We start from the raw sequence: 144179 nt of genomic DNA, 5'->3' as shown, positions 1-144179 counted from the left end.
AACATTAGGCATTAGTTTGAATACTACATATTTTACTCATGTCATCTTTGATTCACAAACCCAGATTAGAAATCTTATTACATATGGTAGCTCTCTCCCACATAATTTTGTCCTAGAATTTTCAAGATACATCTGCTCATGAAATATATACTCTAGTACCCAATACATTAACTATAATATTGAAGAAGTTCAGAAAGTACCTATAAATATGATATCTAGAACATTCCTGCACCAAACAAGTCACAGTAACATTTAAAGCTTACTCTGGAGATTTTCTTTTCTGCCTGGAATACAATAAAGAAAGAAGCACAATTTGTGCTTGAGTCTATTGTAATACATGCAGAAATTAGACAGGAATATAACATTAGAATCAATTTAATAATGTTTATAAAGAATTGAGGATATCCATCAAATTGCACACAGCATTTTGGAGTCATCTTCTGGATTCTGATAGTTAACAGTGCCCATGTCAGAGAAGCAGCAGGTGACAATTGAAGTTCAGGTGTCAGCCCGCCAGGAGGAAAATCCCTGATGGGTAAATCTCAGATAGGCAAGGTCCACAGACTCCAGAATGTCTTTTTTTTCTGCTATGCCTTCACGTGTTTACCACTGTCATCTTTCTCTGGTATCTGGCATTCTGTGAATGGATGTGGGAAGATCCTGACTGTCTGTAGTGTAGTATACTCATCTCATGGAAACACTCCATTCCACTGGAAACTTTTACCTGTGGATTATGATGAAGATGATTTTTTCTTAAGATGTGTTGTCTAATTGGTAATAATAATAATGTAGTTTAGAGTTTTGTTGATAACAAATAAAACACAGAAGTATCACACAGAAAGAACTCATAAGTTTCTATTGAAAAGCTATATAGACTGTGGTTTAGGTGTCTTCCTGTAGGGCAGGGAATTTGGACTGCTCTTCAGTATCGAGAGGGAGGGGGAATGGACTGGGGGGAGGAGAAGAGGAGTGGGGATGGGGGAGGGGAGTGGGGGGAGGGGGCAATGTGTGGGAGGAGGGGGAGGGAAATGGGAAACGGGGAGCAGTTGGAAATTTTAATTAAAAAAGAATAAAAAAAAAGATTTAAGATTTACTTGATAGTATTTAGATCAACAGCCAGAGCAATAGCATTTACTGCAGTAAAAAGACATTGATGATTGGAATTTCTAAAGAAATGTTTGAGCTCTCTTATTGTATAATCAAATTTATTTTATTCAAAATATAAACATATGTGTATCAAAATATCAATAACCCTGTCCACTTGAGTTAAAATAGAGGCCATGAGCAAGCAGTACAAGGCTAAACATTAGCCCCCTCATATTTTGAGGTCTCAGACTGCTATTCTGAAACCGTAGTCTTTTGGTTCAATACTTTGATATCTTGAATTGAAATGCGTATTTGTTTTGTGGAGTTGTTTGGAAGCTTACTTTCAGTTTTTAAAAGAAAATCAACAATCAATTGTGTTTTGCTGTTTGACAAAGAAATAACATCGACTTTTATGATTTAAGAATAGCTACAGTAAGGTCATTTCTTTGTCCACAATATATCATTAATAATCTACTGAATTTTTTGAGTGAAAAAAGAAACTGTAGATAAATATAAAATTTTACTTATATTTTTAAATGAAAATAGGTTTTGTTCATACAATATATTCTGATTATGGTTGCCCGTCCTCAACTCCTAGATCCTGCCCAACTCCCCACCCACCCAAATCATACTCTTTCTGCCTCTCCCTCATTAGAAAACAAACACACCTCTATAAAAAGATAAAAGTAAAAATAAACAAAAGAAAACAAACTTGAATAGGATAAACAGAATAAACAAGCAGAATAGCAAAGGGCCAAGGAAAAATCACAAGAAACAAATATAGATACAGAGCTATAGTCATTACAAACACAGAAATGGTATTTAAAGCCATTATCAGAAACTGTTGTATATATTTAAAAAGACCTGTAGGATGAGAAAACAAACAAAATGTCCAGGTAGTGCATTTGAGACACAAAACTTCAAAAACATCATTTAGTTCATTTCATTAGGCCATGTACTGCTGAGCCTGGCCTTAAGAGTAGTTTGTTTCCCTAGTGATACTCTGTTGGAAAAACCCAGATTTTTTTTTTTCATTTCCTAGTGGGTATTGATGGGATATAACTTCTAGATTAGCAATTTGCCTTCTGTTCACTTCTAATTGCAGAAATGGATCAAATCATGTCCAGACCTGTGCAAGCCCTATGCATGCTGTCACAGTCTCTCTGAACTCATATTTGCAATGGTCTTGCTATTTAGAGGGCCTTGTTTTATTGGTTCTCTGCCACCTTTGCCTCTTAAAATCATTGTGTCTCCTCTTCCTCAGAGTTCCATAAACCAACGGAAGGGGGAAGTGATTAAAAAAAAAGACATCATTTGGGACAGCATTCCAAGGTCTCTCACTTTCTGCATCTTGTGCAGCTATAGGGCTTTGTATTTAATTTTATCTATAGTATGAGAAAGCTTCTCTGATGGTTTCTGAACCATCATAGATTAGTGTCTACTAATCTATGAGCATAGTAGAATGTCACTAGGAATCATTTTGTGGCTGCACTATTTTAGCATAATAGTATTATTTGGTTTGCCCCTAGGTCCATAGCCTATTTAGTCTTAGGTTTTAGGCACATGAAGAATTTCAGAGATGGGTCATATCTCATGGAATGGGTCTTAAATCCAATCAGATATAGGGTGCTTGGTCCTGTGAGTTTTGCGCCACTGTTGCAGCAGAGTACCTTGCAGACAGGTCACCATTGTAGATCAAAAGATTTATAGCTGAGTTGATATTACATTTTTCTTTTGGGAGCCTTTAGAGTACCTTCCAGTGCTAAGAGCATCAGTCTATATGAGTGAAGGCTCTACGTAGCATCAACTCACCTCTTCATGTTTAGAGAGTTTTGTAGATATTGTCTTCAGAAAAAGGGCCATGGGATCGGTTTATAGAGAACAACAAATAGCGCTGAAAATAGCCTGAGTTGTTTGTGCTTTACTATGAAGTTCCTCTGGCCAACAACTAAATTAGATGTAATCCGTTTTTAGAACTGGAGTCTTCATTTGGAGATGAGAGATGTCAACTGGGGCTCTCTCTCCCTCATTTGGAGATTACATTTAGATCACTTTCATATATGTATGGTTTAGGAAGCTTCTATGCTATCCAGTTTCCAAATGGCTCTTAGTGTTAGTTTTCTCTCCTCTTATTCCCTTGTTCTTCCTCCATTTCTTTCACGTGACCAGTTTGATCCTCCCTTTCAGTGCTCCAGCTTCACACCCAATCCATCTATTACTGTCTATTGTATTTGCCCTTTGTAGGCTGATATAACTCTTCTGCAATCCCTTCCTCTGTTCCCAGCCTTTGCTGTTATATGGATTGTAGGCTACTTATTGAAGACTTAACAGCCGGCATCTGTGGTATCTCAGAGTTTGTAGAACATCCTTCCAGGCCCTTCTGACTTTTAGAGTTTCTCTTAGAAATTCAGGTGTAATTATATAGCCTCAGCATTGGTAACTGAGACAGAGGGATGGATTATGGAAGGAGTTCTGTTGGAGAGAAGCTACTCAGTTCCATGGGAGTGGGGCAGAGAAGAAAGAGAAGGTGCAGCAGGTGGTCTGCTCCAAAGCTGAAGATAAGACTGGAAAATTGGGATAGAATGTCAAGAAAGTGATTACCTGATTGCCTGTGTAGGGTAACCAGTGGGTTTCTAGGGAGACTTAGCCTTGGGTGTTGGAGGGCAAGACTTTTTATATTTTTATAATTTCTTCATTAGATTCTTAGGCATTATTTAATATTATGTCAGGTTGTGGCTATAAGTTTCTGAATAGAAAAAAAGAAACATGCTACAGATTTCAAGGAACAGGTAGAGGCAATTATTTTCACATAGCCTTTAAGATCTAAGTCACAGTTGCAGGGAGAAGTTTAAGGTCAATCTCACTTTTATTTTCATATTAAGTGTCTTTGATTTGTATGAATATGTGTTTTTCATGCACAGTTATGTTACATTTGTTTCATTACCTAAGGAATTTCAGGCTTTCATAAACTGGTATTGCTGAACATAAAGACTACGTGATGTTTTAGGTATTAATTAGGTAGTAACATAGCGCCTCTGATGTAGAAGAGATAGCATTTTCATGCTTTTAATGTTTTTAATCTTTATACTGACAATGAAGCTGGAGTTCTCATCATTTTATAAATAAGAATATTTAAATAAGGCTATTGAAAAAAGACTATTAAAAACTATAAAATTCCAGCAATAATTTGTATTTGGAAAGTCATCCAAAGGCCCAGGTTGCAACAGCTTAAACTAATGAAAGGTCTATTGTGACGTTTTCTGTTCATTAGGTTCATGCCCTTAGAAAATCAGTCCTGAACCCCTAATTCTTTCTTATCTCACTTCCTGGCCATGAAACGGACAGTTTTTCTTTTCTTTTCGTGGTTTTTTTTTTTTTTTTTTTTTTTTTTTTTTTGTTATGTGGCTCCTCATATAACTAAAACTTCAGGGTCAAAGAACATAGACAAAAATTCTTCAAACATTTAGTAAAAAATGTGCATGTGGACTTTATAATTTATCTCAGATAGTTTTATGTCTGAGAGTTAGCAGTAAAGCTCACCAAATTTACAAGCACTTATTTTTGTGTTTAAGTAATTACACATCAATATATGGGTCATCTGTCTGTCTGTCTGTCTGTCTATCTATCTGTCTATAATATATCTTGCTATCTATGATCATTTATCATATGTCTATTTATGAGCACCCTCTTCTACTTATTGAATGTTTTACTATTTACCAACCTGACCATCTTTCCCAAACAAATTCATGAACAGTAAGTGCAAGTTTCCTTTTCTTTTCTTCTTTAGCTGTCTTCTATTTACCCTTCAGATCTTAGGGCGAGTTCTCATTTATTAGGGTTGGCAAGAGACTTGACTCTAGAGGGGTTCCCAGGTGTCCAAGGAGATGTCCCCAGCTTGTTCCTTGGGCAGCTGAGGAGAGGGCGCCTGAACTGGCCTTATCCTATAGCCACACTGATGAGTATCTTGCATATCACCATAGAACCTTCATCTGGCGATGGATGGAGAGAGAGACAGAGACCCACATTTGAGCACTGGACTGAGCTCCCAAGGTTCAAATGAGGAGCAGAAGGAGGGAGAACATGAGCAAGGAAGTCAGGACCTCGAGGGGTGCGCTCACCCACTGAGACGGTGGGGCTGATCTAATGGGAGCTCACCAAGGTCAGCTGGATTGGGATTGATGGAACATGTGATCAAACCGGACTCTCTGAATGTGGCTGACAATGAGGGCTGACTGAGAAACCAAGGACAATGGCACTGGGTTTTGATTCTACTGCATGGACTGGCTTTGTGGGAGCCTAGTCTGTTTGGATGCTCACCTTCCTAGATCTGGATGGAGGCTGGAGGACCTTGGACTTCCCACAGGGCAGGGAACCCTGACTGCTCTTTGGAATGGAGAAGGAAGAGGAGGGGGGAAAGGGGGAGGGGAGGGAAATGGGAGGTGGGGAGGATGTGGAATTTTTTAATAAAAAAAAAAAGAATTCTACAAATTCATAAGATAATCCATTTGTTTGAAACTCATACTATGAGCACATTGGCTTGAATAAGGAGCATCTCCTGGAAATTTGGTGTAAATATGAATTAACTTCTATATTCTTGGTGGGAAAGTTTTTCTTCAGTCACAGTGCTATTTGAGAGGCTTTTGAACATATAGGAGGTGAGCATTACATGGCAGAAGTCCTTCACTGAGAACATGGCTTTGAAGACTATAATGAGCCTATGACTCTTGGCTTTTTGGAGGTGTTCTAAATGCTTTTTTGTTCAGAGTGAAGGAAAGAGTGCTTAAAACAGTCCTGCAGACATGAGCTGGCTTGCTCTGCCATGCCTTCTCTGCTTAAAAGACTAAAACTCCCCAAGCAAACAGTCAAAATAATGCTTTCTCCTCCTTTAAGTTGCTACTGTTGTGCATAGAAACGTTAGAACAGCTAACAACACGATTTAAAATACTATTTTCTTTTTCATATATCCATAGTTTAGTGGGATTTCTTTCCTGATGAGTTAGAAGTGATGTGTGTGTGAATGTGTGTGTATGTGTGCAAACTTTTATAACCATCTTATTCTTCACTGATTTCCACAAAAATCATTGTAATTTTTCTGTATTTCTCATAAATTGCAGTATAGTAAGTGTTCACATTATTTGATTTTGTACCTGGGAACACCAAAAAAATCAAAGAGGTTAAATGGTACATATCCCAGAGCTTCCATGCCAAAGCTTGGGAAATAAAACTTCAACTTATGTATTCACTGTGCTTGTGCTAAGCTTTCCCCACAGACTCTGAACACAATTACTGTAGGAATGAAGTGACTGCGGAGGGGCTTCTGGGGGTGGAGAAAATGAGGTTAGAACATAAACTGTGGTTAAGAGATGCGTAAAATGATTGACTTAAAATTCATGCTTGCCTGGATACAGCATTTATCAAATCAAGCAGATTTCCTGTTACCATGCATCTATGTTCGTATTGCCCATTTGGGGGCAATTTATGCAGTCTCTCATATTGAGATACCCAATCAAATTTCTCAGACATTATTGCTAGTAAGTAATTTTTCTTTATTGTGATATGTGCCTATCTTGAACAAATTCTCATCCCATACTTGTGAATACTGGAAGGTTATCCATCTGAATTCTTTTTCAGAGGGGAAAATTGATTCTTTTCAGAGGCATCTTCTTTAGATCGTATGCTACTCACACAGGTTGCAAACTGCTAACTATCATACACATTGGCAGAAATATAGAAATTAAAGGAAATTTTGGTAGAATACAATATTCTGGAGTGTGTTTAAAATTTTAGGCTGCAATAAATTAATTTTAAGACTCTTCGGTGGCAAACTTTTCATGTTAAATTGAGACGTTATCTGCATGTCATTGTGATGTTCAAAAGTGGCATTGACATATATTCTGCTTTACCATGGCTCTGTGACTTGCTTTGGCTAATGGAATTTGCATATTTTTTCTTCATGAAAATTAAATTAAAATTCAGCCTATTGTTAATCATTGTTTATTTCCCTTGCCATGATAAATATAAAAGAAATTTGAGACAGCATTTTTGTATGCACAGGTCTCTGAGAGTCTACAATGAACAGAGCTATTCTGCTGATAAGTGTTTTACCTGGGGTGTAAATGAGAAATATGGTGGTTGTCCAATTCTAGTGTCTATTGTGTCTATAGTGTCACAGATCCTTTAATGCCAGGTACACAGTATTTGAAAAATGTTATTTACATATGATACTTAGTATTTCAAGGTACACAGAACATTCTATATTATAATGAATGATGGTTTTACTTTAAATAAAGGTTTACTTCCTAGATCCATGATTTTGCTAACCCTGAAGTGTGTGTACATGTATGTGCAGTTATATTCTTAAATACATAAAAGCAACATACTCAGTCTTTATAATGATCCTTATATATATTTTTTCAGAGCTGATCATTTTGTATTGAGTAACCAATTGATACACTTGTCTTTTGGGAAAATTATTTCCCCTGTTCTCAATATTTCTTAGTTGTCTTTAGCTTTTTGTATGAGCTTCTTCTCTACACATCAGCCAGTCTATTACTCTTGTTCCTGTTCAGCTTATGTTTATGAAGCCATGTTGGCGAGATTATATGTTGTCCAAAGTGAACAAATGGAAGTGGGTAGGTAAATAGTAGGGTTTAGAGAGAGGAAAGGGGGATGATGTGACTATAGTATAATCTCAAAAAAAAAAGAAATATTTTTTAAAACTACCTCTTGTTATTGTATGTATGTTTGTACAGAGCTATTCTGCCGATAAGTGTTTTACCTGAGGTGTAAATTAGAAATATGGCGGTTGTCCAATTCTAGTGTCTATTGTGTCTGTAGTATCACAGATCCTTTAATGCCAGGTACACAATATTTGAAAATTGTTTATTTACATATGATTTGTCAGTGTGTTTGTTTTGGTATAGTTATATGTGTGTGTGTGTTATGTATCAGTGTTTTTTTTCTGTGTGTGTTTGGCAAGTAATTTGCTTCTGTGTATTTGTATATATGTGTTTCTGTGTGGGATATTTTGTGTGTATGATACATTTACAAATACAAGGATTTATGTGACATGACATATTTTTGGAAGTCAGAATAAAACCCTGTACATGTTGGTTTTCTTCCTTTCATTTTCCATGAACTCTGTGGATGTAACTCAGGTTGTCAGACAAATGCTTTTGCCCTGGAGCCAAAACATTAGCCCATGGCTTTTAGTTTTCTCTTAAAATAAAAACAAGCATATGGTTTATTCTTTGTAAAAGAATTAAGGATTGTGAATTATGACTAAATTATTTTATATGTGACTTTTAGAATTGTTGGAAAATAGTGTTTTTAATCAAAGCATGCAACTCTAACATTAATCTACTTCATTAAGTATAAACTATTCATTTATGGTGTGTTGATGTGTTTACATGATTTGATATTATCCAGAATTTAATGCTAATAGTAAATTGTATGTTTACAAATGCTCAAAAGTACATCTCTATTATGGTTAATAGATGTTCAGCATGTCCTCTCACATAAAGGATACTCAACATATATTCATTAGCCTACCAGGTATTAAGCATGCCCCAGTGTTACTGTTCTAGAAATGACCATCTTACCTGCTATATCCCTACTTTCTATAACAACATAATCAGGTTCATTTTTCTAAATAACCTGTAACTTATAAATATGGAAGAAAAGACAACATCAATAACAATGATGATGCTTTATTTAAAATAGTACCATATTGTAGATCTTTGAACTTTGGCATTTCTGTTCAGAAACCATTCTCATTATAATAAATGTCTACTATATTTTCTTCTACTACCATTTTATTTGTGACCTTCAACATTTCACACAGAATTGACCAAAGTTTCTTAGAGCGGAATTTCTGTTGATAGTTCCTCATCCTCTGATGTACTGCACATTGAATTACTAAAGTAAACTAGCTCCCAGATCCTATACAGATAAGATAAAAGAGGAGTAAAGCAATCATTGGGGCCAACACAATGGTAAACACCAAAACTCTTATGAAAAATTTAAAGCAAAATACTTACAAAGTAGAATACATCCAGTTGGTCAACAATGAATAAGTAGATAACAAAAGTATGGTGCATATACATAGCAGAATATTATTTCTCTATAAATGAATGGTATGGTGAAATTTTCAGGAAAATAAAGGGTATCATATTAAGTGAAATAATTCAGACATTCAAAGAAAAATATTCTATCTAACACAGGAATATGAAAAAAGTTATATAAATTTAAGCATCATTACAAATAGGGAAGTGAGTTACAGGGAGACTAGAAACTAGCCTTGAAAACACAGACAGAGGTAATGAGTCCTCATGTTCTACATAAGAGTAGAAGGATGATAGATCGCAATTATCCAGAGTATATTGAATGATTAACTAGGAGATAGAAAGTCAATGATGCTGAACACAAAACTATCTATTATAGAGAAGTAAAATCATTGATTATGCTGATTTTATCTGTGAAGAAAATTAATCACAGATATTCCTATATAAGTACAATTACTATATATTAAGCAAAATATAAAAATATATATAATTTCTAATAAAACAAAATGATAATTACTCTGATTTAAACATTTAAAAATATTCATTCCTATAGATTTACCACAGTTTATTCCATAATATATACAAGTAAACTGATGATTAATACAAATAACAGCCTCTTTTGAATTCACCATTGCTATTTCACCAAATAATCAGTTTATGATGTGAACCTTGGGGGTGTTTACATTTTTATATGCTGACTATCTTCTGTAATATAGGGATTCATGTAGAGAACAATATCCAACCACAAAGATCATTTGCTAGCTGCTTTCTGTGGTGGAGTATTATGAACACATTAGCACTGTGTCCACATGCTGTTTCTCTGCAGTCTGGAAAGTCAGTGAAGGCATATGTCATGTGCCCTGTCAGAATACTATGCACTTAATAGATCCTTTTTATTTTTGATTCTAATTGTTTATATACTTACTTTGTTCAGAACACAAGGAAAGGGATTGCAATAGAAAAATTTATAACATTTACTCTCACAAATGATGAACAATATTCCTGTAGTTTAACTATTAAAACTACACAAATATTTCATGTTCTCAAGTCTGCAGATTGTTGGTAGCCTTGAAGTTACATTTTTGGCATAAGCAGTCAATAAGAGAAGTGATGTCTCTTCTCATGTCTAACCTTCAGTTTGACCTTTATAAATCATCCCACAACCAGGTGACTTTCACTTCAGTGTAATAATATTATTTGGGGGAGCATAATCCATGTATCAAAATATTTTGCAGAAGAGAAAAATGCTTTTTAAAAGATGAGGATTATTTGCTTTTCTCAAACAAGCAGCAAAGGTAGTGAGAGGCTTCCATTTCATCACAGAGCAGATCTCTGCAACAATGAGACAATAAGAATGGTGCCTGAATACCTAGACCTCCAAATAAATAGCCAATGAAAATGCGGAGAGATCACAGCATCCAAGGAATATGAACACTTGCCTGCAGGTGAGGTGAAATCAAACATGTGGAAGGATATTGCTGTTCTATTATTTTGAACAAATCTATCAAGTATAAAATTGCATAATTAGGAAATAAAAACTTATGAATTCAGCATTTCTTTAGCTTTTTGAGACTATAATAAATTACATATTTCCCTTCCTCTTTTCTCCCTTCAAAATCTTCCTTACACAAAGATCTATGCTCTCTTTCTATTTTTCATTATTAGTATGTACACACACAAACACACACGAACACACAAGTAATAACCATATATGTGTATGCCCACAGACATATATAGATAAATAAAATAAATAAAATAAGTTTTCAATTGAAACAGAATTATGCAACTTCAACTTTCCCCTTTCACTTCTTCCCTTTATCCCCTTTTAGTAATCTTATCTCCAGCAACTCTCATGCTCCTCTCTCAAGTGCAGTCTCCTTTTTCTTTTGATTATTGTACACATATATAATTACAACCTGCTTAACTTATTTATGAGAGTGAAGTCAGTACTTATACTTCTGTGTGACACCACAGGCCTAGACGAAGAAAGGAAAGCATTTCGTTGTTCAAAGACTAACTATCCAATAATTAAGTAGAGAAGAAAATTAAAATTTGTATTTTAGAAGTTGTCCAGTAAGTCACTTATTACTAAAGGGTCACATTATAAGATTAACCATTGTAAATTAATCTTTGTATAATGTTTGATTCCGTATGGATAAAAATAATTTTGAGATATTTTTGTGAGTTGAGAAAACAGATTTCATTATTTAAATACAAAAACAAAAGAAACAAAAAAAATTCAAGGTACAACTCTACTGAATTAAAGTCATAATCTGCTCACAGGTTAGATTTTCTGAAGCCCAGCATACAGAGGGAAGTTTTATCTCCCCTTAAAGACTGCTCAGTTGTTTGGTGTCATGTGTATAAAGTTTACCAGTTTAGACCTCTGTCTTTTTTGTAGATTGATCCCTAACAATTAACCTTGACTTAATTCAACTGCTTAACTTAAAAATTCCAGACTGCATTTAAAGTACTAAAGATTTATTTTTTTAGCAGCAATAATTATTCCAATAAAAGAGTCAAGAATAAATTAAGTTAACCTTCAATTTATACATGGGTTACTGGATATTGACAGGGAGAAAGAATAGGAACAACATTGAGTTTTCTCAAGCACTTTATGGGAAGATAGAAAGATATTACCTTCCACTACTAAATTTTTATTAGGGTTTATTATCTTCGTTCCACAAAGTCCTAACTGTAGCCTAATAGGATAGGGATAAAGTCTCTGGAAGTTTGGTCTTGATATGAAGTGAAATCACACGAGACCAAGCCATGGCACAGGGCAGGTTTCCTATTCTGCTCACCTTCTCTCCTTTTCTAACTGACCCAAGGCAAATCCTTCAAGCAGAGTACCTTGTTTTATTGCTTATTGTCTTATTTTTCGACTACAAATACCCTTGGCTATGCCCTCAGTCAGTTCTCTAGTGAAGTATCCAGACTTGTCATTATGACTAATGAAACACTCCACAACTTTCGTATGTTATCAGCACTATCTTTTGCTTCCTTTTAAAACAGTAAAGAAGAATGTTTATTGTACAATCTCCACATTTCCCATAGTCATAACTCATTTTTGAATTCAACTTTGATAAAAAAAACTACTGAAATACAATGGTGGTAGTAACATAAATAACATTTATGTGGCCACTATGCAAAAGGTTTAAAATAAAATATGACTTTAAATACTTTTCATTTGCTGTTGAAACATGAACAAAAATAACCCATAGAGAACCCTTGTCACTGTAGCTGCAAGAGTCATAGCTGGAGATACCTACTGGAATGCCTAAGCTGATAAATATTAGTAAAAGAATATATATACATATACATACATATATATATATATATATATATATATATATATATATATATAACCACATCATCATATATCTTATAATAGATGTGGTTAAGACTTCTGGCTCTCTAGATCACTGTGCCTAGTGAGAAACAGAATAACTGGAGCTTATTCTCAAGTAAATTAAAAAAAAACAATTTCTGAGTTTTCTTTTATAGACCATTCTCCAATACTCATTTCTCCTAAGTATTTCCTAATCCTTGCATTATAGTTAAGATCATGTCAATGTGTGCTAAAACCTTATCCATGCTAAGCCTTAGATTTTCCTTTTGAGCTTGACTTTTGTTTCTGTTATGATATGGATCTGCCATGATGGTAATATCTATAGAAGACAGGTTATGTTATACTATGTTTTAGCGGTATGTTATGATATTATAGCTGAACACTATAAATTACACAGAAATTTCTTCAGAATGCTGCAGATTTTTCCATGTTAAAAAATAAAATCTGTGAGAAAAATTTTAGGAACTCCACTCTTGAATTCCTTTTTTCTAAGAATATGTTTGAGTTTTGCTATTTTTTTCTTCTTGCTACATGTACAGATTTTCTGTCCCCTTGATTCATATTTGCTTTGTTATCATTCTTTCTTTTTGCTTAACTGATATCACATCACCACGTGTTTAATCTTATGATGATATACTTGCAGGGACAGAAAGGTTTTCTCATCTCCTTGTTGTGATCAAGATTTTGAGATATTTACAGTGTATCACTACCATCTATATCTTAGCACACAGAACAATCATTATCAAATTGATTGACATAGGGGATTGTATCTCTTAATATTTATGGAACTCTTTTTTAGAAATATGATAAAAATATATTTTCCCACCTTTTTTTGTAACTGTGTCCTTAGCAAACCAGATGAATTTCTATGAAATTTCAATTTGGAAATAACATGAAAAGGAGGTGTACAAACTTCTTTCTACCCTCTCTTACTCTATCTTTTGCTGCTGAAAAATTAGGGATATGGTTTTGAGCTCATAATGCTGGAGGATCCTCAGTGCATGGTTGTTACAGGTAATTGCTCTTAAAGTCAATAATTGTAATATTGCCTGTATCATTCTTCATCTTCTTACTAAGAGAAGTTTAGGGAGTGATTCCTAAAGGTTTACCACTGCTTGATAGTTCTTCTTGTTTGCCATCCTAAAGAAATATCCAAATATCCAATAGCACAACATCACTGAACAATAAAAGGATATTTTCATTGAGTTTTTTGTATCTTGTTTGTTATATGCAAAATTTCTATGAAAACAAGGACTCTAGTTCATTATTTTGTACAAACATCATGATAGGTGTATCAAAACAGAGAAACATATAAAAATACTCTAAAGTTGTTTCATTTATAAATACATACTGTAAAAAACATGTTATGTTTGAGTTGTAGTTTTGAAAATACAGATGAGCCTTCATTGCATTTCTTTAGTAGTAAATAATTTTAAAATAATGTTTAGCTTAAATTTCCATAAAACGTGGACAGTACATTGAAACAGGCCCATTAAGACACATTAAGAATATTAATTATATCAATAGAATGGAAGGTAACATGCATGTCTATACTCAATGCTCATACCTGGGTGACAAACTAAATCCAATTTATATCACATTTAGAAACAAAACCATGTCATACAAATTAAATCTATTTAAATGAATATTTTGAGCATTTTAATAGAAAGGATTTACTCTGCAATTTCTCTGTGCATTCATCACTGGCAGCATGACTTAAGTGATAGTTTAATTAGATTAAGAAATCTTTCGAATTTACTGAAGAGGAAAATACAGAATTCAGAAAGAACCATACTTGTGACAGAATCCTTAATCTTTAATTATCTTCTAAAATATTATATATTTCAGAAATTATAAGTACATTATTCACTAAATTTAAGCTGTTTTTACAAAGCCATGCAGAATTGTAAGTATGATTTCAAAACTGTTTTTAAAAAGTCAAGGAAACTTTCCATATTTATTAGGTCACTAATCCATTGTACTTGTTTAACTATTTTTTTCCTCAAAATCCTCACCTCAGCTCAATCATAGCAGCCCAGATGTGTTTGGGTTGGAACATGGTGCTGGCATGTGAGATCTCAAATGGTTTATTATGTAAATGTACACATAGGCATGCACATAAACATTATTTAAATGAATTTTGGTTTATAAACAGTCTCGGAAAAATTTCAGGGAAAAGATTAGCAGCAGTAAATGGGGAAATCAGGCCCAATGACCCGTGAACTTGTTTCAGCCATTTTAAGTGTCTATTTCTATCTTATTTGTACACTGAGATTCATGAAGAGTTTGACTTGGAGTGTTAAGTTTCATAGCAAATTGAGAACAATTAATTGTTTTAACTTTTTTTTAAACGGCTGGTATAGTTCAAGGTCTACATTTTCAGGGAGGTAAACCTAGTCTATAATAGTCCTTTGATTAATGTTAAGGACATCACGTAAGACCATTTCTTCCTTTATGACCTGTTCCTCTTTATGAAGCACCTCATTGCATTTATTTGTGATAGTCTTTATTCATTCATATTATATTCAATTTATTTTTAAAAGCTTTGGGCCCCAGCTGTATTCTATCCCATGCACAATGCTAAGCACTAGAGACATGAAGATGAATAGTGCTCAATTCTCTCTTCAAATTCTCAGTTTACTGAGAAGGCAGGAGCTAAATATAAATTTTCAAATACAGTGGCAAATACTCCCGTGATGTTCAGCATACTTAAACAGATCAAGGCTTTTAAAAACAGAAATACTTCAGTGTACTCAAATAGAATTAAAGCCTTTGAAGGCAAAATTATTCTTGGGTTTTTTACACTCTGCATAGCAGATTTGATTCTAGCATTCACAAAAGGCCATTGTGGTTCATACATCAATATGCAACAGTATCTAAATATACTCATTTTCTTACTAACTCAAAACTTTTGGAAGCTGATAATTTTTTGTTCATTTATGAAAAATACATGGAATTTATCACACCATTATGTATAGTGAACTGTGAGAAAGAATATTTGTTGTTATCAGTATCTAGTTCTTCATATGTACCAATTAATAATATTTATATTTTTATTTAAAAACACAGAAATAAAACATCTGGTACAGTTTTTATCGCCTTTCCTTTTTCCCTGATTAGAGCATGGGGTTCTTTTGTTCATCTTTTGGTTTATGCTGAAATGTAGCTATCTTTCTCCTAAATGCATAGAAATGATTGATTTATATCTGGATAATTGTGCTTCTGGAATCTCCACCAGACCTGTATACTCTCTCGGGTATCATTTTCTGTCTACTAGCTCAAGATGGATATCTTAGGATTTCTATTGCAGTGATAAAACACCATGTCCAAAAGCAAACTGGGGAAGAAAGTGTTAATTTTGCTTATACTTTAGGAAACAGTCTATCACTGAGGAAGTCAGGATAGGAGCTTGAGGCAGTAAGCTAGAGGCAGGAACTCTTTGCGGAGACAAGGAAAAGAGTTGCTCACAGACTTGATCCCCATTGCTTACTAAGTCTGTTTTCTTGTAACACATAGAAACACAAACTCAGGGGTAGCCCTGCCCACATGTCTTTCTTACTTATTTATTATTTATTTTCCATCCTGTCTGTAGTTTTCACTCCTTCCTCTTCTCCACCCCCACCTAACACATTCCCTCTGCCTCCCTACCACTGTCCACTCCTCTTCCATTTCTTTTCAGAAAAGAGATGGCTTCCCATGGATATTCCAATTTGTTCCAATTGCAGTAATACAAGCATCTCATCTGTGTTAAGATTGGGACAAGGCAATACGATATGAAAAACAGGATCTCAAAAGCCAGCAAGAGAGTCAGAGATAGCCCCTACTCCCACTTTTAGGAGCCCCATAAAGGGACCAAGCTATACAACTGTAACAAATATGCAGAGTGCCTAGGTCAGTCTCATGCAGGTTCCCTGGTTGTCAGTACAGTCTCTATGATCCCCTAAGAGCCCAGGTTAGTTGGCTCTGTGTGCATCTTGTGCTGTTCTTGACCATTGTGTCTCCTACAGTGAATAACTTTTCCTCCTCTTCTGCAGGATCTGTGAGCCCTGCCTAATGTGTGACTGGATCTCTGCACCTGTTTGTGATAACAATTGTGCTAGGCAGCAATCTATGAATACAACAGATTATCTTTAAGGCACCATTACATTGACACCTCCCTCCCCCGCAGTTGTGTTTGGTTTTATCCTTTGTCCTGGGGCCACTCAGCCTGCGATTCCTGGTGTTCCACATTGTGTGTGTGTGTGGGGGGGGGAGGCTCACTCTTTTGCCATATCTCAGGATGGACAAGTTCTTTGTTGGCGGTAGCAGGTGCTACAGGCTGCTTTCCCACCCAGCTCCCAGCTGCTTGGCTACCAGCTAGCTTTACCCAAAATAATTACATGGAAACTGTATTCTTTTAAACACTGCCTGGCCCATTAGTTATAACCTCTTATTGGCTAGCTCTTACATATCGATTAACCCATTTTTAATAATCTGTGTAGCCCCATGACCTGTAGCTTACCAGGAGAGATCTTAACCTGCGTCTGTGTCGGGTGGGAGAATCATGGCAACTGCCTGACTTGGCTTCTTTCTACCAGCATTCTGTTCTGTCTACTCTGCCTATCTAAGCTGCTGTCCTATCAAAAGGGCCAAAGCAGTTTCTTTATTAACCAATAGACATATGACCCTCCTCCATCATTTTTCCTTTTTTTGTTTAAACAAAAAAGAAGGTTTTAACTCCCACATCAGTTGGCCATTTCTACAATCTCTGTGCCAGACTTACATAGGCAGGACAGACTGTAGGTCAAAGATCATGTGGTGTCTTAGTCTCTCCCATGGCAGTCTTGCCTGGACACGGGAGATGAGCAGTTCTGGCTACTTATCTACAATTGCTAGGATTCTTAGCTGTGGTCATCCTTGCAGATTCCTTGGAGTTTCTCTTGGACCATTTCTACCTGACTCCAAAATGCCCTTCCTTTTCAGTCAGCTTTCAGTGCTCTCCCTACTCCGTTCCCACCTGATCCTTCATGTTTCCATCCCTACCTGCCTCCAGTGCACCCACGAAATCTCTTGTATTTGTCCTTCTCAGGCTTATCTGAGTGTCTCCCTTGGGCCCTCCTTGTTATCTAGCTTATCTAGGTCTGTGGATGTTAAAACAGTTATCCTTTACTTTGTAGCTAATACCCACTTAAAAGTGAGGTAGGTTTTTTTTTTGTTGTTGTTTGTTTTGTTTTGTTTTTTGTTTTGCAAGACAGGGTTTCTCCGTAAGTAGTTTTGGAGTCTGTCCTGGAACTAGCTGTAGACCAGGCCAGATTCGAACTCCCAGAGATCGACCAGCCTCGACCTCTTGAGTGCTGGGATTAAAGGCATGCATCACCACCTCCTGGCTAAGTGAGGGTTTTCTTACACCAATCATGCATCAAGAAAATGAACCACAGGTCAATATGATGGGACATTTTATCAATTGATATTCCTTCTTCCCAAATGACTCCAACGTGTGTAAAGTTGAAATAAAAAATGTGAGGATGATGGGCTTAATTCAAGTCGCATTTCCTGTAAGATTCTGCTCCATATAAAATGGAATCCACATTGTGCACAGGATAATACCATGGTTACTGTCAATAATGTTTCAGAATTGACCCTTTAATCATGTTTTAGTCAATAACTCATGGACCACATGCAAGGGCAAATTCAATGTAAATGTAAATTACCAGAATATACAGCAGGTTTTACTGGGAACCTTGTCCTGCTGGGAAATCTTACAACCTGACAGTCTTCACTGTTTTGTATTATACATAGCACTAGCTTCAAATATCTTTGAGATATTACCAGGCATGCATTTTACTACCACAGAATGTCTTAAGGCTTCAGAGACCATAGCTTATTTGCTTATATGATTGATTTTTTCTTTGTACTATTCCCTGTAGTCATCTTTGCTGCTTGTATTTCTAGGCTTGATAAATTATGTTCATCTCTATAACACAGTGGCCATTTAATCTTGTCTCTGAGTAAGCCTGTGATGTCTCTGATGAGAGAATCTAATAAAGACACTTGAACTGATGTGTGTGAGACCGATTGCTTAATTAATAAATACCGATGCCCTGAATTTAATCTGCAATCATAAAGTCCTGTTAATGAACCCATGCATGTAATTAGCAAATTAGAAAGAACAAAGGGAATCGTGGAGGGGCTATCCTTAAAATTTAGATGGCAAAGGTAGTTTTAGTTACTTAAGTATTCAAGTCCCACATTCCTTCATGATTACAGAAATCGATGCTTCCTGTACCATTAATATCCAATTTACAATTTTCTTCTTTGATGTTTTTCTAGCATCATGTTACTTAAATAAAGCAAATGTGCTCTTAGCTTAAAGCAGTCTCTTAAATTCTTTGAAGTGTGGTGGAAATCAGTAGGGTGCTGTAGCTGGAAAGCTAGATATTCAAATATCAGTTTCACTATTAGACGCTGCGGAACCTTAGGCAACTAATTCAACTTCTCTAGGTTTCTGTGACTCTGTCAAGAAAATTATTGTAATAATGTCACAATATCTTTCTAGTGACTGATGAAAGTAATAAACCTATGAAAGAAAACAACACAGATCCCATCAAGAACAATTATCACTTTAATAACTTCTATTATTATTTTTAGCTACTGACATATTAAATCTGTATTTGTTTTGGACGTGAATATTTTAGAATAATGTATTGACTATATGTGATGTTTATTTAGAATATTCTAGAATATTTCAATTAGTATTATGGAGTTTGTTTTCTTCTTGTTTCTCAAACTTGTCTTTCAATTTTGAAGATTACTTTTTTCTTACATAGAAAGATATGAAACTATAAAGGCAAAAAATAAGTACTAGACCAGTACTGTTTGGATACCCTAGGTTGTGAGGACATGGAAAGAAGATTCCATTATAAATCCATTTTTACTGTAACAAAAGAATTTTATATATTATAATAAAGTACCTTACATTATAATATTTTTATAGTAAAAGGTGACAAATATATTAAGAAAAATAGCTATGAGGAGATGACTAGAGAAAGCAAAATTTAATAAATACTTCTAAATTAGAAAACAAATTTTATCATTAGTGCTAAATATTAACTATATCTCCTAGATATTCATAGGCCATATGTAACTTTTATTATTTCTATAGAAAAGATACTTAAGATCCCTTTGTAACTTTCTTAATTAAGTATTTTTTCAAATATTCTCTTGATATAATTTTTATAACCATGAGTGTTTTAGGGAATTTCTTCTAAGATTCGTTGGAAAAACTTTCTGTAAGTTTTTGACCTTAGACCATCTCCCTTTTGGAGATGGAGCTGGGTTGTTTAATGATCAGTGTGGATTACATCTACGCATATCACCATCACTCTATGTATTCAATCTTGTTATCTTGATTATAGGCAGAATCTTTTCTAATAGAACAACAAATTTCAGCTTAACTTTTAAGATATTGGTGGCAAAAAGAAATGCTAGTTATTCAACCAAGTGAAATTAAATGGTTGAACAAACATTCTAATTAGAGGATTGATCACAGGATTTATGTTTGTGGAGATAAGGCAATTGAGTAAGAAAGAGTTATGGGTCTTTGACTTGAAGTAGGATGCAGAATTTTTAGATATTTAGGTAGTATAATTATTAAAACACCAGGATACTTTATATACTCACTGTATGCTTGTGCTTGTGGTGTGTTATATACCTGGTTCTAATGGGTCATGAGTATCAGAACTAAAGCTACCATACTTGTAAGACAAAAGCTTTTCTTTTTGTTTTTCAGTTGTTTTATTGGCAATAAAAAGTACAACTAATCATGTGTCTAAAGAATCTACTTACAATAAAGTATGTATCTATTTCCAGTAGAATACAAGCACCTTGGTTCTCTAACACAAAGATGGCATACTTCATATAAAATGGTTATGGGACAGCAAAGCTATCTTTGAGTGAAGTGCTTATTTGGGTTTTTACAAACACTTCAAAGAATGAGATACCCTCTTTTACTTAGTAATCTCACAAATCAACATCTTTACATGTTAATCCATGTTGTGGGAGCTGTGGGCTGTGTTCCTGCCGCCTCAGCTCCTGGTCGCCTGGCTAGCTTATGTCCTGGAATAACAACACACAAACTGTATTCTTTTAAACACTGCTTGGCCCATTATATCTAGCCTCTTCTCGGCTAACTCTCGCACCTGGACTAGCCCATTTCTAATAATGTGTGTAGCACCCCAAGGTGCGCTTACTGGGAAGATTCTAGCCTACATCCATCCTGGATCGGAGTAGAGCTATGGCGTCTGAGCTCACTTCCTCTTCCTCCCAGCATTCTGTTCTGTTTACTCCACCCACCTATGTTCTAACCTATGAGGGTCAAGCAGTTTCTTTATTTTTTAACCAATGACCTTCCTCCATCAAATCCATTTAAATTCTTCCAAGAAGGCTTTCTAACCATCTTCCTTAAAAGCCAAGTCTTGTTCACAGTGTCTCTTTCTGTTTAAAGACCAAGGAAATTGGAGCTTGCAGTCATTTTATTTGCCCAGTACTGATGCAGGAGGGTTGGTTAAGACACTATTGTTCAGCTGAGACTGTTCCCACCAATAATATCTAAAGTCAAAGCTAACTGTATGTATTTGCTCTAAGGCACCAAATCAAAGAGCACAAATCCTATGCCTGTGCATATAAAGCTTTCTCTCTGTAGTTGTAACAGCCTAGACAAGCTGTGGGAGTGTTCCCTACTAGATGTCACTAGAGAAAGATCTACAAGTGTGCAGATATGTTCAAACTGGTTAGTTTAATCCTTAGATGGTCTTGTTATGCTTATAATACTGAAGATTGAATTCACAGCCTTCATCCTCATCTGTTTTAGTGTTTGGAGATTACTAACAATGTTAGAAAGAGTGTATTACTCTGTAGTGCATACTATGTAGCAATTCAGTATGTAGTATGTAGTTTATTACATTTCATTTCTGATTCGGAAGCAATAAAGTCAAATAATCAATAATAACCCAGACTATGGCTTTTCTTTCCCTAGGAGGACTGGACATCATTGTTCCCATTCTTTGGTGAATGACAGCAAATTTGGAGTTTATGTAGTTTGTGTTGTAATAGGAGCGGCAGGGCTGCATCCCCGTCACCTGGCTGCCCGCATGGCTTTACCCAAAATAATTACACGGAAACTGTATTCTTTTGAACACTGCCTGGCCCATTAGCTCCAGCCTCTTATTGGCTAGCTCTTACATATTGATCTAACCCATTTCTAATATTTTGTGTAGCACCATGAGCTGGCTTACCAGGAAAGAACTTAACCTGCGTCTGTCTGGAGTGGGAGAATCATGGCGACTCACTGACTCAGCTTCTTTCTCCCAGCATTCTGTTCTGTCTACTCCACCCACCTAAGGGTTGGCCTATCAAATGGGCCAAAGCAGTTTCTTTATTAATTAACCAATGAAAGCAACAGATTAGAAAGAGATTACTCCCACATCAAGTTTACAATTAAGTTGTGTGCTATGTCATTGTTTCCTCTGGAAGGTTTCATGAGGGCATGGAAATCATCCTCAGAATTAGAAAGAGGTTGGAGATAGTGCTTCAGTATCCACTGTAGATGAATGCTATAAAGTAGTCCCACACTAGCTCAGAATTGAGTATAACAAAAGGTTCTTTATTTAGCAGTAGACCTATAGATCACAGTCATTTGCATGAATGGGGAACAGGAACTGAATTCAGCAGCCTAGAGAGAGAGACCACACAAGCTTTATGTCTACATTTATAGCACAAGAGACCATGCCCAAGTGGGCTGGTATCTTAAAGGCTGTTGGCTTTTCCCACAACACCTCCCTCTTTATCTAAATAAGAGAGACCTAAGCCTAATAAAAAGCTATATATAATAAGAACAAATATCAAGTATAAAAATTAGAATTGCACCCAGCATAAACAATATCAAGCAAGAAATGTATGTTAAATGTTTTAATTCTTATCCTATCCTAAGAAGTCTTAAGTCTTGAATTAGAAATAGCTTGGCTAAGTCATCAGAGGAAAGTAACTACAACTATCTAGTCTTCAATCCCATCAACAAACTGAGAAGGGAAATAATATTACTTGAGTAAACAAGATGTTCAATCAAGCAACTTCCAAAATGTGAAATAAATGACAGAGACTACTGGCTACCTGGACAATCATCCAAATTTTCATTTGCAACTTTGGAGCAAACAACTTTGGCTAAGGCCTAGAGTAAATGTCAGACCATTTCTAGAGACAGGAAACTTTTCAAAACCATCTTACCCTGTCTTGGCATGGTTTGGCAGAATTTTCTCATGCATTCTCCTTGTCCTGTCTAGACACTGTGCATTTTGTTAGTGGTTGAGGCAAAGGTTTAGCCTTTGACCAAAGGTCAATTTGGTTAAGAAGAAAATAAGCTCCAAGTGGAGTGATTTTGGTGCCCAATAATCTCTTGGGAATAGATCAGTGCAATAAGGAACAACTATGTCTCACATTAACAGAACACTAAGTTATTTAAATACCATATTCTACAGTTCTTTGAAATGATTGAGGATTACATATCTATGCAGAATACAATCTCTATATTTTTGAGGAACCTAATTAGTCTAACTATAAGTGTGATAAACATGAATGACTATTGACCTATAATTCTTAATACCTATATAGCTTATAGTAAGGCCTCATATTAGAATATTAAATAGTCTTTAAACAACTGTGCAGCAAATTTTGAGGACAATGACATCAAAATGTGAACAATATATAAGTTTCTTGATCAGAGGTAGAAATGTATATAGCAATATGATATATATCCTAAAATTGCAACACAATACAAAATGTCTTAGGCAGAGTAGAAGCATGAATACATACAATATGACAAAATAACTTTGCATAGGTATACAATTATTGTAAACAGGAATAGAAGCATATTCAATATAACAAATATAATTTAAATTTGTATCAATATATGAGAATCTATATCAATATATTGTCTATAAATAATAACTCACATAGTCATGCTATTACTCATTATTATTAGTGTGAGTAAGCTCATACTAATCTACTTGTTATCTCATCCATTTCCCCCATTTTTTCCAAAGAAGATCCCTAAATCTACATAATTTCTACCCTAACCCTCAACACTATATTAGTTATAATCCACCTGTAATTGATATTCCTAACCCTGAGGACTAACTTTGTTGGCAGAGGGGACATCGTCTTCTAAAATTATTTCCAGCTGCCATGGGGGGGATATTCTTCCTATGGAATCCTGTAAAATTAAAATGATAGTTACACTTCAAGATTACTATTTAATATAATTACAAATAGTCTCTGAGTATTCAGTAGGGATTTTCTTAAGTTCTTATTTGAAGTTCTGGCCAGAATGTTGTATGAAATTGCAACATTTCAGCTAACCGAGTTGGAATCATTTTGGGCAGCTGTTACCCCAAACTGATTTTATAGCAGTGCTATCAACATTATGATGTCATAACAACCATAATTATTGTTGTGGGGTCCAACCTTCTTCCTGGAAACTTCAAAGATTACTGCAGGAAAATTCATTGTTCACTGTGGAAAACTTAAACATCATTTATATAGACATATATTCAATGGAAGGTATGATAGAGACAAAAATAGGTATGGATAGAAGTAATATTTTTTTTCTAAATTCTTTCTTCTTTATGTCCCAAACAAGATGGTTCCTGACATGAGACAGAACTCTGGTGTAGGAGATCCTTCTGTTTAGGTGTAGCTTTCATTGGTTGAATAAAGAAACTACCTTGGCATTCTGATAGGGCAGAACTTAGGTAGGTGGAGTAGACAGAATTGAATGCTGGGAAGAAGAGCAGAGTCAGAGAGGGCCACCATGGAGACACCAGGTCAGACATGCTGAATTTTTTAATTTTTCCTGGTAAGCCACGACCTCGTGGTGACTTACAGATTATTAGAAATGGTTTAAACCAAGATGTGAGAGTTAGCTAATAGGAGGCTAGAGCTAATGCCCAAAGCCATGTTTTAATTAATACAGTTTCTGTGTGAATATTTCAGGTGGAAGCTAGCTGGGCGGCCAGGACAAAGAGCAGGCCCACTCCCTACATCAAGAGAACTCTGAATTTTTCTTGGATTTGAGAAGAATAGATATTGTCCAACTCCAAAACCAGCTTTAATTTTTAAGTAGAGATATATAAATGTTCAGATAATGCAATTTTTACCCTGCAAATTACCTGTCCTAATAGGTCAGATTTCTCTAGCTTGGTGATCCTTAGTTGGTAGCTTATTTTCTCCTTTAGGCATCTAAATAATGGCCTTTAGCAGAAGAGAAACTGCAGGCTTTAGAACAACTGGCACAGGAGCAACTAGATGCTCATCATATTGAAGAATCAACTAGCCCTTGGAATTCTCCTGTATTTGCTATTTTAAAAAATCTGGTAAATGGAGAATGGTGGCAGATCTAAGAGCTGTTAAAAAGGTAATTCAGTCTATGGGCCCTCTACAATCTCAAATTCCTTTGCCTTCCCTATTGTCTAAAGGATGGCCTCTTACAGTTATTGATATAAAGATTCTTTCTTCACTATACCTTTACAATAAAAGGATAGAGGAAAATTTGCCATTGTTTAACCCATATTAATTTCTCAGTTAACCATTTTAAAGGTAGGGCCATTGGTACCTTTGAATGTTTGCTCATTGTTTTGTGTTCTTGTACAGCCTGAATGGCAGGTGACCACTTTTTATAGTGTCATATAATATCCTTCCCAGAAACCTGAGTTTCTGGGACCACAGGAATGTTAATCTGGGTATTCCATTGTTGCCGCAGTTCATAGTCCCATAAATTCACTGTGATAGTGGTGACATAAGGCCTTAACCTTCCTCTATGTCCTTCTGTCCTTATGCATCCAACCCATAATGTGTTTTGTTTCACTGAGATAGGGTTTTAATTCCTAGTAATTTAACATCTGTCTCTTCAAGAGACCAATTCAAATGTCAAGATTCTGGAATAATGATAGTCACATCTGTACCTGTGTCCAGTAATCCCTTAATTAGAATGTTATTTATGCACAATCTTAGCTTTGGTCTTCGATCATTTATAGAATGTGGCCCGCCAAGACTCGACCAGCGATGAAGTGAAGACCACCGACACAGGATTCTTCTCTATCACGCTTTATTGAAGTGCACTCAGTTACAGTTGACTGGTGGAAGTAGGGGGCCCCGAGTGGCGGAAAGCGGCTGAATATATACAGGGAGAATGGGCGTGTTCCGAACCAAAGAGACGGGGCCGCATGGGATTGGATGCAGCTGTTGCTGGGCAGATCAAGAGCAAGATCAGGCGGTAGAGACGTTGGTCTAACACGCCAAAACACACTTGTTTATCAGGCTCTCGGCGCCATCTTGTAATGGCGGCGATAGTTCGCCACAATAGAAGTCTGCCAAAATATATTTCCTATGTCCATTGAAAGTTTTGATTTGTCCTCCATGTTTATTCCATCACCCATAGCAGTATGGTTTTTTACAGCAGGTGCTGCACTTTTAAATTTTCTCTATTGAGACATGTCCTCCATGGTGATTGAAAATGACTAGGCCACATTTGACCTGGGAGCCTGCAAGAGGGACCCCATGTATTTTCCCAGTGATATCAGGTTGCCTTGTTTTTCTTTTGTTGATCTATATTAATTGGACCAATTTGGACTTTGCCACATCTACATAATTCAGAAGATTGAGATGTATTTTGGCATTCCCAAAGCAGACAATATTAGAAATGCCTTGTCTATAACCCCTTCTCAGATATCCTATTCTACCACACTTAAAACTTGCCATTTTGATGTATCCTCATACCTTTGGAAATCGCTTCTCTTACCCAACCCTCAGTGTTATAGTCAAATGTCTCAGCATTCATTGTATGCAGAATCCATTCATCCACTGGTACTGATCTAACCTTTAAAAACCCAAGTATTTTAAATTTTTTTGCATTCTAAGTTGGCATTTTCAAAAACTAGAGATTCAATATGTACTCATCTAGCTTCTGGATCTGTAACTCTTATTTGTACAGCCTTAGTTAATCTTTGTAAAAGTCACTAAAGGGTTCTCTTTTACCTTGTTTAATCCTAGTATCTGATTCATGTTTCCTAGTTCTTGAAATCTGTTTCAAGCAAATAATACTGATGTGTGGTATAGAGACAAGATGTGTTCATCGTAAAGAGTTTGAACTTATGGCTCAGCATAAGTGCCCTTGCAAAGAATTTCATCTTGGGAGCCCTCAAATCCATTTGCTTTTCCCTGTTGTTCTAGATTTTTTGCCTTTTTTTTACTAGTAGTATTTCCACAGTAGTTGTGGAATATCTTTTTGGACTACTGAAACTAATTGAAGCGAATTGTCTTATTGCTAGAAGCCAATGTCTTTCCAATTCCTTAACAAATGATGAATGTGCCACAAGATACTACTGCTTTGTTAATCATTTTTAGATTATTCAGACCTATAAGTTTCCAGCTACATTCTTTGGATCCTTTTAGGCATGTAATACTTGATGATTTGTCAGAGGTGATTATGGGGTAAGTAGTTAAAACCCTTGGTAAGTCATCTCTGACTCTGACATGTACTGGTGATATTAAATCCTGTCCTTGTACCTTCTTTCCCTGCTCATCAGTTCTGTTAGTATGCTTAATTGTTTCAAATATTTTTAACATTGTCATATTTTAAGCCTAAATATCTTGACCTGTAAATATTTCTAATTATTTCATTGATGCACATAACCTCTGGTTCTCATTCTGCAATGATTCCAAGGTATGAAAATTTTTCTATTTTGTTAACTTCTCATTTTTGGATATTTTTGGATGGCACGCAGATTACCTTCCTGGAGAGATACTCTATCTGCTAACTTATCATAACTTTTAAACAGATTTTGATTGTCAAATTCAACAGTGTGAGTTCCTTTGAATAATTTTTAAGCACCTTTCACATGGATTGAATTCTGTCTGTCAAATTAATGTTATCGTTTTCAATAATTAATTTATTGAAACATTTGCCATTAATTTTTTCAGCTAACTTTTGATTTTCAGTGGTATTAATCCTGTCAGCTAGCTGTTCATATTTAGTTTGTAAAGACTATCATTTCTAAAAGTACATCATTCTTGGATCTGTGGTGTGGTAAAATTGTCTGTATTCTGTCAATCATGTTTTAAACAAACGCTGACTGGTCAGGCAGGAAGTATAGGCAGCTCAACCAGACAGGAAGTAGAGGCAGGGCAATGAGAAGCGAAGAATGCTAGGAAGGAGGAAGCCCATTCCCACCAGTCCAGCCCAGACCACCGACCTACCCTGCTGAGAATGGTACCTAGCCATGTGGCTAACATAGATAAGAATAATGGGTTAATATAAGCTACAAGAGCTAATAAGTAGCCTGAGCTAATAGACCAATCAGTTAATAATCTTATGGAGACCTCTGTGTGATTTTCTTTGAGGCTAAACAGCTTCAGGAACTGGGCAGGACAGAAACCCCAACGAGCAAGCCCACATGCTACAGTTCTTTTATCAAACCAGTTATTTTATTTTTCTAAGGATGTAGTATGAAAAACAAAGCTGCATCCTAATATCCAATAAATGGATGTATCAGAAAAGCCATATAAGCCTTGTAGAATATCATCCATAGTATAATAAAAAAGGTAATTAAATTAAAAATAGTGATATGGTTTGCCATTATATAACTTTCAAATTTATTTATTTATTTATTAATCAAAAATTACCTCCATTATGAGATTTCAGTAAATTGTTGTAGGTGTAATAATCTTTATTGGTCTGCAGGTGTTGCAATTGTAGTCACATGGCAAAAAGATGTGACTGGTGGTGGGGTATACAGCCCCTTTAAGTTCCACATTGGTGCCTGCTTAAATGCTGACAAATATGCTTTGGTTGAAAAATTAAGAGCAATTAAATCAATTCCATACACAGAGAGTTTATGGTGACTGGAATATTAAGGAACCCTGAGTTTGAGAAATGGGAACAGAAACTGGAAGCTCTGCAAGTCATCATGTGACAGGGAAGGGGGTGTTAGAGGGAAGCTGCTTGTTGGTTCCTGGCTCCTATCTACTTGGTCGTCCAGGCCAGCAAGAACCAAATAATCGCACAGAAACTGTATTAACTAAATCACTGATTGGCCCATTAGCTCTAGCTTCATAGTGGTAACAAGGAGGTTCACATAAAGGGATGCATGGATTTCCCTGGGAAGAGGAAATAAACGACATCTCTCAAGTAGCCTAGGAGTGTGTGGGATGGGAACATTGGGGATTGGGTTGGGGCTTGGGAAGAGGGGAGAGTAATGAAAAAGATGTTTTGACAGTAGCAGCATTTTGGTACCAGATATAACCCTGGTACAAGGAAAACTCCCACGATTCTACCAAAGTTTCTTTCTGCTATCATATGACTTTTTCCAAGGAATTATAAAGTTAGTATCAACATGTCCTAGTTCCAGATCTGGTTTAACTCTATCTACACATCTAATAAATGTTAGCTTTTTTCTTTGGACAACAAAGATTAGGAAGTAAATATACAGAATAACATTTTTGTTTGTGTAACTGCATTGTGTTTCCTTTTATTAAAATACCCTGTAGACTGATGAGGGGTAACAGAAATAGGTAAAATGTCCTAGACTTTATTATAGTAATTCAGATGATACATTTCATTATCATACTGTGATAGTGCTTTTCCTCCTGTATTTATCAAATAGAATGATCTTTTACTTATAAACACACAAAACAATAAAAAAATCTATCATAGTATTAGAGTTTCAGCTAGTATTACAGAATATCAAAGAATGAGTAAGTAACTTAAACATCAAACACGTGTTTCTTAAAATTCTGTGGGTTGGAAAATACAGACTCATGAAGACTTTAGATCTGTTGTCTGGTAAAAACCTATCTTCTAGTTGTTTCTTCCGATACCAAGGTAAATTTTCTCTGCCACGTTTTTCCTTGTAAGGGTAGAAATCTCATTTGCAATGACTCCACCATCAAACTAGTTACATCACAATTATTCCTCTTTTTTTATATCATCAAATTGGTCAAATTTTCAAACTTAATGGATTTTAGGGAGAAAAACAAACACTATGGTATTGCATCACTCTTTGTGTGTCTAGATATCAAACCCATAGCCTCACCATGAAACACCAACATTCTATGCACTGAGTTATATCCACAGTCCCTATATGAAACACTTTTGTTCTTCAAGTTATGATGACTACTTTGTTTGCTCTGCTGTGCATTGCTGCAACCAAACACACATTGGCTCCAGTAATTTCTGCTACTTACTTCTGCAATTCTCTAGGATTGTCATCCCAATGAATGCGGGAAACTTCATTATTTTGACTTAGAAGTATTTCCCAATGGCAATCTTGATATGTGGGCAATAACTGTTACAGTGTTTTTATAATCTGGTGGGACTTGTTTCATAGCACATTTAGGCTAACAAAGTATGTTTAGAAAACACAAGTGTGTACATGGGGGTTGCCTAGCAAGTCTTACAAAACTTGAAAATCTAATCATTTCTCCCTAGAACTTTGGGAAGGGACTTTTTGTCCAATGACATTTCAATTTAATTAGTATAGGTTGCCATGAAACTATTAGGAAAACAGAAAAGCAAACTGTTAAGAGACATTCTTACTCCCTGTTGTAACAGTTTTTTTTTTTTTTTTTATGATTTCAAGACTAATGTTCCCCCAAAGACTCATGTGTTAAGACATTCCTTAACTTGTGTTGGATTTTGAGATGCTCTGGAAACTTTAGGCAAGTTTTTCTAGGTGGAAGAAATGGGTAATTTGAGGCATGCCCATGAGGGAAGGTTCAAAATGTTCTAGTTATTTCACCACGAGGTGAATAGTCAGGTCATCTAAATACATTTGCCACAGTGATACACATTCTGCCTCTATAGCGGAAGCTTCCATGGAGCAAAGGGATAAGAATTAAACTTGTTGACATCATGAGCAAAAATAAATATCCCTGCAGTTGTTTAACTCCAGTGTTTTATCCCAGTAATGCAATACTAATATAATATCAAATTCACATCTCTCCTCCATGTATTCACCCTTCAATACATTTTGTCAATTGAGTATTGCAATCCTTCCATGTTGATCTAATACTTTTAGAAGGAATTCTCACAGGACCTTCCCAGATTTCTCTGTGTAAGGTCTGTCGACTCTTTTCTGTGTTTATGGCATCTCACTAATGGACTAAAGAGACTTGATAATTATAATTATTTCATTATAATTTTAGTGCAATAGTTATGTTTCTTGGTGAGCCAATGACAGAATGAATGAGAGGAAAATATTAAGTAGAATCTCTCTTCCTCTCTCAGTTGCTCAGTATTCTCTCTGTTATAATGGTCATGAGAAATTGTTATTCTTAAGCTGCTAGTCAAAGTCACATAGATAGGCATATTATGGGCTATAAACCTGATGAGTAGGGAGTTAGGTACTGGCTAGGACCCATCAGAAGTGCCCTGGAGGCTACTATTTCAACGTAGATCTACTAGTAAGACATTTTAAAAATAAAATATATTAGACTATATACGAGGTGAGTTGAGTAATTATATAATAAAGTTCCATCAAAACCCTGAGGATTTTCATTAAATGTCAGGCTACAATAAATCTTCCTGTTAGTGTCCTGTATCTTAAATAGTACTGTATACCTTTGAAAAATAGCTGATTGAAGGTCATTCTTTTTTTCTTTTTTTCTATTTATTTATTTATTTATTTATGATTTCTGCCTCCTCCCCGCCACCGCCTCCCATTTCCCTCTCCTTCCCCCAATCAAGTCCCCCTCCCTCATCAGCCTGAAGAGCAGTCAGGGTTCCCTGCCCTGTGGGAAGTCCAAGGACCTCCCACCTCCTTCCAGGTCTAGGAAGGTGAGCATCCAAACAGCCTAGGCTCCCACAAAGCCAGTACGTGCAGTAGGATCAAAACCCAGTGCCATCGTTCTTGACTTCTCAGCAGTCCTCATTGTCCTTTATGTTCAGCGAGTCTGGTTTTATCCCATGCTTTTTCATATAGTCATCCTCCTGGATATTAACCTTCATCAGGTGAGGAAAGGAGACAAAGACAGTGACCCACATTGGAGCAACGGACTGAAATCCCAAGGTCCAAATCAGGAGCAGAAGGAGAGAGAGCACGAGCAAGGAACTCAGGATCGCGAGGGGTGCACCCACACACTGAGACAATGGGGATGATCTATTGGGAACTCACCAAGGCCAACTGGACTGGGTCTGAAAAAGCATGGGAAAAAGGTCATTCTTCCAAAACCCTTTCTCACTTTTGACATTTTTAGGCAATGACCCTTTAAAGTTGAAATATGAGGGTTTTTCTTGTCAAATATCATCTAAAATGTAGTCACTGTAATAATAGTACTGGTTAACCAGAGGAAGAAAGATAGAATTGGAAGAACTGTGAAACATATTTTTAAGAAGCATGTGCCATAATTCTTTTGTAGAGGGTACTATGTAGCAATTCCAGACATGAATTCAGAAACAATACTCTCTAGGTTCAAATTCTGTTTCTGTCTGTCACTTAATAACCCAGGAAAATTAGTTCTCCCTTCTCAGATTTCTCACATGAAAGATAAAGAAAAATAATAATAGACAACCAATAGAAATTTGAAAATATTTCAATACGCAAAGCTATCCAAATCAAATAGAAGAAATAGTCCTCAGTAAACTACACATATTTACCAACTGTCAGCTCTTGCAAGTTAGATATCAGAAAAGTAGTACAAAATCCTGATACTCAAACTGGAATAGTCTAGATAATAGATACCTGTCAAATTAATGATTGTGAGCAAATTTTAAAACAAAGCTACATCACAATTTAAGGAATACTATGGATTGTGATAGAATGATTATTTTGTTTCTATTAGAATCTTTAGCATATTAAAGAGTTCTTGAGTCCCAGGTGTTCTGTGGCCTTCTTGACTTAACTGAATTAATAAACTATTATAAGACAGTAGGGTCAGGAAGGAAACGCGCTGAGTGCCATTAGATGTTGTAATTGGAGGATTAATTTACTTTGAGATACCAGAATTTCTCAGAGGACAAGTTCTAAGAATTTAAGAAATGACTGAATAGTTTAAACAAAATAAAAATTTCAGATTTTTACTTTTAAAATAAATATTCTTGCCAATATATTCTAATAAATATAGATAAAACAGGAAATAAACAGTGTTTTAAATGACTCAGTAGGAGCTAAAGCTACTTCAAGTAATTGTCAATAGAAGTCTAAAAAGTTCGGTGATAAAATTCATAATTAATATTAGTATATGCAAATATTGATGTGGGTGATATTGGAAAAGGTAATATTTTATTATAATGCGAAAATAAGCTGAACTGATATTTCACAAAAAACAAAAATATTAATATTAAGAAGATGGAAGTGCATTTCATGAAGACTGAAAACACAGACAATCACATGTAGAGATGGGAGAACAAGATATTATAAATATCGGATTTTGAAAAGGAGATTGTCAGATGGTTCCAGTGCAGGTGAGAGACCATACCAGAATTTTCCACTGGTTTTTATCAGAAGTTAAACATTAGTGTCACAGAAACTAAAACCAACAGAGAGTGTTTAGTGAGTGAACATAAAATGAAGCACGAGAAACAGGTATCTATGTCAAACTGTGTAGGTAAAAGACATTTTTTTTTAAATTTTAAGATTATAATCTAATTATATTTCTTTCTCTCTTTTCCATCCTCCAAACCCTCCCATTTATCTGTCCTCAGTTTCCTTCAAATTCAGGAAGTCAAAGACTCATCTAAACTGTGTATGCAAATATTAATGGTATACATGAAGATCTATTTGCATTTAAGAGAAAAAATTAGACCCAAAGGAAAATTACATATAAAATAGACCCCGACAATACCTCAGTTAGATATAAGTGCTAGCAAATAAAAACCCATTATAGGAATGGGTTGTCTCTGATTGAGTTGTTGGCCTGTGGGTTCCCATAGCTCTCAAAAAATTACAGGCTATTGACAATGTTCTTGGTTACTCCAGAAATTGCTGGTAACATCTCTTGTTGAAGACAACATAGTCAACTCAGAATAGAGAAATCAAGTTGGCATTGATGAAGAAACTTTATTTTTCTATATAAAGGTACAATGAATACTATTGTAGGACAAATTTACCATGAATATTACTCATCACTGAAACTTCTGAGCTACTAGGATGTCCATCCTGTTATACCAGTGGCACAAATGTTATGGAAGTAACTATACATGGTATGCATGAGGATCTATTTGCATGTTAATTAAAAAACTAGCTTTAAGACATGTCCTACAAGATGGAATGCCAGTTTTATTTTCTAGAATCTATGTCTAGCTAGGGCATAGATCCTATGTCAAGAACTATTATCATGTTATATGGACATAGTATTAAAATGACTGTAGTGATGTATTCTTATATCCATGAATTGTGCATCTTTCAGTCTTTATCGGAGAATAAGGAAACAGAGTCTTCCATCTTACAAAATACATACCCATAACGCTCCTTCTTTCAGAGCTCAAAGAATATCATGAAAGAGAGGACAAAGTGGTTTTAAGAGGTGGTAGATTAATTCAAGGAAACCGGGTTTACTGCCCAAACATTGCAGTTTCATGAATTAATACATATTGCTGAGAGCATGCACAAGATCTGAACAAGATCATGCTAAATCAAATCCCATTTTGGAGAAAAGGGGCAGACTTGTAATCTAACACCTATCTGTGGTGCTATTGGTATATAATGGCTGGAGAGAGAAAGAGAAGAGAAGAGAAGAGAAGAGAAGAGAAGAGAAGAGAAGAGAAGAGAAGAGAAGAGAAAGAGAGACAGACACAGAGAGAGAAACAGAGCTTTTGTTAAGAGCCTTAAAGCAACTCCTCATCCACGAATATTTGAGCAGTACAAATTGGGTTCAATGGGTTAAGAAAAAAAATGAAGACATAAAGTTTGGTGAATAGGAAGTTGGGGTAAATTTTGGTGGAGCTGAATGATGGAACAAATAGGGTAAACATGCAAAAATAAATTGTCTGAAACTTTCAAAGAATTAATGAAAATACTATAGAAAATTGTCACATACACCCCTGAAAGCTTGCAAGCTCAAGACTGTGCCCTTGTTTTGTAGAAGTAACCACTAAAAAGTTAGTGAAAATCGAGGGCTTAATCAGTGAAATATTCTTCTGGTAGAAATAGAATCTGATGTAATTATTTGGGGTTTGATGTACTAAAAGGTTGAGTCTGGTTTAAGAAATTGGTTACTGGGAGCCAACAGTTGAAGACTATATTTTGATTCTAGATTTTTATGCCCAACTCTTAGATGGGAGTCCTCATGGCAAAAATAATGTATTCTTTGCAATTTATTTATCATATTTATTTATTTATTGTGGGGCAAACAGGTATGGAGATCAGATGCTCGAGCTGTTTGTCTCCTTCTAGCACGTGGGTCTCAGGACTAAAACTCAGATCATCTGGCTTGAAGGCAACACCTTATCAACTGCGCAATCTGCCCATGAGTTGACTTTTAATATGAACAAGGTGCTTGATTATTCCTATAAAGATAAAGAAAAGGCTAGAGTAAACATTTGGTGTGATAACTCAGCAGGAAAAAGGAGTATGGATCTGCTTAGAATCCCTGGAACTTACAGGAGAAATGGGTAATTAATACCAAAGTTTGTTCTCTGACACCAATAGGCAACACACTAATCAGAAAACAAAACGAAAACAAAAAGAACAAAAAGTCAACACATTTATAAAAAACAAACTAATGAAAAGCCCAAACACACACCAGAAAATGAAAGAAATTCAAATGATAAAAATAATTATTAAATAAACAATATAACAATAATTTTTTTCTTAAATCTACGCTTTTGTGAATTTTGTGTTATTTATGTTTTTTTTTTTTTACTTGTCACTCCTCACCGAGTCTTTGCTTCTGACAGCCATGAGGCGATCACATTTCTCTGCTATATTATACACAATGATATTCTGTCCCCTTTTTTCAACCATTTATGAATTGTATTCTCAAAAGCTGTGAACCAGAAAATCTTCTCTCTTTTAGCTGTCATTTGCAAACTATTTTTCATAGTGACAAAAAGAACTAACACAAATGAACATATGTAGCCAGTACTCAAAATGTCATATGTCCAACAGAAGTAATTCAAATGGACAATAGACACTTAAGGTCATGCTCAACCTCCTTAGCGATAAGGGAAATGCAAATTAAAACAACTTTGAGATACCATCTTACACCTGTCAGAATGGCTAAAATCAAAAACACCAATGATAACCTTTGCTGGAGAGGTTGTGGAGTAAGGGGCACACTCATCCATTGCTGGTGGGAATGCAAACTTGTGCAACCACTTTGGAAATCAGTGTGGTGATTTCTTAGGAAATTTGGGATCAACCTACCCCAAGATCCAGTAAAACCACTCCTGGGAATATAACCAAGAGATGCCCTATCATATGACAAAAGTATCTGTTCAACTATGTACATAGCAGCATTGTTTGTAATAGCTAGAACCTGGAAAAAACCTAGATGCCCTTCAATGGAGGAATGGATAAAGAAAGTGTGGAATATATACATATTAGAGTACTACTCAGCGGTAAAAAACAATGACTTCTCGAATTTTGCATGCAAATGATTGGAAATAGAAAACACTATCCTGAGTGAGGTATCCCAGACCCAAAAAGAGGAACATGGGATGTACTCACTCATAATTGGTTTCTAGCCATAAATAAAGGACATTGAGCATATAATCTGTGATCCTAGATAAGCTAAATAAGAAAGTGAACCCAAAGAAAAACGTATAGGCATCCGCCTGGAGAGGGGAAGTAGACAAGACTGCCTGGCAAAAACTGGGAACTTGCGCGTGAGGTGGCATGGGGCTAAGGGGAAATGGGGTGAGAAACGAGAGAAGGGGAGGATGGGAGGAGCTCGGGGGAATGGGATGGTTGAGATATAGGAAGGGTGGATACGGGAGCAGTGAAGTATATATCCTAACTAAGGGAGCCATCTTAGGGTTGGCAAGAGACTTGACTCTAGAGGGGCTCGCAGGTGTCCAGGGAGATGTCCCCAGCTGGTACCTTGGGCAACTGAGGAGAGGGAACCTGAAATGACCCTATCCTATACTGATGAATATCTTGCATATCACCTTAGAACCTTCATCTGGCGATGGATCGAGATAGAGACAGAGACCCAATTTGGAGCAACGGTCTGAACTCTTAAGGTCCAAATGAGGAGCAGAAGGAGGGAGAACATGAGCGAGGAAGTCAGGACCACGAGGAGTGCACCCACCCACTGTGACAGTGGAACTGATCTATTGGGAGCCTACCAAGGCCAGCTGGACTGAATAAGCGTGGGTTGAAACTGGACTCTCTGAACATGGCGGACGATGAAGGCTGATGAGAAGCCAAGGATAATGGCACTAGGTGTCGATCCTAATACATAAACTGGCTTTGTGGGAGCTTAGCCTGTTTGGACGCTCACCTTCCTGGACCTAGATAGAAGTGGGAGGACCTTGGTCTTCCGGCAGGGCAGGGAATTTGGACTGCTCTTCAGTATCGAGAGGGAGGGGGAATGGAGTGGGGGGAGAAGAAGAGGAGTGGGGAGAGGGGGAGGGGAGTGGGGGGAGGGGCAATATGTGGGAGGAGGGGGAGGGAAATGGGAAATGGGGAGCAGGTGGAAATTTTAATTAAAAAAGAATAATAATAATAAAAAAAAGAATGTTAGCCGGGCGGTGGTGGCGCACGCCTTTAATCCCAGCACTCGGGAGGTAGAGGCAGGCGGACCTCTGTGAGTTCGAAACCAGTCTGGTCTACAAGAGCTAGTTCCAGGACAGGCTCCAAAACCACAGAGAAACTCTGTCTCGAAAAACAAAAAAACAACAACAAAAAGAATGTTGTAATAAAACACATTTCTTTGAAAAAAAATGTCATATGTCTGTCCTATATTTCAGAATATTCTTAAGTGAGAAATTAATACTATTTCTCAGAAAAATAACAATTAGATAAACGAAGTGTCATGCTGACAATGGAGGCTAGAGTCCCATAGCCTAAGAGGTAGGGTACGCACTAGAAGAAAATTCTGTGCTATTTAGGGGTTAAGTTTAGAATCATGGGTTCCATAAAAGAAACATAGCTTTATAGATAAAAATTAAATAAAAATTTACCTTTTCTCGGGAGAAGTCAGATATAGAGATAATGTTGAGGGCATGCATAATGTGGTCATTTTCATTCACCTTCTTTAGAACTTCAGACTCTAACTGTACTGTTAGTTAGACAAACTTAATTATATTTTAAATATACCATGCATTAGGTATAGCAACAATAACCAAAATTTGGACTTATTTCTATTATAAAGGCACTTAATTATATGGATAACTCAATGTAATCCTGAAAGCAACTTGTGCTGTAGATAGAATTTACACACACACACACACACACACACACATATGTGTGTGTATAGGTATCAAAGATCTCCCTGCTTAGTAAGAGACATTGTCTCAAAAAATAAGGTGGACCATGATAGAAGTAGTCATCTGTTGTTGAGCTCTGGCCTCCACATGTCAGTATATACCTGTACTTGCATGCACACACACACACACACACAAACACACACACACACAATCATGGGGAAATACCATTCCGCACAGAGAAACTAAAGCAACAAAAGAAAGAAACTAAGGCATAAATCTGTAATTTTGTCACCATTGTATTTTACAATCAGTCTTTGTATCTAGGTTATAGTGTATGAATGACAGGTTGGATCTTTGGTAGTTCTTGTCTGCTTAGTGGCAGGGCTGCATGTGGCACCATCATGTCACCATATCACTAGTCATTTTACAAGATGACAGAATGACAATGACTCCCAAATTATGGTATGTGAAAACATTAAGTGTTTTTTACTGTAACACCTAATCCATTAGGGCCAGAGTGAACTATCTGTACCACCTGTAGGTATAACAACTGTTTAAAAATGATAGCCTAATAATCATAAAAAAAACAACCCACAAAACTTTCTAAAATGAAAGTAGTATGGCTACAAGTTGATAGTCATTGCACATAGATATGAAACTAATAGATATGCAATAGGTATGAGTATAGAATTCTGTGAGAAAATACTCTTGTAGATTGTAAACTTTTGTCACTCGTATTAGTTTAAAAAAAATGCTGATTGACCAGTAACCAGGCAATAAATATAGGTGGGGTGACCAGACTGGGAGAATTCTGGGAAGAGGGAAGACAGAGATGAAATCACCAGCCAGATGCAGAGGAAGCAAGATGAAATGCCTCACTGAGAAAATGTAGCAAGCCATGTGCTAAATATAGGTAAGAATTGTAGGTTAAATTAAGTTGCAAGAGCCAGTTAACAATAAGTCTGAGCTAATAGGTCAAGCAGTTTATAACTAATAAAAAAGCCTCTGTGAGTTTCTTTGGATTAACTGGCTGTGGGACTGGGCAGGACAAAAATTTTCATCTACAAAGCAATGTATCATTAGAAGTTACATTATGGCTTTGTGCCTTTCGTAATAAGATCAGATAGTTGTTCAACCCCCACTGTGATTGAAGCTTATTTTGCTAACAATGGTAATTAGCACAAGGGCATACAGTTGACAACAAATAAAGACTGAGTTTCTGGAACACTCAGGACTGTGCCAGTGGTGGTGGATGACTCCAAGGAAACTCCAGATACAAAAAAGGTGCTGAACATAAGGTTTAAGAGAGACTGTGAGGGTACACACAAAACCTGCACAGGCTCAAAACTGACAGATTTCTAGGACAGAAAATAAGAAGTAGACCCAAAGTCTTACCATAACTAAGAAGCATTTTTTTAATTGATAGTTGCTGGGAGAAAAAACAAAATCATGATTGCCTAATGGAGTGTTACTGGGTATGTCAACCATATTCTAATCAGACTCCATGCCAAGTAGCAGTTGGCCAACATAAAAATGACTCCATATTTCTTTTTATTTTAAATAAATTATCTTAGTATGTGTAACTTTTTGTGACTGTTTTGTTTATCTTGTTGTGATATTTTGTCTTATTTTTGAGAAAAAAAGAACATGAAGTTGGATGGTAAGGAAGTAGGGATGATCTTTGAGTGAAAATACGTTCAAGTATATTGTATGAAAGCTGTTTAAATAACAAAAACATTAACAGCTAATGATTGTGGTCCATTCATTCAATTGAATGAGAAAGAGAAGAGTGACTTTAATGACAGTCTATGAAAAAAAATAATATATAACTGTGGTATAGTATACTTAACCATCACCTTCACTCCACTTCTTTTCCTTGGCACCACTGAGAGTTTACTTGAATTCTTCGTCATCAGATGAGTTCTTGTATATTTCAGAGTATAAACAAAATATTAGCCTTCACTTAATAACATTCAATAGTTAACTACAACCCATCTTCACTCCACAACTTCAACAACAAAAAATGTCTCCCAACTTTAACAAATCTAATGTGGTCAAAATTGTCCTGAAATGAAAATAACCACCACAATGTTCTTTCTCCAGTTCCTCACCTAAAGCTACTTCTGGCCTCAACCTTGAAGTCTAGGACACATGGCCTGTTCTTCTAAGTATGTCCTCCTGTGAAAAGGTGGTTAATTTGATGGATACAGTGGAGCTTACTGTATTTATTCCCAACCTAGGCCCCCTAGTTACTAGTCATCATATGCGTATGGCTATTTTATCTTGTCCAAAAAGAAAGACTGTTAGAGTCAAATTATCAAGTTGTAACCAGTAGACAAACCTATCATGGCTTTTTCTTTCAGACAAAGGGCTTACACCCATTTTACATGGATTAGAAGGAACTATAATTTACCATTCTAGCAATAGAGAGTGAGACTTTTTTAGACAACTACCTCAGCACATTTTGGGGAAATTTTATTTTGGAAAATGTAGAAAACTCCCATTGTCATATCCCTTTCCATTTTATGAGTGTAAGTATACCATCCAAGGAAATATCCTTCACCTTTCCTTTCCATTAATTTCTGGGAACTGCTGTCAGCACTTTCCAGTAACATATGAAAATAACAAAACCTTTTTGAAAGTTTTTAGTAGGACGATCTAAGATTACTGTTGTAGAATGTTAGACTGTATCAAATTAAAATGTGGAAAAACCCCATTTAATATTAGGAAATGCCAGGAGTAACCAGAAAGTATTTGATATCCACTAGTTATTTCCAGGGAATTAATTCCTGCCTCACTGGTTAATCATATCCTTGAAATTATGTGTGCACCCTGTGAAACAGTTAAATAATAATGCACAACACATTGTTAATTGACACAGAAAAATAAATAAAAACAGCTTATTTATATTGACGTCACAGGCTACCTAAATGCACTTGGTTCAGAATCTATTATAATGTACTTTAATTGCTATTTGTATTATTATTAGGTATGAGCTGCTTTAATTAACATACTTTATGAAAGAGAAAAAAATGCTAAATAGCGTGGAGTAAGAGAATAGCAACAAGGAAGGTCACTACATATTTTTTAGATGATAGGGTGTCAGAGAAAAGAAAAATACTGCAATATCTGCTATTCTGGGCAACAAGAGAGGAAGAAAGGAAGGGAGAGAGACAAAGAAAGTCTATCAGTCTGTAACCCCGTTATGCTCATCTGGTTCCTTTAATGGATTTCAGTGGCTGATGTAGCACCAGTTCCCTTGCCGCTGCCGTGCATGCACAAACAGTTACTTCTGCTTTGAACTGTCTGATTCTCAAGTAACTACAAGGTACATTTCATTTCATCTCTGAATTTGGGCATTTCCAGGTGGTGTGGAGTGATTAATGATGCAGCCTAGGACCCCCATCCTTGGGGGACATCCCTGGGAAGCAGGGATTTAGCAAGGCGTAAAGGCAGAATGGCTGGGCACTGAGCCCTTTTCTCCATAGCCACGGTCTTTGCAGTACAGTTGTTCCAGCTGCCAGAGGCTTTCTGGTTGCCATGGCAACCCTTGGGCTCTGTTGAGAACTCAAAGCAGAGCCTCTGAAGTTAGGAACCAAACACAGAAGCTCCAGAAATGCAAATGAAATACACTTGAGCAGGGGAAACACAACAAGAATCGCCCGTGTCATATGCTAGGACGTCTTTGACGGCGGAAGCTAGTACAATCAGTTTTGTGGGTTTTGTGTTTGTAAAACGAGAGAGTTCTTGCCTGGTATTCTTCATTGCTGACATCTTCCCGTGATGGGAGATAATACGTTGCAAATCCGCACACTAGAGCCCAGGCAGTCGCAGGGGGAGGAACCGAAACGTGCTTAACGGGAATGCACCCAGATGGCTCATTCATTCACTTGAGTTTTACATTGTCCACCTCTAGAGAGCTCATTTGTGCAGGGCATTGTGTCCGGTCCTACATCTGCAAAAAGAAACCAGACACTGTCCCGGAATCAAAATTAAGTAACGATAATTACTCAAAAATAACAGGATTCTCGCGAGCCCGAAGAAAGTCTATTAGCTCTTTCCACAGAGGGAGAGTTCCCTGGGCGTTCTCTTGAAGACAATTTAAAAAATTTAATGAATAAATAAGTAACTAAAAGGATAAATAAATAAATAATTCCTAACTCAGGAGAGGGAAGAGGTAGTGATCAGATACATTCCAATATACGGAAGGGCAGCAAAATAGCAACGTTTCTCTTGGGAGCCCAACTGTCAAGACCACGCCAATGTTTCTTATAGGTGCTGGAACGGAGAAGAGGTTTATTTTTCTTTCATTTAAAAAAAAAAAAAAAAGCGGAGCTCTTTTTCCCACTGGGCTGGGCTTGATTTCTAGTATGGTAAACCCCGCCTTTCTGGAGCACTGATTGGTCCAACTCGTTTTGAGATAATTTATGCCGGCGTCCTCCCTGTCTGATTGGCTCCTTGGCTCAGTTCTTCTGGGAGTCGCATCCTACCTGGTTAGGAGGTGTCCTGTCTTTCCACACTCTCCCTTGTACTCACTGGGCGGCTGCTGAGGTTAGAGACAAACTCTGGGCTTGGGGACTGAGCTAGCAGAGGAGGGACCATAAAAACGACCTGATGGGTTCTGGGAAAGCCTTCCTCTTCTCTCCTTCGCTCCTGTGGAGTCAAACTAGAGGAGTGAGGTTGATGTTCCTGTTACTAACCCTGCATTTGGGAAACTGGTGAGTAAATTCAACTACTTGAAACTGTCTCCTTTAATTAATTTATTTATTATGTCCCACAATCATTATAAGAAATTTGCATATTCACGGGAACATGTGCAATGTTTGCCGTCATTGTATTTTCTGATCTGTTTACTTGGAGACAACATGAAATCAGCCTTTTCTGAAGCAGGGGTGTTCACTTGTTTTTGAGTTCTATTGGGTTATAAACTAATAGACTAACTAGAAGTAGAAAGGACTTTCCTGCTGTATTTGGAATCAAATATTGTTGACAAACTTTATCAGTGATACTGCATTTTAAATAATTTCAGAAACTTCTTGTTACATGTCATCATGTATATACTATTTGTATATAAGCCAATATTGTGATTTTTTTTCTCATTCGTGTTGGGGTAACTTTCTTGATTAAGTCAATCTTTTATATGCTATATTTGACCACTTATCTATCAGCTATGAAAAAAATATATATCTCAGAAAGAGTTCTGTGTGTTTCATTAGAATCACTTTTGAAAGTCTTCATTGTAATTGGTTGCTTACTAATTAAAATTAATAATATTCTGAAATGTCTTAGCTGCATTTTTGTGTGATCACACCAAGCACAAATCTGCAGTCTGACAGGAACAAGAGTGGACTGTAAAACATATCAAAAACTTTGAAGTTGTACTGATAGTGAAAGAAAAAGCTCACACTTGGACTAGGAGCAAGCAAAGTGTGGAAGAAGTTGCCACGTTTGCTTAAGACATATATTCTTTAATAGCTTTTTAAAAATGTACTATTCATGCATTGCATTGTTTGTTTTATATACATATACATTCAAGGTTGTGACATTTTTTGCTTTAGTGCTGTTTAGAACTCCAGTAGAGCCAAATTACTAGGAAGATAATTTTATGTAGATTTTCCTTCTCTTTACCAGTAGATAGGACATCTGCAAAGCCTCAGAATGTAGGCACTGAATACAATCATAATTAAAATTGGCCTTCCTGGATTCAAAATTTGATATTTGGTATGTTTGTGTTTCATTTGGGAATTGCAATTTTATTTATCTTTCTGCCTTCGTATTTTAAATGTTCTCTATGTACAGACAATGTAATAGGCGTTTCATCCTATATAATGTCCAGTAACAGGTTATGTCCTTAAATATATCACATTTATAGATGATATTTAAGTAGAATAGATACTTTTACACCACTGAACAAGTAAAATCAGATTGGCTCACTGGTTTTCTGGAGTAACAACCTGCATGCTCTTTTTGTCTTTATAGCTGCATATTTCTATCTAATCGTGTAAGGATACTGTCTCACAGCATATTTTCAGTCCCAATAGATGCTTCATTTGGAAGAGTTTTACATTGCATTCATTGTTGTCAGCTTCCAAACTCTCATCAAGCTGATACAGGGTAAAGTGTGCTGCGGCGCAGTGGGCAGGGCACTCACTGGATGCCCTACTCTTATGTGCCACAGCTCTTTAAACACACTCCATACAATAGTTTCTTCTGCACCATGTATTATAGCAGTAGACCATGCTGACTGCTTCAAATGTTCAAATTCAATATATCTCCGATTTGAAATGAAATATGCAGTGATTTAAGGGTCTCTTCACAGGCCTGAGTAGTAGTAAAGAGGAAAATTCTAATATGACTACCATTCCCTATTTTTTACTGTGTGTTTGAAAGACTGAAATTAAGTTACAAGGTTCAAATTTATGAATAATTTATTTTATCTTTATTGTATATATAAACTGGATTTCTTTGTCAGATGAACAAATAAATATTGAAACAAATATTTATATATATATAGATATACATACACACACATATATATGTTGCTACTATAACTATGGTTTGAGTGCTTGGGTTATGAGTTTTTATGACTTTGTTTTATATAGCAGACAAATTTGTTATAAATTTTATATTCTTTCAATATAGATTTGGAGAAAATTGGCATCAATACTTATAAACTATGTATGATCATATATATTGTTCCCTCTTTATGTGTTCATTTGTGGCTTCTTTTTATAGCAAATCACAGACAGTTCTGTTTGAAGGAATTTCAATGTCATACTAGTTTTAAAATACACATTCAATGCCATCTATCTGGAGATTACTAAGTTGGATTCTATTACGTTTTATATAAATTCAATGGGCAGGTCTTGTCTCCATTAGTTTCCGTGAAAAGTGAAGGGAGACAGTGTATTGACTTTCCTCATTGCTGAATTCTGAAAATGGATCCTCCTGTTGTATCTAAAAGCTCTGACCATGGATGCTGTTCTTCATTCTCCAGGAGAATCTGTGGCATCCTGACAACTTGGTTCATATTTCATCTTCTTGATTTCACTCTTTGTAATCTTGAGACAAATATGAGTGTAATCAAGTTTAGAAAGAGTTTGAAAAGTATCTTGAGATCTTAGGTGTTCTAAAAAGTAATCTAAATAGTAATCTTTGTCTGAGAAGTTACTTGAGTAGAAAACCAAAGAAATTCAACATATTTTTAAAATTTCCATCGATAAAAAACATTGTCATCCAATTTTCAACATTAAGTTCAAATGCACTTACTTTTAAAGTGTATTATTTTAGGTTATTTCATAAATAAGTTTTGGGGTGTTGTGCTTAATAAATAATTTTTCTTCATGTTTCTAGCTTTTAAACTTACTTTTGTAGTATAAACCAATGTAAATGTTACACAATTACTTGTTCAAAGACCCAAGGATAAACTTATTTTGAGATAAGATTGCAATTGATAAAGGTCCCCAATTGAAAATCTTTTAAATTACCCAAACACAAAATCCAGTCCAGTTGCTTTCCATTCTACAGATTGAAACACCTGTTGGGTAAGTAGAAGAGGAAATGCTTCATACTGCACTCAAATTTCGTAAACATTTTGTATCTATATTCATGTTATTATGTTTGTTTATGAGTATAAGAATCTAAAGGTAGAGCCCCAAGGAGTTATAGGCAAGGAAGGTAGGATATGAAACTGAATAAGGGCTGTGGAGGTCGTGGTAAAATGAAGGTCACATGTGGCAAGTGACTTCCTAGATGAAAGAGAATGAGTGGGAACAAGCTAAATGAAAGATTTTTTTGTTTTTGTTTTTGTTTTTGTTTTTCGAGACAGGGTTTCTCTGTAGCTTTGGTGCCTGTCCTGGAACTAACTCTTGTAGACCAGGCTGGCCTCGAACTCACAGAGATCTGCCTGCCTCTCCCTCCCGAGTGTTGGGATTAAAGGCATGCGCCACCACTGCCCGGCCTAAATGAAAGATTTTAGATGAAAATTGTACATGGGAGGTATCAATGAGAATTTTGATCTTTGTTGTCTAGTTTCAATTTCAGTTCCACTGTCACTTCTTCCTGAAAGATTTCAGACAAACTTTGGGGGCACAGAGAAGTCATTTTCCAAAATTATTTCAAGAACATTAAAAATATTCAGGAACAGGACAGAACAATTTGGGAAGGGCATAGTAAGAAATATTCTATAGACTCATCATAATTCTCATATTATTTATCTTTGTTAAAGTTGTTTGAAATACAATAGAATTGAATATCGAATATTAGATATTATTAAGTACCCAAATGGAGTATGTTTCTTTGCTTGGTTCTATATGTGGTATATTAAAGAAATGTATTTTTCTTATTCTTCTTCCCTCAATGGTGAGACCTTGTAACATGTCCCCCACCAATGTTGGAATGATAAATGAAATTTATTATTTAAATTCTGTTTGGGCAACTATACGGTTGAGATTTCATGGGTGTGGCTTCCCTGTCACATCTAAAGGACCCTATCTAGCAGAAGGTGTCCTGATCCTTTGGCTTTAACAATCTTCCATCTCCTCATCTCCTCTTCTTCCATTTTCCCTTAGCCTTAGTGTACAGGTTGCATTGTACACGTGTTAACTGGTGATGAGGTACTCCATGGTCTCTGTATTCTGGCCAGTTGTTTGTCTCTGCAATCATCTCAATTTGTTGGAAAAGGAAGCTTATTGATGAGCTTATACTCTTATTCCTGAGTATAAAAACAATTATTGAGAATACAGTTAACTATTATATTAGTTTGGGAAAAACTGCTAGGAGGCACTCCTCTAGTGTCTATGATGTCGCCAGTCAAGGGTAGTTGGCTAGGTTGTAGAATCAGTCATTAATTCCCTCCTATTGAGTAGGCCTTAAGTATGATTAGACAGCTGTTGGTTACCCTCCAATTAAATAACTCATTATTATACCAGCGGTGGTTTCTCATCAGTTGGTAATTGTTGTGGCTAGCTGGCTTTATGATGGATAGGAACAGCAATTGCTTTTCTCTCTTGGCAGGTTACACAGCAATTTCTGATAATACAGGAGCTAGCACTCAAAGAGGCTTTCAGAACACTCCCAGCTTGGTTGCCTCAAGTCCTGTGACTGAACTGAATGTTGTCTTACCTTTGAAGTAAGCCAAGAGTAATGGTAATAACCTATGTTGTTTTGAGAGTCTATTTGACCCACCTTACTAACTCAACAGGCAGTGTCTCATTACTGATATGGGAGTTTTGTTAGATAGTCTGTGGCTACTGGGATGAGCATTATAACCCCATAATGAGTAGCATTATGAACATTGCCTCACTCAGGATAATTTTTCTAGTTCCATCCATTTGTCTGCAAATATTATGATATTTTATTTTTTTAATAACTGAATAATACTCCATTGTGTAAATGTACCACATTTTTTTTTTTACTCATTCTTCAGGTGAGGGACATCTAGGTTGTTTCCAGGTACTGGCTATTATGAATAAAGCTTCTAAGAACAGGGTTGAACAAGTGTCCTAGTGGTAGGATGGAGCATCATTTGGCTATATGCCCCAGAGTGGTATAGCTGCATCTTGAGGTAGATTTTTTTTTCACAATTTTTTTGAGAAACTGTCAATTTCCAAAATAGCTGTACAAGTTTGCATTCCCACCAGCAATGGAAGAGTTTTCCCTTTGTTCCACATCCTCATCAGCATGAACTGTCACTTGTGGTTTTGATTTTAGCCATTCTGACAGGTGTAAGATGGAATCTCCAGGTTGTTTTGATTTGCATTTCCCTGATGGCTAAGGATGTTGAAAATCTCTTTAAGTGTTTCTTGGTTGTTTCAGTTTCAAATGTTAAAAATTCTTTGTTTAGATCTGTACCCCATTTTTAAATTGGACTCTTTGGTTTGTTGTGTCTAGTTTCTTGTGTTCTTTATATATTTTGTGTATTAGCTCCTCTGTATTGAGAATTTATTTCCCATTCTGTAGGGTGTCATTTTCTCTTGTTGATGGTATTCTTACCTTTTTAGTCTTATTGGGTCTTTGTCTTGTTTTCTTTGTTTCTATTTTGTTGATTTCAGCTCTTAATTTGATTATTTTTTGTCATCTAGACCTCCTGGGTGAGTTTGCTTCTTTTTATTCTATAGCTTTCAATTTTGTTGTTGTTGTTTTAAATTTGCTAGTGTGGGATTTTTCCAACTTCTTTATGTAGGCACTTAGTGCTTATGAACTTTCCTCTTTGCACTGCTTTCATTGTGTCCCATATGTTTGGGTATATTGTACAGTCATTTTCATTGAATTTTAGGAAGTCTCTCATTTCTTCCTTAGCCCAGTGGTGATACATTTGAGAATTGTCCAGTTTCCATGTCATTGTGGGCTTTCTACAATTAGTGTTGTTGTTGAATTCTAGCTTTAAGCAATAATGATCCAATAAGATATAAGGGGTTATTCCAATTTTTTGTGTGTGTCTGTTAAGATTTGATTTGTTACTGAGCACCAGGAGAGGAAGCCTCAGCAATGCAGTAGGGCATGGCAATAGGAGTGGCCTCTGGAGATTGTCTGACCACCAGTGCCTCATCCTCAATGCCGACTACAACTGAGGGAACAACTATAGGTGCAATAGTCATGCCTGTATCAGGAGGAATGCCCATCTGAGTAGTGGACCTGTAGGCACCTGGAGTAATGATTACAGAAGGCTCTGCCTTGCTTATACTTCAAGGAAACTTTAAGGGAACCACAACCCCCAGCTATAACAACTGGAGGTAAAGAGACACTCCTGAAATGCAGACCCCATCTTTTCCAATTGGAGGAAGAGATGAGTAGATAACAGGTGAAGAATGCACTCAACAACCATAAATAAAAATACAGCACCACCAGAAACCAGTGTTTGTACAACAGCAAGACATAAGCATCTTAACACAGATGAAGCAGAAGAAAATGACCATAAAAATAATTTTATGAAAATGATTGAGGCCCTTAAAGAGGAAATGAAAAATTCCCTTAAAGCAATGGATGAAAAAGCAAATAAAAATTAGAAAACATCAGCGAAACTCTTAAATAAAACCAAGAAAAAGAAATCAAACAGGTTAAAAAAATGTTTCCATACTTGAAAAGGGGAAATAGAGGCAATAAAGAAAACACAAACTGAGGAAAATCTGAAAATTGAAAATCTGGGTAAATAATCAGGAATTACAGAAGCAAACACAAACAACAGGATATAAGATAGGAGAGAGAGAGAGAGAGAGAGAGAGAGAGAGAGAGAGAGAGAGAGAGAGAGAGAATCTGAAGTGTTGAAGATATGATTGAGGAAATAGACACATTGGTCAAAGAAAATGTTAAATCCAACAAATCCTTACCAAAAAATATCCAGGAAATCTGGGACACCTAGAAATAACTGAACCTAAGAATAATAGGGATAGAAGAAGAAGTTCTACTTAAAGGCACAGAAAATACATTTAATAAAATGATAGATGAATACTTTCCCAACCTAAAAAGGACATACTTATGATGATACAAGAAAATTACAGAACACCAAATAGACTAGACCTGCCCCTCCCTTTAAAAAAGTCCCTTTGCCACATAACAATCAGACCACTAAACATGCAAAGTAAAGAAAGATATTAAGATTTGGAAAGAAAAATGGCCAATTAACATATAAAGGCAGACCTATTATAATTATACTCGACTTCTCAGTGGAAACAATGAAAGCCAGAACTTCCTGGTCAGGCATCATTCAGACACTAAAAGACCACGTATGCCAGCTCAGACTATTATACCTGGCAAAGCTTTCAGTCAATATAGACAGAGAAAACAAGATAGTCCATGACATAACCAGATTAAACCAAAGCTATTCTCAAATCCAGTCTTATAGAGAGTACTAGAAACTCCAATTTCCAAGGAAGTTAGCTACACCCACAAAAACACAGGAAATAGAAAATATCTCACCAGAAAACCCCAAAGAAGAGAAAATCACTCACAATACCATCACCACCACCATCAACATCAACAACAACAAAATATAACAAAAACTAGCAATCACTGGTCATTGATATTACTTAATATAAATGGATTCAACTCACTTATAAAAATACACAGGCTAACAGATTGGATACAAAAACAGAATTCATCTTTCTGCTGAATACAAGAAATACACCTCAACTTCAAAGACAGACATCACCTCAGAGTAAATTGGTATGAAAAGATTTTCCAATCAAATGAACCTAAGAAACAAGCTGGTGTAGCTATTCTAATATCTAACAAAATAGACTTTAAATTAAAATTATGCAAAAGAGAGAATGAAAGTCATTTCATATTTATCACAAGAAAACTTCACAAAGATGAAATCTCAATACTGAACATCTGTGTACCCTCAATCACAAAAGAAATATTACTAAAGCTTAAATCACGCTTCCAGCCCCACACATTAATAGTGGGACACTTCAGTACCCGATTCTCACCACTGGATAGGTCTACCAGACAGAAACTTAACTGATAAACAAAGGAACTAACAAATGTCATGGCTCAAATGGACTTAACAGACATCTGTAGAATATTTTACCCAAACACAAAAGAATATGCCTTCTTCTCAGCACCTTATGGATCCTTCCCCAGTACCTAAATTCTAAACCAAACATTTCATATCACAAATACTTTGTAAGTCAGATCAATGGGTGTGGTTCTGAATGGAGGTAACTGGGGAGAGAAAAAAGAAACAATGAAAATACTATGTAATATCTTTATTACACAATTTTAGGAGAAAAGGATAGAAAAGAAGAGAGAATAATGAAAACCTATGGTAGTGTAGTTGTGGGTTCATTGAAGCAAGCACAATAGGTAAGAAATATATTATATACCTATCACATGGTTCACTGACTCTCTTATTCATTGTTTAGGGAAAACGTTTGACAACCTGGAGTACTTGATCATTAAAAATTTGCCACAGAGAAAAGAATTAAAAGTAAGAACTTACAGTTTTGGTACATTTTGTTTTAAGAAGTGGCTACTTATTTCTCAGGGTTCTATAGAAAGTTATGGTGAAATTTGTTAGGTATGGGTATACGCACACTACAACCAATAATGAAAGTAACAGGAGTCACAGTTTCGCTACACAGAGATAAAGGATAGCTCATCACCAGACCCATTCAAGCAGAAGCTTGTTAGAATGTTCCTGTACTCAGTGGGAGGCTGATGAGATTTATGGGTTTTATCTATTTTTAAGCAGTATCTAATTTTCTTGCTACTAAAATAGTTTGGCCAATTGAATTCTAATGCTTTAACAAATAGCCTTAGCTATTAATCCAGTCAATGAATAGTTCTTGCCCATTATTCATCCAACAACTATTTACTCAGTGCTCACCATGGGTTAAGCAGCATTTTGGAACCTGGTGATAAAGTGGTAAGAAAAAAAAATCCCTTAGGTGCCTTATGTTTTTAAGGAATAAAGAAGGACATAGGTGATACTCAAATGCCAGTTCAGGACAGAGTACAGAATGAAAACTTGTGTGTGGGAGGTGATGTCAGTGTGTTTGGTAGTAGCGGTAACTATTTTGATCTTCTCATGTAGCATTAAGCATCAGCAGCCTTACAGAATGGGGTTCTTAATTTTCTATCAGTAAAGTTCTGATTTATAGGAATCATTTTCTCCCAGAAACAGCGTATTATGCAATTTGATATTTCTGTTTATGTTTTAATAACTGAATAGCAATTTTAAGAGACTGTACCAAGCATAGGAACATGGAAACACACTTAGAGATTCTGGACTCTAACTTGTGGCTGCTTGCGTAGGTCAGAAAATCAGTGCTTTTAACTGGGTTTTTGAAAATCATTGCCTATGAATGGATTCCTTACTCTGCCTTGGTACAGGGGGAAGGGCTTGGTCCTGCCTTAGCTTGATATGCCAGACATTGCTAACTCCCCATGGGAGGCCTTACCTATCCTGAGGGTTAGGTGGGAGGATTATGGGAGGTGGCAAACTGGGATTTGGAGGCTGGGAGGGAGGGGGAGCTATGGTTAGTATGTAAAATGAAAAACAAACTTTTAAATAAAATTAAAAAGAAAATTAATACTTAAAATATGTTGGGTTTAATATTTACATTTTACTTTTGTTGGTGTGATCAAGTTTCTGAAATATCTTTAGAAGTATTAGAAGGAGGGTTCCGGCAACTCATTAATAACTGTGTGTACTCTGAGATGATCTCTTATGGTTGTGTGATGTCTGAATTGTGTAAATGTAGAGATGCATCTGGTCCTTAGTCGTCCTAGATGCATGTACTCACAGAAGACTCATCTAATATGTGTAATTCAGGGTCTTCAAGAAGGAGTACATTTTCTATAAAGTAGCCATATTGACTAGATTGAATCTGATCTCAGACAACTACACTCTATTAGGTAGTTAGTTATTTGAGCAACTGATGTGTAAATAAATGCTTATTTCAAGGATTTGCTTAGTAGCAATTCCTTAACAGCATCAGACTGCCACAATTAGCATAGATGAAGAAGAAGGATTGCATGTTGTCTCCCTTGCCTTCTGAAGGAAGTGCTCCAAGAGTATCTTATGCTAATGAATATTGTATTCTTATTTTAGATCCCAAGACAATAAAATGGTGTGGGCCTCTTATTTGGATATTCATGCTCAATTCTTTCACTTTTAAGATATTTCAAATTGTTCTGTAATCGAATAAGAATCAACATGATGCCTTTACACAATTCTTGCAGACTTAAAGCATTTATCTGATGCATAAAAGCATCAGAGATTTAGAAAATGTGAATATCGTTAAGGATTGCATCACATATAAATCTAATTTATGTCCTGTCAGGCTCTCTGGATATAAATTGAAATGGTGACTTGGCTGTTTATTTTAATATAATTTATACACAGTGGCAACTTAAAAAATACTGTACTAAAGATTATGCTAGCTTTCTCTTCCTCAAAAAAGCATGATAATGCTTACATGGAAGTACTTACAGAAGATATTTATAATTTTTGGGTATTTACCATATCCCTGAACACTTTTCATATGACACGTAATTGTTCATTTTCTAAAGTTGATTGATTTCAGAGAGTTCTCAGAAGACCAAAGTTCAGTTCCTAGAATTCACATTGAGTGGCTGGAAACTTTAAATCCATCTGCACTCCCGTGTGTTCATTACCCTGTCCCTTCTTCCAGAGGTACCTGTGCTTGTGTGTATAGTAAGGAGGAAGCTGCTTGTTGCTTCCCGGCCGCCCGGCTAGTTTAGACCGAAAATCACCACACAGAAACTGTATTAATAAAATTACTGCTTGGCCCATTAGCTCTAGCTTCTTATTGGCTAACTCTTACATTTTAATTTAACCCATTTCTATTAATCTGTGTATGGTCACATGACAGGAGCTTACCGGCTAAAATTCTCAGCTTCTGTCTCCAGTGGATCCATTGCTTCTCTCTGACTCTGCCCTTCTTTCTTCTAGCATTCAGTGCAGCTTTCCCTGCCTACCTAAGTTTTGCCTTGCTATGGGTCCAAAACAGTTTTTTTATTCATTAGTGGTAATCACATCACACAGAGCGAACTTGCACATCATGTGTGTATACCCCACCTCCACATATACAGACTTAAAAATAACCTTTCATTTAAAGGACAGAGTTAACACAGAAAATAAACAAAACATAGACAAAAATAAAATGTTGGTAAGTAGCATGTTTTATTAGTAAGATTTGTTATGATATATGGATAGCTATTAGTATGTTACAATAGTATTTTTTTCAATAAAGAGAATATAAATTTCAGAATTATTATCTAAAATATTAAGAAAAGTATTTTTATCATTTGATGTTTTTAATCTTATTCCTAAATATATGCCTATCATCAGGACATTTTTTACGAAAATTTACTCTCCTATTATTTTGTCTCTTTCTCATTAGTGAGAGTTCCTTTGAGAGTGCATGCTCAGAAATCAGAAGAGAGTTTACATTTTAAGATTGTCTTGAAGACGTGAATTCATTTCAATTTAAACAACTTCCAAGGTCCTCAGGGGAAGAATTGTGTACATTTATCTACTACTTGCTGAATGTATACCTGCACAGCAGTAAGAAAACATGGACTGAAAAAGACTGAGCTGCAGTTACAAAGCCTGAGTCTACAACTGCTCCTCAGAGATTTACTCTCACAAATGAGATTATCCTGACAAAATCATGGCACATTTAAAGAGCAGGACCTTAAAGATTTTGGATTTACTCTGACAGTATAATTTCTTTCTTTCAATAAGAATATCTACAAGAAAAATTTCAACACCTAATAACTATTAAGCATAAAATATTGAGTATGCCCATATTAGTTAAATTGAGCAAAATAGAACCAAACCTCTTAAAATTAACTTAAGAAGATGATATGTATTAGAAAATATAAACTCACTTTGTTTTTCCATTAAATGTTTCCCCAGTAGTAAAAGATTCTGAGTAATTATATATTCCACAATTCTCATTATCTGCTACACAAAATCTTGGTTAAATATTTCCAATTATTTATGGAATAAGGAGCATTTCTAACACTACTTTTGAAATATTTACATGTTCAATGAATGCTCAGAATGTGCTAGGAAGTTCATTCTTTTGTTATACTTACGTTTTATGCTTTGGAATCATGTCTCTTTTGCTTCTCTCCTACCAATAAAAATAAGACAGATCACATATATTTTTTCTCTTTGTTTGTTTGTTTGTCTGTCAATGTGTTTTGAACTATATAATTATACTCATCCTAAAACAAACTGCATTCAAACAAACCAAATAAGTCAAGTATATGCACATGATCTACATAGAAGTGGTGATGTGATGATTATAAGAGCTATAGCTAGCGACCTCAGGGAAAAAGCCTCTTCCTGACACCATAAGGTTGATGAATATGCAAATTCACAAAGACTATAGTATGCACAAAGTCAAACAAAATCACAACTGGAAAGGGGGAAATAGGCACAAAGTTCCACACCAAACAGGAAGATATTACAATTGATTCTTGGAGGAGAAAAATTAGTTTTCTTCAATGTGATGCTTTGAGTGTATCTAAACACTCAAGGACAGTCATTGTGTTAGTTAACTCTTCAATAACACAACACATGTGTCTGTGTGTGTATGTGAGTACATTGTCTGTGTGCATGAATGCTGTTATATTTGATACTTTTTTGGTTTTTGTTGTTGTATTTTTGAGAGAGAGTGAGCAAGAGTGAAGTTCCGTGGTTTTGAAAAGGCAGGATTTGGAAGGACTTGGAGAAGGGGAAAAAGAATGATCCAAATATATTGAGCATAATAAATGAAAGAAAATATTAGCCATTTAGCAAGGGACAACAAGGTGCTATAGAACTCTGAGGAAAAATAATTCTGTTCAATTCCTTGTTTAAATTTGACCTTTTGAAGAATCTGTTTGAGCAATTGCATACAAATTCACAAAATGTAGTTTCTTAAAACTGGCAGTGTGTGTGTCTGGGAGAAGCATTGTGGTATTGATCAAGTCCTTATGTATTATTTACACACACAAACACCAATTTAGTGTTGTTATGGAATTACTAAGTGTACAATGATTCTTCTGATTCTTCTGCCTTCTCTCTCTCCTTTTTGGCCTTCTCTTAGTTTGTTTTGCCCAATTTCAATGTGTTAGGTTTTGTTTTTATCTTCTCCTTTATATTTTATTGTACTATTATTCATGAAAACCTGTTTGTTCTCTAATGAGACAGAAATGGCATGGTTCTGAATGGAAAGGGAGGTGGGATATGATCTGGGGGATTAGAGGGAGAGAAAGCTGTTTTCAATAATTGGGAAAAATGAATTCATGAAACTGAAATAACTGTCTTTTAAAATTTTATGTTTTAAATATAATAATTACTATTTGTTCCAACTACTCTCCACATCATTTATGTATGCGGACAGCAAAGTTAGGCAGCTATGGGGCTCTTCATATTTCAGCACCTCTCCTGCTTCAGTAAAAACAGCTGTGTGTGCTATGGTTGTTATCCTTTGCTGTTCTTTCAGCCTCACTGAATTGATTATCTTTAATTTTATTTTGCTTTATGCAAGTGAGTTTCAGAAAGGACCCATATCTGCTGCCTGCCCATTTGTCTGAGTCTTCATGGAGGGTTCACCACCGACTACAGAAAAAACCATCCTCTAGATTCCAAGATGGGTACAACCCCATTGCTCATTGCATAGTTTGGGTTTTAGAAATCTCCTTTCTAGGCAACAGTAGTGCTTGGGAAACACTTGCCCACTTTATGACTTCTGATTGGATTCTGAGAAACACAGAGTACCATAAAACTGTACCTTTAAAAATACAGTATTTGTCCATTTTCTAAAGATTTTCAAATACATAAAATATAAAATATAAGAACTCTGTGTCAAAAACTTTTAATGCCTTGTTAAAGCCTCACAATTTCATTAAATGATTAATACTAATACAGACTCTAAACCTTCTATCTCCAGTTTTCTTCTGTGAGTATTATTTATTCACCCTTATATGCTCATCATTCAAAAATAGGACAAGTTCATAATTACCCAATAGTTATTGTAAGTAATATAATTTATTATAATAAAATGTATAATAATGTATCATTTGTTATATTATAAATAATTGTAAATATAATCATATGCAATTATATAATACATCATTTGTTAAAGTAACATTAAAATTAAAGATGGACTATAATTCACAGAAGCTCAGTTGTCTAAGCAATTTTTCCAAATAAATTGGTGCTATGTGTTGAATGTTATTCTATTTCACTCATGTATTATTATCAGTGACCCATTTTCCTAGCATTTAAGGGAATTATGTATTATTTCATAGTCACTATATTTACAAAATAAATTATGTGATTATATGCAACAATATATAATATATGCATGTGTCATTTAGTTATATATATATATATATATATATATAGTAAAATACAACTCTAATACTTAAATTTGTTATAATATTCCTGCAATAAAGAGGGAGTAAATCAGATGGTTGTGCCCCTTAAATGGTTGTTAAGTTCGTACATAGTTGACAATTGTATTATTACCTATGATTTTAAAATTTCTAAAAGATTTCTAGAATTCTTAAAATATAGGGTAACAATCTCACCCTTCTATCTCACATATGCCAGCTGAACTTATAGACTCACACAGCTCTCCCAGTCCATATTTGAAATCAGGCCCTCACACTTGAGTAACAAATATTTTTCACACTGAATTACCACTAAGTCTGCAAGTTGACCATTGAGGAAATTATTTGTGCCCTATATTTAATTATCATTTAAATTAAATTAAGAAGAATGTTTTATAAAAACCATAAAATATATAAAACCCTTATTTTGATATTCTCCTCTTCTTGAAAGGGTATTTAATCACAATGCCCTTTTCAGCTCAGTAAACCAACATTAATGACTACATCAAAATATCTAGTTTTATTTATTAATATTAACATTATTTAAGATAAAAAAGTTTATGTAATAAAATATACAAGTGATGTTAAAATGAGATCAAAACTTGTAGTCACAATATCTGAGGTTATTATTTTTCCTTTGAAAATACCTAATGGCGTCAACTCAGGTTTACTGTTCAAGTACACTTTTCCTTCATCACTTAATATCTATTACTCATTCTTATTTCTGGAAAGTCAAGTTAGTATAATATCAAAAATAATCCTAACGATAATGTAAATTATAAAATTTGGTATTTTTATAAGCTTAGTAGCAGCAGCAGTACTTTTTTTGTGATGGTATAGTAGTAATCACTGAATTAATCTCAAAGTGTTAAATTATGAGTAACAATAGAAAAATATGTATTGTATTTGTTACCCTGAGATTTTTTCATATATACTCAATACAATAGACTGTAATGAGCCTGTCTTTTCCCAGAAAATATATAGGGAATACCTATATGAAATTTATGGCCCTGTCAGTAGATGTCACTTGAAATTATAACCTTTGTTCAAACCATGGGGAGCAGGCAGATCAATACTCCTTCAAAGTTTAAAGAAATTCCTTAGGCAATTCATTAAACTGATCTGGATTACACCCTGTTTCCTTGTAGATTAATGGGAGAGGTTCCCTTGTGTGTCAGAATCAGAACACACTGCCCTTTTTATGTGTGCTATCTATGGAGTTTCTCTATAATTCATCATCCAAACTAGGTCATCTTGTAAGTGAGAGGGAGGTGCCTGAAATTATTCCAGGGAAAAAGGTCTACAACAGTCTTGTCCTGAGAAAAGTTAAGAATATTCATCTTATATGTGAACATTGGACTGCATTGGGTGCTTGATTTGCTTTAGGCGCATGCATGTTGCCATAGTGATAAGCTAGACCCATCTCTTCAGTTGTCTTTACTTAAATTGTTGCTTAAATTCCAGGTAAAAGCACTTATGATACGAAAAATAGTAATATAGCCATCAAAGTAGTTTTTATGTGTCAGAACATTGCATAGTGCTTTATAGTAAGAGCTTAGAAAGGCATGATCCATATGACTCAAAAACTTTCGCTAGTAACTAGTCATAAAGAACTGTAAAAGCAGAAGCTTCAGAGTATAATACAGTTGCCAAAATGAGACAAGAGATGTTTGAGACATCTGAGTGAAAGGTATGGGAAAAGTTAATGGGAGGGGAGGCATAAAGGAGAGAGAAGCTTTGTGCAAAAGCACAATTTTCCTATCTGTGATGCTGGAAAGGGAAGAGGAATTTTAGGATGGAGGACTCAAGAGGACATTGCTCTGCTAAGAACCTTAGCAGAGGGAGGTATCAGGCAAGTGTGGCTACACTATGGCACCTTCATGTTCAGTTATTGCCTGACAGCAGCTTTGATAGCTATGGTCTGCATAGTCTCAGGGCTGCTCCCAGGTGCCAGCAGCTGGATACCCTGAATAGCAGTGTTCCCAGGCCAGTGAGCTAACAGTCAATTTCAGGGCTGTCATTACAATTTGTTGACAGAAAAACGTTCTTTCTCTCCCGCAAAAAAACTCCCTTTAATTATTTATTTTTTAAGATTAGAAATTCAGTTCAGAACAGTTTTTGGTATAGACAGTGCAGCAGTTTATTTTTAGGTTAGGATGTCTACTATATTAACTCCTTCCTGTGTATTAATATTATAAATTATGTACTGGAAAACTATATAATACCATTGAATAAAAAAGATTCTATAGTTTTGCTGATGTAGAATATTAAGTATTCTTCTTATCTGTTTCTTCACAAAACATTTAGAATCATTTTACACATAAAGGATGACAGCAGCCAACTTCTTACTGTTATTTTTCTATGTTATTGTGATTATAATATCATATCTAATAGACTTGATTAAGTAATGGTATGTAGAAAGATTTTTCTTTTCTACCTGCCTGTTCCCAAATAACTGAAACATGGACTTAATATTAATTATAAAGACTCGTCTGATGGAGGAAGGTCATTGGTTAATTAATAAAGAAACTGCTTGGCCTGATAGGTTAGAACATAGGTGGGTGGAATAAACAGAACAAAATGCTGGGAGGAAGAGGATGTGAGCTGAGACGCCATGCCTCTGCTCTCTAGGGCAGATGCGATGAAGCTCTGACCCAGGATGGATGTAGGCTAGAATCTTCCCGGTAAGCGCACCTCATGGTGCTACACACATTAATAGAAATGGGCCAAGTAATGTTTATATGAATACAGTTTTTGTGTTGTTATTTCGGAGTATAAGCTAGCCAGGCAGCCGGGAGCTGGTGGCAGGAATGCTGCCCGCAGCTCCCCACTACACTCGTCTGACAGCTCAAGTTTGCTACTATCAAACCCTTACATTCATATTTCTTATCTGCCCCCAGCCACATGATGTTACCTGCCTTCAGGACAGCATGTTTATTTTGTTCTCTGCTTCTCTCGAGACTCCTCAGACTCCATGTTTCTTCTTCCCAGCATTCTCTTTGCCCCCAAATTCCTACCTATCTTTAGACCCATCAACTTTTATTAACAATGAAAGCAACATATTTTCACAACTAACCAAAAGATTATTCCATAGCAATCCTGAAGATTGATTTACAGACCTTATACATGATAGAGAAGTGCTTGAGCTCACAACTGCTTTGCTAAGTTTCTAGCCTTTTTTGCAAGTCATCTATAAACACTGGTTCATTAAATATGCACAATGTATGATATGCATATTTCACTATTTACTAAAACATACTCCTGTTGTTTAAAATGTATGCCATTTTTTAATTAAGTAACCACTGTTGTGTTTGATGTTTTTCAATATCATTTGTTTCAATAGATCTGTCCCATTCTAGCAAATATTCACTAGAACCGGAACATCCCATTATTTGTTTTGCATTTCCAGAACTTCACACTTTTTAAATACATGGTAATTGCTCCATAAATGAATGAAAATTCCGTGTTGGAGACAGTTCCTTAGAAAACCTTTTTTCACAGAGAAGAAGTGATTCATTAATAGTCACACTTTCAAAAGTGTGATCTCTTGAGGTTATTATTTTACCTTCTTGGTACCAAAGAATGACTGAGGAAGCTTTATAAACTTACGTAGTCTAACAAGCTTCCCAAGTGCATGCCATTTATGTTGTGCTCCTTCAAAGTAGCAAATCCACATCCCACCATTTGGATTATTCAGAAAAGATAAATCAGATGATTCATGGAATTATCATAAGGAACATGTTTACAGTTTATATGACTCTTTAGAAAAGAAAAAAAACTATTTCTACTATTTATAGTGATGTCCTATAAAACAAGCCCACTCTTATCTTTGAGCTAGAGATGCAAATGTGCTTTCCCCAGAATTAATGGAGATTAGATGACATTACATATGGTCGGAACCACCACAGGATATTTTGTAGGTTCAGTTCCTTAAAACCATTGATATTTGTTATGTCCAATTGATGATAATAATAATTAAAAAATCATTTATAGTATACAATTAATAAAATCACATATCAAGACAAAGACTCATTGAGATTACAATTGCATGAATTTAAATTACTTGTAAACGTCTTTGAAAATGAATTCAAAAACACCTATAGTGTCAGTAAAGAAAAACTAATAATGAATATTTAGTTCCTATAACTGAATAGGTGTCTAAAATACACCAATTTTGTAGTATTCTTTTTGCAATATCTACATATCCAGTGGAATGTAACAATTATGTTTCAAAACTGGTGTTTTTAATTATCCACATAATACCAATGTAATATTAAAATAATTAACAAATATTCTGAAACTGATTTGAGTAGCTTGAAGTAAAGTGCAAAGAAATTAGCACTAATGAAATTCCTTTCTGTGCTGAGATAAAATCAGAAAAGAAAACTCTAATATAACCAAGGTCAATTTTCTCTGCTTCTTGCAAGAGAGAATATAACTCCCTGTGAATGTGTGATTTTCTTTATCAAAATGTTGTTACCATAAAACTAGAGTGAAACATCCTTTAGTTTATTGAGAAATTTGACTACAATCATGTTTCAATTGAAGACTGGACACTTGTATGTTCAATGGCTCTTCCATACCCAGCAAATAGCTCTTTCTATGAAGGAGAGGTTGAGAGATGTAAGGAAGACTAAAACACAGTTTATTTACAATTCTCCAGTCAATATAATTTGATATAATATTATCTAAGTTGGCTCACCAGTCGGGAACCCAAGAATTTCAGTGTTTGAGGTATATCTCAGTTTACCTAAATATGTACTTATTTATTTTAGAGAAAACAATGAGAAATGTTAAAGGAAATAATATAAAGTTCTATGAGGTGAAGCACTGAATATTTTAAAAAACAATTCAAGAAGCCGGGCGGTGGTGGTGCATGCCTTTAATCCCAGCACTCAGGAGGCAAAGGCAGGTGGATCTCTGTGAGTTCGAGGCCAGCCTGGTCTACAAGAGCTAGTTCCAGGACAGGCTCCAAAAACCACAGAGAAACCCTGTCTTGAAAAACCAAAAAAAAAAAAAAAAAATTCAAGAAATAAAATATGTGAAAATCTAATAACTGCATATGTATGGCAGGTATGGCAGTTTGTCTTTGCACTCGTTGTGATAGCTATTGCAGTCTTTGAAGTGCGGTGAAAAGCCTTCATCTTCATTGTAAACTTTACCACAAGGAAAGCAGTATTTAATTGCCTTTTTTATAGATAATATACTTCTTAGTTTTTATTTTAATTTCAATTTTATTGGTTTTATTGAGCTATACTTTTTTCTATGCTCCACTCCCTATTTCTCCCCTCCCCTTCAACCCTCTCCCATGGTCCCCCTACTTCCAATTTACTCAGGAAATTGTTGAAGGAGGGAAGGCCTGATTTTGTCCCAGCTGTCCAGCTAGCTTACACCTGAAATAACCACACAGAAACTGTATTCATTTAAACAATGGTTGGCCCATTGTCTCTAGCCTCTTATTGGCTAACTCCTACATCTTGATTTAACCCATTTTTTATTAATCTGTATATATCACCACGATGTCGTGGCTTACCGGGAAAGATTCAGCATGTCTGATTCTGGCAACTCCATGGTGGTTCTCTGTCTCTGCTTTCTTCCTCCCAGAATTCAGTTCTATCTTCTCCACCTATCTAAGTTCTGCCTTATCAAAAGGCCAAGGCAGTTTCTTTGTTCAACCAATGAAAGCAACACATAGAAGGACCTCCTACACCAGGAAATCTGTCTTTTTCTACTTCCCATGTAGATTAGATCCATGTATGTCTCTCTTAGGTCCCTCATTATTGTCTAGGTTCTCTGGGGTTGTTATTTGTAGGCTGGTTTTCTTTGTTTTATGTTTAAAACCCACTTATGAGTAAATACATATGGCATTTGTCTTTCTTGGTCTGGGTTACCTCACTCAATATGATGTTTTCTAGCTCCATTCATTTGGCTGCAGATTTCAAGATGTCATTATTTTTTCCCATGGTGTAGTACTCTATTGTGTAAAGGTACCACATTTTCCTTATCCATTCTTCAGTCAAGGGCCATTTAGGTTGTTTCCAGGTTCTGGCTATGACAAACAATGCTGCTATAAATATAGTAACATCATCTTTTACAATAGCCACAAATAGCATAAAATATCTAGTAGTAGCTCTAGACAAGCAACTGGAAGACTTATATGACAAGAACTTTAAATGTTTGAAGAAATAAATTGAAAAAGACACCAGATATAGGAAAGGTTTCCCATGCTCTTTCGTAGGTAGAGTTAACATAATAAAAATGGCAATCTTACCAAAAGCAATTTAAAGGTTCAATGCAATGCCCATCAAAATCCCAGCAAAATTCTTCACAGATCTTGAAAGATCGGTATTCAACTTCATATGGAAAAGCAAAAAATTCAGGATAGCCAAAATGATCTTGTACAATAAAAGAATTTCTAGAGGCATCACAATCCCTGACTTAAAACTCTACTACAGAGCTACAGTACTGAAAACAGCCTGGTATTGGCATAAAAATTGACAGGAGGACCAATGGAACAAAATTTATGACCCAGATATTAATCCAAACATCTTTGAACACCTGATTTTGACAAAGAAGAAACAAATATTAAATAATATTTAACTGTCTTTACTGAGCAGTGCAAGTGTGAGAATCTCAGAGCCACCCGTGTTTCATGTGTCAAACAATCAGTTCCTCTGGGGCTGTTCCAGGTCTATAATGTACAGAATATGGCAGAAGTGTAATGTTGTGGCCTAGCAATTGCCTTGTGACTCTACATAGGCTATTTCTTGATGTTGTACAAAAAGTACATTTTATTCATTTGGATTTAATCGTTTAAAAGAGATAAAATGAAAGGGCAAAGAGCTTACTCAGGTTGCTTGGTTACTTGTTGTGGCCTTGGTGAGAGAAACTGATGAGCATTTAGGGAAGTTAGCCTGAGGCAAGAGTAAATAACACATGTTCATTTGTTTCCTAAAATATGAAATAAAACTCAAACAGACTTTCCTATAAATAAAATAGGAAAATGCATTATTTTTTAGCAACCTTTGTTATTTTACCTATCAATTCCAGTTCTCTCTCCTCCTCCTCCTGCTCCCCCAATTCAATTCCAAGTCCACTCCTCAGAGAGGGTGAGGCCTCCCACGTGGAGTCAACCAAGTTTGTCACATAACTTAAAGCAGGACTTGTTTCCTCATCCCTGTATCTAGGCTGAGCAAGATATCCATCCATAGGGAATGGGCTATAAATAGCAGGTTCATGCACTAGGGATAAATACTGGCTCCATGTCTGGTGGTCCCACAAACTGCCCAAGCCACGTAACTGTAACCTACATTCCTGGTTTGGTCCTAGGCAGGTTCCTGAGCTCTCCCTCTAGAGTCAGATCCCACTAGCTCGGGTTAGCTGTTTTGTGGGTATCTCTATTATAGTTTTGACCCCTTTGCTCATATGACCACTCCTCCCTCTCTACAACTGGACTCCAGGAGCTCACCCCAATGCTTAGCTGTGGATCTCTGCATCTGCTTCTGTTAGTTACTGCGTAAGGTTCTATAATGACAATTAAGGTAGTCATTAATCTGCTTACAGGGGGAAGGATAGTAAAGGCACCCTCTCCACTATAGCTTAGATTCTTAGCAAAGGTCATACTTGTAGATTTCTGGGCATTTCTCTAGTGCCAGGTTTCTTGCTAACACCATTATGGCTCCCTCTATCAAGATATCTCTTTCCTTGTTTTCCTTCTCTCTACTTCCCCCAACTCAAAGTTACAAATCCCTCATGGTCTTCTTCCCCTTCCTCTTCTCCTGTCCCCACTCCCCTTACACACTCACACCACACTCCCCAATTTACTCTGAAGATTTTTTATATTTCCCCTTCCAACTGGGTATCTATTTATGTCTCTCTTAGGGTCCTCCTTGTTTCCTGGCTTCCCTGGGCTTGTGTACTGTAGTCTGGTTATCCTTTGCTTTATATCTAATCTCTACTTATAAGCAAGTTCATACAGTGTTTGTCTTTATGGGTCAGGGTTACTTTACTTGGGATTTTTTTTTCTAGTTCCATATATTTGCCTGCAAATTTCAAGATGTCTTTTTTTTTTAAACTGCTGACTCCATAGTGTAAATGTACATTTTCTTTATCCATTCTTTGGTTGAGGGGCATCTAGGTTGTTTCTAAGTTCTGGCTATTACAAATAAGTAATATTTGTACTTATTTGTACACAGAACATAATTGAGCAAATTTTTTTGGTATGATTGAACATCCTTTGTGTGGAATTGCTGAGTCTTGAGGCAGATTGATTCCCAGTTGCCTGAGAAATCATCATTCTGATTTCCAAAGTGATTGTGCAAGTTTGCATTCCCACCAGCAATGGAGAAGCGTTCGCCTTACACCACATCCTCTCCAGCATAAGCTGTCGTTAGTGGATTTGATCCTAGCCATTCTGACAGGTGTAAGTTAGTATCTCAGAGTTGTTTTGGTTTGCATTTTCTTGATAGATAAGTATATTGAGCAATTCCTTAAGTGCCTTTCAACTATTTCGAGACGCCTTTGTTGACAGTTCTCTGTTTAGCTCTGTACAGATACTTTAGATATGTAATGATATCATGAAATATCTGTGACTTTCAAACTTAGGCTACTTGATTATTATAGTTCAAGTGTGTCTCGTCCATGCCACTCTTATTCTTGGACTGAACAGATGGAGTGTGGTTAAATGTAACTAATCACCTGCATGGTAAGTTAATATGATATTAGACTTTCTGCTTGGCGGTGATAAATATTTTTCAAAACCATTTAAAGAGTCAAATATGAGTTTAAGAGGCCAAGGTTTGTATAATCCTCTTGCAGAAAGGATGGCCAAGTCAGAACCCAGTGGGCTGTTAATTATTTCTCCATAGAGAAGAATGGACATTGAGAAGAATGAAAACCCAAGTCATTATATGCTCAACATTTCAGAATTACTGAGGAGATAAGCTAAGAAATAAAGTTCTTTTAAATTAAGCTTTGATTTATTGTATTAATATTGCATTATTCAGCTCTTTGTACTGTAAAAATAGCTAGTACAATCAATATATGTGGTAAAAAATGTATTTTAATCCATTCTGTGTCTCTATCTATAGATGTAAGCAAATATACATGTGGGTACATATAACATGAAGAAAAGAGAAAACAAAAAGTTAAATGTGAGGAGATGAGTAAGGACTGAACGTAGTAATAATGAGCATGAGTTAGAAGAAAAGATATACACCCAGTTTTTTTTTCCTCAAATTCTTATTCTGTCTTGGAGTTTTTAGTTTTGATTTTGGTGGTGGATAAATGCATAAAATATGTATGTTGCTGAAAGGATAAAATTGAACAAGAGGCTTCAAAGCCTCTGTTCTCAATGATGGTTCACACTGTATAAATTCATTGAGTTGTATTGACTTTATGTCTTGTTAACTATGAAGTGTGATGTTGTTTATTTATTTGCAAAGTTTTATAATATACTTTATAAAATTAAATAGAAGCAATAAGAATCAACAAATAATTTTAAAAGAATAAAGCTGGGAAGGAAACATTAAAATAGTACCTAGACTGTTCCAGTTGTGTTCCCAGTTTTGTGGGTAAGGAGATTTATGTTTATCTGGTTTCCTACATTATTCAGTGTCTCACTTAGAAACTAAATTCTTAATATTTAGAACTTAGGTTCTTTGCATTCCCTTAACATATATTAAGAGGGCACGTGTCCCTGTATTGATCTAACAATCAGAAAATCTTCAATATTTGCTTTAGCATGCTTATTAATTTTTGATTTTGGTGTATTTATTTTATCAGCTAATACAATTTTAAAGCATTGCATATGATCATACTATTATATGTTAGAATAATTCTGAAATAACTTACATATTTTAATTGAGAAGATTTTGATGAAACTTTTACTATACAATGTTCTCTTTGAATCATTTAGTGTTGATAAAGCGGATGATGAAGATGATGAAGATTTAACCATGAATAAAACATGGGTCTTGGCACCAAAAATTCATGAAGGAGATATCACACAAATTCTCAATTCATTACTTCAAGGTTATGATAACAAACTTCGTCCAGACATAGGAGGTAAGTCTGATGTTATGATCTAGAATTTTGATGACTTCCCTGGTGTGATTTTAGTCCTTTTTGAATATCCAAAACAAGCGACAGATTGTTATAATTGAGGGTGCTTAACTGCAGTGGCCAGGGTCTTTGATGATTTCACAGTGAGAGAAGAACTAGAAAACAAGCCCTTTCAGTGTAGTGGTTCATCAATTGGTAGTATAAGAGGTGTTAGAAGAGAGTTTTGATGAAACTGTTTGGAAGAAAAAGAAGTTCCTGAAAGTAATTGTATTGACAAAAATGAAAGGTACCAATTTTGTGACAGTGGAAGACATTTAATTAGCATATAACTATAAGTAGCGATGGCAAAGTTAGCGGAGGCAATCGACTTTGTTCAAGACTGTATCTCTAAGTCTATTGCAAATGTGGATACATTTAACAGTACAATTAACTGATAAATTTCTCTGAGTGACTTTAAAACAAAACCAAATAAGCAAACAAAAATAACAAAATTTTAATAGAGAATTTAAGACTACCAGTAACAATGAAATCTTTACATATTTAAATTTCCTGGGGATAAGATATTTAATGTTGTAAATTATTTTTCCTTAAATAATTATTGTAAGAAACATTATCTTTTTCTTTTTGTTTGTTTATTTACTTGGTTTGGTTTGATTTTTTTTTCTATTATATTTCTTATCAGGGGCACTGCAGGGGTGAGCAAAGGGCATAGAGGAACTGACAGCTAAGTGGAATTACGATGAATGATGTAAAATTCCCAAAGAGTCAATAAAATAAAGATGAATAAAATTGCTATGAACATAAAAAAGAATTGTTGTTAAATATAATTAGATATGTTTGAAGTTTTATGAATAGTAATCATATTTCCCTAAAATAAGTACTTAGCTTATATTAAAAAAATCAGTTTTGTATATTTATTCACAATTGATTAAACTTTATTATTTAATGTGAGATAACTCTGTATTTATGTTAGTAATATAAAAATGTAATTTGTTTACAATAATGAATACTTTACTTGCTTAATTTCATTCCAAGTGCCCTGGCAGGACAAAAGCACAAAGTTCAATAGTTTTGGATTGTTTCTGATTATCAGAGGCCAACTTCCATTTCATTACTATTGAGGAATAATAATACTTATGAGAAATTGTTAAGACCCTCCTCTGCTTATTACTTTCTGTTCATATAGAGCAAGGGTTCTTTTTTCACTGAAACTTCATATGCTTTATAATATAGAACATACATATTTTGTCCATATTTTTATGGTCTCTCCTCTAGAAATAAAATTCAATCATTTATTAAATTTGAATGGATTTAATTTTTTATTAAAAGTATATGTGTTTTTGAGTGTGTGTATGTAGGCTTTAGTGCGGTGCTCCTAAGGTCACAAAAGGATTCAGATCCTCTGATTTGGAAGTACAGAGAATTTTAAACTACCTGATATGGGTGCCCAGAAGCTTCTGCCAGAGAAATGGGTACTCAACCACTGAGTCAACTTTCCAGCCAAAAGGGAAATTTTCATCTTTCAAAATAAGTCAAGGGATTTGTTACAGTAACTTTTAAAAACTGCCATTAAGTTATATTTGATATATTTTTCCTGGAACACAATTAGGATAGTCCAGATGGAGGAAGGACAGTGTTGGAGAGCAAGGAAAGAGATATCTTGATTGAGGGAGCATTATGGGGCTAGCAAGAAACCTGGCACTAGAGAAATTCCTAGCAATCCACAAGGATGACACCATCTAAGCAATAGAGGAGAGGGGGCCCTAGCTGGCCTTGCCCTGTAGTCAGATTGATGAATATCTTAAATGTCACCGTAGAACCTGCATCCAGCACCTGATGGAAACAGAGGCAGAGAAATGCAGTGCAGCACTGGGCTGAGCTCCCAAAGTTCAGTTGAAAAGTTGGAAGAGTGAGAATATGAACAAAGAGGTCAAGAATATAATAGGGATGCCCATTGTAACAGTTTACCTGAACTAATGGGAGCTCACCAACTCTAGCCAGACAGGGAAGGAACCAGCATAGGAGTGAACTAGATCCTTTGAATATAGATAGCAGTTGTATGGCTGGAGTAGACTGTGGGGCCACTGGCAGTGGCACCAGAATTTATTCCTACTACTTGTACTGATTTTGGGGAACCCATTCTCTTTAGGTGGATACCTTGCTCAGTCTAGATACAACAAGGAGAGCCTTGGACCTTCCACAAAGCAATATGCCTTATCCTCCTTGAAGAGTGGATGGGGGTTGGCATGTTAGGGGAGAAGGTGGAGGGAATGGGAGAAGGAGGTAATGCAAAAACTGGAATTGGTATGTAAAATAAAAAAGATAGTTTGTTTCCTTTTTAAAAAAATTAAAAATTTAAAAGAAGAAATAGTATATTACATATTAGGATGAAGATGGCCTTATGTCACCCAAAGAAATAAAATTAAATAATCAAAAAAAAAAAACAAACAAATCAGAAGCTATAATATATATGCAAAGGCCTGTAGTGAATTTTTTTTTTAAAAAAAAACAGCCCCTAATTAATATTATGAGACTAAAAAATCCCTCAAAATATGCCTTTGCCTTTGTTTTGTGTTGGTCATTTAGCAGCAGATTTGTGGCCTTTTCTTAAGGGTGATTTTGTTTCCCTAATGAGAGTTTTCTAGAGAAAACAAATTTTTAATTTTTAAGCTGCTAGCAGTGAGGGATAGCTTCTGGGTTATAGAAGAGGCTGTGTCTCATCCTCATTTCAGTTCTAAGACCCCATTTGGTCCAGACCCCTGTTGGCCCTGCACATGCTGCCACAGTCTCTCTGAGTTTATATTTTTGCTAACTCTGTTGTGTCTAGAAGACCTTGATATTTAGGTGTACTCCATTTCCTCTAGGTTTACATTCTTCCCACCTCCTCTTCTGCAGAGTTCTCCGAGCCCTGAGAGGATGGATTTGATGGAGCTAGCCCATTCATGAGTCCAGTTGGGAGCAAAGAGGGTACAGGGGAACTATTGGCGGAAGTAAAGGGAAAATAGAAAATTATATATTTATGCCTTAATTTAAAGAGAGAAAGAGCACTAACCACTTGAGTGTCCTTGAGTCTGAATTTACCTGTGGGTTTTATTATAGTCCTGTAATGCCTCAGCAATATATAACAATATAATATATAACAGCAATATAACAGCCTACGATACCTCCACAATGATGTTGTTCCTATTCAGTCCACTGCACCAGGAGGTTGTGGCACTGTTCTATCCTATTCCCTAGTTCTACTTATCACTTGTGATAGTAATGTTTTTAAGATGCATAATTACTTAAGTAGAGGAATTTCAAGTTCCTCTACTTAAAGATATTATTTTCTCCCTTCCTAATTAATATTTTTAAAGTTATACTGTGAAAGTATTCTAGAATCATCAGTGAGTCACACTTGTGACATTTAAAACTGCTCTATTTTTCAAACAGACTCAATAATGCCATTATTCATCCCACACATATTGACTGAAATACTACCATAAGGTACAGTGGATCATTCTCTTGCAATTGCTTACCTATTATTACTAGCATCATCAAAGGCCATGAGCAGTTATTTTGTTTTACATTTCATAATCCATTATTGTCATTATTCATTGTATTGTACAATGTGAAACATTTAGTCACAGGAGCTTCTTATAATTTGTTCCCTTCATATGGGTACATGTCCCTATTGTTTTCGAAGCTCATGGTTTCTTTTCTCATATCAGACATTCTAGCTCATCTTGACCCAGAACTGGAATTAACTCATCCTCCAAGGACATTGAGTTCTTTTGTACTTTTATTTATTTTTGGAATGACATTTGGAATTCAAGATCTAAGCCCCAGGTGTATTCATCACTATTCAGTTTCATTCAGTTTTTCAAAATCTCTTCAGTTGACTAGAGTAAAAAATGGTTTATTTTCTACACACTTATAGGCATTAATACGCATGGGTTTTTCTTTTATACATGTATTATGAGGTATGACTTTGTACTGTAGATTTAACTCAAATACAGACATCACAGTATTCATTCTAACCCTCAATTCCTTCTTTTTACAGCTTACATTTTCAACAATAATAACTTGATTTTCATGTCACTACAATATATTCTCATGTTTGGCAAATCCTCATAAAGTCATATAAATTTTGAACTTAATTTATTTCTATGCACAATATATATCTTTGAAAGCAAATTTCCTAATGAATGAAAAAGTCTTACACAATTTTATGCTTTTATTTTTTAAATACAATTGTATTTTGAATAATATTCCTGGATTTGGTATAAATTGTGAATCTAGCTGTAACAGGAGGGCCTGCTTGTTTGTCCTGGCTGCCTGGCTAGCTTATCCCCGAAATAACCACACAGAAATTGTATTTAATTAAAACACTGCTTGGCCCATTAGCTTTAACTTCTTTTTGGAAAAGTCTTACATATTAATTTAATCCATTTTTATTTATCTGTGTATCACCACATGGCAGTGGCTTACCGGCAAAGCATGTCTATCTCTGGCAGCAGATCCATGACATGAGTCCCTTGACTCTGCTTTCTTCCTCCCAGCATGCCCTCTAGTTTTCCCTGCCTACCTAAGTTTTGTTCTATCCTATCAGGCTAAGCCAGTTTCTTTATTCATTAACAAATGAAAGCAACACATAGAGGGGACACCCGCATCATCTAGCTATGGTTCAAATTGTTATTGCATAGACTCAGAATCATGTATTATTTTATGACTTGAGATTTTTTTATTAGCAATTATATTTTAAGTAATTTTATTTTTATTCTCTAGTATATTGTTTTTATAGATCAACAGAGCATTAACAATGGATAATAATAATATGGAGACTAAACCATTTGTATTAATATATTTTAAGGCAAATATCATCATAACTTTTATTTTTATGATGTCTTTAATTTTCTGAGTTTTCTGGGCTACTCTTGCATTTATGCTTAAAAATATCAACTTTAGAAGCAATATATTTGTCCTAAAAATCGTGATAATGTTATTGTAGTTGTACTGCATTTGTAAATTTTCTTTGAGAGAACTGACATCATTTTAGAATGGCATGGCTAAAAAAAAAGATGTGGATTGACTCTCCATTTCTCCATATTTACCCTGTGAACTCCAGGAGTAATTAAAGTACTCTTCACATGGTTTATTTTTACGTGTGCTCAACTTACTCTTAGTAGCCTTAATGTTTCAAGCAGCTTTTTCTCTTCCAGTGTATCAAGGATTATTGATTTATAAATCATCTTTTCATTACATACTCTACCATAACATGACTTTTGCTCTACATATTATTTTCATAATATCTAAGCCTATACAGATAACTACCCTTTGCATTGTCAGTTAATATGTGGTCTCAATAATATTCACTAGTTTTTACCTGTTCTGTTAGCTTACAAAAAACGATATTTTCAAATTAGTTTTCATTCTGTTTTAATATTTTAGTGTTTTCTGCATTATTAAAGTTTAAATATTTATCACTTATTAGTCCTTTCCATTGTTTTTGAAATTTTCTGAGTCATTCCTTATGTAGACTTTCCATACATTGTTTATGAGTGGATAGCCTTTTCTGTTGACTTGTTCTTTAAGTGTAGAACATACAGATGCAAAAGCTTGGGTTCACCCTTTCTCTGCTGACTTTCTTCTTGGTCGGGTATTTTGTCTGTGGCACTCTTGGCTTGTTTCTTTTGAAAAGTGTGATAAAAATTCAATGCTTATTTTATTTTAAGCTTTTCTTTCTGGAGATTCCTGAAATTAAAAAAAATAAATTTTAAAAGAATAGCATTGCTATCAAATGCCCAAGAATGATTCAGTTTGGTTAACCTCTCTCCCAAACACTTAATAATTTCTTTAAAGAATAATGAATTGTTCTTTTAATGCCAGGAAGAATTACATTTTATTTCACACTGCTCCATTATTTTTTCTAATCTGATGTATTGATTTCTTCATCAATTCTATTATAGATAAGTTAATAACAATTACCTGCCATGTATTTATATTGTATTTAGTTTTTTAGTGACTACAGTCTATTATTAATTTTTTCTGTATTCACTATTGGTCATGTGTGATTCCATTTTTGTGTCTATTTCACATAGTCCTCCAGCCAGGTTCTGTTTCTATGTTTAAAGGACAGGAATTGCACCCTAGGGTTACTGCCTGAATTTCTAATTCAGAGTGGTTATCATATTCCAAATTCTTGTTAAATATAAGCAGCTACTCTTAGTATTTTCCTCTGACATTTCTACTGCTTATTGTCTATAAGCATTTTTCCATAGTTTGATTAGGGTGGTTCTTAAATCTTTTTTGCAATATTTCTTTTGTCTAATTATTTTGTGCTTTGCAGATATTTTCCATAGCTTCATAGTTTCACTCCATTGATGTTCTTATATGGTCACTTACAAAATTTTAATGGATTTAGTGGGTGTAATGGTGATGTTTCTTTTGTGTTGGAAGAGGATTGAATGGCATTCAAATTATTGGATTCTGTTTCTTATAGAAATACATAATTCTTGTCTGGTTCTTTTTCCATCTATTTTGAAAGCATATTTCTATTTTCATTTTTGATACTGGACTTTGTCCAGAAACACCTTGTTTTGAAGAATGTTCTTTGATAACACAGTTAGTCTTAGATTTCTTTCCTCTTACTGTTTGTTCTAGCCTCAGAGCACAGTTTTAAGTACTTCAGATAGATGGTACACAGGTTCCATTTAATGGGATTTTCACATCAGTCTTAAGGTTGTTACTGATTCCCATCTCTCACAAACTTGATTTCACTCTGTGGACAAAAACAAAAGTCTTACACAGAGTGAGACTTTGCTTGAGGTATTTCTAACAGAATTTGTCCTCATTCCTTGTCTCACTTCTTTCTTCTTTATCTCTCTCTGCCTTTTCCTGGAAACATGTTTTGGAATTTGAACATAGATCCTTTATGTGTTCTCTGTACTATTTGTTGCTCTTTGCTAGTCTACTGTTTTGCTGAAAATGCTGTAACCTGAAACAGATTATACACATTTTTTTAATCAATGCTTTGGCCATGTTGAGATTATTTCTCTTTTCTTCCTGGAAACATGGTAAATTAAAGAATTATTGCTCAGTAGAAATTTTTATCATTGGAATTTTTTTCTACTGAGCAATAATTCTTTAATTTTCTAGTCTTAAGATGTATGTTCAGAACCAGCTTTCTTGGAAGCACAGAAAGTAACTGAAGTTTTCCTGAATTATCACAATCATTTCACAACTGTTCATATTCGGTTTGTAGTATCATATGTACAACTTTGGGATGTCAGATGCTTGGAGAATTTTCATGCAGAATGCTGAATCCCATTTCATGCTTTTTCCCTGATTACAGAGAAATCCTAGCTCTCTCAACAGCACTTACTCCTATTTTCTCTTCACATTTGTAAAATAGTACAAGATGTGATATGGACCTGAAGCTTTCTTTGTTGAAAGATGAGAAATCACTAATTCAAAGTCTTTGATAATACATGGATTCTTCAATAATTCCTTACTGTGATTGCTGACTTGACTGTGCTTTTATTTTATAACATTCGTTTCCCTAGATTTTTTAAATCTCTGCATTATTTTGTGAACTTACATCCAAAGTATTTTGAAATTTTCATATACAAGTATATATGAGGGTATCAACATATATTTGTATTTAGTTTAATTTTATGCACGTACTGTACAACAATCAGAACTATAATGGTAATACTAATATATTGATATTGATTACTGAGACTGCTTTTCCAATTATTCCAGTTGTATATTTACAGGTTAAGGCTCTGGGGAAATAGCAACTAAAATGTCTTATCCAACTCTATGGTCTCATTGTCTTAAAGATTATTTTGATAAGAAAAATCTGTAAAACTTTCTTCCAAGTATTATCATTTAATTTAAATGAACTGCCTTAATAAACAAAAATGCACAGAAAGATGCATACAGGTTACAGTAGGACTATTTTAATGCAAACTATATATTCAAAACATTTATTTAAAAAAGATATGTACTTTGCTGAAACAATCTGAGAGAGACTGGATTATAGAGTCCAAGAATACAAGATTAGAGTCTACTGTAGAGAAAAAACCTCACTAATGCTTCTTTTAAATATAATTTGTGCTCTACTTTCCCTCCTGTGTATGATTAAGTTATCCCAAACCTCTGTTCTTTCTGTATATTCACTCCTTCTGGGGTGTCTTTCACAGTCTTGGTGTATGTTTATAGGATATTTAGTCCCAATGTGAGCTGAACAAGGCATGCCAAAGTGGATGGTGAAAGGCCCACAAGGCCTCAATCCTATACACTGTACTGTAGAAAACTGAGGAAAGGCTGGAGAGTGACAGGTAGTCTTTCACTTCCCTGAAAACACACACACGGGAGAGGTCTACTAAGAACAGATCATATTTAGGAATACATATGTATATACACAAGCATGCTTGCATGTGATAACAATTAGTGAAAAAAAGAAGTCATGAGTTTGATGAAGAGTGCTGGGTATCAGAGAGGTTGGAGTGAGGTGAGGGAAGGAAGAAACACTGTAAATATATTATAATCCCCCAAATAAAATTAGAAAGTTAATAATTTTTTTAGCAGCACAGAAAAGAATATTTAAAACCATGGCTCAGAAGAAACCTTAAAACACTTATGCAGCCTTCTCTAAAATCTTCTCTATAAAAGAAAGGTAGTTTTTCTTGTCAGCTCATGGGTTTCTTATTTATTGTGGGACTGTGGCATAGAAATATTTGATATCTCTGTGTATTCATGAATTGAACATTATCTCTGCCGACTGTTAAAAATCATTTAATGAGCCCGGATGGCATTCCCTCTAAATTGCACTTCAATGGATTGGGCTGGAATATTTTTTCCTTTCAAATTTCATAGAAATGCTGCAGTTATCTAACTCTGGACAAATAGCATGATGCCAAGAAAAAGTATTTCCAACTTTTAAAGACTTTTAATTTTGAGTAATTTTGATTATAAACAATCTTCATAATATAAGTCAGTCATAGAGGCAATGAGTCACTGTGACAGATTTATGGTTACTTTTTTGTTAATTCTGTACTTTGTATGTTATAATAATTAAGCTTGTCTTCCAAATTAGCCTGAAATATTTTCTTTAATTTTCACATTCATATTTCCTCATCTTCTGTAGGGCTATAGAGTAAAAGATCTGATTAATGCCAGCAGGCAAGAGTTACCATATTTAGATTTAGAAAATAGATTCATAGTTAGAAAATATACATTATATGATTGTTAATAAAATATTTTGTCAGCATTATAAAGCAAGGAGGACAAGGAGAAAATTGCCCATTTTCTATAAACAAACATGGAGAGTATTTTCTTATTAGTAATTTTTATCAGGGTTTTCTGTCTTGCCCAGTTCCCACAATCATTGAGTCCCAAAGAAATCACACAGAGGTCTACATTAACTATAAACTGATTGGCACGTTAGTTCAGGTCTTTTTAAAACTCTTACAACTTGTATCATTATTCTTATCTGTGTTAGCCACCTAGATCAGTACTTTTTTCAGTGAGGCAATCACATCTTGCTTCTTCTGTGACTGGGCTAAGACTGTGGAGGAATGGGTTTCCTTCTTCCCAGAATTCTTCTATTCTCCTTTACCTCTACTTCCTGTCTGGTTGTCCTGACTATACTTCCTGCCTGGCTAAAATGCTCTGTCTCCAAGCAAGAGCCAGAGATCACGCTAGCAGCATAACCCAGAAAGCTGGCATTTTAAAACTGTTCAGCTTTTTTCCTGCTGTGGCTCCTGAGTCAGGAAAATCTATCTTAAAGGAGCTACGGGATACTGCCAGCAAACAGCAAAAAGCTGTGTTAAATTCTCTCTCTCTTTCTCTCTCTCTCTCTCTCTCTCTCTCTCTCTCTCTCTCTCTCTCTCTCTCTCTTTCTTCTAGAATTTCTTTTTCAAGTCCTCTCAGGTTTTACATGGATTTAGTTAACCACATTGGAGGCATCAATTTTTGGAGCAGGGAGAGGGACTCTTGTTTGTCCCAGCTGCCTGGATAGCTTACACCGGAAATAACCACACAGAAACTGTATTAATTAAAATACTGCTTGGCCATTAGCTCTAACTTCTTATTGGCTAACTCTTACATATTAATTTAACACATCTCCATTATTGGAGATTCTAACTGGCATCCATCTCCAGAGGAGGATTCATGGGTTCTTTGACACTGCCCTTCCTCCCAGCATTCAGTTCTGTTTTCTCTGCCTACCTAAGTTTTAAGGCCAAGGCAGTTTTTTTATTCATTAACTAATGAAAGCAACACACAAACAGAAGGAACTCCTACACTACATAATAATTTTTATTTTGGTATCATTTTCTTAAAAATATATTGCACATATTTTATTCAAATCTTTCCTTATACAATAAACTATTGGTTTATATATTAATAAAACACTAATATAAGAATTAGAATATCTTTATCAACAGCAATTATTTTACCTTGAACTAATGTTGTTACTTCCCTTGCTGGATTCACAGTGGCCTTGATTGATTATGTTGGTTAGTAGTTCTCCCAGTAACAGAATGCCATGTAGCCTGTGCCCTAACACCAGAATTAATATTTGCATAACAAACACAGCTTCATGTTATAAGAGGCTCGAAAATATTGATATTATGGAATAAAGGTAATGTTGGATGAGGACGCTCATTTTGCTCCCGGCTGCAGGGCTAGCTTAGCCCCGGAATAATCCCACAGAAACTGTATTAATTAAAACACTGCTTGGCCCATTATCTCTAGCTTCTTATTGGCTAACTTATATCTTAATTTAACTCATTTCTATTAATCTGTATATCACCATGAGGTTGTGGCCTACCAGCAAAGTTTCAGCATGTCTATCTTCAGCAGCAGATCCATGCATCTCCCCTACTCTGCCCTTTTTCCTCCCAGCAATCAGCTTAACTTTCACTACTTACCTAAGTTCTGCCTTGCTATAGGTCCAAAGAAGTTTATTTATTCATTAATGGTAATAGCAGCACACAGAGGGGAATCCCACATCAGGGTAACTCTTAATATATGGAAGTCCTACACTTTAGTACAACAAACATGTCTTGCAAAATAAATACCCTAACTAGTTCTTTGTTTCTACTGTAGGCAGGATCCAGTGCTAAGTGTTGTTCATTAAATGTAAAAATCAAATATTTGTTGATTTATGAGTATAAATGAAAAAAAATCTGATTATGAAAGAGCTATGTGTTTAGATCAGTTGTAATTGCTTAGAAATGGCAATAAATATACTTACAAATTCAAATAAGGAAACTGTTATATTGTTGTTAATTGGCTTCATAAAAAATTATCCTTTAAATCCTGGCTGTAATTTGTTTAATTATCTATTTATTGCCTCCAGGAAATGGTTCACAGAAATAAATGGCAATTAAAGGCACTCATCTCAGAAATCATCACTCTCATATAAATTTCCTCTTAATCACATGACCTATTTTTGTTTAAGACAACTGCATGAGGCTAGCAAGTTAATTTACCCTTCCTGTGTTTTGTCAGTCTGAAAGCGCAACTTTCTTTTAAACTAATTCAAAATGACTTATTTATATTTCTGGTTAATAAATGTATGCACCGTTTAATAATTTTTTGTCTGAGAAAACACAAACAAATCTATGTAGAGAATGAATGGTTCTCCAAATGCTGATACTAATCATTGCAGGGGATTCAAAAATTAAACATCATGGTTTGTGAGCACTGCTTTTCAAAATTACTACTAAATTCCACTGATTTTTTTGTAGCTTGAGGGCTTTGCCACATAGGTGACTAAAACTGAGAAAATATCAAGACGGACAGATTTGGCCCTCTGTAGCAAGAAAGGTAACCAGTGAAGACTCACACAGCCTTTGAATATGGGTGAGGAATATCAGATCAGAAAGGGAAAGTGTTCAAAGCTTACAGTGGTAGAAAAGTGAACCAAACAAACATGGCTCACACCATGCTGTGATTGCACACAAACATCTAACCACAAGGAGACTTTTCTTTATCAAGTTTTCTGGAAGACATGAAGGATCTTCTTGCAATTCTTGTCCTGTCATGTCTACTTTGTAAATACTTTGTTTCTCAACTAGAAGCTATTGAACCAAAGACTAAATTACCCTCTACATGTTACATTATGGATTTTATGAGTAGTGTTTAACATACTATGTAGAGTTATTGTTCATAGTAGAAAAGAACATTGCAATTTTTCTGGTAAATCTCATTAGAAGGAAGTTTAAAAAGGAGCAAAGAACCACAATCACCATCAGATATGAGACTGTAGTGGATGAGCTTTAATTATAAATTATATCATTTTGTGACCATTTAAAATGCTGGCCATTTAGGTGCATTTTTTGATAGGATATGCAAAGATCAGATATACCTAAGAAAGTCCTAATGACAACATACAAACCAAAGTAGATGAGAACAATGGAAATATCTATGTGGTCGTCAGTAAAATTCAACTATCAACAAGATAAAGGAATATTGCTACCAAAACAGAAAGGATGGAGGAATAAATGAATATTTAAAAGGTCCCCATGTGAGTCAGTCCGGAAGCAGCGTCTTACACACATTGTCTCCTTTGATACCCATTCTATAGGATTCAGTGTTGTCATGACTGGCTCTCAATAGACACTTACTATTTACCTTCTCAACTTTGTATTCAGGGACTTCACGATGTACATTTAAACTAGTTATCGAGGAATGATTCACCATTTAATTAGCATCTTGGAATAATTAACCATTTAGAAATCAGCAAAAGTTAGAAATCAAGGCCTTTTCCCTTACTTTCTGAGAGTAAGGCTCTTATGCACTTACCATCAAACTCTTTATTAGCTTTAAATAATAATAAATATTATATACAAAATATATTCTAACTCTAAAGGTCTAGAACAAGGAAAAATATGTTAAAAATTTTATTGAATTTAAAGTCTTTTATTTAGTTGGGCAGTTTTCAGACATTCATAATATCTTTAGATTGTACCCATGAAATATTTAGTTAACTCATTAATTTATATTTATATAACTTATTTAAATTAAAGTTTTATGATTTTGTAACAGGCTTTTTTTGTCACAATTCATAAGAGATATATTATGATTGAAATAATAAAATGTGATTCACTACTAAATTTCAGGTTTCTTTAGGACAATCCTGTATAACATAAACTATTCTGTGTTACTTTGCAGTGAGGCCCACAGTAATTGAAACTGATGTTTATGTAAACAGCATTGGACCAGTTGACCCAATAAACATGGTGAGTACAGCCTGTTACATTACAGGATTCCTGAGTGTTTGCCTTGTAGAATAAGGAAGTGTGTGATTTAAGATACTTTATTGTGAAGCAATTTTTTTGAAGATTGCAGTTCCTATTGTACTGGTTAGTTTGCCAATTTGACACAAAGCAAGATCAGCTGAGCAGAGAGGACCTTCATTGAGATAAACAGACTCTATCAGATTGACCTGTATGCAAGTGTATAGGGGATTTTCTTAATTAATGATCAATGTGGGGGAACCAAACCCACTTCCCACTTTGGGCAGTACCACATCTGGGCAGGTGTTCCTGGGTTGTACAAGGAGCATGATGAGCAAGCTATGGAGAACAAGTCAGTAGCCAGAAATCTTCCATGATCAAGGATCAAATTTCTTCTACAAAGGTTTTACACTTTCTAAGTTACAGACGCGACTTTCTTCAAAGATGGACTGTGACCTGCGAGCCAAATAAACACATTCTTTATCAAGCTGAATTTGGTTGTGGTCTTTATTACCACAAAAGAAAACATACTAGGAAAACTGTGTCAAGCATTGGCCAGTGGAACTAAAACACTTCTTATGGAAGAACTAGTAGTTTCTTATTGCAATGGATTGCATTTATAATTACTATTGGTTCTATCAAAAGTCAGTCTCTGAAGAAACCTGGGAGAAGAAAAATTAGGAAGCCCAATGGAAAAGGGTTCTGAGATTGAAAAGGCATAGTAGGAAAAAAAAACAAATAAAAGGGACATAGTTTATGCCATAAGTATTGATTAAAGTTATTAATTAAAAATAAATAAATTTAGAATTAATTAAGAATAAATAAAATAATACTTAATTAAAAATAAACTTTTTAATGCTATAGGGAAGCTACAATAACCCCATGCTAGGAGCCACACCCTGTGTCTACAGAATGAGGTCAGGAATGTGCTATAATATAGTTTAGTTTTCCATAGTTGCTGTAAGCAAACAGATGCCTATGCCAGAGAAATTCTCTTCAAAACTGTGCAGGGGAGAAGTATAAGTTCTTCATGGGCATTGCTTATAGATACTTTCTCCCTGGACCCTTGCCATGTTCTGTCTTTTGCATCTCTTTCAGTATGTTTTTAAAGAATTGTCTTTCTCTTTTATATTATGTATATGATGTGATGTAAATACAATATTCATGTGTGAAATGCTTAAAAATCAAAAATTTAAATTGAAGAAAGTGTGTCTGTGTGTGTTTGTGTGTGCCAGTATGTGCGTGGACACATGCGTGCATGTGCCAGTTTGTCTGTCTTTTGTGTGTCTTTGTGGATATGAGTACTACATATAAAAAAAATTATGAATATCTGAACACATGTACACACAGACTCATTTCCACAATTATTTTTTATATGTGGTGCTTTCTTGGGTTAGAACTTAGAGCGCCAAACAGGCTAGTCAAGTCGTCTACAAATGAACTATGTGCCTAGCTAATTAATCTCTTCATATCTGGAGAACTAGCATCATATGGTTAAGTTTACCTCTTTGTCTTCCTCAAAATAGTTATTCCTGGCTCAGCAGTTAAGCACACTTATTGCTTCTCCAGAGGTCCTGTGTTTGATTCCCACCACCCGTAAGAAAACTTATAATCATCTATAACTCAAAGCCCGTGATATCTGACACCTTGTTTTAGGGGACCTGCCCACCAATAGAGCATGGACATATATGCAGGAAAGACATACATGCATACAAATAATTATTGAGCAGCTCTTCTGAGTATGGTGACACTAACTTCCACAGCTGTCTGCACTGATGGCCACAATGCCAGCATTTGGATGGTACCATAACTGATATATTAGTCACCTTAAGGCAAGAGAGTATAAACAGGATTTTGTTAAAAAGATTTGAGATGATAATGGGGACCACATTGGACTGACCTAGAAAATGATCTTAATTATGGGCTAACGCTCAGGTGAAAGACAGGGTTACAACTAGGTCTTTGTCAGGAATTATCTTAACCTCTTTCTTTTTGGGGGGGTTATTTCTTTTTTTCTTTTTTATTTATTTTATTTTATTTTATTCTATTTTAATTAAAATTTCCACCTGTCCCCGTTTCCCATTTCCCTCCCCCTCCTCCCAAATATTGCCCCTCCCCCCACTCCCCTTTCCCTATCCCCACTCCTCTTCTCCTCCCCCCACTCCATTCCCCCCTCCTTCTCGATACTGAAGAGCAGTCCAAATTCTCTGCCCTGCGGGAAGACGAAGGTCCTCCCACTTCTATCTAGGTCCAGGAAGGTGATCATCCAAACAGCCTAAGCTCCCACAAAGCCAGTTCATAGGTTTCGATCCTAAAACCTCTTTCTTTTTAAAAGCTAATTAAATGAAAGTCCTATTGAAGTTGTCACTAAATATGCTGGGGGAAAAATGAAAATCATAGTCATAAAAGGGACTAATAAGAAGCCTGTGTAGAAGATAATTTTAACTAAGGAATTTAGGACAAGCAAAACTCACATTTCATAAAGTGAACGAAATTGTTTTGCTGTGAGTCTAGTCGAGTAATAATGGGATGGGAGCGCAATTCAACAGACAAAGGGTAGCTTCACATTTTTCTCACTAATTGCCCGTACAATTGCAGTGAGAACAAACTTTTCATGTAACTGCTTTTGAGACCGGCTATTTTCTTTGTTACAAAAATGTTTTCTTTCTTTTGGAAGATGTCTACATCAAGGAACACATTATAAGAAGTAAAACTTAATTTCATAATTGGATACAGATTTCTTTCTCTTGTTTCATTTATGAATTTGTAGTATCATATCCCTATAAAAATGGGGTATTTGACATTAACTTCATGAATGGATCAGTCAATTAATAGATAATTTCCTTAATTATTGTTTTGAGAACTTACATTAAAATGAATACAGAATATACTAATGAAGGTTGAAATAAACTAAATACTGTGAAGAAGCATTATTGCTAGCTTACATTATAATCAAAATGCGTAAATATAAGTAGAAATGCAGATATACCCAGATCTGAAGGCAGGATAATGTCAAATGATATTAGTTGAATGGAAAAAATTTCTACCTAGTGAATTTTCAGTCTTTGGGAAGCAGGTATGATTTTGCTTTGTTGATCACCAGTAGCCCCGTAATTACCTTCTGACTGGTGGATAAAAAACATCAAGTTTTAAAGTTGTTCCTGCAGCAATGTCAACAGAAGGTAAGTATCGAGAAAGCGGAAGAGCTCATGAACAACTATAGGGGGCTATGCAGATTAGCTGGTGTAAACACCTTCAACTGACAATTACAAACATACACTGGATATGAGTTCCTCAGTGGGAACACTGGAATTGACAGACAGGGAGAAGCAACCTTTATAAACCTTGTTAGGAGGGAGAAAACATCCCGCATTTGCTGAACATAATCCCTGCTATCCTAGTCACAAGAGTGGCCCCTCAGTAGTCACAGAACACAGTTTCTGAAACTGTATAGATCCTTCTTACTAGAATTTCTAACTGACTTTGAGAATTGACAGAGAGGTGAGGAACAGGAATCCAGATGTGAAGTTTATAATTCAGAGATCATTTGGAGACTCGGTGGAACTGTGTTTCAAAATAACAACCTGCCAGAGTAGACTACATAGGAAACTGCACAAACAGACCTGGGTCAATTCAGTAAATAAAGTGAAAATATATTTGTCAGTATATAAGTAATTAACAAGCACAGTCATTTTCAAATTAATATCAAAAGCAAAGGAAACCCAGGAAAAAACTTAAACAAATGTACTCGTAGAGCAGCAAAGTCAGAAGCACTGTTCAAAATGGTGTATAGGTAGAGGGTGGCCCTCTGTAAGCACAAGAAAGAGAATTTGTTTTGTTTTGATTTTCAAGTGTTTAGTAGAATGGGAAATTGTCAAAACTGTAGTGTATGTGTGTGTGTGTGTGTGTGTGTGTGTGTGTGTGAAAGACAGAGAGAGAGAGAGAGAGAGAGAGAGAGAGAGAGAGAGAGAGAGAGAGAGAGAGAGAGGAGAGGTGGAGGGGAGTATATGTATGTGCCCATGTCTATGTCTGAATATTTGTGCTGAGAATTTTTAAATAGTATGTTTTATTTTCACTGTATTGTCCTATGAATAAGAAAGGCAGATGCAAAATTACCTCCACTCTTTGTAGACCGACTCTTGTTCCATTTTCTCTCCTTTCTTCTATTCAGTTACTTTTGCATTTAAGAAGAAAAAGCCTGAGATGTAGCTTTTACACATCGAAGAAAGTATTTTCTTTTCTTTTACTATAAAACAGGAAATGTCACTGTGCCAAGTGCATTAACTTGAAAAATCATGAGGAGGAAATATGGCCCAAGAATAAGACTGTTTTTTTTTTCCTTCTTCTCAGATTAGGTAGCTTGCATGTGCTGTGGAGGGGAGAAAATGAGTTTGGTACTTGGGGAATGATGTGCAGCTGTGGGATTTGAAGAAACACACCTAACTTTTGACTTTGAAGTTTGTTTCCTTGGCTTTTATGATACTTAAAGTCTTACCACCACAGTTGAGTTTCGTTACCTGTGCACCTGTATTAACTTTTGTCACCAATTGCTTATAATCTACTTTTTACCACACATCATATTTTAGAACAATGTAACACATTTTTAATATAGCATTATCAAAGAAAAAGTTAAAGTTGTACATGAGTAGCATCTCCTTCTCCTGGCCTCTAAGATCTTGTATACTCATTTGCCATTAACTTACTACATTAATATAAGTGCTCACAATTTAAAATTTCTTGCCTTAGGGGAAAAAAAACCTTCTTTGATGTTGTTTTGTCAACTTTATTTTCTATATTTTGAAGCCTTTTGTTTGCATTTATGATGTGTGTAGAGGTCAACTTTGTGGAAATTGTTGTCTTCTTCCCCTTACGACCTGGATTCTGAGGATCAAACTCAAGCCACTAGACTGACATGAAAAAGATTTTTACCGCCGGGCGGTGGTGGTGCATTCCTTTAATCCCAGCACTCGGGAGGCAGAGGCAGGCGGATCTCTGTGAGTTCAAGGCCAGCCTGGTCTACAAGAACTAGTTCCAGGACAGGCTCCAAAGCTACAGAGAAACCCTGTCTCGAAAAACCAAAAAAAAAAAAAGAAAAAGAAAAAGACTTTTACCTGATGATCCATCACACTGGCCCAACACTTTTATTTTTTTTAGACTTTATCACATTTATTGTTGATTATCTTATCAAAAATTATGCAATTACATCTCAGAAATATAAGGCATCTTTATGTGAGAGATGAAAAAAAAAACAAAAAAGTTGCTCCATTTTGGAAAAAAAGAGTCTGATCTTTCAGCAAGTAGGTAAATATAAATGTCAAGATATACGTATGAATCCATATTGATTTAAAATGGTAATTGTGAGCCCAGCGCCACTTGTTATGAAAGAAAATTGATAATGAGTAGCTCTCCTATGCTGTAAAACTGATGTGGAGTTGGGATTCAGTCTAGTAATGCAGTCAACAGTAAACCTGGTAGGCAGGGAGAAAGTTCAAAAAAGAGGGAGAAAGGAAGAAAATAAAGGAGGAAAGAACCAGCTGTGTAATGGCGAGGTTACACATGTGGCATCTGTGATCAAAATTTCTAAAACATGGTAGGCCTTTATATTTGTCCTGCATCATAATTTGGGCAAGAAAAATCAGGTGAGCATAAAAAGACAGAGATTGAAAATGTAGAATAACTATTTTGCAAAAAATATTATAGGCACTAGAAATAAAATGAGAATGCTTTGTGGAAAATTATACTTAGTCGTCTGTGCAATGAAATAATTAAATGTGCGTATGAATACACCTCTGTCTTACAAATGGTGTTTCACACACCAAAACATGGGTCCTAATGGCTTTTCAGGTTTCATTTTTTTTTTTTTTTTTTTTTTTTTTCGAGACAGGGTTTCTCTGTGGCTTTGGAGCCTGTCCTGGAACTAGTTCTGTAGACCAGGCTGGTCTCGAACTCACAGAGATCCGCCTGCCTCTGCCTCCTGAGTGCTGGGATTAAAGGCGTGCGCCACCATCGCCCGGCTCAGGTTTCATTTTTTCTGGAAATTTTTCTGAATTTCTCTGAACATCACTTCAGGATTGCTCGATTCTTTCAGAATTGATGATCATTTGGGTAAAACTTAAGAGTACTGGGAAAATACAAATATGAGTCTATAAGTATAAATCTTTAGTTTATTTCTTCCATTCAACAGAGAAATATGAAACAAAGCCGGCTGAAACGATGACATGAAAGAACATGTAAACAAGTATGAACACTCTTGGAAAACAGGATAAATTTCTTCCTACCACCAACAAAATGCCCATTTTCCCTTGTCTGGAAATAGAGAGGTGATAAATTTTGTTACATGTTCCAAAGCCACAGGAAACTAGCCATTCCTACGATGGCACCATGATGGGAATTTCTGAGTTATTTTTCCTTAAGGTTGCCAGTTATTTGTCCAAAATACTATCTCTGACCGCTTCTCAAAGTTTTTTTTTTTTTTTAATGTTGCTACCGTAAATTACAACAGTTTTGAATAACTCAAGCTAGCTACTATAACGTGGTTGAGTGTCACACGATCACATGAGAGCTTAAGAGAACAAATTTAGTTCCTCAACGACAGTCTTGGCCTCCTGAATGGCAAGCTTGACTCTGGAGCATCACCTTGCCCCTGATTGCTAGCTTCCCATCTGCTCAGCAGATTTTAGACTAATCTCACCTCTAATAACACAGGAGCCAATTCCGTATAAGTTGCCATTTTCTCTTTCACCTGCCCTTCTAGCCTATATGCTCTTTCTCTGGACAAACTGATGAAATACAAATCCAAGAGGCAGCTTTGTGCAGACCTGAGTGCTTAGTGTCTGGACATGCGTGTTGATGCTGGCCTTGCAGTGGAACTAGAGTCTCCCTAAGGCCAGGGAAGTGCTTATCTTTTTTACTATGGAGTTTTTATTAGGAGTTCTGTGACCATACTAATTTTGATATTTTACGCTTAAATTCAAGCAAACGGTCATAAAATTTATACCTAATAGTAAATATATGACTAATTATGACATAGAGAATCAACAATGATTTATTAGGACTTTGGGTTCTTTTACCCCAATTTTAGTATTATATGTATTTATAGCTATTTTTATATCTCAGAAAAATTGAGAATTATATATTAAATTGGCAAGTGCTTACAGATATAAAATGTTCTGTGTATTCAAGGAAAGTACATCTCTGACACACAAAAACAAGACCTCTCCTTTGTTATGTGAGGTTTATACTCCTTCACCCTCTTAAGAGGTTCTGCATTTTAGAGTCTTGTGACCAATTTATTAATCACAGTCCTTGTATTGTCCAAGTTTCTGACTGAATGTACCTTATATCAACAAGTCTTTCTGAATTTCCCCAGCTAAAAACAATATCGACCAGTTTATTTCTTTTTATCTGTACCTATCACAACTTAAATTCAATTTCAAGTTTTAATTAAGCTCAGATTCATATTTAAGAGGCTTCCATTGTTGTCCTCTTGAAGCAAACAAATTGAAAGTTCACAGTAACTTAACTGTCAAACATTGCTTGCTGAACAAGTTATCAAATTAATATGCGTGATACATTGTAATATTTGTAAGCTCTATTCACAGAAATAAACAGACCCTAGAGCCAAAAGATTCACATTTGAATCAAGAATTCACGGGGATTTATTGATTACCTTTCATTGTGCTGTCACACAACCTCCATGAAAATTTGAGAAAAGAAGACCATCAAAATATTTTGCTTATTGTGATATTGTCAAGAAGCTTTCGTTTTTACAATAATTTAGCAAAATATATTTAATATCTGTGAAATGTTTACTATCACCCATATAATATGAGTTCACTATTCATCTTTCTGCCTGCATTTATCTTTCTTTTGGTTTACTGCTGACTATGGTTTAATTAGAATTTTATTTTAGTCATGTGATCAGGTAGTTTGAGTAAATGTTAATATGAATGTAGAAAGACAAGATCAGGATCAATCCAACTACACAATAAAGTTTTGCATCTGTATCAATTGCTTAGGATGGTTATGCCTTTTGCATCTTTTCCATTCCAAAAGCAAATAGAACCCCACCTCCAATACTGCGTTAACCAATACTTATAAGTGTGAGATGAGGTTCATAGCTGCAATATGCAATTTTGGTTACTGTAGTAATATACATTTATGGTTTTCCTGACTATCTTATAAGTCAGAGTAGCACACTTTTTCACATTTATTCCTTCTGTTAGTTAAATTTCAAGGAGACAGTAAAATTGTCATGTCATGTCAGCCTCAAATATTAAATGTACTGTTCCTCTCTCAAAATGTTTCTTCTAGAAGGTATTGTACTTGTTCTGAGTCAATAGAAATTCAATTTCAAGTTTTTTTTCTTATTTTTATGCAGATGATTATAACCTTTAAATAGGAACATGAAGTACAAGAACAGAGTTTGATCATTTTCTGGAAATTACTCTACTATGAATGAGTAAACAAAATTGGATTTTTTGATTACAAGTAAAATGGCATGGACTTTAATAACCTTCTTATCTCAGTAAGACATTTATTAAGGATTAGCAGTTTAAAAGGGCTTGGGACTATAGCTCCGGCAAGGCTTTGTGAGGGACAACTTATCAAGAAATGTGCTCTGCATTTCTTTCTTTTGATCATAGATTAATTGTGAGTAGATCCTTTCTCTTTTCTTTAATATTTTATCTTTAGTGAAATCTGACCTCTTAGAAATCATAATCCCTCCAACAGCTGTGAGCACATTAGAATTATGTATTTTAAACTCATTTCCGTGCAGAATATATGACTGTGCAGGTAGAAAGATCTGTATTTGTGGTCCAGGGTTGGAATTAATACATTCCTTGAGCTGCTGAATGGTGTTCATGATGTTTGCAAAGTTCTGTTACTGGAAATATAATTCTCCAATGCTACTTCTGATGCTATCATAGGAATTTGAAATTAAGTATGCTTAAGTGTCATGATGCTCTTTATACTCGCCAATGTTCATTTTTTTCCAAGACCACAGTCCTGCCTACTTTCTTATGAAATTTCTATTATATTTCCCCTATTCAAATATATGATTTGACTCGGCTGAACAACTTTGGTTATACTCTCTTTCCAACCTGTACAGGCCCTTCTCTCTGTTCATATTTATTGTTACAAAACAACTTTCCATTATTGGCAAAGTCAATGTTGGGCTTAAAGGAGTTAATCATTTGAGTAAGTAGAGAGGACATTTAAATAAATCTCACTTATCTCCAATATTTATTAAGTGCCATTGATCCTGACAAGGAAGTGAGAAAAGGTGTTAAAGATAATATATTTCCATGTATTTTCCATAAGATTCAAGGATCAGTCCGGTCAGTAACATTAGCCTTACTAAACAAATACAGAGATTATGTAGCATGCCACTGATAATATTCATTAAGTGATTAAGAATCTATGCCACAAGTGTGTGATAAAATGAAGCTTCTTTCTCAATTTATCTCTTTATTCCAGTAACCAAATGATAAATATTCTTGCAGCAATCTAGGATTTGATCCAACTTCCCTACTGATAAGTTGAATCTCAGACTGTTTACTCATTAGTCTCCCTGGCTTAAAAAATAGATATTAAATATTCATTAACCAAACTCACAGTCATGCTTCCAATTCTTATGGTAAACATTTCCTTTCAGGCCAATTGACCAATTGCAAGTATCACATCAAGAAAGACAACTCAATCTTGTCTGCTACATGTAGCCAATATAGTACTTCATAATTTTAAATGTTTTTCCTTCCTCTTTTAATGTCTAAGTTGTGTACACATGTAAGCAAACAGTCACACAGAGATGACAGACGACAATTTTTTCAGTTCCTTTATTCTATACCACATATTATTGTTTTTCCCTTAAGTTTTGTGGAAAGTTTTAATGATTATAAGATTGTAGGCATTTCATCGGGACACAGACATGGGTAATACTTGATCTCAGGGCTCTTTCTTAACCGCACGACTTGCTCATTTCTGTTAACAGAGTGTTGAGACCTAGGTCCTTGCTATGAGAACTGGAATATGAATGCAAGGTTTAGTTTTGTAAATGTCCATTGGAAATTATGAACTCTGATATGGGGAAGAGTTCTTTACCTTTCATCATTTGATATTTTTGGAAAGCAATTATTATTGTGACATTTATTTCACAAAGTGTTGGAAGGTTTTAACAACAGGTTAGCATACAGAACCATTATTGTGATATTTAGCACATTATAATTGTTTAGCTGGTTCCTTTGTGGTCGATATGAGACATTAAACACTACTGTCCAGATATTTAACACTGCTGTCTTGAATGATGGGAACCTAATACTCAGACTAAAGACATTTTCAGTGATTTTAGATAATTTTATGAATATTTACCCCTTGATTTTGGACATGTTTATGAAGGTATATTGTAAATATAATCAAATTTATTAATGTCATTATCTTTCAATCTTGTAGGAGTACACAATAGATATAATTTTTGCCCAAACCTGGTTTGACAGCCGCTTAAAGTTCAATAGCACCATGAAAGTGCTTATGCTTAACAGCAACATGGTGGGAAAAATCTGGATTCCTGACACTTTCTTCAGAAACTCAAGAAAATCTGATGCACATTGGATAACAACACCTAATCGCCTGCTGCGGATTTGGAGTGATGGAAGAGTTCTATACACTCTACGGTAATATTTATACAAACTGAGGTTGTATTTTCAGCTCTTAAATAGCCTTCTTCACACCAGCAGAGTAGAACACAAGGGCACCTTTCATTTGCTAAAATCTAACATGGTGAACTATTTTGGTGATACATTTTTATATTCGGAGTTACTATCAAATGAAAGGATGGGAAAAATATTTGGTCTTCCTACGTGGAAGCAAGAAAGGTTTTGACTCATATTTTAAATTTTATTCATTTATTAATTTGATGATGCTTTAAATATTTTATTTTGTATGTACATAAATTTTGTTTGCTTTTTCACTACACACATACCTTGTGAAAACCAGAAGAGAAACTTGGATCCACTGAAACTGGAGTCACAGATGGTTGTGAGTCACTCTGTGGGTACTGGGAACCAAAACAGGTCCTCTACAAGATCAGTGAGTGTTTAAATCCTGATTCTACTCAGCCATGGTTAATATTTATAAGTGTATAATTTAAACTCCTGTGATTTTTCCCTTGTAATTTATTATTATTTTGATTGTTAGCACTGTTGTGAAACATCACCATTAAATAATTGATCCTTGAGTTTAAATCTACCTAATTTATCCCTGTCAAAATATATGCTTATTAAAAATTACTACCTTGCTTTTACTTTTTAAATTTTATTTAGAGTTACATTTCTCCCTTTCTTATCCTCTCTCCAAACCTTTCCATCTAAATCTCCCAGTTCTCCTTCAAATACTAGGCTTCTTTCTTTACTAATTGTTATTGCATACATATATTTGTGTGCATCTCTATGTATATGCGTATATAAATATGCATATACATATACACTTTTTAAATATAGCATGCTCAGTATATATAGTGTTATATATGTTTTTAGGGATAAGCACTTGGCATTGGACAAACAAGGAGTATAATGTTTTCTGGGAAGAAAAACTCTCATGAGCCCATCTTTTCCTTGTTGTATGTAGGTCTTTGTGTTTTCTATTTCTACTTTGGCATGTTCAATGGTGTCATCCTTGAAGATTATCATGCTAAATTCAGAGAAAAAAATCATACATAGCCTTGAATAATGTATTACATATTGTGTGACTTTGAACATATTAATTTCATATATATACACTGTATATTTATATATATATATAATTCGTGAAACTGCAGAAGCTTTATTTTTAATGCAAAAGCAGAGATTGACATATACAAAGTAGATACTTAGTTATCTGAAGAAATGTTTGAATTTCATACTCAGTAGTGAATGATATAATATTTAGTATTAAATTTAAGGTTATCTTTGTATTTTATTAGACTATAGTTTTAAAATCAGATAAGTAGTTTTTGAAGACTTAAACAACTCTGCTTTGTGCAATACTTATTTTTTTCTTCTAAATAGATTAACAATTAATGCAGAATGCTATCTTCAACTTCATAACTTTCCTATGGATGAACATTCCTGTCCACTGGAATTTTCAAGCTGTAAGTGAAAGAAATGATAATCCTACAAATTTGGGCTTAAAAATACTTTATTAGCTTACAGAATGAAATAAAATACGATCTTAGAAATATGTTGATTGTTATTCCACTTTTAAGCTTAATAAATTTAAGTACTACATTTGTTTATTGATTTTAAATTTAAAAAATGAAAGTTTTTAGTGAATATATATTGCAAAATAATCTTTTTATATCATTTTATTTCAATGCCTTTTACTTTATTTTTCTACTTTATTTCATTGAAAATTGATTTTTCTGCATTGTATTCTAATTGCAATTCCGATTCCCTCAACTCCTCCTGAGTGCTCTCCACCTCCAGTCCCACTTGAGTCACACCCATTCGGTCTCTTCTTGGAAAACAAACAGGTGTCTAAAGAATAACATAAAAAGATAAAATGAATAAACTGGAGTAGAAAAAGTAAACAAACATTCCCTTTTCTCATTCTAAATACTCAAATGGGCTGTGAATCTAGGCTTGCATTCATTCAAATGATTATACACAACTAGAATAAAAAACTCTTTGAAAGAATATCAATCTTCCTGATGCAATATTTCACTTTATTAGATTTTAAAGTAAGTTTCAAAAATTGGTTGAGGAAAAAGTGTTTGCTTTTATAAATGATTTCAAATAGGAAAGGATTTTAGCCACTGGAATTCACATAAGAAATTATAAGCAGAAAGGTAGGCTTACAGTCAACTCAGATATGAGTATATTTTAAAAACACATTGAATTCCAGTGTTGATTTTGACAATATTTTAGGGATTAAATAGTAACTACCAGGTTACAGTAATTCTAGCACATGAGAGTCTGAGATTGTTCCCAAGTTCCAGGTAAATAATAATAGAGACAATCTGAGATTTATGAATCAAGACAATAGGACAACATCAAACTTCCCTCTCTCTCAAACTACTCAGTGCAAAAAAAAACCCCTCATACTTGTAATCATCATGAGTGCTATATAATTCTTTAAAGCACACACATACCACACACACACACACACACACTTCAGTTAGTATTTTCTGTATTTGACAAACTTTATAGTATTGAATGAGAGAAGGATTACAAATACTCATTATTTGAATGGTGTTGGTATTGCAATGATAATATTTTAAATTTTGCTAAACTACATATATTTTACTACAATTTTGTCTCCAGATGGATATCCTAAAAATGAAATTGAGTACAAGTGGAAAAAGCCCTCTGTGGAAGTGGCGGATCCTAAGTACTGGAGGTTATACCAGTTTGCATTTGTAGGATTACGAAATTCAACTGAAATCTCTCACACAATCTCTGGTAAGGAGGAAACAGAAGCAGACGTTGTTATTTAGGTATAGAAAGCAGAATGTAGATTTTTATATGTTTTACTCACTATCTAACATATCTATTTCTTATAGGAGATTATATTATTATGACAATCTTCTTTGACCTGAGCAGGCGGATGGGCTATTTCACCATCCAGACCTACATCCCATGCATTCTAACAGTTGTTCTTTCTTGGGTTTCCTTTTGGATCAATAAGGATGCAGTACCAGCCAGAACATCACTGGGTAAGACTGTGCTGCTATAGCACAAGCTCTTAAAAGTTAATAAATAAAACTTCATTGATGCATATTTTAGAAATATCCTCTAGACTATATAATGAGGTAATAATGGATAAAAAATTAGTATTATACAAAATTGAAAGGACTTCAAATAGTATAGGACTTTACATAGTAAAGAACTTGGAATTAGAAAACTCATATTTTACTCATAAACAGGACTAAATATTTACACACACACACATTGTGTGTGTGTTTAAGAATTAACACATAAAAAGCAGAGAAGGGAAAATATCTGAATCTCATTTGATAAATATTTTAATTGCTTTACAACGAATATTGACGATGTTTTAGCAGGATTACAAATCATCAGCATTTTATTTACTGGTTAATACTGGAATTGTAAATTGTTGGCCAGCTGTTCCAAAAGACAGATATCTAGATAGAACAAGAGCTTCCTGATTTCTAAAACATCAAAAGCAGTGAAATTAATCTGTTCCTTTTAGAGTTTCTTATACAATGCCAATGATTACAAGAGTAATTTCTGCTTCATCCTTTAAAAGGTTGATGATGATCTTTCTATAATAGCGTACCATAATGAACACAATATATAGTAAGCAAATGGCTGATTTTATACATGTTTTAACAAAGTGACAATCTATAGTCTTTTCAATATTATGCAATAAAAGCTTATTAATAATTGATTCATATTCAGGACAAAGATTCATTCACATCGTGATTATAATTTTATCTAAAAAATGTAAAGTTAAATAAGTTTTATTTTTAATGATTGATAGGTTTTCCTGTAGTTTCTATGATACCTGGAAAAAAAAGTTCATTCAATTAACATAGTAGATTTAAAATCACATAAATAGGTCAGTAGTAGATCCTGAAATATTAAGTATCAAAAAAAAATATGGAGTCCTACCATAGGTATAGAGTAGGTAAGTGAACAATATATATATATATATATATATATATATATATATTTTATTTATCCTATCCTTTAAGATATTTTATGTTTCTCATTAAAAGACTTATTGAAGTTTATTTGTATTATAATAAAATTTTAGCTTAGGAATCGGGGATACTGATGATAATAATCTATAGGCATAAGAATAAATCATTATCCTGTTTTTCTTAAGATCACACAGCAAATAAATGAACGTAAGAAGTGGAGATTTAGAATTGAACTTAAATTTACCTCCTTTCTTCAAACCCTCCACATTTGTATTATTTTTTCTTTCTAACACTAATTATCCACGAGAGAAAAATGATGAGGTTGTCTGAGAATTATTTCAGCATATTCTAGTGGGCAAGTGAGAAAAAATGATCCCCAGTGCTCCCCCATAGTAAAGACTTTTTGCAGCCCTTTATTTAAATTAAATTAATTAAATTAAAGATCTTGCCATTATATTCATATTTACAAATAAATATTTATTTAGCATTATACTTAGCATATTTAAAAATCTTAAGCATTCAATTCACAGAGCTATGGTTGTGGCAATAAAGAATAAGAATGGAGCTGAGGGTAGCTGGAGAGGTAACTTGGTGGTTTGGAGCACATGCTGCTCTTGTAAGGAGCCAGGTTTGGTTTCCAGCACACATATGGTGACTCACAACCATCTCTAATTATAGTTCCAGGGGTTTCAATCCTGTCTTGCAGCTTCTTGCAGTGTATCCATATGGCATATATACAAATATGATTATTTAAGTGCTTTTGTGTATGAGTGTACAAACACTTAAATAATCATATTTGTAGAAGAATGAAAATGGCTGTGATTTCAACACAAAAAAATATAGAGCTTCTTCTCACTTAGATGACTTAAGACTAACAGTGGTGAGAATAATACAAACCCTGTTATATAAAGGGAGAGGTAAAGGAGTCCAAAGATGAACGCATTGACATGGCTCTGACATGTATCAGAATTGCACATACTAAAATTTTAGAAATATAAAAATCCATTAAGTGTATTTTAAATGCAAAATATACTGTTATAATTCTACATCCCTGAATTTGAAGTTTTTAAATTAAGTTCAAATTATCACAAAAGAAAATATTACATTAATACATTAGTTTAGGCTACAATAACTGAATAAGGCAAACAAAAAAAATAAACAAACAAAATAAACACACAAAAAAACCCTCCAATAACTGTTCCTTCAAGTAATTTGAAAAGTACTTGCTTCTACTGCACAGGTTCATAAGTGCTCATTGTGATGTCGTATACTGTGGAGAAAGGGATACTGGTTCTTGGCTGTGTAGGGTGTGTGTGTGGTTCCTGACTTGAATTTCCATTAGCCATCTCATCATTTAAGGTGGCTGCTGACTTCTGGTCATGAATGGTATTGTGGTAGAAAGAAGAGGAGGGAATAAAGCAAGGCATCTCTCACATTGTGGTGTCTTCTAGACTTTAATTCTTGGCTTAGTTCCCCTGGTACGATCTTACCCTCTGGTCATACTCTGCTTCAGAGAAGTGCCCAGTGAAATTGTACTTTAAGAAAACCTTCTGTCAGCCCGGCAGTGGTGGAACATGCTTTAATTCCAGCACTCAGGAGGCAAAGACAGGTGGATCTCTGTGATTTCGAGGCCAGCCTGATCTACAAGAGCTAGTTCCAGGATAGGCTCCAAAGCTACAGAGAAACCCTGTCTCGAAAATCCAAAAAGAGAAAGAAAGAAAAAAGAAAACCTCCTGTCAACTAAAAATGTTTATTTTTTTAACCATGGAGAAGGGAAGAGTGAATATTAGGAGCCAACCTGAAATCCATAGTAATTTGAATCATTAAACTTTCCTACACAAAGAACACAGTGAACATAATGTAGCCATGGTTACTAGTAATTCTTTCTGGCAATCATATCCTTTTGTTTCCATTGTTTATTTCAGCTGACATTATTGTTAAATTAGAAGAAAAGAATAAAAATGTTCTGCTAAATTACTTGTAATCATCTATTATTTTCCCTTTTCTTCACAGGTATCACTACAGTCTTGACTATGACAACCCTCAGTACAATTGCCAGGAAATCTTTACCTAAGGTTTCTTACGTGACAGCAATGGATCTTTTTGTCTCTGTTTGTTTTATTTTTGTGTTTGCAGCACTGATGGAATATGGAACCTTGCATTATTTTACTAGCAATAATAAAGGAAAAACCACCAGAGAAAGGAAGCATAAAAACAGAACATCGGTATGTTTTATTGTTATTCCTTTTTAATAGTAATATTTTTAAGAATTTCATACATGAATGTTGTATTTACATCACTCTCTCCCTTTCCCTTCTTCCCTCTCCTCTCTTCCTTCCAAATTCACAATCTCTTCTTTAATATTATCATTACACATACGTATGGAATATAATAAGGCGTAAGAGGTGGGACCTTGTAGCATTACTTGTGTTTGTTTTGGCTTGTCAACTAAGACAAGTAGGTTGTTGGTAATTCATAGGTGTATTTCCTTGTTATGTCTAGGGGCCATGGTCTATTCACAGATATCCTTAGCCACTGTCTAGTATAATGTTTCCATCCCCTCTTCCATGAATTTCACTTAGCCTCAGGTTTAGGAGTTGTGCTGCAGGTATATCACTTCGGGTTGCATATACCATAGTCACTCATTTTCTGAATTTTTACTATGTGTATCAATATAATGGTCTGCATCTCTTGCAAAAAGAAGTTTCTTTGATAAGCAGTGAGAGTTACTCTTATCTGTGGTTATAAGGATAGGTATTTTGAAAATGGTTGGAAAGCTACCCACTGACATAAGACGCTTCTCTGGCAAAACTTGGGACCAGCCCAAATCTACAGATATAAACATAACTACTTATAAGGCAGCTTGATAACATGACCATTAGCAGAACATCAATATGTTTTTCTCTATTGTCTAATTCTTCCCTAGCCATGAGTTTTGATCTTGATTCCAATGCCCCTCTTACGAATCAGGTCTCAAGTCCAGTCAAGAGAGCAATTGTATAGATAGAATTATATTTTTGTACAGTGCACAGATCCTGTTTAGCAGGTCAGAAACAGAGCTACATAACATCACTGATATTCTTTCTTCACCCACAAGCTTGCATAACACTTTGCAACGCTATGAAAAATAGGCAGCAAGTAGAGTTTCTTGGTTAGCTCAGGAGTGATTTGTTTTATAAATGTCACCAATGTATATGGTTTCTTCAGCAACAGGATCTAGTTTTGGTGAACAACCTAGAGTAATGGCAAAGTACTATATTGTTTGGGATGGTATTGAGACATCCCTAACCAAAACTCTTAGGGAGATAACCCCATTTCTCCAAGGTTTTCTTTTAACAACCTGTCTCTTCTTGGAATTGTATTTTCCACTACTGCAGAGTACTTCTGTTCACATTCATTTAAAAAATATTTTAAATTAGCTTACAAATTATTGAGTTTCATGGGTATTCTTTGTACATCCTTAGTTTTGGTTAGTCCATCATCTATACCTCTCCGCAAGTCTTTGTTTTAGTTACTGGTCTATTCCTGTGAAGAGACACCATGACTAATGTAATTTTTGTGACTGAAAACATTTAGTTGGGGGTTGCTTAGGATTTCAGAGGATTACTCCATGCTTATCATGGCAGGGAGCAGACAGGTATGGCACTGGAGCTGCAGCTGAGGGCTTTACATACTGATTAACAGGCATCAGACTCTCTCTCTCTCTCTCTCTCTCTCTCTCTCTCTCTCTCTCACACACACACACACACACACACACACACACAAACATACAGAGATGGAGAGACAGTCAGACAGAGATTTGGACTAACATGGCTCTTGAAGCCATGCCCATTGTCTTTTCAAACAAAGCCACACTTGCTAATCCTTTCTAAAAGTCCAACTGACAAGGAAACATTCAAATCTATGAGCCTATGGACCATTCTTATTCAAGCCACCACAATTCCCCATTCCCACTTAATCCTTTATTGTCCCTGTGTAACCTCATATTACATATTTTCTGTTATCCTCTATTGCTGTATTTTTACTTGAATTACAAGATCATAGGTTCCCAATACGCTGTTCATGCATGCTTCGTTTTAGTTAAGTCTTCCCATGGGCCATATTGCCTACAATCCCCATTACTCCACTAAGTACTTCAGTGTTTCTGCCCCAAGAATTCACCTTCTCTATTTTCGTTTCAAATGTATTCTGAAACACCCTTCTCTAAATGCATCTCCTTCACCAAAGCCCTCTTCATGTTTCCTAGTCTCCACATATGATGCATGTTACACATAGAGATAAAAATAATTGAGGAAGAATATGCAAAATTTTTCAGTAGGGGCCTATGTGGCTTCAATGTATAACACCTTTAGTTCCATCATCTGCCTACAAATTTCATCATTCTACTTTCTTTATAATTGAGCAATATTCCATTGCATATATGTACCACATTATTCACATTTCATTTGGCAGTTGACAGACATAAGGGTTGATTGTATTTTCTAGCCACTGTGAATAAAGTAGCAATCCATATGACTGTACAAGTATCTTTATTGCAAGCTATAAAGTGTTTTCATATGCGTATGTATAGGAGTGATTTAAACTTGGACATCTGTAGATCTCTTTTTAACATTTAGAGAGGCCTGCCTCCTGGTTTTCTGAGTTGTTGAACTAGTTTATACTCTCATTAATAATATGTGATGCTGACAAACAAAACCCAAGATTATATGAGAGGACCATTCATCAAGACCAAGAGAGCTTCATTCTAGAGTTGCAGGCATAGTTCAACAAATGTAAATGCCTTTGGGAAAATTACTTCAACATTTCTAAATGACAAAAGTTACAGAGATCTAGGATTGGGGGAGCATGCCTCAACATAATAAAGGTATGTATAGTAAAAATAAATAGCTAATATTCTTTTAAAGGAAGAAAATCTCATAGGATTTCTATTAAGATCAGAGAGAAGACATGTGTTCTCTTCATATGTATTCAATTAGTACAAGATTCTTTAATGCTACATTCTTTGTCAAAAGTGTAATAGTACCTATTTAAGATATATTTTTAAATCTGGTTATGGTTTTTCACACCTGCTATCCCAGCACTTGAAACGCAGAGGTAGGGAGACTGTCTTGCATGATGAACTATAAATTAAGACATTGCATTAGTACAACAAAATAAAATATTAATAGATTTCTCTTTCCCAAGTATCTGTGGACTTGCAAGAATGAATGGCACACATAATTACCTCACTTTTAGAGAGTAAGATCTCTTTTAAGGCTAAAAAGAGTAGAAAGTCATAGCTCTTACACTTTCTCTAGTTTCTGTAGAATTATATACTTTTAATCCACACCCAATCACAATGACTAACTTACATATTGTATCAAATTATATGTTAAAATTGGTTATAATAACTCGAATATATGTAACAATTAAATGATTGACTGTAATTTAAGTTTATAATAGCATTATAACAACCTGAATGCAGTATCTAACATTCATTGAGGGTTCCAGACAGATCTGAGCATTTCACATGCTTTCATTTGTGCTCAAAGAAGCCCTACAAATGCAAGTTCATCGACTTTCACAAGGCAGCTTTGTCAGTGATAGATCCAAGATTCATACTCAGGTCTCTTTGTGAGCCGAGAGCTCCATTTTTTTTAAGCCTTCATTTTAACATTTTACTCTGTTCCAAACACTTAGAAAAGTAGACTTTCATTTCACCAATATTGACAATGTCACAGTATACTACAGATTTCAGTAAATACATTCAGAACAAATACTCAAATAAAGACAGTGCAAGACATCCATCCTTGACAAACAGCTTGTAAGGCGGCTATAATAAGTTTACCATGAGACTCAAGGAATCAAATTTCTTTAAGTTTGAGGACTCAATGGCTTTGTTCTATTTTTTTTTCTTTTAGAAATGTGGACATATCTTAATTTTTTATTTTTCATAATATATTTTAAGAGTTAAGGCTAGTAAACTTTGTATTTAGGTCCAATGATGTTCAATGTCAAAGAAGACATTGCTAGATATAAAGATCTGAGAATTTGCTTCAAACCACAAATCTGTTACTGTTACAAATTCACAACAATTTAAAAGATCATGTTTATGATTTTATGAATAAAGTACAAATGAATAATGATTTCCACTTGAATAATCGGTGCTAGACTTATTAGATGAACATAGCAGACAATGAGGACTACTGAGAACTCAAGAACAATGGCAATGGGTTTTTGATCCTACTGCACGTACTGACTTTGTGGGAGCCTAGGCAGTTTGGATGCTCACCTTACTAGACCTGGATGGAGGTGGGCGGTCCTTGGACTTCCCACAGGGCTGGGAACCCTAATTGCTCCTTGGGCTGACGATGGAGGGGAACTTGACTGGGGGAGAGGGAGGGAAATGGGAGGTGGTGGTGGGGAAGAGGCAGAAATCTTTAATAAATAAATAAATTAATTAATTAAAAAAATAAATGAATTTTATTATCATGTGAATACAGATGATGTGGAGTGTGTTCTTACATGTACCAGAGGAAACATGAGGAGGTCAGATGAAAACACAGCAGGAAAGTTTTCCTCATTACATCTCTATATGGATTCCAGAAATCAAATTCATATTCTCATGTCAACAAGGCAAGGATTTCACCCACTGAGTCGTTTTGCCTGCTTGCCCACTGATAAATTTTAAAGGAAGAAACTAAACGTTCTTACTATTTTTTTATTCACCCAAACCGAACCTCTTCTCTGTTTTCCATGTCATTCTTTAGTCCTCATTTTAAAATGTAAATGCGCACACTTGTGTGTAGCAATTGTATTTGTTTTATTTAATTTTTATAACTTTTGTTAGAGATTCCAAGAATAAAAACAAATGACATTAACACACATGTAATATGTAATGCCACATGAGTTTTGTAGATTCTTTTATACAGATATGTAACCCATGTGGATTACTAACTGAAACACACCTTATGGGTGTTTGAACCGCTAGCTACCCAGTGCAACCTCAAGTCATAAAATATAGAGCACAGCTCCTAGTGTCATGTTGACTCAGAGGAGCTGAAGCATAAAAATGGAAACTTAAAATTATGGTGTTTTTAAACATTAATTTATCAAAATATACTAAGAACTACCCAAAGTCTAGACATAATTTTACTACAGTTATTCAAGAAAAGAATCATGTTTAGTCTGTTAAATTTAGCAACAGTCTCAGCAAATTAAATGCTAAAAATAGAAAAGAAACAACAATGAGATGACAGTACTGACGTATTAAGTGGCAAATAGCAATAGTTCACAGTTGACATATTAATTGACTGGAGAGTGTAAAAATATTTTATAGACATTCAGTACAAACTTTATGTGTCTTTCATGCTTCCTGAGATGCATATTTCATTAGCTCTTACAACATTAAATGACAATTTGAAAAACTGGGACCAGCAATCAAATTTGTATACCTGCTTGGTTTCTTTTCAGCCATCATGGCCTTGCTAATCTAATGCACTGAAATGCTCTGTCCATTTTGGCTCAAGTTTTCCATAAAACATATTGTGGAATTTGAATTTTCCATTTTTTCCAACCCAGAGTCACCTTCTGCAGCATGTATGCTTACACTGATTCTCATCTTTCAGATTAAAACTACCCTTTCTCTCTCTCTTTTTCCTTCCATATGGGAGCATTCATTAAGAAGCTAGAAAATCTGAATAGTCTGGAGTCCATAATTTTCCCTCTCTATTGTTTATGATAGGAAATATAGAGTGCCTTGAATATGGATATGAATATAAATGTATATATTCATATATATATAATCACATGAATATATATTTATATTAAGAGATGACATCTGAGTAAAATATATTAAATAATGATATGCATTTAATAAAGATATCTTATACTTTTCACATTAAATATTTGATTCTTTCTTCCTTTCCCTCTTCCCTCCTCTCTCTTTTTTTATTCCTTTAATCTTTCCTTTCTTTCTCATTTCTGCTTTATCTGAATCATTATGTTTACTCTGCCTATACCTGTCTTCTAAAAAAAAAGTCCCATTCAATATGTGGGTTTTATCCCTTAATATACACACTATTAAATTATTTGCATGCGGTTATTGAAAATAAAGTTTTAGAAGTTATGTTAAGTGTACTGGACTGTGATTCAGACTCTTGTGAAAGGGGCAAGAACTGTAGACATGTAATATCAGTAAACCCCCATCACACCACCAATGATGACCATTTCATGTTGAAGCTTCAATATCCATAGGCTATAATAAATCTCATAAAACCATGAGATACCTACACTTTGGGACTGATTGCAGAATTGGACAGTACCGGATTAATTTTAGGCTCTAAAGATTTTTAAAGTGTAAAATTATGGGTTTTATTTTTTCACCAATGCAAAGACAATTTTTAGACAAAAGAAATTGAATGTGTACTCTGCTTCCAGGAGTGTTTAGAGCTAGGTGTAGGCAAGCTTGACAGACAAGTATGGTGTCCAGAATTATATCCTCAACCCTCATGTAAAGACTGGATGTAGAAATGTTCTCTGCAGGAAGTCTTGTACATTTACCTATCTCAGACCCCAGTGGAAGATGCTGTTTAAAAAAGAAACTTGTAGAAACTTCATGTGTGTTAGCACTCAAGACAGACCACTCACTCCCGTATACCCATACATAAGCTTGTCAAAGAATGCAGAGCATGATTTAGAGAGTTAGGAAGATCATCCACATGCTATCTTCACTCAGCTTCAGTTCCTATTTTCCATAGCACCTTTCCTTGAGCTATTATGATAGTCTCCAAAATTTTCACCTCTCCTCTTTTGCCAATTGAAGATGTACATTTATGCATGTGAATTCATTTCTGCACTCATGTACACCTATGTGTAAACACATGCACATATGCATATAAAAAACAGAAAATAATTGACAAACCCAAAGTGATTATATGGGCTATGAGAGAATTATCAATGAGAATGGTAGTTCTAAAACGTTTTTTTTCAAATGCAAGGTATTTCACTAAAATAACTACCAATAAGATGAAGTCATTTTTAAAAAAGCACAAGAGCCGCAATTACTGAAACAGACAACCACCATAAATCTGAAACTACACTGGCTATACCTAGCATCCAAGAACTGCAGAAGACACTGTGAAATATAGTCTATGTGGTACAGAGTCATAGCATTAAAAGAAAGTTATGGGAATGTGGGTCACACGGCACTCAGAAAGTTTTCCTTTCATTTCAACGTGGAAAAATTCATTTATAAAGCATTTACACTGAGTCTAAAGGAAATCTGGCAGAGAAAAAATTCAGAAGCAGCGTAGCACTGTTGAAGCAGTCATTTGGAGAATAAGCTGAAGTTTCAGAAGAATAAATTTGGGGGAACATTTAAAACCGCGAAAATCACATGAACTGTGTTGAGGCTTGTAGACTGTGGGGAAGATAAACATCTGCTCAATTGTATAATTTCTAATATGGCAGCTGTTATAAACTGGTTAGGTGGGTCCAAACTGATAAAAACTGAACAAAATTCCAAAGGTATCATCTATCTCCATAGCATTATTACACAGCGTGCCTAATGTGACTTCCATCCTGGGCATCGTCAATATGGGGTATTTTTGCAGTTCTGTTGGACACCACTGGCTTACAGCATAGGAACTTTAAGGACAAAATCACCCATGTTGAAGACAGAGCAGTGTTTGTGGGCAGCTTGTGGATTTCTAATGTCATGTTAAGACTATAGCTTTTGTCTTTTTCACTCTGGTGTGTCAGAGAAACTTCTAAACAGAATGGCAAAGTTGCATCTATGTGCTGTAAAGATAACTGGAGGTAAGTACACAGTGTGTATTCTTAAGTTGCAGAAGGGGGGGGGCCTCAATTTGGAGACCACTGTAATAGCTTAAGAAGCAATGTATTACTGAAAATAAGAACCAGAGCCTCAAGGGAAGATAACGTGTGGAAGGGTTTCCCAACTCTTCAATTCACAGACTCCTTTCTGTAGAAGGCTAACATCTTTTCCAGCTAGTACATGTCTATATGAATAAACATCCATCTACCCTTCAGAGCATGTAATGGAATAACAAACACCTGTGTCAATCTGCAATTTCACAAATCATAAAAGATTTTTTTCTTCCGAAATAGTGTTTGCCAAAACTCCCAGGAGGTCTTTTGTAATATTGGTAATATGAGAAATACAACAAAAAAGGTCTGCTTAATTAATTATAAAATGTCAACTATGGTGGGATTTTTTTTTTGGGGGGGGGGTTTCGAGACAGGGTTTCTCTGTGGTTTTGGAGCCTGTCCTGGAACTAGCTCTTGTAGACCAGGCTGGTCTCGAGATCCGCCTGCCTCTGCCTCTCCAGTGCTGGGATTAAAGGCGTGCGCCACCACCGCCCGGCTTATGGTGGGATATTTTAAGAGACAGTAATCATTAGATGTCGATTGCAACAGCAGTCAGGTGATGTGCTTCTGCATGCAACTGGGCCCTGCTCACAGTTTGCTTTCCATTCTGACATCATAATAGCATCCTTTCATGTTACTCTTCACAGACCCAATAAATGGATTGATCGCTGAATAAAACTCTCATTAAAAATCTAAATTTATATGAATAGTGGTACTTGAATGAATTTGAATTAAATGGAAAATGAATCATATAAACAAATAATGTTTATATGAGGAATGAAGGCACTGCCTATAACTCTTGGTCATAGATTTCAGAATTAAAATAATTTTTGTGGTTTTCATCTGATGGATACTTTCACTTGTTTATAATATTTGTATAGATTATTTCAAAGCATCAATCATAAAAAACAGAAAGTAATTATTTTATATGAAAGGTAATTTTTTGCCATTTTCTTCCCTTTTTATTATGTATATATATGAAATATTATATATAAAGATTATAAATATATCTTCTCTTATATAGGTTAAATTTAAATTCAAGGTTATGAACAATTCTAGTGTCACTTTTGTTTCTTATTACCTCTAAATTTTATCATGTTTTATAATATAAAATAATAAATAAGACCAGTTTATTGTCCATATTGTTACTTTTTATTAATGTGAGTTTTATTATTTTTCTCAAATATTTATTTTATTTTCTTTGACTGTGTGTGGATATGTGTATATGAGTACAGGAGACCTTAGAGTCCAAAAGTGAATCCTCTGGAACTATAATTACAGGCATTGGTGGACCATTCATAGGGGGTGCTAGGACTCAAACTCAGCTCCTCTGAAAGAGCCATATGCTTTATGTACTCTTAAATACTGAGGCGTTTTTTAGTCTTTTCTTGATTATTTATTATGTCAATATCTATTTTATCCTCTAAAAGTAGTCATTAATTTTTTTATTCTTGTTTGGAAATTTCATGTATGCTTGCTTATATTTTGATCAAGTAGATGCCCATTCCCTGATCTATAATTTTATCCTACACCCCCCAACAATTTTCTCTCCTATTTCTGTGTGTTCTCCTTTCATACTCATTGAGTACACTTACTGCTACTGGTATGTGCATAGATGTAGGGCCGTTTACTAGACCACAAGCCTGAAGAAGACTAACTCTACTTCCTCTGCAGTTACTAATTGCCAACACCTCCTGAGATATGAATGGACTTAAGGAGGCCCTTCTCAAGTCATCCTGGGACTGGCAGGCTTTATCTTGCTCAGGTCTTGTGCATTTGATCATTGGTACTACGAGTTACTTTCTGCAACAGCTCTGTCATTTTGGTGAAACTGTTTCACCGTAGATGTCCACTGTCTCTGGATCTTATAATTTTTCCTCTGCCTTTGACCATAATGACTCTTGAGTCTTGAAGTTGGGGTGTGATGTCCCATTTCTATAGCTCTTATTTTCTGACCATTGAGCTTTTGTCAGTCTTTGCAAAACGAAGTTTAACTGATAAATGTTGAGAGGCACACTAATCTACACATTTTGATTTCCTAGGCATCATAAGTCCAAATTTTCTTGTTTTTATCTCTTGCATCACAATATATTTTTTAATTAGCTTACAAAATAGAGAGACTTTTACATTCTTTACACACCATACATTTTTTAACCCTTTCCCTCCCTTTTTCTCTCCATGTTCCCGTCTCCTGCCCTAGTTCCAGCATAAACCTTTATTTAGCCCCTGATATTGTCCAGACCCTGTATTTCATATCATCTGTGTTCTATCATGCTTTCGTAAGTTTTACTTTGGTGGCAAGATCATATGTTCACATCTATATGTTTACATTACAAAATGTCTAAAATTCATTTTGTTAACCCTTTCCGTCACCCCTTGTTCCATAATCTCCATCATTTTATGACCAGCCTGGATCTTTGTGCCTCTGCTCCCCCCTCCTCTCTACCTTCATTTTCACGTTACTCTCATTGCCCCCTCTCTCCTCACTGAATCCCCTTCCCTGGACCATTTCTAGTTTCCTAACTTTCACATGTTCTCCAGAACAGAAGATAAGAAGTTAGAATGCTCCACTTTATTAAGATGTGGTCTTCCACTGAACCCACGGCTCACTGAGTAGGCTAGTAGATGTAGCTGGTTTGCGCTGACTCTGTCTTTTTGCTCCTGAGCTCTGTTGTAACCAGCAGCCACCACACCTGCGAGTCATTTTATTTGGGTTCTGAGAATCTGTGCTTGACTGCTCAGATTTGCAGAGCCGATGCTCTATCCACTGATCCATTTTCCATGTGTTGCGTGTGCTTGATTGTTAGTATTAATTTGTCCTTGTTTTCTACGATTTAGAAGCACAATAGCTTTGAATGAAAGTTCAAATTTTAAGAAATCCTTTATCTGTTTGATTTTTAAACATTGCCCATAAAATATTTCACATCTGTGAGATACAGCTTTTCAAATTTTAACATAAAGAAAAAAATTGATAAACATCTATATTAGAAAGAATTAAACTCAGAGAAATGATTTTATAGTATTGACTTCTAATTTACTGCCAATTTGACAATGAAACAATGATTATAGTGAGATTTCCAATGCTTAATTAAATGAAGACATGAAGTATCAAGGATGACTAAAGTGGCAGTCCTCTTGCTCTTTTGAGTGATTCATTTTTTTCTAGTATCTACTCTTGTTGTTAGCATTGTGAGTATGTGTGCTTTGCCATGAATTTTGTAGTGTACTGTGACACGACCTTTTTAGAGAGCAATAGCAACAGAAAAGGAACGGCAGTAGTAAGCGCTGTCTACTTGCTATACTTGCACCATTTAATCATCAGTCTGATGTGTAGTATTGCAGTTGTCACCTTTGCGTGACAGGCATCTCAGAGGCAGAGGAGCAGGCACATTTTCTGTTCAAGTTCACACAAGCACTGTTTCGTGGGAAACATCTCTCCCAAGTGTGTCTGACTCTAAAGTTCTTGATTTATATTGTACAGTTTCTGAATCTTGCCCGTGCTACGAGATTTTCAAATATTGTTTTATTACAGTTGATTATTCAGATCCTGAGTCAGTATGGTTTCTCGGAAGGTAAATATAGATACTACAAAGACTGGTGATCTGAGTTCAGGATCATGTCTTAAAATTGTTACATGTGTCCTGTAATAGGTGAATGTTTGTTCTAACAGATATACAAAGAAATACTTGCACAAAGACATATATTAAAATAAAAATTTTACTCAGAACCTATTATGAGATTTTTAGTTTGGTATTTATCTCAAATAATCCTGGTAAAATTGAAGTTATAGATATCGTCAAACAGAGCTTGATTTTTTTCTATACTATGTTACAAATTTACATAGGCGCTCATACGCTACACACAGGGAGAATTGCTGCACTGTTCAAATGAGCCTGGTTTTTCACATCTATTGGTCCTGAAACTGGGTTTTTAAATCCTTTTAACATGGCTCTTTGCACTCACCCACTCCTATATATGTCATATTTTCTCTGTCCTTTCTGGCATTTCCAACTCTTTTCACCATCAGAATATCTCTTTCCATTATTTATTCTCATTATAACTAAGTGAATTATATAACATTCAGTATAAAAAAACATTTGTGATATTATGATTGTAAGTGTGCAAGACCATAGAATCATCAAGTTTATTATTATTTCATTCTTAGATTCATGGTTGACAATAGCTTCATAGGTTAGCTTTCTAGAGACGTATAATGAGTTTTATTTCTAAAGTTATTTTTTTCTTTACATACCTTTTGGAAGAAAATTTAATTGTATCAGTAATTTAAAATCTAACAATACATTACAATTGAAAATAATCAATATTTGGAAATCACACTACTTATTTTTTTAATTGACTTTCAGTTTTCTAGTGCCTCCCTGGCAGGGGTATATTTATTTTCTTTGATCCTGTTTTCGTTTTCAAAGTCTCATTTATCATTTTCATAGGTATCCCCAGGTCTCCATGCTGGATCCACTCTGATTCCCATGAATAACATTTCTCTGCCTCAAGGAGAAGATGATTATGGCTACCAATGTTTGGAGGGCAAAGATTGTGCTAGCTTTTTCTGCTGCTTCGAAGACTGCAGGACAGGGTCCTGGAGGGAAGGACGGATACACATACGCATAGCCAAAATTGATTCCTACTCGAGAATCTTTTTCCCGACAGCTTTTGCCTTGTTCAATCTGGTTTATTGGGTTGCATACCTTTACTTGTAAATTCCACTAATAGATAAAAATCATAAATGTATGGCCTAGACCAATAGACTCAGTTTTATTCTAGTAACATGAAATTTAAATTTAAAATAGAAGCGTCTATTGGTAAAAATCTGAATCATACTGTTATAAGACTAGGGCTTTCATACACGAATAAGGCGGAAGTATTCAGGTTAATTTATCTAAATGGACATGAAAACGGATTGTCAAGTATAACACACTGAAATTATAATGTATATTTTTACTTTACTTTTCTTTATTTTGCTTGTATTTTATTAATATTGGAACTTAATACTTCTGTGAGACATATTTTGAATATGAAATAATTTTAATACATATTTTATTTAAATATAACTATTGCTTATAACGAAAGATTGATGCCTAGTATTAAAGTACTCTTTGCCTAGATTAGACATTAATTTGATTTTATTTCTTGTTTTTACTTGCCCTCTTTGGGATATAGATTGTTTAAAACAAAGCCATGATTTTCTCGAATTTATTTCCATGATACATTACTCTTGAGAAGAAAATAATATGTGTATTAATGCCTTTTAAATAATTTCCCTTTGTGAGCTGTTAATTTGTAATTGTATATGTTATGGATTTACAGAATAAACAGTGCTGTTGTGTCTTATGTTGGATATGTGAAACAATTAAATCAAGCTACTTGGCAACTACAATTTCTAAAATGGCCAGTTTTATCTGTAATCCACTTGCTTTCCTGCTCAAGCGTTAAACAAAAATCAAGCCACATTTAATTTGAAGATTTTCAAACTTGGATAGAAAATACTAAAGCCATTTTTTTTTGCTTTGTTTGTACTGCAAGGTGAGAAAAATATCAAAGTTATTTTCGGCCTTGTAGGATTTATAAGGCATAAAGAGGTTAAAAATGTACCAACAAAAAAATCAAGTGGGAAATGTTCCTTTTTCTCATTATGTACTACAAAGAGGAGTATTACAAGTTCAAAGGAGCATTACGTCAAAGTGTTTGATTTAACTCTGCTTAAAGAGTCTTCTAGCAATCTAAGCTTCAGGTTGTCTTTGAAGATAGACTTAAATATATTCTATTGACATTTTATAAGGCAGATATATTTGGGAAACCTTGTCAGAATGTTTTATATACCCACTGAAATCCGAGGTGAGCTTTACAGTGTAGTATAATCACTGGGTTTTCTCTTCTAGATATGTGGGAAGCTGCAAAATTCACTTTACAAGCGGACTTTGTGAGAGGTACCTGTAATGGACTTGAGTAAGGACATCTCAAAATCCCTCCAGTGAGGAGAAGAAAGACTGTAGAGAGACTCATTGTAGGGAAAGTCAATGCTACATCTGGGAGCAGAGGCTTCAGCTTAGATATAAACAGTAGAAATCTTCGCTGTGGTTCTAGAGAGATGACTCAGCATATAAGGGCATTTTATGCTCTTGCTGAGGACCCAGGTTCAGTGCCCAGCATCCACATGACAGTTTACAACAATCTGTAATGCTTCGAATTAGAAGTTCTCTTCTTGTGTGGCTGCGCATGTACTTGGTATACACACAGACATGCCGGCAAATGTTCACACACAGTACAAATAAATACGTAAATCTCAGAAATGAAGAAATGTTCAATGTTCACAGCAGACATCATAATGAGTTTTCTTATGGAAGGGCATGTTGAGTTTGGAGAGGAAGCTGCCATGGGCATGTTTGACACACATGTTTGTATTTCAATAATTGCTCCCTGTGGTGTGGCAGTCTCGTGACGAAGCTTCGAATGTATCACAATGTGAATTTGCCAGCTAAGTAATCTTCCATCATTCTCACAAACCTCTAAAAAATACACAGGATTTGAAGGACAATAAATATTAACTTTTTTAAAAAAATAAAGTGCCAAATAAAGTTTTGGCTATATGTACACTAACTTTTAGATATTCCACTCATTTTTGTTGACATTAAATATTCATATATGTTTGTAAGATGAACATTCACGTAAGGGAGAAATGAAATATGGAGTATCTGTTAAGACATAACATGCTTCAGTATATTTTTATGGCTATTTTCCATATTTGTAGTGACGGCTTGCTCATCGTTAATGGTGTTTAATTTAGTGGCTCTTTGAATTGTATCTAAGCATGACTAATTGTTAAAATACTTTTAAATGCTTGATATAAGTACTGTTGAGTTTTTTCATTGCTGTTTTATTAACTAGGCTATAATGTTGACAATATTTAGCAGTGAAAATAAAATTGTTAAAAATAGTATATGCCTTTACATATATTCCTTGTATATATGCATACACACACATATGTATATGTGTGTGTATATATCATCAAATAAGCACTTTGTTTCAAAGCCAGTGGTATTATATTTAATTAGAAAGATTAGAAAAAGAGGCATGCAAGCCTAATTACATGGAAACCTAGACCCAAAAAAGTAAAATTTTATTTAGGTCTTAATGACTCAGATAAAACTTATAGCTTATTTTTAAGGGAATAAAAACCAATTCTTGTTTTAGTCCATATTTTCAAATTTAAAGTCAACTATGGTGAATTATTTAAACCAAAATGGCTTTTTTATCTAGATGATTTGAAATAATTAATTAGGTTCATGTGAACATTTTTCCTATACACATGGGAAAATTATTTTTAATACTAACATTAACCAAAAATATAAACACTAGGAATGACAAGTAAATGTCAAACATAAAGATGTAAAATCATTTGAAATGGTGTTAATTCATATAGACTCAGTTTCCAGTCACACAATTAGTGTTCAAAATTTTAGGAAGCAGAATGTGGACAGCAGTATTTTATCCACCTAAATAAAACAGCATAGTAGCATTTTATATGTATAGTAGCATTTATATACACTTTATTTGCATTCTAAGTGGTTTTCTCTATATATTCTATTATATTCAGAACATTATTTTGAACAGTAATGTGTCCCTCACATGTTAAAATGCATACACAAGAACAATTGCTAACAAAACCTGGCTATTTGGATTGACCTTGTGACTGTGTTCTGTTTTCTCCCAATTTAAAGTGACATGTGCATACCATCCCACAATAGAAATAAAATGATGACAATCAGGAACACAATGCCAACTGAGTCTGCCCTTCAAGTGGTAAGACTCTGAAGAGCTAAATATTTTGTGTCTATGATGTGCAGGGAAAAAATTGAAGAAATTACTTCCAATTTCTAGTGGAACAAATGCTAAAAACCCTAAAATGGATGTTGTGGCACTTCAACCCCAAATCTAGAACAAAGAGATAACTGTAAATGGGTTTTCATATTGCAGAAAATGTGGCAAAGTGAAAGTAATCAGTCTCAGAAGTTTTTTTAGTGCGTATATAGAAATAGACATAAACACAGAAGATTTTAATACAGACATAAACATATACATGTTATTTTATTGTTTATTTAATCAATGGTTATGAGTTTAAATTTTATTGATCATGCTTAAAGTTATTTCTTGTATAATCAAAGTATAGATCGTAATAATCAAAATGTCTTTACCTTAGATGCATTTACTGAGAGATACCCATTGCTTGAAAGGATTCTTTTTTGCTGCTGAGCAATTTGCAAAAATTCAAACTTCAGTGTTGTCTGTTCTGAAAGAAAAAAGAATTGACCATTTTATTATTGAACAAAGATATCAGAATATGGACACACAGTGAAAACATTTTGGCTTACTTTCATTTAGTCTAGTTGTGACTTTTAAAAATGTATTTATGAATTATTTCTTTAACTTTGAAATGTGTTCAATGAATTCTCTAAGTTTAACATCTAAACTTCATTATTTAGGTTAGTTGAAGTTTCTTGTCTGCCCACTGATTGTTCAGATATTCTACTCCTTACTCTATTACTCTATTCTAAAACAATTTGAAACCATAGAGATTGAATTCAAATATGTTAAATTTTCTGTTAACTTAATTACACTTTTAGATTAATTAATTTATTTTAGGTTAATGAACATTGCATTGAGATATATGAGTACAAAAGAAGCCACTACTAATACCATTGCAAAGGTTTTATACTAAGGGTGTGCATGGATATTAAAGGTGAGAAAATTAATGAAGTGTGGTCTAGGACTGAAAGATGAAGATTATACTGTTGCCAGAAGTTATCAGTGGTAAGTAGGAACTTAGCCTGGATTACAAGAGATAAAGGTTAGATAATAAATTTCAAATGATAAAATTATCAAACATATGAAGTTCAGTTCTTGCGTGTTTGTGAATAGACACAAAGCAAAGTTTGGATGTACTACAGTCATGTTGGCTGTTGCACTGCAATCTATTTTAGTTTACATTATCTGTATTTTCGTCTCATGGATGAAGAAAAAGGATTATATCTCAAAATATAAATCGTAGGTGATCTACCGACATAATTATTATTTTTATAAATATCTTCCTTATTAAATATTCCCCACTCCAAATATCAATTCTTTAAAACCAAGAAATACACACTCCCTCCTCCCACACACTTGAACAAAAAGAAAGAAAATATTATTTTATTTCAGATTGTAAAATGGCTACTGCACATATGTGTTGACCTGGTTTTGAATCCCTAGTACCTTTGTAAAATACCACACATGGTACTACATGCTTATAAATCCCTGTGTTGGGGGCCAGACACAAGCAGAAGCCTAAAGGTCATTAGTGACTCAGTATGTTCAAATCAATGAACTTGAGGGTGGATATGAAACCCTGTCTCAAATGATGAGTTAGAGACCAATCAAGGAGACATCTGGCCTCCACACATACACTTATAGACACACACGTGCACACATACGAACACATACATACAACAAATACACATAAACAATTTCATACAGACCAACATACAAGCACACATGATTTTTATGTAGATAAACTACCATTGGACCTGATAAATCCATAAAGTGGATTTTTTAAATTTTTGACAGAAAAACAACCTATAATTATTTGTCACAAGAATAAATGAATATTTTATTACTAGGAAGTGAAATTTATGAGGACTAGATGAGTCTGTGAATAAGAGAGATTGTGATAACTGAAAAACAGGTAAGCAAGGAGGGATTATACAAAGATTGGAAGGCAAAATTTACTTAAAAGAAAATAGTTCCTGTCTTGATAAGTCACTGTAATAACAGTTATTTGCATCCATTAAGTGTGCACAGCCACTTTGCATAATAAAGTATCAGGCTTGTGATTACAGTGACTTTTGTTATGCTTCTGCCTCCTCATTTTGCAGAACATTCGCAAATGTCTCAGAAAAAATGCAATTTTTGAAAACATTTTGTACCTTCCTGATTCTAAATATAAAGTAAATCCCGTAACTTTTTATGACTTAGAGCTTCAGGTTACATTTTCTCAAAATGTTTCCTTTTGATAGTTTCGTGAATGCTTCCCTTGCTTTGGTGACAACAGCATAAAGTTAAATTCTGGTTAAGGTTGTTTCATTGTTTTTAAATAAAAAAAAACAACAATCATTTTTGATAGGAAATGTTTAAAAGAATTAAGCTACAGGAGATCAGGTAAACATGTCTGTTCATGATTTTCATTGTTAAGTGTGTATTCTGGACTATTCTAACAATTGGTAAGTTAAATCAGAATTTCTGAGGTGAATTTAAAAGAAGGAAGGAGGGTGTGGTGTTGCTTGGGAACCTTCTGTGTGCTGGACCTTTAAATGTGTTGTATGTTAATATTTTAAATTTCAAGGAGAGGAGATTTGTTTCACAACGCAAAAACAGAGGCTCAGAATGGAACATCAGTTCTACAAGCTCATGTATTTGGAAGTCAATTGAATTTGTGTACCTTTGCTCACATGAACTATTTTTCAATTAAATAGAGTGATCCTGATGGCAAAGTGATTGCTCATTTTCTAATAATTGAATATGTTGCTTTCACAAGAAAAAGAAGTTCCAAAAAGAGACAGCTTGCTATTTTCTGTTTAAAGGATAAAATCAACATCCCAAGCTATTCATTGATACCATAGGAATGAATATCTTTGTTATTACCTCCTTAATTCGAAAGTGCATTTTGCTTCAGCTGAAATCCACCTATAGTGAATAAGCTTTTAGAAAGACGGCTTAGTTGGAAATGGTAGCACGTGTCTTGAATCTCAGCCATGAACAACTTGGATAAAATGATCATAAGTTTGGAAGCAACTGGGCTACCCATAGAGAACCTGTGGAAAAGTAAAACAAGCAAGTGATATGGGAGTTCCCTCTGTGTACTGTGATTACCATTAGTGAATAAAGAAACTGCCTTGGCCAGTTGATAGGGTAGAACTTAGGTAGGCAGGGAGGACTGAACTGAATGCTGGGAGAAAGAAGGCAGAGTCAGACAGGGATACCATGGAGCCACCAGAGTCAGACAAACCAAATCATTGCCAGTAAGGCATGGCCATGTGGCAATATACAAATTAATAGAAATGAGTTAAATTAAGATGTAAGAATTAGTCAATAAGAAGCAAGAGATAATGGACCAAGCAGTGATTTAATTAATACAGTTTCTATGTGGTTATTTCAGTTCTGGGTGGCTGGGACGAACAAGCAGCTTCCTCCTACTAGTAAGCAAACAAACAAACCAATAAACAAATAAAAATGAACCAATTGAAATACAAATGTTCTTAGTTTTGGAAAAGACACTATAAACTACAGGCTACTAATTCTTAGGTTATAAGCACAACTCCTCATTTACATACCACCCAGTGATGTGGGATTCCCCTTTGTATGCTATGATTACCATTAATGACTAAAAAGAACTACTTTGGACCTATAGCAGGACAGAACTTAGCGAGGCAGAGGAAATCTAAACTGATTGCTGGGAGAAAGAAGGGTGGAGTCATGTAGCCCTGTCAGAGACAGACACCAGGACTTTAGCCGGTAAACCACAGCCACAGCAATGCACGGATTAATGCAGATGGGTTAAATTAATATGTAAGAGCTAGCTGATAAGAAGTTTGAGGTAATAGGCCAAGCAGTAATTTAATTGATACAGTTTCCGTGTGGTTATTGTGGGGCTGAGCAGCTGGGAAACAAACAAACAACCTCTTTACAGCAATCCAGATTTACTGTACCAATTAGAAAGCACCATATCTGAAACATAACTTATCTTCTACTTTTCTTAATTTTTAAACTTTCAAAAGATCTTGGTTAAGTTGAGTTTCTTATAAAGCAGTGAAATTAATTTTTTCTTCCTTGCCTGTAAATTTATCTGACAAAGACTGATAAATCACATCTACATCCTTTTGAGAAAATTTGTTAGTAAACATATATGTCCTTTTTATTAATAGAAATAGTTGGTTAATTAAAATTCTATCTATTTTTCAACTTGAAGTAGATAAATTAGTAGGATAATCTAGAATAGAGTTACAACCTCTTTGTCACTTAAGTTGACACAAGATTCTTTAAATGAAACAAAAGTGATAGCTGTAAATAATATTTCATGCCTTCTCCCTTGAGACAACATGGGATTTATTCATTAAAATAGATTATGACATTATTAAATTCTTGCATTATCACTAAATTCAAGCAGTTATACATGAACACTTTTGACATCATGTTTATTTCACATTGCACAGCATCATGCTTTCTCTCTTCACTTCACTGTCTATATTCTAAACAATCCAACTTGTGTTTCAAATACCCACAAATAGTTTATCAGAAAACAAACATTATGAAAAAGTAGGAGATACTCCGGAAGTTGATGCTCTACGTTAGATTGTCTACTCCATTGCCATACTTGGATTTGTAATGTTTTTAGTTTCTTGGCTTCCGATAATTTGCCATTTTTTATTTGTTTTGTTTTGTTCATTTTTTTTTGAGACAGAATTTCTCTGTGAAGCCATGGTTGTCCTGATGCTCTGTGGACTAGGCTGACCTTCAAGTTGCTGGGGTTAAAGGCATGTGCCACTGCTATCTGCCTTGGCCATTTTTAATGGAAATATATTAAAATCCAAAAATTTAAAAATAGTAAAAATGACAAGTATAAAAATTAATAGGAGGCTTTAAAACCTGTCCATAAGCATAAATGCTAAAATTAATATTGAGAGCTTATGTCAAAATAAGATATAAAGTCTAAAATAAACCGCTACTTTTATCTATCTTTCACCGAAGATCAATTTTTCTTTATGCATTATTATTTATTTTTGCTTATTTATTTACATTTTTTCTTTTATTCAGAATAGATTTTTAGGTATCCATTCATAAGGAATGGACTCCAAAAAGGCAGTTCATGATCTAGGGATAAATACTGGTTGAACTGTAAGTAAACTGCTCAAGCCACACAACTGTCATCCACATTCAGGGGCCTAGTTCTGTCTTGTGCAGGTTCCCCAGCTGTCAGGAGTCAGCTGTTTCTGTAGATTTCCCTATCATGTTGATCCCTTTGCTCATATTATTGCTTCTTCCTCTCTACAACTGGAGTTCAGGAGTTTGGCCCAGTGCTTAGCTGTGGATCTCTGCATCTGCTTCCATTAGTTACTGTATGAAAGTTCTATGGTGACAATTAATGTAGTCATCAATCTTATTACAGGGGAAGGTAGTTAAAATGCCCTCTCCACTAATCCTTAAAATAGTAGTTTGGGTCACTTCCAGGATTCTATGGAATTTCCCTAGTGCCTGGAAGATACTTGGGGGTGGGGAGAGACCTTTGTCCTGCCTCAAGTGATGTGACAGACTTTGTTGACTCTCCATGGGAGGACTCATCTTCTCTGAGGAGTGGATAGAGGGTGGAGAAGGGTGGGGAGAAGGTGTGAGGAGCAGGATGATGGCAGCGAGAAGAAACTGGGATTGTATGTATAATAAGATTGTTTTAAAATAAAATAAAATAATAAGAAAAGAAAATTGATTTTAGCCAAGGAGTGGTGGCATATGTCTTTAATCCCAGGACTAAGGAGGCAGAGGCAGGTGGATCTCTGTGAGTTTGATGTTAGTCTGGTTTACAAAGTAGTTCCAGGACAGCAAGGCTATACAGTGAAACTTGTCTTGAAAAACCACACACACACACACACACACACACACACACACATTCTTTTCTCAGACAATATAACCTGATTACAGTTTCTCCTCCTTCTATTCTTTCCAGTTCCTCCAAATATCATGTCATTTAAAAGGCTTACTAATAGTACAAAATTTATAACCTGAAAGAGTTTTTATGTAAGATATTAATTTTTCTGTTATTGATTTCAAGTTGCTGTCAGCTAACCTATGGAATAGGATGAACCTATATTAGATAGTTTATTTGACAAAATGTAGGGAGCCCTGGAACTTACACACCATTAAATGCAAGGGTGTAGATTTTTGCTTTAGTTCTCCCTCTCTCCCTAACTTTACTACTCAAGGATGAATAAGGAACATTAGAGAATTTATACTCATCTCAAAATGCTTTCAATGTGCTTTTAGGAGTGCCTTATGACGCTGAAATTGTCTGACTTGAAAGCTCATAATAATTTCACACTTTAAAAGATATAGGGAAGACTTAAAAAATTCACACAAAGAAGTTTCAGATTCTGGAAACGAGTTAGATAGTAAAAACTAAGACATAGAACAAAAGGATAGAAAGAAGGTAGAGAATAAGCTGTGGTTCTTAGAGCTTGCACCTGTGAGGCCTGATGCACCATACTGCACAGGAGAAGGACTGAACCAGTGACCAGGCCTGGAGCAGGCCTGTGATAGCTGAATTACACAGAAGCAGGTCTGAGCCAGCAACCTTGGGCTGGAACAGGCCTGAGGCAGAAAACTTCACAAGAGCAGGATTGAACCAGTGACCTGGGCCAGAGTAGACCTTGGAACGTGAACTCTAGGGTAGCAGGAATGGATCCAGACCAGGAACATTTGTGAAAGAAGGACTAGGACAGCAACATAGGCTGGAACAGGCTTGAGGTGGTGAGCTCCACAGGAGCAGGTACAGGGGAGCAACTGCTGAGCATGTGGGCCAGAGTAAGAGACTGCTGCAGATATGGGCATAAATCGGGAACCTTCTTGGGAGTATACCTGAGCCAGGATCTCTGTAGGTCTGGGCATGAGTCTGGGACTTCTGAGGGGGTAGGCCTGAGTCAGGACCTCTGTGAATCTATGCAAAGGTTTGGGACCTCTGAGGGAGTAGGCCTGAGCCAAGTCCTTTGAGTGTCTGGGCACACCTGAGTTTGGGACCTCCAAGCGAGTAAATCAGAGCCAGAGACCTTTGCAGGACCAACCTCAATCCATAAAAGCTGCAAAGGAAAACGATCAAGTAACCTGTAAAGGCAGACCTATCAGAATTACACCTGACTTCTCATTGAAGTCAATGAAAGCCAGAAGGTCATACTCAAGTGTTATGCAGACATTAAGAAACCACAGATGCCAGCCCAGACTACTATACCCAGCAAAACTTTCAATCACCATAGAAGGACAAAAAAAGATATTCCATGACAAAACCAGATTTAACCAATATCTAGCCACAAACCCAGCCCTACACAAAGTACTAGAAGGAAAACTCCAACCCAAGGAAGTTGGCTACATCAACAAAAACATAGAAAATTGAAGATCTCACAGCCACAACCCAAAGAAGGGAAAAACACACAAATTAACATCACCAAAAATGAAAACTAAATTATCAGGAGATAGCAATCACTGGTGATTAATATCCCTTAATATAGATGGACTCAGCTCACCTATAAAAAGGCACAGGTTAACAGATTGAATACAAAAACAGAATCCATCTTTCTGCTGCATAAAGAAACACACAATAACCTCAAAGACAGACGTTACCTCAGAGTAAAAGGTTGGGGAAAAATTTCCAATCAAATGAACCTAAGAAACAAGCTGGTATAGCTATTCTAATCAAAATTCTCCCAACCAAAAACTCTCCCAACCAAAAATTCTCCCAACCAAAAAGAGCCCAGGACCAGAGTGTTTCAGCTCAGAGTTCTACAAGACTTTCAAAGAAGAACTAATGCCAATCCTCCTCAAATTATTGCATACAATAGAAACAAAAGAAACATTGCCAAACTCTTTTTATGAGGCTACAATTACCGTGATACCCAAACCACAGAAAGACATTACTAAGAAAGAGAATTACAGACCAATCTTACTCATGAATATTGATGCAAAAATACAAAATAAAATACTGGCAAATTGAATCCAATAACACATCAGAACCATCATCCACCATGATCAAGTCGGCTTCATCCTAGAGAAGCAGGGATGGTTCAACATAAAAAAAAAATCTGTCAACGTAATCCACCATATAAACAAGCTGAAAAATAAAAATGGCATGATCATCTCATTAGATTCCCAATTTTTTTGACAAAATACAACATCCCTTCATAATAAAAGGTCTTGGAGAGAGCAGGAATACAAGGAACATACCTAAATGTAATAAAGGCAATATACAGCAAGCCAACTGCCAACATCAAACTAAATGGAAACCCCCAGTGATTCCACTGAAATCAGGAACAAGACAAGGTTGTCCACTCTCTCTATATCTATTCAATATAGTTCTTGAGGTCCTAGCTAGAGCAATAAGACAACAAAATGAGATCAAATGGATTCAAATTGGAAAAGAAGTCAAACTCTCACTATTTGCTGATGCTATGATAGTTTAGACAAGTGACCCCAAAAATTCTACCAAGAAACTTCTACAGCTTATAAACTATTTCAGTAATGCTGCAGGATACAAGATTAACTCAAAAAAGGCAGTAGCGCTCCTGTACACAGATGATAATTGGGCTGAGAAAGAAGCAGAGAAATATTACCCTTCACAATAGCCACAATAGCATAAAATATCTCGGAGTAACTCTAACCCCAAAAGTGGAAGACTTTTATGACAAGAACTTTAAAACTTTGAAAAAAGAAATTGAAACCGGGCAGTAGTGGCACGTGCCTTTAATTCCAGCACTTGGGAGACAGAGGCAGGTGGATCTCTATGAGTTTGAGGCTAGCCTGGTCTACAAGAGCCAGTTCCAGGACAGGCTCCAAAAGCTACAGAGAAACCCTGTCTTGAAAAACAAACAAACAAACAAATAAACAAACAAAAAACAAAAAGAAAGGAGAAAGAAAAAAGAAATTGAAGAAGACACCAGAAAGTGGAAAGATCTCCCATGATCTTGGGTAGGTAGAATTAACATAGTAAAAATGGCAATCTTACCAAAAGTAATCTACAATTTCAATGCAATGCCCAAAATAATCCAAGCAAAAATCTTCACATTTTGAAAGAACAGTACTTAACTTCATAAGGAAAAACAAAAAACCAAGGATAGCCAAAACAATCCTGTACAATATTGTGATTGGAAGTATCACAATTCCTGACTTCAAATTCTACTACAGAGCTGGTATTGCCATAAAAACAGACAGGAGGACCAATGGAAGTAAATCAAATACCCAGATTTAATCCACTCACTTTCAAACACCTGATTTTTGACAAAGAAGCAATAAAAAAGTAGAAAAATAAAATTAGGTTCACATATATCACCATGCACAAAACTCAAGTCCAAATGGATCAAAAACCTCAATATAAAGCCAACCACACTGAACCTCATAGAAGAGAGAGTAAGAAGTACACTTGAATGCATTGGCACAGAAGACCACTTACTAAATATAACCCCAGTAGCACAGACACTGAGAGAAACAATTAATGAATGGGACTTCCTGAAACTGAAAAGCTTCTGTAAAACAAAGGACATGGTCAACAAGACAAAACGACAGCCTACAGAATGGGAAAAAAATCACCAACCAACAGAGGTCTGATCTCCAAAATGTGCAAAGAACTCAATAAATTGTCATCAGAAGAACAAATAATCCAATAAAAATGGAGTACAGACCTAAATAGTGAACCCTTAACATGGAATCTAAAATGACTGAAAGACACTTAAGGAAATGTTCAACATCCTTAATCATCAGAGAAATGCAAATCAAAACAACTCTGAGATTCCATCTTACACCTGTAAGAATGGTCGAGATCAAAACACTGATGACAAATTATGCTAGAGAGGATGTGAGATAAAGGATACACTCATGCATTGCTGGTGGGAATGCAAGCTGGTACAGCCCTTTTGGATATCAGTGTGGCAATTTCTCAGAAAATTAGGAAACAAACTCCCAGCAATACCACTTTTGGGTATATATCAAAAGGATTTTCAAACATGCCACAAGGACATGTGCTCAACTATGTTGATAGCAGCCTTGTTTGTCATAGCTATAACCTGGAAACAACCTAAATGCCCCTCGAACAAAGAATGGATAAGGAAAATGTGGTACATTTATACAATAGAGTACTAACCAGCAGAAAAAAAATAATGACATCTTGAAATTTGCAGGCAAGTGGATGGAGCTAGATAACATCATTTTGAGTGAGGAAACCCAGACCCAGAAATACAATTATCATATGTAATCACTCATAAATGGTTTTTATACATAAAGCAAAGAAAAGCAGCCTAAAAATTGCAATTCCAGAGAACTTAGACAACAGTGAGGACCCTATGAAAGGCATACCTGTAACTAATCTACATTGGAAGTAGAAAAAGGCAAGATATCCTTAGTAAATTGGGAGTATGGGGACCTTGGGAGAAGGTTGAAAGGGAGTGGAGGCAGGGGGGAACAGAGAAAAATGTAGAACTCAATAACAATCAATTTTTAAAAAGTACTTACACCTGTGTAGGACTAACAATTGTTACTATCCCTTGGGCGCTTGCCTAGAACCTTCACATAATGTGAGAGCCAGTTCTCTAACACTGTGTCCAAAGTGTCTAATACCTTTATCAATGAGAGTCTATCTTCAAGTTATGGAAGGCAACCATGGCTATAGCAATGGTTAGTATTGTTTTCAGAAGTCTCTATTATTCTTTGGACCAACAACCAAAGAAGTCCATCATGCCTGACATTAGGGGTTTTGCTAGGCAGTCTGTTTTGGGGTGGAGTAACTTTATCACCCTGGGACATAAATCCATTAAGCACACACACACACACACACACACACACACACACACATTTTTAGTTTTGAGTAGGCCTATAAAACATGTTTCCTTTTGACTTCTTCAAACATCCTTAGTGTTATCTCTTTTCCCCTCTCCCAGTTAAAGTCTTCCCCATTTTCTCATTCTGACATTGCAGGCAAGAGACATCACTCCTGGCTTTAAATTCTGTACTTAGCTAAAATTACCCCCTTGGTGTATCAAGAGTTTCATATTTGTGTGTGAATGCACATGTGAAGTAGAATGTCAAAAAGATTCTGTACACCGGCATTCACTGGAGAAAATGTCAGACTATCCAAATACCCCCAAAACTCATATGATGCTGGTTAGATGACGAAAATGTAGGTGAAACATGCACTGAAACATTAGTTCTTTAAAAAGAAAGAAAATATGATACATAACAATATGGGTGGGTATTGAAGCTAGTGTTTAAGGCAATTAAATTAAGGTAATTAAGGTAATCTGTTACAAAAAGAAAATCAAAAGACAATCTTGTTGTTATGATGAATCTAATGTAGTCAAACTATAGAACTGAGAAGTAAAATGATAGCTAAGAAGGGTCTGGTCTGAGACTACGTTGGAGGTTTCAGTCTTGCAAGATACATATTGTATATTTTAATTGTTTCTGGTTTTGCTATGTGACAAGGAATCTTCTGCTATAGTTTAGGCTACCGAGCTCATGATCATCCGTATCAGGCTCCTGAAGTTTTGAGATTAAACACTTCTGTCCCCATGCATAGGTATATATGTATATATGATTTTGAACATATATATCTATATATAGGTATGCATGTATGTAGTTATATCCATGCTCTTCCATACAGGATATAGGTATGTGCAATCAAGAGTTGCTATTATGTAGTATAATTGCAAGCTCCGCTGAGTAGTGTAAATGAAAACACCTTTGCTTTGCTTCGTTTTCACTCACACACCAGACTGAACCATAGCTTTGTGATTACTCAACAGGTGCTGTCCTCATGATATACCCATGATATTCCGTTTCAGGAAACAAATTTGAAAAATTGCAGAATGGAATTTTTGCTGCTTTTTTTATTTACTTAACTGTAAAGGAATCGCCTAGACTTCTAATCTTGCTTTTTCATCTAAGTTCAAGAGTAATATATATTCCTGATAACTTTAAAAAGCTAATATTCGTGAAAATATTCAGCATCCTGCAGACACTTAAAATTTTCAGACATCATCAGTGATACTTATGTAAAATGTTTAGAAAAAGTAGATCTCTGGAAATAGTGATCTCTTGATTCAGAACTCTAGTTCAGTCAGCACCAAGGATGGACACTGTACACTGAGTCTTACCAAATGCTTTCCCTGTTTTTCTTTAAAGAGAAGAAAAAATATCTCCTGAGATTTCTTTTGGCCACTGTGGATTAATCTGTATTTGTAGAGTGTTCCTACAGCATCCCAAAAGCCCTGGGTATATATTTCAGTTGCCCTGAAATTGCCCTTGGTGGTGTCTGCTTGAAATCCCAATATTTGGCAGTTTGACACAGGATTAAGAGAAATTCAAATCCTCTGCAACTATATTGTTAATTTGACACCATTCAGACCAACAAAGATCCTGTCTCCAAAAGTAAAATGAAAGCAAATGAAACAAAATATAAACCAACTAACCAATGAAAACAAACTGTCAGTTAAGGAACTAGAGTTTGACTTTGTAACCTGTAGGGTGAAGGGTTAAAAACAAATTCTGCAGTGTTGGTCTGAATGCCACATGAACAAGTTTGCAAACATACACATGCATATACACATAAACAGAAAATATGTGTTTAAACTGAAATAAAATCAATAATTTTACAGTATGAGTATTTAATCTAGTCACAATTAACATCATCTAAGGTAAGAGCTAGGCTCTTATGTTTTTATTGTTTTTCTTAATAAATTTATTGGACTGATGTATGAAACCAGTCTTTAGAGCTATCAGCTCTTGCCCTGCCCTTTAATTCTCTCAACAATTAAAACATAAGCACCAGAGATGAAAGAGTGAATTTATGGTACTATGTAATTACCATTTAAATCTTAGACCACCTATTTTAGAATTTCTTGCCTTTATGGGTTAAATAAAAAAAAAAAAAGTCAGGTGTGTTTGAAATAGCAGAAGTCTACAGGAAGAAAAGGAACAAATGGTAGAGAGCACCTTGTAGGGTGACTTAATTCACGCCCACAGCAGACAGGCAGGCCAGGGGAGAGCACCTCTCAGGTGTTTCAGCTTTCACATCCGTTAATGCTGAGCACTGGTGAGAAAATGTGTTTACAAGATATCAACAATTATGTGGCGATCAATATTTGTACTAATGTCTTAACCTTTTCAGTCACAGTGCTAAGGATTGCTGATTGTACCATTGGTTTTATCAGTTTCCTGAGAGCTTATTCCAACCCAGTATTTGGAGTTTTGTCTTTGTGGCACTGGATAGTGAATTTAAGGCTCCTGCCACATCTCCAGCCCCTGTTTTCATGGCACAATCTTACTGAGATGTCCAGAATGGTTCATTCTTAGGATCTTCCTTTTCAGGCTCCTATACATGCCTGCACCACCACAGTTGCCAACTGCCAATATACTCTGATTGTTTCATTGGAATGTTATAGAAACAAACATCCAAGATCATAACAGTGTAGTGTAAAAATTTCTGAAGAAATTGACAAAATCATTCTGAGTATGAATTTCACTGTTGCATTAAAAATAATCAAAGTACATCTGGTTTGGACTATTTTGATGAATCTTAAATATCTTGTGGCGAGTAGAGTGTCCTTGCCATATGCTCAAGCTTTAGTTCATTGATTGGTTTATTGAGCTGAGCTGACTTCCTAGTGTAAAGCTGATTCATTTTATAATTTATCATAGGAAAAGCTAATGAGAACCTTGGATGCCTTTTCTGCTCTCCTGGAATATGTGTCTTTCCTAATGGCTTTTAAATGGCGTGGCTCTCAACCATGACCTTGATTTCATCTCTCCAAGATGAAAATTAAGATAGCGTTTAAATTAAAATGTGTTCTTCAGTGAAGTAAAGATGTTTCTGGTTCTTTAAAAGAGACACAGACCCTAACGTATTTCAGAGCTCATTATTTACTTAACTAGCGTGTTCCAGTGTGGTTTCCAGAAATGGCTATAGCAACATTTTCCAATGCATATATTCTAATAGTAAGACTTTAAGGAGTCTCTCATCAACAAGTCAGACCTGTTATGCTTCCTCAAAATCTAGAGAGACTTAAAAGGAAGGCAGAGTATTACAGCTGAACCCAAGGCACCTGAAATATTTTCGGGTAGTATCAGTAAGAGTGAAGTGTGGAAGGTCTAGGATTGATGTGGCAACATTAACTGGGACAGTAACATCACCAGTGTGCTTCAAGACAAAAAGGCACTGGGGCCATAGAAATTCAGCAGTTAATTATTACAACCTCTGCATGTGTAACTTTGGTAAGAACTTGAGACCAAACAATTTTACTATCATGGGAATGGCCTCCTAAAATACAAAAGAGGTAAAACAGATCTAGGAAATCTTTACCCTACTTCAAGCTGCAGCATTAATGCATGTAGGCAATGCATCCTTATATAAAATTCTAGCAAATGAAATTCATCAACCAGAGTTTCATGGCAGGCAAAGTGCTAGTTAAATATTACCGTGATCTTCTGGAATGATAATGAAGAAGTCTGTGACTAGCAATAACTCTCAGCGATTACAAGCTGTGGCTTCCACAAGCAATTTCTTGAGAATAGATTTGTAAAAATATGCATTCAATGTAGAAATGACACTTCATGCAAATAATAATTTAACCTTTCAAAATCTATTTGGTTTTACACTGTGTATTGTTTATGTGTGTCTCTGTGTGCACATGTATGTGGTTGTTATGTGTGTATGTGGGGAGGGGTTATTCGCTTGGATGCCTTAGCATGTTTGTGAAGGCCAGTAAGTACCTTTGATAAGTCCATTCTCTCATTTTATCATGTGGGTGACATATATCTAACTCATGTTGCCAGTCCTGGCAGTAAGTGACTTCATGCGACAAGCTAAGTTGTTAGCCAACAATAACAAATAAAGGCACGTTGTTCATAGAAGACACAATCTAATTGCAAACTCTCTGCTGTTCTGGCTTGTATAATTTTCCCACTTTCTTCTACAATGATCCTTGAGCCTCAGGTACAGAAAGTGTATTGACGTTCATCTTTAGATTGAGTTCTGTGACTCTGTATTTTTGATGGAGGTGGGTCTTGTATTAATCTGTTGCTTTCATTGGTTAATTAATAAAGAAACTGCCTAGGCCCATTTGATAGGCCAACCCTTAGGTGGGTGGAGTAAACAGAACAGAATGATGTGAGAAAGAGCCGAGTCAGTGAGTCGCCATGATTCTCCCACTCCAGACAGATGCAGGTTAAGATCTTTCCTGGTAAGCCAGCTCGTGGTACTACACAGAATATTAGAAATGAGTTAGATCAATATGTACGAGCTAGCCAATAAGAGGCTGGAACTAATGGGCCAGGCAGTGATTAAAAGAATATAGTTTTCGTGTAATTATTTCTGGTAAAGCTAGCTGGATGGTGGGACGCAACCCTGCCACCGCTCCTATTACAACAGAGTGAAAGCTAACTGGGTGGCGGGGACGCAGCCCCACCACTCCTATTTCAACATATTTTGATTCATTGCAATTTTCTGTAATGGTCTAGGAATATCAAAAGCTATATTCATAAAGTATCAGGAAGATTACTAACCAGATGTGAACTGACCAAGGATGACAATAGACACATTAACTGGAAGAAAGCCCGGGAGGCCTCAACCATACACAAAGAACTGCAATCAACAAAGACATTTCTGAGAAGTAGAAATAGTCTTCCCCAGTGAAGAGAACACCAGTTTGTTCAATGCCAAATCAACAGTCCTGAAAACATAGATACAGGTAGTGTTATATAGACTGAACAGGTTGTAGCTATGAGATGTGTGTGTGTGTGTGTAACAATTAATGAAAAAAGCCATATGTTTGAAAAAGCAGGGCTATATAACAGGGCTTGAAGAAAGTAAAGTAAAGAGGAAAATAATGCATTTATATTATAATTTCAAAAGCTGAGAGAAATAATTTTACAAAGCACAGCTTGCTTAAAGTTTTAGAAAGTTTGATAGTAATATATATGTTCATATATAAATTTAACTTTAGCATTTCAAAGACAATTATGCAAAACCAATTTACTTTAGACAACTTTACAAGTATTGAAGACATTACAAAAAAGAAAGTAAATGTGTTTTAATGGATGATTTAAAATCATTTTAATTCAAAAAATTAACACCAAACTGACTTTTAGGGCTCCATATTCTACCTTTTTAATTTTCTTTCCCACAGACAAGCTTCATGCAGCAGGTTCCTTTTTTATTTCTCAAGGTCATCTTAAACACATGGACTCTTTCTGTGAATGATTTGGTTCAGTCCCTTTAAAATGCCCAGTGCAGCAGTGAGGAGTGGGGATGAAGATAGAAAAGAGCCGTGCTAAGAAAAAGCACTCTTTGTTTCACATGCTTTACTACTAGCAATGTTTGTTCATTGTTTCAGTCAATTCTTTTGGCTGTCTCCTGTGAAGCTGTTAGTTTTAAATCAGCAACAAAATTTTTGGTACCGGAGATATTGGTTAAGGGCATGGTGGTAAGATCAGTATTTGGAGTTAACCTAATGGCAGAAATCAGGGACACATTCTTTATTCTATATTCCATAATCTGTTATTTCACAGCCATCATAAAATAATTACAATATGTGTGCATGTGATATTAACTATTGAAGACAATGAGAATTTGAGAGGGTGATGTGTGAGAGGCACAGTTATAGCCTGAAGAGGAGAAGGATGGTGGCATGTGATGTAAATACAGTACTCACGTGAAATTCTCCAAAAACAATTTCTTTCCAAAATGAAACAAAGAGAAAATATTTTCTACTAGAAACTCACTGACTATAAAGAGAAAAACGATGAGTGTACATCCACACTGGACACAGTGTCTTAGGGTTTTCTATGGCTGTGAAAAGACACCGTGACCATAGCAACTCTTATAAGGAAAATATTTCCTTGAAAGGACTCAGTAACAGTTTCAGAGGTCCAGTTCATTATCATTCATGGCAGGGAGCATGGTGGCATCAGGAAGTTGTGGTGCTGGAGAATTAGCTGAGAGTCCTACATCTTACAGGCATCAGGAAGTCAACCAAGACAGTGGGCCGTATCCTGAGCATAGAAAACCTCAAGCCCTGACCCCACAGTGACACACATTTTTCAACAAGGTTATATTCACTCCAACAAAACCACACCTCCTGATAGTGCCAATCCCTGTGAGATTATGGAGGTCCTATTAAATTCAAATTACCACAAACAGTAAGACTCCATACACAGTAGTAATGTGGACAAAGCATTATTCCTTTGAAAGATATTGTTTCCGAAAGATGTCTTATTTCCAAATCATCAAACAGCTATAAGCAGAAAGATACCATCATTTTCAAAGCACAGGGACAATGTAAGAGACTGAAGGTGCATTAGTCTCAGGGTTGGTGAAACTGGCTGCTGATAAAATGGTACATTTAAAAGGCAAAGAAAAGCACTGAGTTATTTTAACAAAGTCTGAATTTCCTTGTGAGCAACAGAAGATGAAATAATATTTTAATAACAATTAACTACTTGAGTAGTCTCAAAATCATTTTACTTCCTATTCAAATTATTATAATCTACATTTAGATCCTTTGTGTGATGAGACTTTTAGTGATGGTCAGCCAACATGAACAAATAAATAAACATAAGCCTCCAACTCTCTTCTTTTTCTTTTGCCTCCATAACTTTAAATATAAAATCCTTCCCTGAATTTTCATGAATAAAACCCAGTGTGTGATAATTACATTTGTGTTTTGTGGTGGTTTATATTTCTTTCTTTCTTTCTTTTTTTTTTTTTTTTTTGGTTTTTCGAGACAGGGTTTCTCTGTAGCTTTGGAGCCTGTCCTGGAACTAGCTCTTGTAGACCAGGCTGGCCTAGAACTCCCAGAGATCCACCTGCCTCTGCCTCCCAAGTGCTGGGATTAAAGGCGTGCGCCACCACCGCCCGGCGGTGGTTTATATTTCTAAACCTTGAGTACTAAGGCTATTCATATGTCTGTTAATGGTAACTATTTCATATTTAGTATGTGTAGTAGTTTGAAGAATTCTGATAAAAAACCCATTAGAGTCAAATAGAAAAATATTGAAATAGAATATTAAGTTGTAATAAATGCACTTTAGCATTGTATGTATATATGTGTATATATTGCACAAGGGAGTGCATGTTCTGGTGTGTGTGAACTATGTGTGCGTTTACATGTATTTGTGAGTGCACATGTGCACAAAGAGTCACTGTCAGGTGTTTTTTTTTTTTTTTCATCTTTCAGACCTTCATATTTTTAAGATTCCTCACACTGAGCCCAAAGTTCACCAATTGACTAGAGTGGCCAGAGGCTGTGGGGAGTCCTCCTTTCATCAAGCCTCACAGATGGGGAGATGAGTGTCCCATTTATCGTTTTTAACACAACAGGATTCAATTCTCTCCCTGTTAGCTTCAGCTGTCAACTCAAAATAGCCCAGAGTTATCTGAAGGAATCTCAGAGGATTGCCTCCTTCACCTTGGTCTATGTGCATGCATGTGAGACATTTTAATTGTTAATTGATGTAGAGGGGTCAGCTAGTGAGAAGGGGGCCAGGGCTATATAAGGAAGCAAGCCAAGATTAGCAGGCCAATTTCTGCTTCAGTTCCTGGTTGGTAAGTGCTCTGACTTCCTTCATAATGGACTGACTAGAAGTCTAATTCAAATAAGCCCTTCCTTCTACAAGCTGCTAAGGTAATGTTTTCTTTTTGTTTTAAACAGAAAAGGAACTTGAAATATGTTCATGCACTTTGAACTTGTTTTGAGAATTTTAATCTGGAGTTTGATCAATACTCCCCCTTCAGTAAGAAACCATCTATTAATCATTTCTATTTCAATAGGTATCCAGATAGAAAATTACATCTAGCAAATATTAAGAATCAGTGTGATAAGGGTGGAGAGATGGCTCAGGTCAAGGTATTTACCAAACAAAGCTGAGTTAAATTCTTAAGCCAACATGAAAGATGGAAGGGAAAATGGCCTACAAAGTCTTCCTCTGATCGCTACAAACACAACATAAAAAGTGCATCCACACTTACATTATACACACGTACACAGGAGCAAATGAATACATATATAGGTATACACTTATGTACAAAAATCAATCAATCAAGAATTTTATTGTGGGAGTGTTAGCATAGTACACCAGAAATGATAACACTGCCTGTATTCCAAGTACTCAGGAGGCAGGCACTCAAGGTCAAGAACTGGAGGATATCCCCAGCTATCTAGCAAGGGGATGTATGAGAACCTGATACCCTAGAAGAGAAACGTAAACAATGTTAATAAAAGTAAACAGAAACTAAACTAAAGCAATTTAATTCTTACGAGAATCAGCCTTTCTTCCAGCATTCCAGCTTGTTTCTCTTAGTGTCTGCTTGCTACTCCTCTGACTCCTCCCTTGGTTCAATCTCTGTGAGCCCCTATAATTCCAGATTAGTCCATTTTGTGGGTTTTCTTGTTGATATCCTTAATTCCTCTGGCTGCTATAATCCTTCCTGTTCCTCTTTGGTTACTTGTTGATATCCTTGATTCCTCTGGCTGCCATAATCCTTCCTGCTCTTCTTTGGTTACTTGTCCTTTCTACAAGATGCAGGATGAGAAACCAATGACTGGTCCAGCCTAAAATTCATACTATGAGAGGAAGTCCACCCCTGACACTGCCTGGAGTGCCAGGAACCAGAGGTCAGATAGTCCAGAGACCCAGGATAGAACCACACAGGACCATCCAAAAAAAAAAAAAAAAAAAAAAACAATGAAATGATCCCAATTGATATTTTTGCTATTACAGTAGCCTGGAGCTTAGCCTAATCAGCAGAAAAATTTCCTCCAGCAGCTAATGGAAACACATGCAGAGAGCCAGTGTCAACATTTAACCATGAGAGACAGAACTCTTTTTCCAGGTGTTCAACTGATCGAATAAAGAATCATCTATATCTAAGAAGAATGATATATTTTTCTTTTCTTCTTTTAAGTAACTGATATAAATCTATATTTCATCCAAAAAACTTCAAACCCCATTTCTCCCAAATATTACCTGTTAAAATTATGTGTCTTTCTCAAAAGATTAATGTTATATGTGATACATGATGTTCTTTATATTCAATTTGTAATAGTTCATCAACTTTAATATTCATTCGAGAGACACTAGTTGTTTGGGAGGTGAACAAGAAATTCAGCACAATGTTTCTTTAGATATTTTAGAACCAGTCCTTATTTTTGAATGAGTATACAATTTTTGGATCAATAAGACATTTCTGAAGTTTATTGGACTTTTAGTGGGACAGTCATTTTCCTTTATTGCAAAGCTAGACACATTTGTGAGGCGTGCTGATTGTGACTGGAATCCCTTTGTTCTAAATCATTTAATAGTGTATAGAGTCAGAATTCTTGTGTGTGTGTGTTTGTTTGTGTGTGTGATAGCACTGAGCAATGTAGTGAGGAGTTTTGCCATGAGAGACATGACAATGAACAGAGAAATAGGAAAAAACAGAGTTCATTGTACTGAGCTGGGCCTCAATATATCTGTATACAGTGATAATTTTATAAAGCGACTATTATCTATTAACTCAGCTCAGTTTTCTCAAATAATATTTCCCTTTTCATTTCCATTCCCACTCCCACTGACACAAAAAGTTTTATAAGTGTTTTAAATATAATTCTATCCCCATAAGACATTATCAGACTGAATTGCAATCATTAAATCTGGAGAGTGTGTTATCTCTTCCCTATGAAGACAAACAGCAGAGATGTCTAACAAAGGTCCCTAAACTATTTGATCACAGCAGCATCCTTTTCCATTTTTGCAAAAGTGGAAATTAATCATGTTCTAATAATGCAGATATATTCTGAAAACATGACAATCTAGAACATTTCTACAGAGAAATAATGCAGATGGGGCAAAGCTAAAATGAACATAGCTTGTTTGTTCACACATCAAACAGTACAAAATAATTCCTTTTATGGGTTGGAAAATGGGGGCTCTTAAGGGAGTTTTTTGATTTTTGTTTTTTCAAGAAAGATTCAAGGAAGGCTTAGTCAGGGTATGCTGCTGTGCTGTCCCAGATGCTGGCATAATGACCAGTTATATAAAGATTTATAATTTGAATAGAATTCAGGAGAATAATTTTCATTTTCTTCACACAGAAACACTTGTCTTTCTTTGTGGAGCAGCAGTGATTCCAGCTACAAGGACTTGGAATTATAATGGACACATTGTCTTACTTGCCTAGAACTACTGCCTTCATAACAGATTTATCTCCACATTGAAACTTTGTTCTTCCCAGATTACACAGTGAGACGTTGTATCAACACACAATAAATAAATAAATAAATTAAAGTTAATATTGTGTGTGTGTGTGTATACATATGAGAGACCATTCTTATGGGAGATAGGAGAAAGAAAGAGGATAATTTAATTATGTTTCAGTGAATAAAACACATTGCTGTGGAAGAATGAGGGCCTGAGTTCAGATCCCAACACTAAATAAAAAAAAATAAGCGTGGACCGGTGGATGTGAAAACAAAAGGAACAGACTCCTGACATCAGACTTTACTCAATGTGTGCATTGGCACAAACACATGTGGACACAAGAGTGTGAATGTACACACACACACAAACACATATTAAAGTGTATAATATCATTAAATGAGTAGATACTCAACTGACAAGACCTAGTATCATTTATTCTTTACCTCTTTTTTTGTTTTGTTCTTTTTACATAAAAAGATTTGGAACACATTGAAAGAACAAAAATCCCTAAAACAAAATCTCATAGATAGCATTAAGCACAAAAATTCTTTGGGTTCACTTTCTTATTTAGCTTCTCTAGGATCTAAATTTTGGATTTCTTGAAAGCAAGTCTTGATATATGTGCACTCACTTTCCTGCCTGCAGAAACCACAGTAGGCTGTTAAGTGCCCTCCTTTAACCTCAAATTCTCTGTTTTATTCCTTTGAAACAGGATCTCTCAGCAGGACTGGGAAAGAACAAGCATAGGACCTCACAAGTGCCTCTGAATGTGGCTAACAGTTGTATGGCTGGGGCAGACTGAGGACCACTGGCAGTGGCACTGGGATTTATCTCTACTGCATGTATTGGCTTTGGGGATCTTATTCTCTTTGGGTGGATACCGTGCTCAGACTAGATGTAGTAGGCAGTGCCTCGGACTTTCCACAAAGCAAAACACCTTACCCTCTCTTAGGATTAGAGGAAGTGGGGCTGGAGGGTGTGTGGAGGGAATAGGAGGAGGGGAGGGAGTGGGAATTTGGATTGGTATTTTAAAAAAAAGAAACAGATCTCTCATTTAACTGGGAATCTCTGGACCTCTCCTCCCAGTACTGAGGTTATATTAACAAACAGTCACAGAGGCTTTTTATGTAGTTTTTTGGGATCCAGAAGCAGGTTCTTAGGTTTGCACAGCCAGTGTTTTTATTAACTGAACCATCTCCCCAGTCTTTGCATGATTTACTTTATTTAATACAGATGACTTACTTTTGTCAATATTTTGAAGTATATATTCTTGCTTCACATATTCATGTTGTATCCATCAGCTGAGATTCAAGAATGAAGAACACTTGAGCCCTGCTAATAAGTAGCTTAGAGCAACAGATGTAGTGAGGCATATAATCAGGTGTAGGATGACATGTTAGAAGGTTGATGACAATATGTATGTTAGAGCACAGAATTTCTTGATAATAATAGCAGTAATATTTTAACACATGAGCATCAGAAGCCTTGCAAAGATGCTGTATCCATGGAAAAGTGGGGTTGGGTGTGCTGAAGGAAGCTCTTATTGTGAGATAAGGCATGTAGCATCTTTGCCTATTTTTTCAGACCTATTTTAGGGGAAAGTTTGAGAAAGTAGAAGGCGCCATGACCTTTCAACTCTGTTGATTTACAAAAGGTAACTCTATAGAGTTTATTAACGTATGTAGTAAAGGTTATGATTATTACATATTTTTCATAACTCCATTAAATATTAAAATGGATAATACAGAAGAGTCCATCATGACAGGAGATGTAGTGATACTGCTTGTATCAATAGAATGTATAGATAATTAATTTTATTATTGTTATAGTTTGGAGTAATGCTTTTATGAGACAGGATCTAAATATGTTGTCCTGGATTGATGTGGGATTCCCCTCTGTATGCTGTGAATACCGTTGGTGAATAAAGAAACTGTCTTGCCCTGTTGATTGGGCAGAACTTAGGTAGGTGGGGAAAAGTGGACTGAATGCTGGGAGAAGGAAGGCAAAGAGAGGAGAAGCCATGTAGCCTTGCCAGAGATAGACACCAGAACTTTTCCCAGAAAGCCAGAGCCTTGTGGTGATACACAGATTAATAGAATGGGTTAAATTAATATGTAAGAGTTAGACAATAAGAAGCTAGAGTTAATGGGTCAAGCAGTGATTTGATTAATACAGTTTCCGTGTGATTATTTCTGGGCTGGACACCTGGGAACCAACAAGTGGCCTCCTCCAACACTGGATGATCCTGACTCCACTGATCTTTAACCCAGTCTCCTGAGTTCTTAGACTACAGGTGTGTCCTATACGCAGTTTAAAATCGAGAAATTCTGATAAACACGTGTGGAAACAAAGTTTATTGTTCCTTTGGAATGGAAGAACACACATGGAGCTGGGCAGGTTGAGTTGAGTGAGTGGTATTAGGAAAGATAGGTACATGAGCTGCAGTTAGGTTGAGTGCCAGGCACATTTTCACCTTTACTCATTGGTGAAATGCACACAAAATTAGCAGTGAGCTAAAACACAGACTGTGAGGACCCCCCTCCTCTTTTCAATTTTGAAAGGGTGATATATCTCTCTTTTTGTTTCGATGAAAGGTTTTTATGTAAAGGCCAAATCATTTCACATATGAAGCCCTTGTTATAAAGTTTGTGCACAAACTTAGAAGGAAGCGATTTGTATGTGTCGTGCATGTTTCTGTAAGTCGGACACATTCCTAAACTGTTTCTTTTTTCCCCCCTGGGTCTCCTTATAAATAAACCTTGTGAAACCGAGGCACAGGGCAGTTCGATAGCTTTCCTTCTTCCCATTGGGGCTGTTTTTATCTTTCATTTTCTAATTAACTCTGTCTGGTCTCTCATTGCTCCACATTAAGTCTAATTTTCCTTGCATTACTCTCCGAATTCCCGTGGTAGGAACCACTGCTCTTTTCATTGTGGCAGAACAACTAACCAAACTGTCTCAACATTTTCACCAGAAAGGCAACATGGACTCTTCTAGTCAAGATACTTATTTGCTGGGAGGCCAAAGGGAAGCCAAGGAAGGTTAAATGAAATTGACTTCTCCACTATTCCCTTTGAGCTCAAACTGCTACTTTTTCTTTGTTTCTTCACTGTAACACACATATAACTAATACCAAATACATCATTCAGTCTACTCCCTATGCTGTTATGTGGGTCCTCACTCAGAAATACATGTCTTCTCATCTCCTAAATCAATTCCTTCTCTTCCATTACAAGGCTGTGATTTACCATGTCACTTCTGATTGGACAGTTTAAAATCGTCTTACTCTCCTTCTATCTTCCACCTACATTCTTAAATGTCTCTGGGACTTTCAAAAGTGTTTTTTCCTCCCCCTACTACATATCATCTTAAATATGACCTTTACAAACTACAGGTCAGAACACCATTGTCAGTTTTTTTATTCTGTATAATGCTTAAGTTATCCACACTGTCCTTGTTCCACATTCTATTTAGCAAATTATAGATATAATATATAATATATATATGTGTGTGTGTGTGTTTGTTTGTGTGTGTGTTTGTGTGTTTGTGTGTATTTTAATTTTTTACCCACTACACTGTGCTCTACGCTACCACAAATACACATCATGTGTGGCAATCTCTTAAACTGAAGTGATACACTTCCTTTCAGATTAATGCTCCATACTCCTTGTTTCCATCTCTTCTAATTTCTTAGGAGTTCCCACAGAAGGTCTGCAAATATCTTCATGTTCTTGACTTTATTTACAGCTTCTTTAGTACACTGCGCTTTCGGGTTCTTGGTTAGCTATCATTTCTTTAACGTGGCAGCTGCTCTTTGTCCCCTATCTTCTTATTGATCATTCAGACGCTATTTATACATCACCATCTCCAAAGCCATGTCAGAACCTCAGGTTAAGCATCTTTTATTTTGTGCCTCTGCTACACTTCCAGGATAGCTGGCAAACATTTCCAATATTATATGTATTTGAAACATTTTTGTATCTTTGCATACACCCATAAATTTCAAGGTTTGCATATTTGTGCTGTGTGCTCATTGGATTTGTTATTTTAAAAATATATGTGAAAGAATTACCTTTTAAAGTTTAATTATGTTTTCATTCATTATTTTAGGGGCATAAGTCCATGGTAAAATGTCTCTGTTGTGTTGGGCCATGTAGAACACACTCCAATATAGCACAGTGAAGCTGTAATACATTGTGTTAGCTGAGGAACAATGAGAAGAGGCTAGAGTAGCAATACCCAGATCAAAGTCATTCTCCAGGTGAATCAATTTCTTTCTGTTGTAAAATCTGTTTTCTAAGGTTTCCACCATATTCCCAAAGTTGCATCATCTTTCATACTGGAGCTCTAAGAATATTTTAAAACAGAGCAGGCTATGGCACTTGTGTGTGTCTGTGTGTGTCTGTGTGTGTGTGTGTGCGCCCACGTGCACACACGTTTTTTGAGACAGGATTTTTCTATGTAATAGCCATCTGGAACTTGCTTTGTAGACCAGGCTGGCCTTGAACTCACAGAAATCTATTTGCTCTGCTTCCCAAATTCTCAGATTGAGGGCATGTATCACCATACTATGAAGAGATCCCATGACTAAGGCAACTATAATACAAGAGAGAGCTTATGGGAGTCCAGAGTTCCATAACTACCATGCTGAGAACCAAGCACAAAAGCATGTCACTGGAGCAGTAGCTGAGAGCTCACATTTTGGGAACAGTGATGAAGAGAGAGCTAGCTGTGAATGATATAAGCTTTCCAAGCCTCAAAGCACACCCCGTGAACTTCATCAAATAAGGCCAAGTCTCTAAATATTTTTCAAACAATGCAACATACTTGGAAACTAGTAATCAGAAATGTGTGCTTATGTGGACTGTCTTCATTTAAACTACCACAGAAATGTAATTAACTTTTAATGTATGTCTTTCACTTTTTGTTTATAATTAGTTTTTATTTTCTTATTTTAGTTTGCCTTGATCATGGTACATAACTTATGTTGTGTTTGTAAGTTAACAATTCTTCATGAACACGACACATATTAAAATGTATTCTGTATAATGTGTTTTAGTAATTGAAATTAATGAATTATCTCTAACAGTAACTTTTGCATTTTTGTAGTTTCAAAAATATTAAGCTTATAAGATTTATAAGGCTGTTACACTTTCATGTTAACCAAAATGCTTTATACTCTGAAACAAAATTATAAAATTTTATTTTTAGGTAAAATAATTAAAATGTTTCAAATCCCATGATAAATATTTTGAAACTTATTTGCATAATGATGATTATTAATTTACTTTCTCTCTGAGAATATAAAAAGTTCTATTCAGTATAAACCCTTTATTTAGAATATTCTTATATTCTCACATACCCATACTACTTCAATAAAAATAAAGCCTATTTATCACTTTTTTTTTTTTTTTTTGGTTTTTTGAGACAGGGTTTCTCTGTGGTTTTGGAGCCTGTCCTGGAACTAGCTCTTTTAGACCAGGCTGGTCTCGAACTCACAGAGATCCGCCTGCCTCTGCCTCCAGAGTGCTGGGATAAAGGCGAGCGCCACCACCACCCGGCTCCTATTTATCATTTTAAGTCTACATTTCTTTCCTTCCAGATTAAGTTCACTTTTTCTGCAAGTAATACCTATGCTTCATTTTTAATTAGCTGTGCATGTTTTTCTACATTACCCTATTAAATATTTCAATTGGATTAATGAAAAAGTTAGTATAGTCACATAGGGTGTTACTTAAAGCAAATATTTTTTCTGCTTCATGCTTTCTGTTGACTCTATATTTACAATTATTTTGCACTTAAAATGCAGATATCACTCTTTCCCTGAATTATTGGTCTGACCGGAGCTCATCTTCATTGTCACCACAAGCAAGTTCTTTTTTTCATCACCTTACCCTTCAAATGTAAGACAAAGAACATGCAAATGGATTCAATGATCCATAGTGGCCCTTTCAGAATCTTAACTCTGGTGTCAGAGCATAGAATCTCTGCTCCTTCTCAGTATGTCACATTGTCATTAATGTATCTAACTAGGAATAAAATATTCCTGTATTTAAAAGTATTCTTGGTTTTACTATCTGTTTTCTACAATTTTCAAAAGTTTTCAGAAAATATACTTTATTTTGAGCACTAAACTATGTGATTCCAACAACTTAGAAGAGTTGTTAAGGTTATAATAGATTGTTTTATTTTAAAATATAAGAAAAAACAGATTTATGTTCTAGCTTGGACCCACATGATACATTTAATTGTTAAAGATTCAGATGTCTGTTGTATTTTAGATGGATGTAGACAAATGAGAATTTTACATCAGATACTGCAGACAGGAACAATTTCTCTTACATTCACTCTGCTTTCAACTTTGATGACCTGCAAGAATTGCTGTTGACTTTTGCTCTTAAAAATGAAATTCAAAAATGTTAACCACATATTTTTGAAACATCATTATTCATAAATATTTGGTACATGATTTCATAAGAATTCAGGTTTCCCATGAGTTATATGAGAAAAATGCTGTCAGCTTGTGATAGTGCTTCTGATGTAAACACAAAACCATATGATTTACTACAAAATACGTTGGTGGAACTTGTCATTTACAATGCTCAGAGTGGTACATAAAATAAGTCTCTAGACCTTAATTTTTATAAACTAAAAGTGGATTTAACTAATGTCATTATAATAGATACTACTTAAAGCCTACCAATTAATAAATTTTTAAAAAGAGTAAATTCTATCCCAGTTATTAATAAGTCATATTGTATTTAACCAACCAAGAGACATTACAAAAGAATGTGTTATCTCTCTTATGTTAGATGCTATAAGGACCATTAAGTTTTTTGTACAGTTGTTACATCTTCCCCAAGAGATGCCAGGAGACAATCTTGTACTAAAATGTTAACACAGAAGTCTGGATGTCTCCACAGGCCACACTTGTTGCAGATTTGCCAGTGGCAGTGGAATATCATAAACATGTGCCCCGCTTGCTGAAGGACACTGAGGAGCAGCTCCCCTAAATTTACAATGTCAGGTCTGTGAGTGTGATTTAGTATTGGAAAGCATTATATTCAAGGGCTGGAACAGGTTCCAAGATATTCTGCTTGACTTCTTATCTCAGAATGTTACATCCCTGTAATTTCTGTTGTTGTTCTTAAGAACTTCAAATGAAGAATTTAAGTAAACAGAATTCATTTCCTAGTTCTTTAATCCTGTTCCAAGCATTTAAGGCTGCTTTGTGGCATAGGGACAAGATTTGGGAGGGTAGAGATGGAGGAAGGGCAGATATAGGAGCAGGGAAGAAGATACCTATATTAAGGGATCCATTTTCGGGTTGGCAAGCGACTTGGCTCTTGAGAGGATCCCAGGTGTCCACGAGGATGTCCCCAGCGAGGTCCTTGAACAGCAGAGGAGAGGGTACCTGAACAGTCCTTGCCCCACTATCACGCTGATGATTATCTCGAATATCACCATAGAATCTTCATTCCGTGACAGATGGAGATAGAGACAGAGACCCTCATCAGAGGAACGGACCGAGCTCCCAAAGTCGAGTTGAAAGGCAGAAGGAGGGAGAAGACAAGCAAAGAAGTCAGGACCGCGAGGGGTTGGTCCACCAACTAAGGCAGTGTGCCTGTTCTAATGGGAGCTCAGCAAATCCAGCTGGACCTGGTCTGAATGAGCTTGTGATCAAACAGGATTCTCTAATTGTGGCTGACAATGGGGGCTGACTGAGAAGCCATTGATAAAGGCACTGGGACTTGTTTATACGGCATGTTCTGGCTTTTTGGGACCCTAGTCTATTTGGATGCACAGCTCCCTAGGTCTAGATGTAGTGGGAGGGCCTTGGACTTCCCACAGAGCAGGGTTCCCTACCCTCTTTCAAGCAGGGTAGGAGAGGGAGAAGGGGGCATGGGGGAGCAGGAGGGGATTGGGAGGAGGGAAGGAAGGGTAAATAGAAAAATAAAACACACACACACAAATAAAGTAATAAAAAAGTGAAAAAACTAAACTAAAAAAAAAAAAAAAAAAGATTTGTTCATTGTAAAGAGCTTGAGCATCAGCATAAGTTCCCTCAGTAAGAATTTGATCTTGGAAAGCTCAAGTCCTTTTGTTTTCCCCTATTGTTCTAAAATTTTAGCTTCTTCTCTGAAACAGCATTTAAAAATCAGTTGAGGCCCGTCATGCAGGACTGCTGAAATTAAATGAAGCTAGTCATGTAGCATAGCTTTAATGCTAGAAGACCATGTTTTTACCGTCTCCCTAACAAATGCAGAACGCAAGCAGTGAGCTGCTATTGTTTCCTTAATTTCTTTTAGATCATTCATTCCTATAGGTATCCCTCTACCTTCTTTGGATCCTTTTGGGCCTTTAGAACTTCATCCTTTGTCAGCGTAGATTGCATGGTAGGAAGTTAAAATCCTGGTTAAGTCATCTCTGACAGGTATTGATGATGTTAAATACTGTCCTTGAACCTTATTTCCCTGCTCATCAGCTCCAATAGTTTCTTGAATTGTTTCAATTCTTTTTACTACTGTCTTTTGTAAAGCCTGAATCTCCTGGCCTATATATATATTTAGTGATTACATTGAGGCACCCAGCATCTGGTATTTATTCTGCACATGTGATTCCAAGGTCTGAAGTCTTTTCCTTTAAAGATAACACCTCTCATCCTTGAACATTATTTGGATAGCGTGTAGATTGCCATCCTGGAGAGACACTCTATCTGCTAACCTATAAAAACGTTTTAACAAATTTTGATTGTCAAATTCAACAGTATGAATTCTTTCAGATAATTTCTCTTTACCGTTTGACATGGATTCAATTTTATCTATCAAATTAATGTGACCCTTTTCAATAGTATTAATTTTTTTCAGGTAACTTTTGATTTTCCATGGTATTAATCCTGTCAGCTAGCTGTTCATTATTAGTCTGTAAAGACTATATCATTTCTAAAAGTGCCTTATTCTTGGCTCTGTTATCAAACCATTTTCCTAAGGATGTAATATGAAAAACCTGATCAATGGATGTATCACAATAACCATGTAAGCCTTGAAGAAGACAATCTGTAGTATTAGCAAAGAAGTTACTATAATTTTCCATGGTAATGTTGTCTGCCATTATATATTGATTTATTATTACCTGTTATGAGGTCTGCTAAATTACTTTTGGTGTGGTTATCTTTATTGTCCAGAAGGTGTTGTAGTTGCAGGGTCACAAGTAGCAGTGCAACCTGGTGCCACTAAGAGTCCTAAGCTACTTTGTACTTTTTCACCTTGGTGCTGGTTAAATACTGAGAAATATGCCTTGCTTAACAACTTAAAAGCAATTAAATCAATTCTGTACATAAAGCAAGAAGCCCAGAACTCATGGGTAGGGAACACAAACTGGAAGCTGGGCAAGACATCACATGGCAGGAAATGTGGCAGTGGGGGAGGGGATGTGTATGAGTTTGGGAAATTTCCAAGTCACATGCAGTTAGCTCCGATGTGGCGGGGGTTTTACAAAACAGTACTTAAGTAAAAGTAAGCCAAGTGGGCATGGGTGGGAGACTTTCTGGGCTGTGGACTGGTTAGGCCTTTAAGTTGGTCCCCCCTGGTAGGTGTGGAGTATGGATCCATGAAAGCAACAGATGAATATGGACACTTAAAAGAAATACCACACTAACTCAGAATTGAGTAAAACAGACGGTTATTTGTTTAGGGGTAGACTCACAGATTACAGTCCTATGCTCAAACAAGGAACAGCAAATTTATTCCCTAGCTAGAAAAGAGGCCAGACACCTGCTTTACATTGCTATGTATAGTGTAAGAGGCCACATCCAAGTGGTGGGTAACTTAAAGGCTACTGGCTATAGGGATTCCTACATCATGAAGTGATTCTTATTTTATTCAATAATGATTGCATCATGAATAAAAACAAAAAAGACTATTAGCTTTCAGATAGTTTTTCTTGATGATTTTTTTTTCAATTAGTGTTGAGAAAGAATAGAGGAAAACTGAGATTATTAATTTGTACATTTAGTATGCAGTACAAAATAATGATTTGCTGTTATGGGATTATTGAACTGAGACTTGGTGAGAAAAATCTGTGAAGATTAACTCCTTTAAATCAGGCAGTGATCATTTTTGTTAAAAATGTTGATAATAGTTAATGCAAATTAAGCTATTAATTTTTTATTTGGGTTATGTGTTCTTGGTGTTGACAGTGTTTTATTAATGAGAAAAATAATAAAAAATATGTTATTAAATGAATTATTTTGCTAACATATCAATTAGATAATATAATCCTGTTAAAAACAGAAATTAGGGTGATAACTATGCCAGTAGAGAAGTGTAGTCTGAGAAGTAACAGAGCCAAGGTATGAGGACACTGCAGCACAGAAGCCCAGACCACGAAACATATAGGGTTGCATGTGGCATACTCACTATCAACTCAAATAAAGATATTTTGAAACTGGGTTAAACTGAGGTCATGGGAAACACTTTTCATCCATGGATAAGACGGATGAGAGTTTAGTGAGTAAGTATAGCTTATGATATGTTTAGGATAAAATTAGAGTATATTCAAAATTCTATAGCAAAACCCATCACAGTATCTG

General features: G+C 35.4%; 1 protein-coding gene across 1 annotated transcript; it reads left to right on the top strand.

Moving 5' to 3' along the window:
- Positions 1–42478: 42478 nt before the first annotated feature.
- On the top strand, positions 42479–111420 carry Gabrg1 (gamma-aminobutyric acid type A receptor subunit gamma1). Its single transcript, XM_057771849.1, has 9 exons — positions 42479–42615; positions 66672–66820; positions 79985–80052; positions 90502–90722; positions 92094–92176; positions 93348–93485; positions 93587–93739; positions 96704–96915; positions 109009–111420. The coding sequence occupies exons 1-9, from the start codon at positions 42512–42514 to the stop codon at positions 109276–109278; spliced, it is 1398 nt and encodes a 465-aa protein (XP_057627832.1). The 5' UTR covers positions 42479–42511; the 3' UTR covers positions 109279–111420.
- Positions 111421–144179: the final 32759 nt, after the last annotated feature.

This window comes from Chionomys nivalis, chromosome 6 (genome assembly GCF_950005125.1).
Source record: "Chionomys nivalis chromosome 6, mChiNiv1.1, whole genome shotgun sequence".
In the NCBI taxonomy this organism is placed as follows: domain Eukaryota; kingdom Metazoa; phylum Chordata; class Mammalia; order Rodentia; family Cricetidae; genus Chionomys; species Chionomys nivalis.
The sequence above is the reverse complement of the archived record's forward strand: the minus strand, read 5'-3'. Positions and strand labels throughout refer to the sequence as shown.

Bases quoted from the DNA above. Each gene is read 5' to 3' on its own strand.
- Gabrg1 (XM_057771849.1), top strand. From the start codon at position 42,512: ATGGGTTCTGGGAAAGCCTTCCTCTTCTCTCCTTCGCTCCTGTGGAGT. The intron at 80,053-90,501 runs GTGAGTACAGCC...TCAATCTTGTAG, and splicing joins CAGTTGACCCAATAAACATG to GAGTACACAATAGATATAAT. The intron at 92,177-93,347 runs GTAAGTGAAAGA...TTTTGTCTCCAG, and splicing joins TCCACTGGAATTTTCAAGCT to ATGGATATCCTAAAAATGAA.